The sequence below is a fragment of the Diospyros lotus genome, chromosome 13 (genome assembly GCF_014633365.1).
Source record: "Diospyros lotus cultivar Yz01 chromosome 13, ASM1463336v1, whole genome shotgun sequence".
Taxonomy (NCBI): domain Eukaryota; kingdom Viridiplantae; phylum Streptophyta; class Magnoliopsida; order Ericales; family Ebenaceae; genus Diospyros; species Diospyros lotus.
In genome coordinates this window covers 38288983-38420407 of record NC_068350.1, presented here as the reverse complement: position 1 = coordinate 38420407, position 131425 = coordinate 38288983, and the positions used below count along the sequence as shown (strand labels likewise).

Below are 131425 nucleotides of genomic sequence, written 5' to 3'. Positions count from 1 at the left end.
AAAAAAAAAAATGAATTTAGATCATCTAGGTATACTGTAGATGAACTCAACAATCTTTAAATAATGGGGGTAACAAAATATAAGAATATTTTGATCATTTTTAATGTTTAATAGTCAATTAATGATAAGAAAAAATTATAACATAACATTAAACTTTGAATAATGTTATGAGTGGTATGACTGATGACAGTGCCATCAATTATGTGACGTCTCATAATTAGAGAAGGCTAAAAAAATTATGTATCATTGTCTTCTCTACCTAATACTTTTTGCAATGAAGATGCGACATACCATTATCAGTCATGATTTTTAATATTACTCATTTTAAGAGTATTCATTGTATTTTCTTAAATATTAAGATACACTTTTTATAATTATATTAAACTTTAGAAGTATCTTGTAAAATATTTTATTTTCTTTTTTATGTAAATTCCATTCATTTTAGCAAAATTTCATTTTCTATCCCCTTTTGCCCAAAAATGGCATTTCCCTCTAATTTGAGGCACCCACAAGGGTAATTATGGATGGACAAAGAAACAGAAGGGAAAGATGGGATTTGATAGGTGTCGGGCATTCGGGGTTTACTCGGTCGGGTAGATTCGATTTGCTAAATTATGTATTAGAATTTGGAATCCATATTACAATTCAACCACACATGCCATGCATCCGAACCCGCTCCGGTTTCGATCGATTTTGATTCATAAGATTCGCTTTCTTACCTGAAATGGCACTCGTGGTTGGTACGGATGACTCGTTCATTGTTGTTCGGGTTTGGGTTGCAAATAACCCGACTCGGTTTCAGCTTTAATGTCGGATATTGGAAGCAAGATCATAAAAAATATAAATTTAAAAATAAAATTATATAACTAAGTCAAACTAAGTTCTATTATAATATCCAATATGGGCACTTGCAATTTAGTCATCTGAAAGTAACGTTCTATTATAATAATATTTTTTATTAAAAAATTCATTTTTAAATTATTTAAAATTTATAAAAAAATTAAAAGGTGCAAGATAATTTTTAAGTGACCTTTTGTTATTTAAGTCAAATATTTGAATTTTTTAAAATCTTAAATGTAATATTGAAATTAGTAGAGATATATTTTTTTAATAAAAATTTATTTATTTATAGAGTAACGTGAGGGTTCATTATAGATATCTCTGATATTTCGAGATCAATTAAAATTAAAATTTTTATTAATCATATTTATCATTTATAAAAAATTTGACGTGAAATTATCATATTTATATTTTGTTTGTGTGACATTTTTGAGAAATTGGAGTTTTGAGACCACTTATGAAAAATAATTAATATTGAAAAATAAGATTTATAAACACCGCTAATTATTATAATTATTATTGCAATAAGTATTTAGCTTAATTTATTTTGGAAATCCCAAAAATTGCGAAAAGGACTCAGTATTATCCACTTTGTTTATTTCACTATATGTGTCCCATTCGCGGCCATCTCCACCACCAAAGCCCGCCACAAGCCGCCACCGCCGCCGCCGCCGCTATCTCTCTCCAAAGTCCAAAGCAATTGATGGGTATCATCAACTTCCCTTTCACTTCTGAGCACATCTCTCTCTCTCTCTTTATATATATATTTCTGTGTCTGATGAGGTGGCACCGCCTCCAGTTTCTCTTGCCATATTTGCCCCTAAACTCCCACTTATTTACGGGCCAACCCCTCCATTTTCTCTGTCGGGCAGCTGCGCATGGTTTATCAGATGCAAGCCAGAGCTTGAAATTTGTAATTTTTCTTTCTTTCTCAGACCTGGGTTTCGAAGATTACACACTTGGGGTGGCTTCACCTTCAAGATTTCGCCTCCAACTGCTTAGAAATCAAGCAGTATTCCCGGAAAAAGACTGTAGAATTTTCTCGGGAAAAAAGGTTGGGGAATGTATGGTGATTCCCGGGCATTAGCTTCCGACCCGACTGCTATATTTTGCAAGTCCAATTCCATATTGGAAGGAGCACAGAACTGTTTATGAATCCAGAGATGAACCAACATCAAGAAGAGGAGCCCAATTCCAGTTCTGGGTTGCTGAGATTTCGCTCTGTCCCGAGCCGCTTGGCTTCTCAGAGCCTTTTCGAGGAGGATTTTGAGGAGAGCAAGCCTCTGGCAAACGGGTTCAACTCTTTGAATTCTCAGCTGCAGCTGCCGCCGCAGTATCCGCGGCAGAGCTCAGCCACTCAATTGGCCGCCATGGATTCCGGTGGCTCGTTCAGGGTCACTGGTTCGGCTGTTTCTTCCAGTCTCATGCGCCAAAGTAGCTCTCCCCCTGGCCTCTTCTCTCATCTCCCTGCTCAGAATGGTAATGTTCAAGTTCCCTCTTCTTTAGTATTTATTTTTTAACAATCCGTACTGGTAATCTATTTGTGGATTCGCTTCTAGAGAGGTTTGAACCTGATGGCCATAGAGGCCCCGAGGTTGGATTTTTTAGTGTTTTTAACTTAGTTTTTAGAATTTGAAGTTCCAGTGCTTGGCTGCTATTCTATGGTTTGATTCTGCCCAGTTTGAATAATGGAGTGGATATTGCTATTATAAAGAACTTTTGTTGGTTTGCATTACTTTAATGGAAGTTCAAAAGCCCATTTTCAATGTCATGATGCTTGTGCTTTTGCCCACTTGTTATTTCTTTTATCCCTACTGACAAATAGTCAAATTTCTATGGAATCTGGTGAAATGAAAATTTCTTCATATGGTTTGCGTAGATGCCAGGTTGTTGATCTTAGGATTGATTTTTTATATGTTTTGGGACAAAGTAAAAGGAAATGTGTACTTTAGGGGTGGCTCTGAATTGTTATAATACTTGAACAGTTCATGCCCTGTAACAATTGTGCCAAAAATTTCCCACATCTGATCGGGAAGAATCCATTTTCCGGGAAAATTTGCAGGCTATGGTACTATAAGCGGTTTTGGAAACTACAAAGCAGGCAGTGGTAGTAATGGAGATACAAGCCTGTCTTTAAACAGGTTGAGGGGTCTGATGAATTTCTCAACTGGGGTGTCGCCTTCATTGGGAATGTTCTCTCAGATCTCCGAAATTGAACCTGAAAGTGCCGATGGCAGCTGCCGGGAAGACATTAAGCTTGGATATGGTAGCAGGGACCCTCAGTTCTACTCTGGGTATGCCTTAGGTTCCTGGAATGAGCCTTCACATTTTCAAGAGAGTTTCTCTATGCTGAAAAGGGACATTGATATCAATGGGAAACTATTTGCTGGTACACAGGTACTAATTTTTGCAGCTCAGATATATGACTATGAATCTCCTTGTTTAGTTACTCATTGGATTTGAATCGCATTCGTTGTGTGTGATCAGAACAGGGAGCTCGAAAATCATCGAACGCACATCTTGTCACACCGCCTAAGTTTACCAAATACCTCAGCTGAAATGGCCGCGGTGGATAAACTACTGCAGTTTCAAGATACTGTTCCTTGTAAGGTTCGAGCCAAGCGAGGCTGCGCCACTCATCCAAGAAGTATTGCAGAGAGGGTATATATTTTCAAAATCCTACTATTTTTCTACTTTGCTTGTTGTGAGGTTAAGTTGTTCAAACAATCCATCTCATCTCTATGCCTATACTAAATGTTTGAAAGTTTAGTTCTAGCATAACTAGGCGAACATTATTGATTGTTCGATATATATTAGGCCATTTGATATCGGTTCTATCTTTTGTAAGTCTATATCACACCGGTGTTTGACATGCAATTTGAAGAGAAACCATGTACTTCTGCAGGTTAGAAGAACCAAAATCAGTGAAAGAATGAGGAAACTACAGGAGCTCGTCCCGAACATGGACAAGGTAGGATTGCAGCAGTACACACGCCATCCTCCATCCTTCAGCCATTTGTTGTGAATTGTGAGACTCATGAGCTTTGTAATTTCCCTTTTGGCAGCAAACAAACACAGCAGAGATGCTGGACTTGGCTGTTGAGTACATAAAAGACCTCCAAAAACAGTACAAGGTATCAATCGATCACTCAAACTAATTCAAGAAGAAAACCAAATACTATCGCGGTTAGAGCCATTCATTCGATCTACGCTTCACTGTTTTGTTTCTTTCTTTCCTTCTTCGTCTTTTCCAGGCGCTCAGTGAAAACCGCGCGAGCTGCAAGTGTTCAAGCATGCAGAAGCCACTCCGAAATCTGCCGCCGGCATGATTGGCTTCTGGTAGAGATTACAGGATTTGCAGAAGTGAAATAGCAAAGCTTTTTGTTTCTCTTCTTTGCTTTCTTCCTTTCTTGTGTTGAACATGGGGTTTTGAGTGAAGTAGAAGACATATGCTATAGAGAAATAGATCAAATAAGCTAACAAATTAAGCTTGGTTTGCATGGTTAAGGGGTAAAAATAGATCAAAACAACTGTACAGAATGGTGTTGCAATGATACATAGACAAATATTATTTTGGTCAATATATCGATTAAAATGATTTAGTTATGTGAGAAGAAGATCGATAGATACTTTGCGAATCATGAAATGGATGAATGAATAATTGAGAGAAAGTTATCTGAAAGACTTCAGAGCTCTCTCTCTTTCTATATATTAAATATATCTCTGTATTAAATAAATAAATAATTATTAAATAAATAAAATAAGAATTCTTAATGATGTCAAATATTTATGCAAGTAGACCTAAAAGGCTTTATATAGAGGCAACCAATGAAGCCAGTTGCATGATTGTGGGCCCCTTGGTCCACCACACTCGAAGATAAGTTTATTATTATAAAGTCGATGAGTATAAGATGTCTATGATGTCAAGAAAGACATTCATGATACACCAAGCAAGGGACAAATCTTAGATATTACATGTTTCCTACCAAATTTTTAGGGAATTCGAGAAAATATGATTTCACAATTGCAATCATAGAAACAAGACAAGCGATGGCACAAATATAAAAGAACCATTATGACCAATAAAATAACACATGAATTATCTTATTTTGTGACTTTTTCTCCTTCTCTTTCTCAAACTCTTTGCTCTTTGAACAATTGATTCTCTAAACCCTCTCATTTCTTCTTACTAATTTAAGCATCGAAAGATTTTTTTTTAAGAAATTACATTAAATAATTATTTTACAAAAATATTTACATTTTTCCATACAAGAAACTCAACTTACTCGAACTAGCTAGTGATATGATGGATCAAATTATTGTTCGTGGCAATTGCAATTTTATCAACACTTTTTGTTATTTGTGATGCCGAATATTTATTATTGAGAAGCGTGCTGATCATTTTTGTGCAATTTTCTTCTATAAAGATCTTGATCTTAGGCAAGTTTTTATTTGATTAAAAATAATAATCCAAGTAGGTTTTCATAATGTTGTAGTAAATTTATAGAAAGTGAATATTAATGACAAACCTTAAGTAAATTTAATTTACCCCATTTTGTTATAATTTTGATAAATTTAATTTATCAATAAATTAGTCTCCAATAATTAGTTCAAAATGAAAATATTCTAATATTAACAAAATTGCAAAAAGCGTTTAGAAATCTATTTGTTATGAAAATATTATTATTATTATTATTTTGTGTTTTGAGATAAAAAATAAAAAAGTGGAAAATCTAGAAGATTAGGGTGAATTCTCTTTATTTTTCAATTTTCAGTTTTGAGTTTTGAATTTATTTTTAGTTTTTTGTTTTGGTAGTCTGTTTTTAGAAAATTGAAAACGCATTCTCATTGTCATTTTGAAAAACTATTTTTCAAAACAGAAAATTAGAAAACGCGTTCTCTTTGAAATTTTGAAAATATTTTTTTAATGATATTTTATTCAATAAATTTGATTATTAAGTGAATTATAAAATATTTAATGTTAATATATTATTAAAAATATATATACATTTTAAAGTTAATAAATTTTATAATATTTTTTCTCATTACAATAATAAAAGTTAATAAAGGCCGGCCGGCAACGCAAGGCAAGTTGAATGGTACTTTTTAAGTACTAAAATGGACCATAAATATGAAAAAAATAATACTATTTTGCCCGAATTAGTTGACGTACAAGATGATTAAAGACATTAAAAGATAAAAATATCTTCACCTCAAAATACGTATCCAAATAAAAGTTGGGCGAACTTCATCATCGATAAAGTCCGCCCGAACTAAACGGGCGAACTTCAACTATGTTGAACTCCGCCCGACCAGCAGCTGGCGGGCGGACTTCAATTTAATTATATTTTATATTATAATTTTAATTTAAGTTAATTTTTATATTATAATTTTAATTATTTTTTATTTTAATTTTAATAGCAGTGTGCTGGGCGGACTTCATCTCCGAACCTTGGCCGAGCGGATTTCATTTCGTTCGGTCATTCCGTGCGTCAACCGTTCGGACACTGTAACACGACTCATGAAAAACACCCACCATCCACCATGAGATCTTTGTTTTTTAACCTTTTCCTTTCATGTGGGTCCCACTTTTCATACTCATACGTGTTTTGTGCTTAGGGTTCATGCCCGAGTTAATATTATCTAACACTAAACTCATGTATCTTCATGTTTGAGTTGATATTATTTAATTTATTTATTATTAGTTAAAAAAGAAAAATAATAGAGTTGTATTTTTTATTATAAAAATAATGTCAGATTAGAACAAGATTGTAGTTAATAATTTGAAAAAAATAATTGAACATAAATTTTATTGAAAAATCTTTAAACAAATTAGGATAAAAATTGTAACGACCCGCCTCCCGGAGCCCCTACCGCGAATAGAGGATCCGTGAGAGGGTCATTAATGAGTGATACCGAACAATGACACAAACTAAAAACTTAGACACCGCCCTTGTTAAAATATATCTTTTGAATTTCATATCATCTCATAATCATCTCTACAAAATCATTTATCACTTGGACCCACCTGAGCTTACATAACATTCATCAATTTCAAAAACATATACATTAACCTTAACATAGGCACAGTGACACCCAGGATCTAGGTTCGGGAGAGCTCTGCACTTGCTATCATGACTCGACTTTGACGAGTGTACCTACGATCTTAGGATATGCTGACCTAGAATGATGTAAAACAAATATGAGTCGCGAGAGTCAGCAAGCTCTAGAAAGAAAGGCTGAGGGTTTAGGATAGGACTCTTTCCATGACACCCCATGCAATTAATGCCAATGCAACCACACCATGACATGATCCATACGTACCTTACTTCTACATGCATAAAGTTAACTGCATATAAGGAACCAAGGGCCCACATAAGCCACACATTGGCACCCGGGTCCTGCATACAAACCTGTTGCAGCCTAACATAGGCTACCATATCATCATTCTCTTAGACCAACCTTTTCCTAACATGGTTGGCTTTTCCTTGATATTTTACTCTTGTGTTTAGTTTTGATGATGAAAAATTTCAAATGTATTTTTTTCTCAATCAAAGCATATGGTTTGGAAACAAAAATCAATTTCAAAGTGCTTTGTAAAAATGATCTATGATCTTTTATATTATTTGGAGATTAGCATAAACAAGTTTTAAGATCTAAAAAGAATCTCCTTGAAATCGTTGGTCAAAATAATTCTAAGGCAAAAGACCAACTAGAACATGTTTTTGAAAGTATGTTCATTTTAGAAAACTATCTCCTAGTATTTTGATATCTAATATCTCTTAGTAATGAAATGGTTTTGATGAATGTCTATATGAAAATCAATTTCTACTATATAGATTATATGAATGAGAAAATGCATTTTTAGTATATAAATCTTAAAGCAAGATATGAAATATTGAGTATGGATGAAAGATTGATTTGTTAAGAATAATTTGTTTCAAATCATACTTTTGATAATCTCAACTTGCTTTAAAGATAATCAAAATGAGTTTTTAAATAATCGAATAAGGATGTATTGAAAATTCTAGATTTTCTATAGAATAGTCGACTATCAGGATCATTCTGTCGACTATGCTTCAAAATAGTCGACTGTTTTTAATGTTCTGTCGACTATTTTAGCATCTGTCTACTATCGAGTAAAAATAGTCGACTATGCCTTTTGATCTGTCGACTATTTTTGTTCATGAAATTCAAAAATTTCTTCATATCTCAGCATCTGTCGACTATTGGAATGTGTCTGTCGACTATTGAAATTTTGTGTTATAAAATAGTCGACTATTCGTTTTGTCTGTCGACTATTTCTTGCTTTAGTTATAAAAATAGTCAACTATATATTTCTTCTATCGACTATTTCTTTTTGCAGAAAGCTCCAACGGCTATTTTTTCAAATCCCAACGGTTCCAAACGGCTATATTTCTCTTCAACTTCGTGGGACACTTATATATACATGTCATAGATGATCAAGAGAAGGCTAATGGACGGGAACGAATTGAATTGAGCTTACATTTTACACTCGTTTCTATTTACATTCACTGTGTTTCAATTTTCTCTCTTCAAGGCTGTGATCTTAATTTGTTTACATTCATTTAAGCCTTGTATCATTTTTGAGAGACATTGTAACTAAGAGATTCATCTCTTAGATTCTCTCCAACTATATATTTCTTGTTTCCTAGCTTGTATAGCTAGAGGGCCCATTTGAGTGGGAGATTTTGTAATTCCTAGTCTCGGACTAGAGGACCTACTTGGTTTAAGTAGGGGGTTTTAGTGGATGGTTTGAAAAATCCTTAGTGAGGAGCTAAGGTAGTGGATTAGGCTTGGATTAAGCCGAACCACTATAAATCTTGGTGTTCTTGTGTGCTTGTGTTCTTTAAATCATCTTTATCTTTCCAAGCATTCCTTAATTCCTCACTTGATTCACATTTGTCATTTTATATGCTTCACGTTTTAAATCATTAAAACTTCAACCTGTATTAAAAAGTTTTTCAAGTTCTATCAATTAAATTTTTAAAATAACCAATTCACCCCCCTCTTGGTGTGTGCCATAGCATCTCCCGTTTTAACATTCCTAACATTCAACATTTGTCCTTTCCTAATACTCGTTACATACTTTTCCTGATACCCATCATATTCTCATGTGTTCTTCATGTCATACATCACATAATCATACACTTCTGCGATATTGGTCTTTCCTCAGGCCAACCCCGAGCTAATATCTAAGCCGAGCCGAAGCTCACATGAGTCGGTACTCCTGATACCTGGTACGGTACTCCCGTCCAGAATAATAGTAACATTAGAACCATGCAATGCAACACATAGAAAATGCAATAGCCTTTGTAGCATAAACGTGATGACAAGGCCTCCATAAACCAAGCATCAGGCCCTACTACCCCTCACATAGGAATACACACATGCAGCATGCTCTAAATGCATATGTTCACCTAGGATACCCAAATTGGCTCTTAGACCAGCCGGGTCATGCAAATGCTCATACATCCCATCACACACAAAGCATATCCCCACGTGAATGCAACTCAGCCCCTTGTAGCACACACATCATGAAATGCACAAACCAAGGCGAGAATCTAGAGTACTAGCTCTTCTGGCCATCTAGCGCTTATCGTAACAACCGATGTCTGGCGTCCATACATCTAGCCATCAACTGCCACGATCCACGGTCGACAGTTAGTGGCTTTGTACCCATATCCTTAGACACACTTACTGACATTATTAACTTTATATCTTCCCAACTTAACTTTACATAACATTTCTCCATAACTCATAACCCTTCATGTACATAACCACATAACATCTTAATACCATTCTCATTACTTTTAATTCACATAAAGCCATCTCAACATACATAATAAATTATTAATAAAATGCCATTAAACCATAAACAACTTTTCTAAGAACCTAGCCCAACGGGTACAGCATCATTCCCAAGGGAAGCGGAGCGATACGAAGCTCCGTGACGGTTAAAATGAAAGACACAAAGATATCTTTACTTAACTGATTCCATCAACAATAACCTCATTAAAAAAATATAAATCATATGGTGGTTGCCACGCGGAGTATTTTTATTAAAGCGTGGAACCGAGTCAAGGTGAGGGAGGGATTACAATACAAGAAACCTCGAAGACTCTTACAGGAAATGAATAACATGAGAGAGGGGTTAGGAGCTTGCCTGAAAATAGCTGCTTTCAGCCTCTCTTGTGCTCCCAATGCGAATTAAATCATTTCCTAGCAAATAACACAATCGGGACTTAAATTAATTATTTCTAATTGCGCAAAATTTATAATTTACACATATCACGCTTCTATTAATTTTTACCCACGTACCTGATCACTTCCTATGCCCAAAAATTCCAAAATTCTTTTATTTTTCCTTATTTTCTTTTCTTTCCTTTCTTTTCTTTTCTTTCTTTCCTTACTTTTCTTATTCTTCCTTTCTTCTCCTCCTTCCCGCGCCCACTGCTCCCTGCGTGCCATTCTTCTTATAACACCCCATATTTTCGTGAAATTGCCACGTATATTAAGTGAGTTTAAAATACTGGAAAATATGTTTGAAATGACAATAAGTGACCGAATCAGTCGTAAGGAGTACCCTAGAGCTTAGATACCTAAGGTTAAAGGTATATTTTTGACAAGCATCTCGAGACGAGATTTATGACGCTTAAAGAAATCAAATCAGAAATGGTTTTCGGTTAAACTAAGTTGTAGCCTAAAAAGACCGAATGATGGAAAGGGACTTCGAAAAATCGTATATATTGAGTTATTAATTTTGAGATTTTAAGTATCTTGATAAATTTGATGTTTGAGGGTGTAATTGTAATTAGAGAATTATCCAAAAGAAATAAGGATAAAATTAAGAGCTTATGTGGTAAAATATTGAAGTTGAGGACTTGAAATAAGGGCCAAAGTGTTATTTGAAAGAAGAATGATTTTGGGGTTTTAGCTTGGATTTCAAAAGTTAAATTCATTCTAGCTTTGGATTTCAAAATCCATCTTTGGAGTCCATGGCTAAGATTGTGACAAGTGGCATAATGTGATTGGTTGGAGAAATCTATAAAAAGGCACCATGGGTTGTTCTCAAATCATTCCAAGTAAGTTTGAGGAGTGAAGCACTCTAAGAGGAGGAGCTTGCTCTAGAGAGAGAGAAGGGAGTTCAGCAAGAAGGCAAGAAAAAACCAGCGAAAAAGCGGCAGAGAACGAGCTTCGTCGGAGTTGCGGGTCTTCGCCGGAGTTTGCCAAAATCAGTCAACAAAAAAGCGAGGTAAGTCCAATTTTTTTGATAATCCTGTAGAGGGGGAAGAGAGGGTCGCGTAGGTTCAAACGGGATCGAATCGGAGTTAAAACGAGGGAGATATGGCCGAAATACGAAAACGAGGCGTTGCTGTCCGAAATCTGGTGCCTGCGCGTAAGTTACACGCGCCGGAAAATGGCTGCGCGTGAGGGCGCGTGGCCCGCCTTTCCAGGGCGCGTGAGGGCGCGTGAAGGGTCTATTTTTCTCCAAATTTTCCAGTTATACCCCTAATTTAATACCCTTTAACCCTATGTAAAAATATTTGAGGTTAAGTTTACCAAAACTCGTGTTTTCTGCAGAAACCTAGGCCATTTGCTGTGAAATTATATCGTCCAAGAAATAAACCAACAAGCTGAGACTCCTATACTCTAAATCTTATTTTTTATTCTCTTATGAGAGACTTCTATTGCATGAGACGTGTTTCGTGAAGTTCTTATACATAAACGCTTGTTATTCTCTTACGTGAAATCATGTTGCATATATGAAATGTATTTTTTAGAAAATTATATGCTATTGGCTTTTTAACTGTTGCATTTATAAAATTCGTGTGGCCATACTGCTGTACCTATTTGTTGTTGGCTGAGGGTAAAAGTCGGATATCCCCCGAGAGGCGCTATGAGTGCGCCATTGAGAAAGCTCTCGTGGGGAAGACCGTGAGCCTAAGGAACAACGAATGTGGTGCTTGCATGAGTGCTATGAGGTCGGGCCGAAGTGACATGGTTAGGGACCTCCTGAGAGGCGCTATGTGTGCGCCATTGAGAAAGCTTTCGTTGGAGGAGGCTAACGTGTTCACAAGGTACTTCAGAGTAGTTATTTTTGTCTTCTCATACATTTTATACCTGATCATGCATCGATATAAACTGTTTTTGGAGTTTCTCACTAGAAGATTCATCTTCTAATTGGACTATGTCCCTGAAATATTTAAACGTTCTAGGTTTGACGAGCGGCTCTAAGGGAAAGGAGGTAGCAGAAGAATTAGCTTAAATTACCATCTGTAACATGATTAGCATATTTTTGTTTATGTGCAAACCTATGTAATTTTGGATATGTTTAAGATGTTCGGTTATCACTTGATGATGTTCATGTAATAAATTTTGTAGACCTCTTGAACAAATTTATGATAAATAAAGTATTATGGTTGTGAACCATATCAAGTTCGATCTAGCTTCCGCATTCGAGATTTTAACGTCTGTCTAAGCTATTCGATTATTGGGTTTGTTAAGCTGAGAATGTGTAAATTAGGGTTTTTAGGATATTGTGTGATGTATAACAGCTATTGTGATATGAAAATTTTTAATATTCTCGAAATCTTAACTTATAACACGCTCAAGAAATTTGAGGTGTTATAGTTGGTATCAGAACGAACCTAAGGAAAAGTTCGCTTGTGGCATGATGAGTAAAGCCATCGTAAGTTTTGGGAATTAGGTTAGGATTTTTGAAATATTTAGTGGCATACTCTTGTTGCTTATTCAAATTGAATTGTGCCATGCCTTGATGATTTAATAGATCGCCCTATCTTCTTGTCAGATGGTGAATATAAGAAGGAATAGGCGCGAGAGAGGCAATGGCGAAGAAAGCAACACCAACCCGCACCCAGGAGGTGGTGTGGGAGGTCAAAGAGATGCACGAGCCAACCCCGGTGAAGGTCGGATTGATAAGATCGAGAGAATCCTAGAAGGCATGGCTGGGCAAATTTTGGAGTTGCAGCCCGAGCAAAGAAGAGTAGATTCCTTGGAGAGGTATCTACGACAAAATCTGCCAGTGTTTCGAGGAAAATTGATAGATGACCCCGCAATCAGTGAATACTGGTTGGACTAGACCGAGAAGATCCTATAAAGATTGAGAATCCTGAATGAGGACAAGGTCGAGTGTGCGACCTATATGCTGGAAGAGGAAGCGGCCCAATGGTGGAGGTCTATGCAGCAAGCGATACCTAACCTGTAACGACCCATTAGTGGGTCTAGAAGTTTATTAATATTTTAATTGTGAAGATTTGGAGATTTGCCTTAATAAATTGAATGTTGGAAAATATTTTTTTTAAGTGTGTCAAAATATATGTATTTAAATTCATGAATTGGGTTGCCCATTTGGGCCAAGTGTTTAAGGTCCATGAATGTGATGGGTTTAGAGAAATCCCATGGGGCTGAAATGAATTGGGCAATTAGTAAAGTGGGCATGGGCATTATATATATATATATGTGCATATCTTGATATGGCAAAATTTATATAAATAAATGATGTATTAAATTAATGGATTGGTCTTTGGAAACTTGGGTTGAGCCCAAGGGGAGATTTTGTATATTGCAAGTAGTATGGTTGTGAAGCCCATTGGGCTTAATGTTATGTTGAGGCCCTTTTTGGTGGGCTAATGGAAATGGGCCATTATAATTAATTGAGCCAAAGAATTGGGCTTGGGCCTATGTAAGTGTATGAATGGATTTTTGAATTGGGCTTAGGCTCATGTGTAAAATATGAGAGATGGAATTTAATAAATGAAATTATATATATATATAATTGTATTTTGTGGATTAAAAGAAAAGAAGAAAAGAATTGTAAAATGCAAAGTGACCAAATGGTCCTTGCTTTATTGAAAAAGGTAAGGGCAATTAGGGAATTTCATAAATGGTTATTATTATAAATGAATTTATGGATATTATGGAGTAGAAAGGAAAATGAAAAAGAAAAGAAAAAGAGGTAAATGACCAAAAGAGGTTTAATGAGTTGTAGTTTGTGTTTAAAAGAGATGGGCAAAATGGTAATTTGGCCATGGAGTGGTTGGAAGGTTGGTGGGCGGCCATCCCTTCCTCCATGCCTTCTTCTTTTCCTTGTCTTCTTCTTTTCTTCCTTCTCTATTCTTCCGATCAGTTTCCTCCTCCCTCTTCTTCTTCTTTTCTTCTTCTTCTTCTTCATCTCTATTTTTTATGTCCATGGAAGCTTGAAGTAAAGTTGCAGCTGGGTGCATTCTTCTCCTTGGGTTTTTCTTCATCAAAGGTAAGTTCTTCTTGCATTTCTTTTTGGTTATGCAAGTTATTATTTCTTCTATGTTTGTTTCGTTGCAAGATCATATTGATCTTCCTTGTTAATAAAGCCTTGGGCCCTTTTTCTCTGGGGTCAAGTTGGTTTCCTTCTTGGTTTCCTTGTTTTCGAATCTTCTATTTTGTTAGGAGATCAAATCATGAGTTTATATTGATGGGTGGATTATTTTCTCATTCCATTAAAATCTTGTGTTTTGTCATCAATGGGTCTTTTTGTGAGTTTTCATTAGGGTTTAGTTCACCCTAAATTCTCAAAGGAATGACACTTGATTGATTAGAAATGTTAGAGAAGCAAGATTTGGTGTATCTTGCTTGGGATGTTGAGTTTTGTGGGCTGTCGTTGTTATTTTTAAGCTTCAGGCCTCTGTTGGTCGACCAAGTTTTTCTATCGGTCAACCAAGTATGTGTTTTGTTCTTCAGTTGGTCGACCAAGCATTTCTATCGGTCGACCAAGTAAGTGTTTTGTTCTCTGATTGGTCGACCAAGTGATTTCAGTCGGTCGATTAACTAATAATTTAAGCTTCTGTTAGTCGACTAAGTATTTCAGTCGATCGACTAAGTGTTTTAGTTGGTTGACCAAGTAGGCTATTAGTCGACCAAGTGATTTCAGTCGGTCGACCAAGTGATTTTAGTCGGTCGACCAAGTGATAATTTAAGCTTCTGTTAGTCGACCAAGTGTTTCAGTCGGTCGACCAAGTGATAATTTAAGCTTCTGTTAGTCGACCAAGTGATTTCAGTCGGTCGACCAAGTGATTTTAGTCGGTCGACCAAGTGATAATTTAAGCTTCTGTTAGTCGACCAAGTGTTTCAGTCGGTCGACCAAGTGATTTCAGTCGGTCGACCAAGTGATAATTTAAGCTTCTGTTAGTCGACCAAGTATTTTTACTCGGTCGACCAAGTCTCTATTTAGTCGACTAACTCTTCTTCATCGGTTGACTAACTCTTTTATTCGGTCAACCAACAGAATTTATTAATTCTTTCCTTTTGGTTCGATTCTTCTCTAATGCTTACAATATTTCCCCAAAACTCTTGTGATGTTCTAGTTGGCCTCAAAAATCATCTCGTCGACATGTAAGTGTTCCAAAAATGGGGAAGTTAATTTATGGTGAGAATTAAAAACAAAAATCATAAGTTTTAAGTGGTGAATTCATGTAATCAACTTGTTTGAATTTGAGAAATAATATGAAGATGAATCCCAATGAATGATACCAAATCATATGATGAAAATATTATTGATTCATGTGAAAATAAAACCTTGAAGTGTTTAAGTGTGCATGATGACTATGATGAGAACATTTCTAATAATGAAGCATGCCAATATGTGTACTTGAAAACCTTCATGAGTATTGCATAATACTATCATTTGTGGTATGGAAATGAATCTCAAATAATGATGCGAAATCATGTGATGAAAATACCATTAGCTCATGTGAAGATATATTCTTGAAATGTTTAAGTGTGCATGATGATCATGATGAGAACATTGCTAATAATGTAGCATGTTTGATATGCTTACTTGAAACCAATATGAGCATTGCATGGTATTATTATTTGCGTACTTATTATTTTGCGCGGCGGTTACGTACCACGGGTTGAGAAAAGGATATCATAAAGAGTGCCTGACGCGGGAAAGGTGGCCATAGACCCGGTCGGCGATGCTCAAGCCAAATGAATGGCTAAATGATTTTTCTATGTATATGTATGCATGCATGTGAATGAAAGGTCTTGAGGGCCGATATGCTGCATGAAATGATGCATGAAATGCATAATGCCAATGGCATGGAAATGATCATAATGATTGAGAAATGAAATGATTGAGAAATGAAATGATGCATGAATTGCATAATGCCAATAGCATGAAAATTATCATAATGATTGAGAAATGAAATGATGCATGAAATGCATAATGCCAATGGCATGGACATGATCATAATGATTAAGAAATGAAATGATGCATAAAATGCATAATGATAATGGCATGGGAATGATATTAATGATGGGATCTAATGGGAAATGCTACTCGTACTTGGGAAGTCGGGTTTATTCCATTTTGGTGTATCCATGCCTTGACTTTATTGTCCTTATTGTTGTAATATATATACTTGCTGAGCCTTGTGGCTCACCTTGCTTATTTCTATCATTCCAGGTAAGGGATAAATTATTGCTGAGGGCGAGTCCAAATGAGGCTAGAGCCCGGGTTTAGTTGTGTACAGGGATGTCCCAGCCTCAAGATCTATGGGTGTAATATTGAGGGCAGGAAATAGAGGGTTCAAATTGTTGTTAGAACCTTAGTGCCATTTTATTTGAAAAATGTATGGGCGGTAAGCCCTAGATGATAATGTAAAAAGTGTGTAATATTTATTTTGAGCTCCTATTGATAGTGAGCAAAAGTGGAGAGATTTTATTTTGGCTCTTGATGATTAGTGAGTAAACAAAAAAAAATATATATATATATATATATCATAAAATGGTGTTTATTTGAGTTTATTGTTCTTATATCCATTATGTGACGACCTCCTTTCGGATTTCCTATGCTAGCGGGATGATCCGAGAGAGGGCCGCTACATAACCGGACAGGATCTCAAGGGTCGGCAACAGATGTAAAATTGGGGGAGGCATCCCAAATGTCGTGGGAACGGTTTAAAGAGCTGTTCAATGGGAAATTCTTTCACACTTGCTGGAAGTTGGTTAGAGCTCGAGAGTTTATGAACTTACGCCAAGGGCTAAATATGTCGGTGGCCCAATACGAGGTTGAATTTTTGCGGTTAATCAAGTATATGCCGCTGTACGGGATGGACGATGTGGAGAAGGGATGAAAATTCTTGCAAGGCTTGCGAATTGAATTTCAACAGCTAATGAGCCTGGTCCATGTGGAGTCTTATGCATATATAGTTTTTAAGGCTATGACCGCCGAGGAGAATATGGCGCAAGTGGTAGAACTAAAGGCCACAACAGTTCAAGCTGGAGGACAATAAGAGAAATCCCACTTGACTATGGGACCTCGGGATGGGAAGATCATGAAAAAGGGTAAGGCGTGCTTTAAATGCAAGAAGAGGCACCCGGGCAAGAGGTGCGATGGCCAAATCATTGTCTGTTACACCTGTGGACAACCCGGGCATACTTCCAGAAATTGCTCGAAGGGAATGGTCCAATAAGGTAAAGCTATATCAGCAACACCAGTGAGCGTGATCTGCTACAATTGCAACCAGCACGAGCACATCTCAAGGAATTGCCCAAAGAAGAAAGAGCAGCCACTAAAGATTGAAGAAGCAAAAGAGACCAGACAGGGGCGAGTCTATAATTTGACTAAGGAGGATGTAGAGACGAATCCTGCAACTATCCAAGATACTCTTTTCATTTTGGATACTCCTTTGCATGCATTGATAGATCCAGGGTCTACTCATTCTTTTATATCGCATGCTTTGGTTGGGAGTTTGAGAGTAGAAACTGAGTTTATGGGGTATCTTATGGTGATTTAGACACCTATGGGTAAGAGTATGAAGTCCTCATAAATGGTAAGGGGATGCGAAATTAGCTTAAGTAATGTTCGGTTCCAGGCTAATCTAATTCTGTTAGAAGTATATAATTTCGACATAATCTTGGGGATGGACTTCTTGTCCAACTACGACGCCAATATAGACTGTCGTAGGAGCGAAGTGACTGAGCCGAGGAGCTCATGGATTCATAGCTTATGCTCAGTTAGAAGAAAGAGAGGTACCAAAGCTCAATGAGGTGCGAGTGGTACGAGAATATGAGGACGTGTTTTCGGAAGAATTACCCGGACTACCTCTACCTCAGGAAATCAAGTTCTCAATTGAGTTAGTACCAGGAACCCAGCCGATATCAATTCCTCCATATCGAATGGCTCCGGCGGAGATAAAAGAATTGAAGAGTCAGCTACAGGAGTTGACTGATAAGGGGTTCATTAGGCCAAGCACATCGCCATGGGGCGCACCAATGCTATTTGTAAAGAAGAAAGACAGGAGTCTAAGGATGTGCATTAACTACCGTCAGCTAAATAAGGCCACGGTAAAGAACAAGTATCCGCTTCCAAGGATAGACGAGTTGTTTGATCAACTATAGGGAGTGAAGGTGTTCTCGAAGATTGATTTGAGATCCGGATATTATCAACTGAGAATTAAACCAGATGATGTTCTGAAAACAACATTTCGGTCGAGGTATGGCCATTTTGAGTATTTTGTAATGCCATTCGGATTAACTAACGCTCTAGCAGCATTTATGGATCTTATGAATAGGGTTTTCAAGCCCTACCTAGATCGGTTTGTGATCGTTTTCATAGATGATATATTGGTGTATTCTTCGAACGAGAGTGATCACGAGGAGCACTTGAGAATAGTGCTAGGAACCCTCAGGAAACACCAATTGTATGCTAAGTTCTCGAAGTGCGAGTTCTGGTTATCCCAAGTGGCGTTTCTTGGGCATGTGATCTCAGCCGAAGGAATCTCAGTGGATCCAGCTAAGATTGAGGCTGTTCGAGGATGGAAGCAGCCGACGTGCGTGACCGAAGTACAAAGCTTTTTGGGATTGGCAGGCTACTATCGAAGATTCGTGAAAGGGTTTTCGAAAATAGCTGCACCTATGACGAAACTCATACAGAATGAGGTAAAGTTCGAACGGACTGCAAAGTGCGAGGAAAGTTTTCAAGAGTTCAAGGACAGACTGACCTCGGCACTTGTGCTGGCAATGCCTAGTGGGCCCGGTGGATATGTTGTATACACCAATGCCTCGAAGGTTGGTTTGGGATGTGTATTGATGCAGCATGGTCAGGTGATCGCATATGGATCACGCCAATTGAAAAGACACGAAGTGAACTACCCAACATATGACTTGGAGCTAACAGCGGTGGTATATGCTCTGAAGCTATGGAGGCACTACCTATATGGAGAGACGTTCGATGTATTCACAGACCATAAAAGTCTAAGGTATGTGTTCTCACAGAAAGAGTTGAACATGAGGCAACGATAATGGATGGAGTTCCTAAAGGACTACGACTGCACCATCTTGTATCACCCGGGGCGTGCCAATATGGTAGCTGATGCTTTGAGTAAGACTATGCCTACTGTTATGGCTGGGTTGATGGCCCAGGAGTGGCTGCTGATTGAGGCTTTTAACCTGATGACGGTGAGTGTAGTGCCAAAGGGATCTTCTGTCCTAGTAGCTGACCTGGCGGTTCAACTGGATCTGGAGACGGAGATACGGGAGGCTAGTAGGAGTGACCGGCGTATACGTCTATGGGTAGATGAGCAAGGCCAGCCCAAGAGTTCAAATTTTGAGATGCGAAATGGCATTCTCAGGTTTCGGGGTAGAGTGTATGTGCCAAACCTTCGGGAGTTGAGGCAGAAAATTTTGGATGAAGCCCACAGAGCTAAGTATACCGTGCACCCGGGAGCCACGAAGATGTATCGAGATCTTCAGGAAATCTATTGGTGGCCAGGGATGAAGGCCAGTGTGGCTAGGAGGGTGGCACAATGTGATATATGTCAAAGGGTAAAAATTGAGCACCAGAAATCCGCAGGGTTGATGAGACCTTTGAAAGTTCCTGAGTGGAAATGGGAACATATCACGATGGATTTCGTGATAGGATTTCCGAAGAGTCGAAGGGGCTATGATGCCATTTGGGTGGTGGTAGACAGGTTGACAAAGTCAGCGCATTTCCTGCCTACCAGGATGGACCGACCAGTACGAAAATTCGTCGAGCAGTACGTGAAGGAAATAGTACGACTCCACGGTGCACCGGTAAGCATAGTTTCAGATAGGGACCCGAGGTTCACCTCGAGGTTTTGGGAGAGTTTACAAGAATGCATGGGGACTCAACTGAAATTGAGTACGGCTTATCACCCCCAGACTGACGGGTAATCAGAGAAGACAATTCAAACGCTTGAAGATATGTTGAGATCTTGTGCCATTGATTTTGGAGGAAATTGGGAGGAGCATCTGCCATTGGTAGAATTCGCGTATAACAATAGTTACCACGGCAGCATCGGGATGGCTACTTATAAGGCTTTGTATGGAAAAAAGTGTCGGTCGCCTATCTGTTGGACCGAAGTAGGGGAACGACAGATGTTGGGGCTCGAGCTTGTGCAACAGACTACCGATAAGATTCAAATAATCCAAGAGAGGATTCGAGCTGCGCAAAGCCAACAAAAATCTTACGCAGATCAAAGAATAAGTGATCTAGAGTTCGAGGTGGGAGATCTAGTGTATCTTAAGGTGTCACCCCAGCATTTGGTTACGCGTGGAAGTGGTAAAGGAAAACTGAAGCCAAGGTATATAGGACCATATCCGATTGTGGAAAGAGTCGGATCTATGGCCTATCGATTGGAGCTTCCATCTAGTTTGTCCGGGATTCATAATGTGTTCCACGTCTCCCAACTTCGAAGGCATGTGCCAAATCCAACCCTCGGAGTTCGGGTGGAGACAATTGAGCTAAGGAATGACTTGACCTACCCAGAGTCACCTGGAGCAATTTTAGATCGCCGAACTCAAGTGTTGCAAAATAAAGAGATCTCGTTAGTGAAGGTTCAGTGGGGAAAGCACTCAGATGATGAGGCAACGTGGGAACTTGAGGAAACAATTAGGAAGAAATATCCTCATTTGTTCGAGGAAATGAAAATAGAGTAGGAAATTTTTATATTTTCTTCCAAAAATTGTATGCAATAATTATTTAACCTTCAAATAATGTGGATTATGTTTCAAATTTCGTGGACGAAATTCTTTTAAGAGGGGGAGAATATAACACCCCATATTTTCGTGAAATTGCCACGTATATTAAGTGAGTTTAAAATACTGAAAAATATGTTTGAAATGGCAACAAGTGACCGAATCAGTCGTAGGGAGTACCCTAGAGCTTAGATACCTAAGGTTAAATGTATATTTTTGACAAGTATCTCGAGGCGAGATTTATGACGCTGAAAGAAATCAAATCAGAAATGGTTTTCGGTTAAGCTAAGTTGTAGCCTAAAAAGACCGAATGATGGTAAGGGGCTTCCAAAAAATCGTATATATTGAGTTATTAATTTTGGGATTTTAAGTATCTCGATAAATTTGATGTTTGAGAGTGTAATTGTAATTAGAGAATTATCCAAACGAAATAAGGATAAAATTAAGAGCTTATGTGGTAAAATATTGAAGTTGAGGACTTAAAATAAGGGCCAAAGTGTTATTTGAGAGAAGTTTGGGGTTTTAGTTTGGATTTCAAAAGTTAAATTCATTCTAGCTTTGGATTTCAAAATCCATTCAATTATAGGTTTGAGTCTTTGGAGTCCATGGCTAAGATTGTGACAAGTGGCATAATGTGATTGGTTGGAGAAATCTATAAAAAGGCACCATGGGTTGTTCTCAAATCATTCCAAGTAAGTTTGAGGAGTAAAGCACTCTAAGAGGAGGAGCTTGCTCTAGAGAGAGAGAAGGGAGTTCGGCAAGAAGGCGGGAAGAAAGCGGCGGAGAACGAGCTTCGTCGGAGTTGCGGGTATTCGCTAGAGTTTTCCAAAATTAGTCAGTAAAAAAGCGAGGTAAGTCTAATTTTTTTTTGATAATCTTGTAAAAGGAGAAGAGAGGGTCACGTAAGTTCAAACGGGGGTCAAATCGGAGTTAAAACGAGGGAGATATGGCCGAAATATGAAAACGAGGCGTTGCTGTCCGAAATCTGGTGCCTGCACGTGAGTTACACGCGCCGAAAAATGTTGTGCGTGAGGGCGCGTGAAGGGTCTATTTTTCTCCAAATTTTTCAGTTATATCCCTAATTTAATACCCTTCAACCCTATGTAAAAATATTTGAGGTTAGGTTTACCAAAACTCGTGTTTTCTGCAGAAACCTAGGCCGTTTGCTGTGAAATTATATTGTCCAAGAGATAAACCAACAAGGTGAGACTCCTATACTCCAAATCTTATTTTTTATTCTCTTATGAGAGACTTTTATTGCATGAGACGTGTTTCGTGAAGTTCTTATACATAAACGCTTGTTATTCTCTTACGTGAAATCATGTTGCATATATGAAATGTATTTTTCAGAAAATTATATGCTATTGGCTTTTTAACTGTTGCATTTATAAAATTCGTGTGGCCATACTGTTGTATCTATTTGTTGTTGGCCGAGGGCAAAAGTCGGATATCCGCCGAGAGGCGCTATCCGTGCGCCATCGAGAAAGCTCTCGTGGGGAAGACCGTGAGCCTAAGGAACAACGAATGTGGTGCTTGCATGAGTGCTATGAGGTCGGGCAGAAGTGACATGGTTAGGGACCTCCCGAGAGGCGCTATGCGTGCGCCATTGAGAAAGCTCTCGTTAGAGGAGGCTAACGTGTTCACGAGACACTTCGAAGTAGTTATTTTTGTCTTCTCATACATTTTATACCTGATCATGCATCGATATAAACTGTTTTTGGAGTTTCTCACTAGAAGATTCATCTTCTAATTGGACTATGTCCCTGGAATATTCAAACGTTCCAGGTTCGACGAGCAGCTCTAAGGAAAATAAGGTAGCTGAAGAATTAGCTTAAATTACCGTCTGTAGCATGATTAGCATATTTTTGTTTATGTGCAAACCTATGTAATTTTGGATATGTTTAAGATGTTTGGTTATCACATGATGATGTTCATGTAATAAATTTTGTAGACGTCTTGAACAAATTTATGATAAATAAAGTATTATGGTTGTGAACCATATCAGGTTCGATCTAGCTTCCACATTCAAGATTTTAACGTCTATCTTACCTATTCGATTATTGGGTTTGTTAAGCTGAGAAGATGTAAATTAGGGTTTTTGAGATATTGTGTGATGTATGACAGCTATTATGATATGAAAAATTTTTATATTCTCGAAATCCTAAGTTATAACACGCTCAAGAAATTTGGGGTATTACACTTCTTCTCTATTTCTTTCCTTTCTTCTTCTTCTTCTTCTTCCCTGCACTCAGCTCCCACCTGTGCATGCACTAGTGGCCACCAGCCACAGCCGAGCTCCACCAGCTGCTGTCGTTACTTCCAACACCGTCATTGCCGGCCGCCTCGAACCACGTCGCGCTGCCCCGACCGCCGCGAGCCTGTTGCTTCGCCTTCGCCGCCGCTGCTGGTTGCTCGGCTGCCATGGCCGAGCTTCGCTCGACCAGCTTCCATGGCCGCCAAGCCTTTCCCTCCTTCTATCTCTCTCCCTCTCCCCCTCGGCTAGGCTCTCTCTCTCTCTCATGCTTTCACTCTCTCACGATCTCACTCTCATCTATTTCTTCTCTGTTTTCATGTAACAGGAAGTGGCCACTATTTCAATCTTGGCCTCCAAGTCATTCATGAGCACCACATAAATATACATATATATCATTAATTTTATTTTATTTAAGTTAATTTAATTTACTCTATTATCATTATAATTATAGTATTATCTTTATTATCATTGACAATATATATATATGTATTCATATATTAGTTCATTAATTTTAATTTAAGTTAACATAATTTACACATTTATTATTATTATTAGTATTATGTCTACTATTATTTAATTACCTTAAATACTCAAATACCGAAATTGATATTATTTCCAAAATTTTGGGATATTACAAAAATTATGGGTAAGAATAGAAGAATTCATTATAAAAAATAATAGAAATTATAATTCTCTCTAAATTATAAAAAGATAATAATATTTTTTTAAAAAAATAAAAAAAAACGCTTTTTAATTTTTCTCTCTCTATTTTTTCTCATTGCAAGTGAAATATTGGAGGATTTGGGATACTTGGGATGAAATGGTCCCCCCCCCCCCCTCCTTCCGCCTAATTTTGACAAGTGAAATATTGGTAGAATTACGTTGCCTAATTTAGGCTAAAATTCAACATTTTTTGGGTAAAATGATATGATTTATTATGTCAAATAAAAACAAATATCAATATTGATTTGGCTATGTCAAAGGTTATGTGAATGAAGTTATTTATATGACAAAATTAAACTCAACTAAACCAATAATTTTTAATCCTCTTAAAGTGAAGAATTATTAGCTCAATCATGAATTTTTTTCACACTAATAAAATATCATAAAAATAATTAGATCTCTTCTCTACTCTTAAATTATAAAATTATTATTAACCGTTCCGATTCATTAATATATATAGGAGGGAAGAAGTTAATCTTTCTAATAATTGTTCCTTAAATCTCACAAACCCATATTATTCAATCATGAATGGGAACCATTAATTCAAATAATCCATTATGGGTTGATTTATAATAATATTTGATGTTCTTGCCATGTTGCTTATAAGGGAAATTACAATAAAAGAGACAAGCCCAGGGCATAGATCAATTGGCAAAGAAAAAATTGCTAAGTTGTTGCTCTTTGGACCCTCAAATTTCGTATTTGAGTCTTGATTACGGGGAGAAGCCTCAACAGCCAGGAACTATCCTGAAAATTGAAAAATTGTCAAATTGCTTTTACACTAGCGAAAAGAGACTACAAATAGAAATTGATTGCTGGATTCCTTAATTTACATCTCTTATTGGAATTGTGGGATCGAGTGACAAAGAGCGCTCGTGATGGTGCGTTAAAACACCCCCCCCAAAAAAAAAAAAAAAAAAAAAAAACAAGGGGGTAGAAGCCTGACTCTTTGAGACCTTGAAAGGGGGGTGGAGAAATATCACGGTTTGCCTCCTGACTCAGCTTACAAATATCATTCTTGTTAGGATTTCTTTTAAAGATTCATTGCTCCTTTGTTTAAACTTGTGGGCCTTATGAGTTGAGGCGGTAGATTGTTGATCAATGAAGGGGCCATTTTCATTTTACAAAGTATGCCTTGCAGTTTCCACAAGTAGGATAGTGATGGAGGATTTGAATGTTAATGAATTGTATATCTATCTGGTTATATTTATATTCATGCTTGTTTCTTTTGACTTATTATTGTTAATTTTTATATTTATTTTTATACTTATCATATTATTATATAAGTGTCATTGAAAGTATCATAATTGAGTGTTTAAGTAACATTTTCGAACTTTTTTAGATGATTTTATTGAAGATCTAATCAACCGTTTTGTTGGGGGGTATAGGGCATAGTGTATTGGTGAACTATGCCATGCTCTTTGCAAAAAGCGTCAAATTCCTGAGAGGTGTATTCTCCTCCGTTGTCTGTCCTTAAACACTTTAGATAGCAACCACTTTGCTTCTCCACCAAGCTCTTGAACTCTTTAAATTTGCTAAATACTTCACTTTTTCCCTTTAACAAATAAATCCATGTTTTTCCACTAAAATCATCAGTAAAAGTAAGCATGTACCTGCTACCTCCGATGGTAATAGGGTTGATTGGTCCACAGACATCTGAGTGCACTAGCTCCAGGTGTTGCGATGTCCTTTTTGAATTCCAACTCTTGAAAGGCTTTCTTTGTTGCTTGCCCATGATACAGTTCTCACAGAGCTTACTGGGGCGATTCACCTTAGGCAAACCATATACCATGTTTTTTTCTCCCAATACTCTTAATGCTTCAAAATTCAAATGTCCATACCTTTTGTGCCATAAGGCAGCTTGATCATCTAGGATAGTCTTGAGGCACTTCAACTGACTCACGTTCAAATGGAGTGGGTGATTAATGGTTAATTTTGTAAAAATTTTGTTATAATTATACCCTTCTTTTGATCTTAAAAATGGTTTAAATTAGATATTAATATATATTTTATGGTTATATGCAAGTTTAAATTGAAAAATGAATGAAATAAAATTTTAAAGTAAAATTTAATAATAATAATAATAATATATAAAATTATATATAATACATATACATCATTATATGCATGCATATAATATATATATATATAATATAATCTAATATATATATGTGCTATGTGTAATACATATATATAATATATAATTTATTAATAACATTAAATTATTATTTTTTATTTTTTAGGCATGAAGAATTCAAGCCCATGAAGACTTAAAGTCCATAAAGAATTCAAGTCCATGAAGAAATCAAGCCCATGAAAAATTAAAGTCCATGAAGAATTCAAGCCCATGAAGAATTAAGGCCCAATTTGAGCAACCCATGGAAGATATTATTTGGAGAAGGCCCAAGGATTATTTTTAATCCTAATGAAGATTAAAAACCAATTTATAGAAATCTATTTTTATTTTTTATGTGAAAGCTTTATTAAGTGTGTTTTTTAGCTAAAATCCATTTAACTATTAGGTGGATATTATAGCTAAAATCCATTTAACTTTATGAGTGCTTTATTAGGTATGTATTTTAGCTAAAATCCATTTAACATTAGGTGTGTATTATAGCTAAAATCCATTTAACTTTAAGTGTGTGAGTACCCATTAGATATAATTATGTCTAGTTGAATAATTGAAATTGTGTGGTTTGTATTGCATCTTGTGGCCTATAAATAGGTCACTTGATTGCATTTGTAAGTGTGATTATTATTCTTGAATAAAAGTTTAGTTGTTTCCTTATAATTCTCTCTTTGAGAATTGTTCTTGTTCTTTCTCATTTTCTTTAGTACTTTCTCTTATAATCTTACTTTTTTCTTTCTTCGTTTAAATTCTTATGTCATTTATTATTACTTTATTATTCACCGCCTAAATGGCCGGTTAATTTGTGCCTTTAAATTTCTGCAATTTTAATTCTTGTCATTTAATTATTCACCGCCTAAATGGTCGGTTAGTTTATGCCTTTAAATTTCTGCAATTTTAATTCTTGTCATTTAATTATCCACCGCCTAAATGGCCGATTAGTTTATGCCTTTAAATTTCTTGTCATTTAAATTCTGTTATTTAAATTACGTCATTTAAATTTATGTCAATTAACTTTCAAATAAAAATGAGTAGTTAAATCTAATCTTGGGTTAAGGCAAGGACAGTGTCCAACGCCAATGATTCTCAAAGAAAGCTACGCTTTAAATAAGTAACATTAATTTAAATTTCAGTATGAGTGTGTATTAATTATTAAAAAATCACTAGGTTTGGATTGGAGCGTAAGCCTAACTTAGAGCTTTCATGCCATGTATGAGAGTTACTAGAACTGGAAACGCTATCATACCCAAATCCGGATGATTAATTTAGTTGTTTTCTATATTAATTGTAATTGAATTTATGGTAGTTGCTTAAATTAGAATCCCGCATATCATGTATGGGGATTGCTTAACCTAGAACTATCATCATCTCTAATTGCATTTAATAACAAATCCTCATATCTGAAATTAAATTAATGTTGCTAATCTTTTATGCTAAAATTTGGGAATCAACGGGTTGGCACTGAAATTGTCTTAACTCAAGTACTATCCAATTTTATATTCTCACTTAAAGTATTTATTTCAATTACTGCCTTAATTTATTTCCTAGTATCTGTTGTTTAAAAAACCATAAAAACCTTGTTGCCAATTTATCCAAATGCGTGTGTGCTTGTGTGACATTCTTTTTTTATTTTGCCATAAATAAATCTCTCAGTGGACGACCTGGACTCATTCAGAAAATATAAATTTAAATTTGGACTACAACTGCACTCGTACACTGACGAGTATAAACCTCTCACCTAAACAAAGAAAAAAATATAAAATTTTTATTGTGTTTTGTTTTGTGTTTTAATTGCAGGGTGGGAGTGCAGCCAAATTTTGGCGCCGTTGCCGGGGAGATTAAGGCAAAAACAAAAAGAAAAAAATAAAAAAAAAGAATAAGCATCTCTTGATAAAATCGGTAACTCTATTTCTCTTTTACTTTATTTTTGTTTGTGCATTGTATATGAGACTGAGATCAGGTAGAATTTTGAAACAGTATTTTCATATCATTCTGAGTCTTTACCTGCAATTGGATTGTCAACTTTACACTCATGTCTCAAAATTACTACAATCTGTCTGCACAAGATACTTATCATGATGAAAATTATCATTTTGAATCTGATTTGTCTAGACCTCTTAAGGATTATCTATACCCTCTTAGGCAAACCACTTTTGATTTGCAATCAGACACTACCCATTTGTTACCCACTTACCATGAAATTGAGGTTTGGTGTGCTGTGTGTGAGACTTCAGCTCATTTAACGGATGACTGCCCTATAATACCTGCTTTTAAGGAGGTATTGTATGGTCAATCCAGTTACACACACACACACAACTATGAGAGAATGTATTACCAGAACCATGAGGAAAACTACCATTCGGACTTTGATGCATATCACCTTAATTCACACTTTCATCCAAATTTCTCATGGGAAAATGATTTTGTAGCCCAACCACATGAGCACTTCATTTTCCAGCCTCAATCATTTCAAACTAATGAAGGGTCTACATTCGATGCATATCAACCCCCTCATGGGAGTTCATTAGAAGATACCTTCAATCTATTTATGCAAGGCCAAATGGAAATTTTTACACAAATGTCCAAATGTCAAGAACATACCATTAGAGTTACAGAGGACATTAGGAACCAATTGACACAGCTAACACAGACTTTGAGCATGTCAGAGCCTGTCCATCCCAACTCACTCCAAATCTCATTAATAAAACCCATCATCAAAAGTGAAAGTCAGGAGTAGGACATAGGAGTGACTGTCTTAAGGAATGGAGAAATAATTGAGAAACTTGATGCCCCTAGGACAGTACACCCTTTAGTGCAAGAAGAGAGAGTGATTGATCACAGTGAGGTAGATGTCAATGAAGCCTTGGAGGAAGAAAATGACCAAAATGATGTAAGAAAAGAAGAAACCTGGGAGGAAGAAGAGGATAAAATTCGAGAGCTAAAATGTGAAAAAATCATAAGTTTATCCACATTTACCCCTCAATTTCTATCTTTTAGGTTAGTCGATATTATTGAGGATCAAATTAAACCAAACACGTGTGAGATGTTTGTGCAAATTAATGTGCCATACGCGGATATAATAAAACCAACACCTTCGGACGATATATTTTCAAAATATATATGTGCATTCATGAGAAAAATCAATTTATATAATTTTGAAAATAACTTTAAAAGTGGTGTAGTGAATGGGAGATATTATACGATTAGGTGGGCAACCACTCATTTGATCCTTAATTGGAAGAAAAGAAAAAAAAATTCTAAAAAAAAAATAAATAAAAATATAATAAAATAATTTTTTTTATATATATATATACATATAAGTTGTTCCTTTTCTTCATTACTTAACTAGTGTTTCTCTATGTGCAGTCTAAATAAAATTTCTCCATACGAGTTTATGTATTGAAGACCGCCAGGTATGCCTATCTTCTATCATTTTATTGCCAATTGAGGACAATACGCAATTTAAGTTGGGGGGTAAGGTGTCTACAAAATTTTACTTAAAAAAAAAAAAAAACAAAAATTAAAACAAAATTAATTAAAAAAAATTGAATTGAAGGAGACAGAATTGACGCTGGTGGTAGCCATCTTTTCTTGGGCAGTGCAATCACACTGCCCTATAAAGAAAGAAGGAACACTGCCAAATGTTGAAAACAGAGGCGCCGAGCGTTGAAAAAAAAAAAAAGGCACACTGCCAAATGTTGAAAAATGAGACGCTAAACGACGTCAAGTCTGACGGTGCAATTATGGCATGCCTCGAGTCGAGTGTATAATAGTGATGCCCATTGCTCTATAAGAGACTCCATATCTGTATGAGGCAAGTCACCCCTCTTGAGCTCAATCTTCTCTCCTTTGTGTTATTCTCCGATCAGGTACTCTCATCCCTTTTGTAAAGTTTATAGTTCTTTACTTTCTTCTTAGTATAATTTTTTTTTTTAAAAAAAAATGGATCTTTATCTCTCAAAAATTCACAAGTACTATTCATCTCTCCCGCAGAATGATTTGAAAAAAATTTATGTTGCTAGGTGTGAAAGACTTAGGTTGTTGATGCTTAATAACATCCCTGAAGATATTCGTTGGCTGATCGAAGCAAAAGTTCGATTAGCTGGTGAAACTTCACCTAGTTTTAAGTATTTTACAGGCTTAGGGAAGAGTAGTTTTGCGAAGAAAAGAAGAGCGAAAAGAGTGAATGGTTGTTACAAATGTGCTCGATGGACCTGTAACACACGATGCAAATCTGTGGGGTTTACGTCCATAAATCGAGAAGATAAAATTAGTTTCATAAAGGATGGAGTGAGTAAGGAGTCTTTGGATGATATCCGATTGACTCTTGAGACGCATCCATGTGGAATAGTGCAAAGAGAACTTCTTGCTTTATGGACCCAGTTCAAAAGTGACCACCAACGCTATAGTCTTGGGAATCTGACTAAAAACGACCATGTTTGTCAATCTATAAGAAAATTGGATGGGAAGCTTATCCCCGCTTCATAGAAAGTATTTAAGCCGTTTCTGGACGTAAAACCAGAGGAAGATGTGAGCCACAATCACAACTACTTATACATACGCATGATTTTTGTTTGTATTTATTTCTTGTTGAATTGTTGTATAGCTACTTTTGATCGCCAAACTTCTTTTCAGGACATACAAAAGGAACAAACATGGAAGACCAGTTAGTTCGTCGAATCAATACCATATGCGTACTTTGTGGCTCTCAACTTGGGAGCGATATTTGTTACGCACTTGCAGCGAGCGAACTTGGTAAAAAACTAGGAGAGAAAAAAATTAATTTGGTATATGGAGGGGGAAGTCGTGGATTGAATGGTTATGTTTCACAAGCTGTACATCTTAGAAATTCATCTGTGGTAGGTGTAATGCCAATCCCTTTAGCTGAACCACATATTTCCGGGATTACACGCGGTCAACTTATAGAAACGACTTCTATGTCTGAGCGCATGGCTTGTAAGATTTATCAGTCAGATGCCTTCATTGCTTTACCAGGAGGTTTTGGAACACTTGAAGAAATCTTTTGTATAATCTCCTGGGCCAAGAGTAATCTCCATACCAAACCCATTGGACTTTTAAATGTTAACCATTTTTTCGATGGGTTACTCTCTTTTCTTGATCAGGCTGTGGACCAACAGTTCATTTCTCGTTCAGCAAGAAAGATTCTCATTTCTGCATCCACCATTGATAAGCTGCTAGAGAAATTACATGCTTATGTTCCACAATACAATCCTCATGAGCCTTGGATAGACTGGTCTAAGGCAATTAGTAACAAGCGCCAAAGGGGTCCGATTAATTTAGATTTATCACTGTGAGAAATGCTCTTTATTAAGATGGCTGAGTAAGGAGTACTTTTTGTACTCTTGAGACGCATCTAGTTATTGTACACCTTGCAGGATTTTTCTTGGTTGTGTTCTTTAAAAAAAAAAAAACAAAACTGTGGAATGTTGTTAGCAAAGTCTTTGATAAGGTGGCTGAGTAAGGAGTACTTTTTGTACTCTTGAGACGCATTTTTTTATCTTATGACTTGCATCAATTTTTATTTTGGTATGAAAATATAAATATATATATATATATGGTGTGCTCATTTGTTGTTTAAGTTTTAGCAGTTCACAGCAAAATGAACTTGTGGAGTTACAGGTATTCCTAACAACCCTAATTTATTACTGCAATTCAAGTTGGGGGGTGTAAGGTTTAGTTATGAATTATTTGGTTCATATTTAACTGTGAGTTTGCTATTGCTAGTTTGTTGTCTTGTGTGAATTGATTATCTTTATCTGCTCTTATTAAAAAAAAAAATTGTGTTTTAAATAATGTTATTCCTAAAGTTTTGAAGTTATGCACTGATAGCCGGTTAAGTTTGCAATACGAAACATGGATGCATTGATTTCTTATTTGAAAACGTATGTGCATTAGAATAAGTAATTTGCATTCATCAGGAATTCAAAATTTAAAAATTGGTTATCGGTCATAAAGTCAAAGGTAACAGTAATTAGCTGATTAGTACATTGTATGATCCCTCAACAGAAGTGGAGACTATTACCCAAGTAAGTGTTTGAGCCTAATAACCATTAATTCTGAGTGAAATAATACTTACTCTAAATATGCTCTCTTGTTTATCTTATCTTTTCAATGGCTTCAAAATATCAATTCGCTTTGAATGTCTAGTATGATAGCGGATGAATTTGACTGGTTTCAAACTTCGACTTAGATGACTGAGAAGCATGATAGGGGGATCAATTTCTTTCAGTTTGAGCCTATTAAACCTTTTTCTTTCTTTAAATTAACCTCCCTTGCTATCCCATTTGAGCCATTTGTAGTACAATTTCTTTCGTTACTCTCGGTTAACCCATAACCATATGAATTTTATCCAACCTGGTGTGATTTTGGGAATTAATCTGTCTTTCTATTTTCATATTTAAAGAGAAAAAGAAAAAAAAAAGAGAAAAAAAAAGAGAAAAAAAAAAGAAGAAAAAGAAAAAAAAAAGGGGGGGCAAATTCTCTTAGCTATTCAGCATAACTGTTTCAAAATAAATGCTAAAAAAAAAAAAAAAATCCCGACACACCCTTTGCACACTCTACCTTTTCTTTGACAACCCGTATTAACCTTATAGCCCCATTACAACCCAGTCTGGTCCTTTTTTATGCTATAAATCATGTGATCTCAGAATTCGAGTTTGGAGTAGGGAATCATGTTTAAATTCAGAAGTTACTCATCCAGAGCATTATTCCAATCATGAAGCTATGTCAATTTCCTTATTCTTTCATGAAAATACGTTCCTTGTATTTGGGATGACACCGAGTTTTGAACTTGTTCTGCATTTACTCTTATAACGGTGCACCCCCTTGTGTGTACACCTGAGGAATCCTTTTTATTGGAGAGAAAATCCATAGTGAGATTTGAAGTCAAAACTTTGAGGGAGTAAATCTGTGTGTTGGTTATCCTAATTTCCATTCCTGAGATTGTATGACCTTTAACCAAAAATCTGATTTAGAATGCTAAATTACTTATTCGATTTTATGCATTTTGGTTTCGAATTTGAAATTTTTACATTCATACAGTTATTGTGAATAAAGTTTGGCAGGTGTATAATCTGATTGCTAAGGGACTAGCAATGTTTAAGTTGGGGGTATGATTAATGGTTAATTTTGTAAAAATTTTGTTATAATTATACCCTTCTTTTGATCTTAAAAATGGTTTAAATTAGATATTAATATATATTTTATGGTTATATGCAAGTTTAAATTGAAAAATGAATGAAATAAAATTTTAAAGTAAAATTTAATAATAATAATAATAATATATAAAATTATATATAATACATATACATCATTATATGCATGCATGTAATATATATATATATATAATATAATCTAATATATATATGTGCTATGTGTAATACATATATATAATATATAATTTATTAATAACATTAAATTATTTTTATTTTATTTTTTAGGCATGAAGAATTCAAGCCCATGAAGACTTAAAGTCCATGAAGAATTCAAGTCCATGAAGAAATCAAGCCCATGAAAAATTAAAGTCCATGAAGAATTCAAGCCCATGAAGAATTAAGGCCCAATTTGAGCAACCCATGGAAGATATTATTTGGAGAAGGCCCAAGGATTATTTTTAATCCTAATGAAGATTAAAAACCAATTTATAGAAATCTATTTTTATTTTTTATGTGAGAGCTTTATTAAGTGTGTTTTTTAGCTAAAATCCATTTAACTATTAGGTGGATATTATAGCTAAAATCCATTTAACTTTATGAGTGCTTTATTAGGTATGTATTTTAGCTAAAATCCATTTAACATTAGGTGTGTATTATAGCTAAAATCTATTTAACTTTAAGTGTGTGAGTGCCCATTAGATATAATTATGTCTAGTTGAATAATTGAAATTGTGTGGTTTGTATTGCATCTTGTGGCCTATAAATAGGTCACTTGATTGCATTTGTAAGTGTGATTATTATTCTTGAATAAAAGTTTAGTTGTTTTCTTATAATTCTCTCTTTGAGAATTGTTCTTGTTCTTTCTCATTTTCTTTAGTACTTTCTCTTATAATCTTACTTTTTTCTTTCTTCTTTTAAATTCTTATGTCATTTATTATTACTTTATTATTCATCGCCTAAATGGCCGGTTAATTTGTGCCTTTAAATTTCTGCAATTTTAATTCTTGTCATTTAATTATTCACCGCCTAAATGGCCGGTTAGTTTATGCCTTTAAATTTCTACAATTTTAATTCTTGTCATTTAATTATCCACCGCCTAAATGGCCGGTTAGTTTATGCCTTTAAATTTCTTGTAATTTAAATTCTGTTATTTAAATTACGTCATTTAAATTTATGTCAATTAACTTTCAAATAAAAATGAGTAGTTAAATCTAATCTTGGGTTAAGGCAAGGACAGTGTCCAACGCCAATGATTCTCAAAGAAAGCTGCGCTTTAAATAAGTAACATTAATTTAAATTTCAGTATGAGTGTGTATTAATTATTAAACAATCACTAGGTTTGGATTGGAGCGTAAGCCTAACTTAGAGCTTTCATGCCATGTATGAGAGTTACTAGAACTGGAAACGCTATCATACCCAAATCCGGATGATTAATTTAGTTGTTTTGTATATTAATTGTAATTGAATTTATGGTAGTTGCTTAAATTAGAATCCCGCATATCATGTATGGGGATTGCTTAACCTAGAACTATCATCATCTCTAATTGCATTTAACAACAAATCCTCATATCTGAAATTAAATTAATGTTGCTAATCTTTTATGCTAAAATTTGGGAATCAACGGGTTGGCACTGAAATTGTCTTAACTCAAGTACTATCCAATTTTATATTCTCACTTAAAGTATTTATTTCAATTACTGCCTTAATTTATTTCCTAGTATCTGTTGTTTAAAAAACCATAAAAACCTTGTTGCCAATTTATCCAAATGCGTGTGTGCTTGTGTGACATTCTTTTTTTATTTTGCCATAAATAAATTTCTCAGTGGACGACCTGGACTCATTCAGAAAATATAAATTTAAATTTGAACTACAACTGCACTCGTACACTGACGACTATAAACCTCTCACCTAAACAAAGAAAAAAATATAAAATTTTTATTGTGTTTTGTTTTGTGTTTTAATTGCAGGGTGGGAGTGCAGCCAGTGGGAACATACGGTTTCTTGCCATCTTTACAGCCGCGATCAAGACACAATTCTTATCACACATGGAAAGTGTATCGCCTTTCATTTGGATGTCATAGCCTCGTTCCAGTAATTGCCCCAAGCTCAAAATGTTGTTTTTCATCTCTGGTACATAGTACACATCACCAATATAGCTTTGACCACCTGTCTTCAACTGGAGTAGGATTTTGCCTTTCCCCTTGACTGGCCTTTGTGACAAATCACCAAACGTGATAGTGCCACTAAATTCTTCATCGAGCTCCGCAAAGAACTCATTTCTACCACACATGTGGTTGGATGCTCCCGTGTCCAAATACCATGTACTTGAACTCCCGGTGTCCACACCACTATAAGCCATTAGTAGGACCCCATCATCTTATTTTTCTTCATTGTCAGCATAATTGACTTTCTCCTCATTTTTCTTATGGTAACACTCAGAGGCATAATGACCAAACTTATTACAATTATAGCATTGAATGTTAGATTTATCATACCTCCAGTTTGACTGGCGTCCACGACCTCGTCCTCGGCCACGATTGCGACCATGTCCTCTTTGACTGGTTGTGCTTTCACCATCACCACCATTGTCATCTTCCTTAGGATGGAATGTACCACCTCTACCTCTTTGGCCATAACTTCTTCCTTTTCCTCGTTGATAGTTTCCTCGACTTGACTCACCACGTTTCCCTTGAAGTGATAACTTGGTTTGCAATGCTTGTTCAAGGGGTTTTTCATCTCCCTTGAGTCTCTCCTCGTATGCTTGAAGTGAGCCCATCAATTGTTCCACATTCATCTCCTCCATATTTTTTGATTCTTCAATGACAATCGTCACAAAACTAAATTTTGAGTCAAGTGACCTCAAAATTTTTTCCATGACTCGAGTATCATCTATTTTCTCTCCATTTCTTCTTAGTTGGTGGACAATAGAAATCACTCGAGAAAAATAATCAAAAATTGACTCTAATTTTTCTTGACGCAATGTTTCAAATTGTGCTCGAAGAGTTTGGAGACGAATTTTCTTTACCTTTTCCACACCACCAAATGCCTTTTGGAGAAGTTCCCAAGCCTCCTTGGATGTAGTGGCTGAGTAAATTAGCTCAAACATGCTTTCATCAACTCCCTGATAGATTGTATAAAGTGCTTTTTTGTCTTTTTTCCTTTGCTCCTTCAATTCTTTCTTAGCCCCAACAGTTAGTGCGGCTTCATCTGTCTCGTTCTTTGGCTCATCATAGCCATCTTCAACAATCTCCCATATGTCGAGTGAGCCCAAAAGAACTTTCATTTGTATACACCAAATATCATAGTTTTGTTTTGTGAGCTTTGGAGGAAGAATCGAATTTGTAGCCATTTTGTAAGTTTCAAAATAACTTTCAAGTCTTTTAACTTTCAAGCAAAGTTTACGTGAGCTACTAAAGTAAAACCCACCAATTAAAACAGTGAGCCACCAACCGCCAAAAATCAATGTAAAGCTCACCAATTTTGACTTTTCTTTGTTGGAAATCCAAAGCTGCAAAGCCCCGTGACGTACTCCACTAAATTATATTTTCTTTTGTCTTTTCTCTTCAGTTCCAATACTTCTTCACCACGTGCAATCTGCAAATGCTGGGCTCTTTATGTTTTGCTGGTTCGTCTTTTCCTTGGTGCACAGCTTCCTTCTCCAGACGATTTTTCCAATCAACCTTTTGTAAACAAACTTGGATGATGGCGATAGTCTGGAGATGCCGCCTCCTTCGCAACTCTGATTCCTCAGGCTCTGATACCACTATGTTGGAGGTATCTTACTCTTCTCTCAACAAACTCACCCACTCCAATCACGTTGTGTGTGATTGTAGTATAAAACTGAAGAAGACTTAAAAAAGATGTGTATTTCGGTGATTGAAAAGAAACTGAGATACAAAGCCTATTTATAAGCAAGATTCAAGAAACAAACATAATGACACTATTTAAAAGATTATTAATATCACACCATTAAAACACTATTAAAATTAAGAAACGTTTTAGCCTATTATGCTTCTGACGTTTGCTCTTTCATCTTCTGTCTTTTGATCCTTCGTTTGCCACAAGTTTATTCAACAGCATGCAGAAGCCGCTCCGAAATCTGCCGCCGGCATGATTGGCTTCTGGTAGAGATTACAGGATTTGCAGAAGTGAAATAGCAAAGCTTTTTGTTTCTCTTCTTTGCTTTCTTCCTGTCTTGTGTTGAACATGGGGTTTTGAGTGAAGTAGAAGACATATGCTATAGAGAAATAGATCAAATAAGGTAACAAATTAAGCTTGGTTTGCATGGTTAAGGGGTAAAAATAGATCAAAACAACTGTACAGGATGGTGTTGCAATGATACATAGACAAATATTATTTTGGTCTATATATCGATTAAAATAATTTAATTATGTGAGAAGAAGATCAATAGATACTTTGCGAATCATGAAGTGGATGAATGAATAATTGAGGGAAAGTTATCTGAAAGACCTCAAAGCTCTCTCTCTTTCTATGTATTAAATATATTTCTGTACTAAATAAATAAACGATTATTAAATAAATAAAATAAGAATTCTTAGTGATGTCGAATATTTATGCAAGTAGACCTAAAAGGCCTTATATGGAGGCAACCAATGAAGCTAGTTGCATGATTGTGGGCCCCTTGGTCCACCACACTCGAAGATAAGTTATTTATGATAAAGTTGATGAGTATAAGATGTCTATGACGTCAAGAGAGACATTCATGTGCACCAATCAAGGACGAATCTTAGGTATTACATGTTTCCTAACAAATTTTCAAAGAATTTGAGTAATCATGACTTCGCAATTGCAATCATAGAAACGTGACGAATGATGGCACAAATATAAAAAAACCATTATGACCAATAAAATAACACATGAATTCTCTTATTTTGTGACTCTTGCTCCTTCTCGCTCTCAAACTCCTTGCTTTTTGATCAATGGATTCTCTAAACCCTCTCATTTCTTTTTACTAATTTAAGTATTGAAAGGTCTTTTTAATAAATTATATTAAATAATTTTAAATAATTATTTTATAAAAATATTTACATTCTTCCCTTCAAGAAACTCAACTCACTCGAACTAGCTAGTGATATGATAGATCAAATTATTGTTAGTGGCAATTGTAATTTTATCAACACTTTTTGTTGCTATTTGTGATGCCGAATATTTACTAATGAGAAGCGTGCCGATCATTTTTGTGCAATTTTCTTCTATAAAGATCTTGATCTTAGGTAAGTTTTTATTTGATTAAAAATAATAATCCAAGTAGGTTTTCATAATGTTGTAGTAAATTTATAGAAAGTGAATATTAATGACAAACCTTAAGTAAATTTAATTTAACCCATCTTGTTATAATTTGATAAATTTAATTTATCAGTAAATTAGTCTCCAATAATTAGTTCAAAATGAAAATATTCTAATATTACAAAAATTGAAAAAAGTGTTTAGAAATCTATTTGTTATGAAAAGATTATTATTATTATTTTTTTTTTGTGTTTCGAGACAAAAAATAAAAAAGTGGAAAATCTAGAAGATTAAGTTGCGTTCTCTTTACTGTTTTCAAGTCATTTTTAGTTTTCAATTTTCTAAAATAATGAAAACGCGTTCTCTTTGCTGTTTTTAAAAATGCATTTTTGAAAACAAAAAAAAAAATTGTGAAGAAAACTCAAAACAACAAAAAGTTGTTTTGAGTGTTTTCATCCAAAACAAACTCAAAACTCATAATATATTTATTTATTTATTTATTCATATTTTATTATTGTAATAGGAAAAAATATTATAAAATTTATTAACTTTAAAATCTATATATATTTTTAATAATATACTAATATTAAATATTTATAATTTACTTAATAATCAAATTTATTGAATAAAATATCATTAAAAAAATATTTTCAAAATTTCAAAGAGAACGCGATTTCTAATTTTCTGTTTTGAAAAATAGTTTTCAAAATAACAAAAAAAAACGCGTTTTCAATTTTCTAAAAACAGATTACCAAAACAAAAAACTGAAAATGAATTCAAAACTCAAAATTGAAAATTGAAAAGCAAAGAGAACGCACCCTTAGATTTTGACTCGAGGATCAATTTGGCTAGTAGGTAGTGTGGGTCGGGCCCAAGGCTGAGTCCGGTCCAACTCCTTGGGCCGAATTTGTCACTTGAGTTTGATGGGCCTCCAAGTTAAATATGGGACTCAAGCTCAGATCTCGTCTTAATGAGAGGTATTTTTATATTTTCTTAATTAGTTGAAAAGTTCCATTATTATTTCTGTTTTCAAAAACAAAATATTAAAGGCTTCCAAAAATGAAGAATACATAAGTCTATTTAGTTATTAAAAATATTTTTAATTTCTAAATCCAATTGCAAACAAGTATATTTTTTTTTTGATGATCTAGGTGTTCGGGCTTCGCCCACCTAGTCTTTAAGGAGATCGATCTTCCCTTTGATTTAGCTTCTGAGTAAATCGGATTCGATTGCAAGTTTATACACTCTCAAGCGAACACGCAATTATTTTTCATCAAATATGATATTTTTACCTTTATCAAAAGTTGATTCTTTGTCACTCTCAAAAAAAAAAAATTTCAGAGCTTTACACTTGTGTCATGTCTGGCGGATGCAAACAAGTATTTTATTTCTGGGCCGGGGAAGAAAAGCCCAATAGGCATGGCCTAATTGGGCCCACTACCTAACGTAACACACCATCATGTGACACAGGCTAATTTAATTCGAAGTTCATTTTCATTTGGAATTCGAAATTCAAATCTGGTTTTCTATTCAACGTACCGCCCAAAATTCAGTTTGAAATTCGCCATTTTGCTTCGCTCTACGCCTTCTTTCTTCTTCTTCTTCTTCTTCTTCGAGTGAGATGCAGAGCACAGTGCCGCCGCACCTTCATCGGAGAAGCCCCTAGCCTCTTCAAGGTAAACGAACTTCGATGCTGTTGACGTTTTTCTTCTATTTTCGTTGACTCATCGGAAAATCAAGAGTTTTGATTGTCGGTCACCGGAAAATGATGTTTAAATCCTTCTTTCTTTGGATCTCATCGTTTTCCTTAAAGAAATGACCTCCCGTAGCCGTAAATAGTCATTTTCCAGCAAAATTTTCTGTGTCTTGCTCAGCATTTGATAAGGTTATTTTGAATTTTCATTAGAGTAAGAAAATGCCGGAATCAAGAGACAGATTGTCGAGGCCCGACGACGTCACCACACTATTTCGCCGTCGGCGGCAATCGATTGGTGGCATGGTTATTCTGCTTGACGAGCCGGAGGTGGATCATGGAACACCGTTCCGGTGGGGGGCGACAGGAATGACGGGTATAACTGGACCAGTGGGACTGGCATCTACGGGAGGCGGTGGCGTTAGAAGGCGTAGTTTGGGAACACCGAGAGTTGGAAGCGGACGTGGCCGGAATTTGCACGGAACACCTGTACATCTATGGAGTCGAGAGAACCAGCCGGCGGCAAGTGCCGGGCGAGGACGAGGTCGTTCGACGAATAGTGTGTTACCGTCTTGGTACCCGAGGACGCCTCTTCGTGACATCACTGCTGTTATGAGGGTAAAGAATTTTTGGCCTGTTTGATTAGTTGATTTTGCTTTGATTCGGTTCATTTATCCATTTTCTAGGATTCTTTTGCTGCATAATTTAGTAGTAGAGAGGTGATGTATGTGTGCGGTTCTTTCAGATCTTTGACCTCGCTACTTTTCTACCTCTCTGTATAGATGATCTTTGAAAGGAGGTCATGGTTATAATATCTTATAAAGGACCACGTATATTTGGAATTCTTTGTTTCGATTTCATGAAGCAACATTTTATAGCAATTTCATCTGGGTATGACTTGCATCTATACTATTTTAGGCGATCTTTAAAAGTCAAATGTAACTGATCATAAGGTAAAAAAAATGTATGTTATCAGGTAAATACCAAAATCATACATATAAATTATAATGGTCTTATGGCAGTGATGGCCATAACAGTGACCTTCCCCTTTTTTGTTTTTTTCTTAGAATTAGCTATAGGAGTTGTTTTTGTTGCTATTAACTTGTTTTTGAGCATTATACCTCTTTGTTTGGTGGAGATATTAAATGAAACAAGAAGGGAAGAGGAAAGATGAATTGTTTTCTTGTTAAAGGCATCTAAGTTTCATAAACCTACAAATAATGTGTGAGGATTTTGTGGGTGATTTGTCATGTTAAGATTGAAAGGAAGTTGGTTGATTGTCGTACTAGGTTCTGGTTACAAAAAATTTGTGATATCATTTTGAACGAACTTGATTAACATGTTGTTTTTCGTGAATCATGCGCACTAAATTTTAAAATAGGCCATTGAAAGAAGAGGTGCTCGCTTGACGGAAACTGAAGGCCAAGTGAATGAGGGTCCAATACGCCAGGACCTGGGAGCTGTTACTCCTCTACCTAGATCAAGTGCTCAACTCGAGCATGGTTTTTCTATAATCTCTCCAATTCCTACACTTGGAATTAAGTCTTTCCCACTCTCTGTCGGTAAAGTTCCAAAGATATTGCTTGATATCACCAATCAGAATTCTGGAGAATCGGATTGCCTCACGCCCCAGAAGAAGCTACTGAACTCAATTGACAAGGTTGAGAAAGAAGTGATGGAGGAATTGAAGAAATTGAAGAGGACTCCCACTGCTAAAAGGGCTGAAAGGGAAAAAAGAGTCCGCACTTTGATGTCGATGCGTTAATACAATCAATTTCTTTTGATTGTCAGCAGCCTGTGTTGGTATCTCGAAGACTATGGATTTTAGAGGGAGACTGGACAACCACCTGTGTAGTAATAAGATTGATCATCTTCTGATGATTTTAGGCTCTCGTAGTCGAACTAGGAAATGGTACTATATTCTGTGTTCCACCTATTAACATCTAGCTGAAGGCCCTAGTTAAGGATCTGTAGGCAATTTTTCTGTGATTATCTTCCACTGAAGATTTTGGTGTAGGATAAGCAATTGTGTCGGCTTCTGTTTACTGCCACTCCTTGAAGGCCTCGTGTGGGTTTGTAGGCATACTTTTTTACTGATGTACAGGGAGGATGTATCCCATTATCTGTTTCATCACATTAATAGTTCTTTAGGTGAAGTAAGACTCTCTCTATCATAGTAAGGATGCTACAATTTCTCTATAGATTCTTCTATTTTGATCATATTCTTCATTCTATCACTCTGCTCATGATTGTCTCTATCTGCAGCAAATTTCTACTGTTCTTGGCCAACTCAAGCAAAATTGTTTGGTCAATTGTGCATTGATCAGCAAGATGGCTATTTGCTCTATGTTTTTAATGTTTTTGTTTTTGTTTGCCATGAATTTGTTCTTAAATGCAGTTGGATGAAATTGACCAAAATTTCAAATTTTATACCACTGTTGCCGTAATTTAGGCAGACTACTAGATCCGGAGAGACATCTCCAGACATGTTGACTTCCAACATGGGGATTTTTGTTTCGGCCATTGTTTGCAGCAACCAAGCTGCTGCCCATTGATTGTTGCAAGAGTTGGGCTGGACCAGTGGAGGAGAATAGAAAGTAATGATGCTGGTTTGTATAAAATGCTGGTCATTTGAGGCTCAGCCATGAATATTTTGCTGATGATGGTAATGATTTATATGGGCTTCTTAGAGTTATGATAGCTGGCTTATTAAGTTACTATGTGCTTTTTTGGGGTGAAAAAGGGTAGAAGCCTGACTCTTTGAGACCTTGAAAGAGAACTGAGAGGGGTGGAGAAATATCATGGTTTGCCTCCTGACTCAGCTTTGCCTCCTGACTCAGCTTACAAATATCATTCTTGTTAGGATTTCTTTTAAAGATTCATTGCTCCTCTGTTTAAACTTGTGGACCTTATGAGTTGAGGCGGTAGATTGATTAACTATTACTAAATTAAGAATCAGAATTCACAACTTTAGACTCGTTAGGTAATGTTTCTAACCCTACAACTTTAGAGGTGGGTATGATGTGCAATTTTTTCTTGGACTTGACAAGTGTTGATCAATGAAGGGGCCATTTGCATTTTACAAAGTATGCCTTGCAGTTTCCACAAGTAGGATAGTGATGGAGGATTTGAATGTTAATGAATTGTATATCTATTTAGTAAACAATGTAAGAGTTTGGTTATATTTATATTCATGCTTGCTTGTTTTGATTTATTATTGTTATTTTTTATATTATTTTTATATTTGTCATATTATTATATAAGTGTCATTAAAAATATCATAATTGAGTGTTTAAGTAACATTTTTGAACTTGTTTAGATGATTTTATTGAAGATCTAATCAAATTCACCGTGCACTTGACCTTGTTTCTAATAGGAAGAAGCCACAAACTTGGATTAGAGACAAGGGAGTAGAGCCCAAAATATCATAATGGAAGTGAATGAAAGAATAATAAGCCACAAACAAATAGAAACAGACAAAGAGAAGAAATATAACAAGCTAGCTAGGGGTGTAGCCATCCTTTGGTTTGGAGAATACGACGTTGTTGATTTCATTTGCAGAATTAAAGGCCGGCCGGCAACGCAGGGCAACCCAATTTGATTGGTACTTTTTTAAGTGCTAAAATGGACCATAAATATTAAAAACACCCACCATCCACCGTGAGATCTTTGTTTTTTTTTACCTTTTCCTTTCACGTGGGTCCCACTTTTCATACCCATACATGTTTTGTGTTTAGGGTTCATGCTCGAGTTGATGTTATCCAATGCTAAACTCATATATCTTCATGTTTTGAGTTGATATTATTTAATTTATTTTTTATTAGTTAAAAAAGAATAACAAGTAATAGAATAATATTTTTTATTATAAAAATAACACCGAATTAGAGTAAAATTATAACTAATAATTTGAAAAAAATAATTAGACAGATTTTATGTAAATTTTTTTAAATAAATTAAGATAAAAATCATGAATAAGAATAGAAGAATTTATTATAAAAATAATAAAAATTATAACTTTTTTAAATTATAAGGAGATAATAATAATAAATTTTCTTAAAAATAAGAGAAAATACTTTTTAATTTTTCACACTATTTTTTCTCTTTATAAATGGAATATTGAAAGATTTGAGATGTTTGGATGAAATGGGAATGCTCAAACCTTATGGAGGGGTATCCCAATAGCAGTTAGGCTGCCTAATTTAGGCTAGAATTCAACATTTTTTTGGATAAAATGATATGATTTATTATGTCAAATAAAAACAAATACTAATATTGATTTGGCTATGTCAAAAGTTATGTGAGTGAAATTATTTATATGACAAAATTAAACTCAATCAAACCAATAATTTTTAAGCGTCCTAAAGTGAAGAATCATTAGCTGAATCATGAATTTTTTTACACTAATAAAATATCATAAAAATAATTAGATCTTTTCTTTATTCTTAAACTATAAAATTATTATTAACCGCTCCCATTCATTAATATATAGGAGGGAAGAAGTTTAATCTTTCTAATCATTGTTCCTTAAATCTCACAAACACATATTATTCAATCATGAATGAGAGCAATTAATTCAAATAATCCATTACGGGTTGATTTATAATAGTATTTGATTTGATATTCATGTCATGTTGCTTGCAAGGGAAACTACAATGAAAGAGACAAAGCCTTATATATATGGAGCTAACGAGGGGCTCTATCTCTCTCAAGTCTACTGGCGGAGCAACCATGGCTGATCTTCCAAGCTCCGTCGTCTTCCTCCTCATTTGGCTCGCTTCCATGGCCTTCCTGCGGGCCCGGGCCCGGGCCCGAACTCTTCCGCCGAGTCCACTCGCCCTGCCGGTCGTCGGCCACCTCCACCTCCTCTCCCCAATCCCCCACCAGGCCTTCCACAAGCTCTCCATCCGCTACGGCCCCTTAATCCACCTCTTCCTCGGCTCTGTCCCTTGCCTCGTCGCCTCGTCGCCGGAAACCGCCAAAGAGTTCCTCAAGACCCACGAAACCGCCTTCTCGAACCGCCCTCAAATGGCGGCGGTTGATTACCTCACTTACGGCTCCAAGGATTTCTCTTTCGCCCCTTATGGGGCTTACTGGAAGTTCATGAAGAAGCTGTGCATGTCCGAGCTTCTCGGCGGCCGGACGCTGGACCTGCTTCTCCCGATTAGGCGCGACGAGATGGAGCGTTTCGTAGGGCTTCTGCTCGAGAAGGCAGTGGCTGGAGAGGCTGTGGATGTTAGAGGGGAGCTCATGAGGGTGACAAGCAACATAGTATCGAGAATGATCATGAGTGAAAGGTGTTCGGAGAACGAGGGCGACGCCGGCGAAGTGAGGAAGCTGATCCAAGACACTGCTGAGCTTACCGGGAAGTTCAATCTCTCGGATTTCATTTGGTTCTGCAAGAACTTGGATCTGCAGGGGTTCAGAAGGCGGCTGAGAGAGGTTCGCGACAGGTTCGACGAGATGATGGATAGGATCATAGGGGAGCATGAAGAGGCGAGGAAGAAGAAGAAGAAGATGATGATGATGATCAATGAGAGCTGTGATCATGGAGGTGAAGCAGCGAAGGATTTGCTTGACATTTTACTTGACATATCTGAAGATGAGAGCTCAGAGATGAGATTGTCCAAAGAGAACATCAAGGCCTTTGTTCTGGTACTCACTCAGTAAGGCTATAGCCACCCGTTTTGATAATTTCTGGTTACTAGCTACTAGCTATTACCATGGCTGTATGTCTGAGTTTGCAGGATCTGTTTGCTGCTGGAACAGACACGGCTGCGCTTACGACAGAATGGGCTCTAGCAGAGCTGATCAACCATCCAGAGATCATGGACAGAGCCAGAAAAGAAGTAGATGAAGTGGTTGGAAGGAGCAGGGTCGTGGAAGAATCAGACATTGCCAAGCTGCCTTATCTCCAAGCCATTGTTAAGGAAACACTAAGGCTGCACCCAACTGGACCATTGATTGTAAGGGAGTCAAGTGAGGACTGCACCATCATGGGGTACAAGATACCAGCCAGGACCCGGCTGTTTGTCAACGTATGGGCTATTGGGAGGGACCCGAACCACTGGGAGAACCCGCTCGAGTTTCGACCAGAGAGGTTTCTTCTGGGAGAGGAGGGGAGTGGGAAGGGCCAGTTGCTGGATGTGAGGGGGCAGCACTTTCATCTGTTGCCATTTGGGAGTGGAAGAAGAGGGTGCCCTGGAACTACACTGGCAATGCAGGTTGTGCAGGCAAGCCTTGCAGCCATGGTTCAGTGCTTTGAATGGAGGGTTGGTGATGGAGGGAATGGCAGTGTGGACATGGAGGAAGGGCTTGGCTTAACCCTTCCAAGGGCTCATCCTCTGGTTTGTGTTCCTGTGGCTAGGCTTCATCCATTTCCATCAATGTGACCTATCCTACTAGTGTACCAAGTAGGAAAATGAAAACATAAAAAGGACCCTTACCTTGCTCTTCGCCACCCTTGGTTTGGTTTGCTCAAGATGTTAATTTCATGCATGCTTCATCAATGCTTAAAATGTGAACTCTTTGTAATCTCCCTTGTCGGTATAGAAACTTCCCCAAATTCTTACCTATTTTCGGTCTCAAACTCAGATCAAAGAGGGGGATTGCTGCGGACAACTCACAACCAACATAAAGCTCATCAGATTAGCAAAGTGAATTCTAAACAAACAATAAATTGTTGTTGGCCCTACAAATGACAAGACTATAAATAGAAATGATTGGCAAACTAAAATTTATACACCCAATCCTATGCAGTGAGATTAAAGCTTCATATACGTTGTTGTCTTTTGTAGGTATAGAGTATATAAATAACTTTCAACATCTACAAAGCTTAGATGAATCGATCAAAGGTAATAGTGAATTCTAAGACTAACCTAATTCCTTCACTTCAATCAACACTCATTTAGAAGATGATAAGGATGCTCCACATGATACACAAGATTTGCTACATGGTATATTTGCTGAAGCTAGGCTAAATGCAGTAGCTGCAAAATTCTTCAAACTAATAGAAGGCGGCAAAAAGAACTTTACAATAACTGACACAAACATATGTAGGTGTATAACAAAATGCTTCGACCATGCTATCCCCACCATGTCATAATCAAGAACCTTCCTCCATCGCATCCCGGGCTCCAACACATTCGTTACTAGTTAGTTCAAGCAAGAATTGAACAACCTCAACCAGAAACATTGAATCAAAAAGGGGTTTAGATTCAATGCATGCAATTACCTAGAAATCCAGAACAAATCTCATTTGGAAGATTTTATTCAACAGTTTTTAACTTTGGGAGATTAATTAAATGTACTTGTACACTCTAGTTAGCCTGAAGACATTTGGACAAGCAAGTCACTTAATAAAACCGCGTCTTCCTGAGTTTGACCTGCCTTCCAAACCTTGAAATCTGGAGGAAAGTAGTTAGCATCATACCAATGTTTGAGTGATCCCAATGGAAAGGGCCCTTGTACTTCTCCCTGGGGATCCACATAGTGCCATATTGATCTTCTGGGGTGGTCACCGAGAGTTAGGTGTTGGCCGGTGGAATCTTTAGTCAATTTATCATCATCACTAACTTCAACTACTTGAGTTTCCATAACCTGCGGAATAATTCTTCCCTGAGAACAAGTGCATTCTTCCAGATTCAAATGCTGTATCCCCTGTGGTTGAGTTGGCTGATTTTCTGCCTCATTTTCATCACATGTCAAAGAACAAACATTACAAAGAGTTCAAAGCAAAAATATAACATCTAATAAGGACAAAAAAAACAAACAACAAACAATCAATCCGGTTTATTTTCAATTTTCCATTTTTACTGATGATTTTCCAGCCTAATTTATTAGAAATCCCAAAAGACAATGATCTTGATGGGGATAGTCATTTTCCAACTTGCATGAAGATAAATTTGGAAAAGCAGAAAGTTTAATGGCCTACTATTTTTGTCTTCAATTTCATGTTTCAGCATTGAAGATTGAAGATTCATTCAATTGATTGGTACATTGTGAAATAAGTATTAATTGTTGAACATGGGTTCAGTTTTGGTGCGTTATTTACTAAGTTATTTGAACTCATTAGATAATGAAACACGTGGAACTATGTAGAAGTTGGTACAGTGTTGAAGCAAAGTTGAGTGGATGCTACAAAATGAACACAAATTGCTGAGGTTGTACGAATCACTTTGTAAACTTTCAGTGTATAGCATTGACTCATGGAGTCTGGGCAGCGTGTACTATAACATGACCAAGTTTAATTTGTGCTATGAGATGATATGGAAAAAGTTGAATTTGAGATTTACCATGTAATTTATTTCATGCATTTCTGCAATCATATTTATAAAATGCAAGAAACATGATTAATATGGTTTGGAAATATGAAAAGAAGATCTACAGATGCACTTGTAAGGTGAAGGGATGAAATGAAGAAACTTATAGCAAAAGACAGAGAGGAAGACCAAAGAAAGCCTGTTGGAGACCCTTAAACATGACATATAATGGCCTTATAAGGGATATGACTATAGATAAAGATGGCTGGAGGTCTAAAATCCATGCAGCCAATCCTAACCCCACCTAGTGGGATAAAGATTTGTGATTGTTGTTGTTGTATTTTTGCCGTCATGTTCAATCAGCCAATATATGGAGGTCTATAGATCTGGCTAAGTTTGTGAAAACAGTTAGTGAAAACCATTATCCAGAACTTGATAAAATCTGATCTTGTCTACCCTCATTATGAAAACAAGTACTCATTCTAGATGGTAAAGAAGACAACAGTTTCACAAGCTACAAAAGCACAAAAGCAACCAATAACAGCCTTTTTGTGACTATTTACTCAACAACTAGCTAAAAAATGAACTTATAATAACACACCTGTAGCATCAACATTGTTGACTTTTTGGTTTGAAATGATCTGGTTTGATTCTAAATCTTTAGAAGTCTCTCTTTCCCAAGTAAGCATTAATCTTGGAGGACTTCCATTTGTCTCTTGGGGTTTAGCTTCCTGTTCAATGTCATCCGCAATTACCTTTGGAACCTCAAGCAGTAGTCTAGACTGCTCTGACGGTGTCTGTAGCTTCTCCTTTCTTTCCAGGTACTCAAATAATGTAAAAGCTGAAATGAGTCAAGGATCCAATGATGCTTAATGATTGCATGCCTGGGTTTCTTTTTGATATCTTGGTTACCTGTGATGGGATATTACATTATTGCAAACAATAAGACATGTCTTTAATTTCAGTACTTGGTGCTTCACATTACAGTTCTTTCTCAGGTTATGGAATAAATACATCAATTTGAGCAATAGAATCCAAAATGAATTCGAGACATGTATATGGTCCTAGGCCAATATAACCCATTAAGAACCAATAGACTCATAAGAAAGAAGCAACTTTAGAAAGGAATCAATATGATTCCACTTCATATAATTATAAACCTCTCATACCTATATGATAAAAGGCAGAAGGAAGAAAATCCTTTTGTGAAGTTGTACAGACGTATATGATGTTTATCAATTACAAGCCATCTAAACTTAATTTGCTCCTAGGAAAGACAAATATTGAAAACCAAAAAAAAAAAAAACACCAAATCATTACAATAAAGCAAGGCCAACATTTTGGCCAAGAACTTGTATGCACTACCAACGAATCTGTTGATAGTTTTGCAAAGATGTGACACCATTTTCAGGGATATGTCTAAGACCCATAACCCAAACAACCATCTTGAGGTTCATAAAATATTTTGTTGTGTGCAGTACCAATGAAGCAAGCTGCAGGGAAACAAAAGAGAGAATTTTAAGGATAAAAAGGGAAGCAGAAAGACTAGAAGGCAATGAGATGCAGCAGCAGCAGTGGGTATACTCAAAGACAAGAAGTTGCAAGGTATAGGAAAGCAGCAGCAGACTTTTAGAACAAAGAAGGAAGAGGAGTTTCAGAAAACAGAAAACCTGCAGTAAATGAGAGAGAAGAGACAGATGAAACAACAAAGAGAAGGAAAGAACCTCCAAGGGAGAAGAGACGAGGAAATAAAGGCAAAGCTCTCTAAGTTTCAGATATTGTAACTTTTATTCATCTTCAATCTCATCATTTTGTTTTACATGAGCAAGTCATATTTATAGGCATGATAAGATTCCCAAAACACCTAAAACTCTCTTAAAACTTGTCCTGTCTTATATAGCACTCAAATAGTAATTAGTAGTATAGTTAGTAGTCCCAGTGAAAAAAATCTCAGACTCTAATCACAGAAAACTAATAAATTTATTAGTTATCTCGTGGTCCCAATCACTTTGACTACATAATCTTATAGCTACTATAGAAAGTTCTCTTTTAACCAAATAGGTCCACAAGACATTTGAAGCATTCTCCATACAGTTTATCCCTAAGCTAATGAAGAAGCAAGTTATTCTAGTATGAGTAATGGGAACATGGTACACATTCTAAAATGTGCACTAGGTAAAATTTGCCAATTTTGAACATCCTCATCATCACTGAACGTCTGCATAAAATTCACTCCATCCACCTCCAACCCCAAGAATATCAATTGCTATTAGCTTACAAATATGTTTCATGAAATATGTGTGAAGATATGAAAACACTTTCAACCATAAGCTTAGATATTTATAAAGGATATTCTCTGCGCCACCCCTTCTCATTTGCCCGATCAATCAAATGTTGCAACAATCTAATTTCTTTCATCAGCCACTGTCCATCAAAATAAGTTGGAAAAAAAAAAGGCAAATATGATCCAACACTTCAATGACAACAAAGCATCATTAGGAAATTTAAACTATGAACTGTTCATGCAAAGCTGATATAGGATAAAATAATAGTGAAGTGAGGCTAAAAGTCAACCTTTTGAATGAGATAAATCATACTTTAAATAGATGCAATGCTAAACAGAAAAATAGGCTTTCTCTTGGTCAGCAAATACTAGATAGGGTGAAAAAATTATCATCTCAATAACTAAATACTCTTAAGCAGAAAAAAAGGCTTTTTTTTTCTTTTTCTTTCTTGAGATAGGTAATAGCCTAATGGCAAGTGACTATGGTAATATCTTCACATCTTTGAGATTGGACTAGATAAATATGAAAAATAGTTTCAATAATCATAAGAATCTCAAAATTTCTGATTTCAATAACCATAATCTTAAAAGCTTTTTAATATATATATTAACCTTTCAGTAACACTAAGAATGCCAAAACTTCTCATTTCTCATATAGCTTTGACTAAGATGTAAATTCTCTCGTAAGTTCTTCATTAGTGCAAAGAGAATTCAAAAATTAAGGACATGACCAAATTCCAAGAAATTATACAAAAACTTAGTTTAATAACCATAATAATCTTAAGAAGCTTTTAAAAATATAAAGACGTAAATAATGGCAACATTGTTTCACAGCAATTTTGACTAATGTATAAATTGCCAGCTAAGTTGACTAAGATATAACTTGTCAGTTTAACTTTTCTTTTTTAGTAGAAGTACAGTTCAAATCAAGGAAATAACAAAAAGATCAATCCTTTTCAGTTCAGTTACAAGAATTTTCTTTTATTATTCATTTTTTCATCTCTTCTTCCGTCTCCACCCCCTCCCCGCCCCTGGTGGGCATGCTGTGTGCTATATGTCATTAGATGAGTTGTTAGAGTCAAGCGTGTCACCATTTGGGAAGTGCACCTGAAATTGGCACATTTGTCCCCCGCATTTTTTCAAAAAATTTATATCTGTCATGCCTAATGAAATTTATGATAGTTCTGCTCTCAAAAAATCACTTGATGCTAATAAACTTAAAATCTCAACCAAAGCATCAGACATTAGGGAACAAAAATAAAACTGAAGGTAGATATTTTTTCCTGTAAGGATTAGCACTTTACTGAAACCAGGAATACATACATGCTTTGTGATATCCTCGTGCAACATTTGCGCCTTTTCTTGCAACTCCACCTGTGAAGGGAGCAATCCAGTCAAAAAAAAAATGTAAGCTACTAGACTGCATATACAAAGATGGAATATTGAAAGGATGTGTAGCACTGAAAACTGAAAAGCAAAAGAAAAAAACCTTGATCAAGTAACAAGACACATCTTGACCAAATATGCCAGTGTTAAACTAGAAGCTTGGGCCAGAAGCTAATATTTTCCAGAGTTAAACTAGCAACCGAAAAGTTTTGCGCTTATAACTTGAGAACAATAATAGCATTCTCCAAGAAAACATGACCTATCAAGAGTTCTAATTTGTTCTCAATGCATATCAATACACTTCAATAGACAGATTTATTTTCTTTTCAAGTAAAAGAGTATATAAACATAAACCAATTGATATCACCCCGTGTACAAATAGGAGGGTGACAAAAAGGTATCTCCCTCTGCATCAATTTAATTAAGAATCTAAAAATTGGGCCAAAGATAGATTGACTCCTTATGTGTGCTAACTAAACAAAATTCTAAGAAGTCTTCTCTTCAACTTGAGTGAAGGCTTCTGGATCTCTTGAAAAGTCCTAAAATTGAGTTTTCCCCAAATGATCCACATAATAGCACGAGGAACAAGAAACCAAGGGCCTACTTACTTGTGGAAAACTATAGTAGTTTTCCAGAAAATATCTCTACAGAGAAAGAAAATTGAAAACTATGTTCAGCCAATTGACTTCTTCCCTCCCACAAACACTACCAGTTAAGCACTGAGGATTGCTGTTTGACATATATGTTGACAAGAATGCCAAAGAAATCCCTGATTAGGTCCATATACAAGTCATTCAGCATTTATGAAGCAGCAGCTGATTTTCATTCACCTCAGCCAGATTAGTGCATATACAAGTCAACACTCAACATCACTAACAGGCCATGTGACCTCGATAGAGTTAGTCATGTTGATCACCAAACAAGTGGAGGTAGTGGTTGAGCCCTTGATTACATTTTTAGACAAATCTGCACAAGGTAGTGCCGTATTGATGCCTCCATCATACCAGCCACGCATGATGTCCTAGCTGCCATGAGTGATGGTCCTCAGCTATCTAAAGCTGCTAGTTAACTTCCAGCACATGGACCCATGTGGTTTATAAGTGTAATAGGCAGACAAGATGAACCGCACGAGATAAGAGTGGAACACAGCCACTTGAGCACCCAGGCTCAAGACAGCAAACTTCCATAATTGTGTCATGCGACAGTTTGGCATGCCACATTACATATCAATCATATGAAACCAAAGTTAACCAACATTGTGATTCATGCCACTGATTGACATGGAAGAGTCAAGTACAAGAAGCAAATAGTCCATGACACATGCAGTGCAGAGATTAGAGTGATTAGAGGCAATTCCATATTGCAACAGAGAGGTATTTCATAGCCCTATACTAGATGTTCTAGGACCGACATTACAACAAATAGCTTCTCTCATAAAAATAGCTTATCAGCTGCCCAACTAGACTACTTTCTTATGAGACAAGAGCACAACTTACATTCCAGGGGAAAGCCTGACCACTCAACATAGATTTATGGTCAATGACGTCCATAGTAAAAAAAATGATACAAAACAAAGCGCAAGAATTAGATGGTGGGATTTAAAAGAAGCTAAAAAATTACCAAAATCACCAAAACTGGAGGGGGGGGGGGGGGGGGTTGTTATATTGAGTACTAAAAAAAAAAAATTCAATAGAAACTTACAACAGTAGGCCTCTTGATAGAGCCACTTGTTACTCTTTGACGCAAATCTTCACATTCTTCCTGCAATGTCAGTGACAAAGGCAATTAGACCATATGCATACACCATTAATTAGATATTAGTAGTAGCAATTTTTCTACCATTATTCAGCAACCAGCCAAAAAACGACAAAAAAGTATGTCCATAGCACGCACAGACCTAAAACTTAACTCTCAAAACACACCTAAAAAGACCAAAATGCCACCACCAAAAACTTGACTCTCAAAACACACTTTATGTCCATAGCGCGTGCACACTCTTTCTATGCCCATATGTTAAGATCTTTGCTTTAAAAAGGTTATAAAAAAAAAAAAAGGCCAGATCGCTCGATATATAATTCCTTTTTCTCCTTTGTCTTTACATGTCTTTCCTTTGTTCATAGCCGTAAGTAGGAACATTTGATCCCAAACTTTGTTGAAAAGCTTGATATAGATTATTGTGTTGCATTTCTAAAAGGCTAAGCTTCTGGGAGAAATAGTAACTTGACATTGTATTAGAGCTTTAGTTCCAAGAGGTCTTGGATTCAAATCTTTTAATATGAATTTGTGCTCCATTAGTTGTTGTGCACTGATATTTGTTGTGCACTCTTGTTCTGTGTGTGTCATGCACTTGTTATCACTTACAAGTTGCCTGTGAGGGGGAGTTTTGGAAAGCTTGATATATATTGTTGCCCTGCTTACCAAAAAGCTTAAGCTTTTGAGACAAGTGGTACCACAACAAGCTCATATTTATATTTCTTGGGTTACTTCTAGTGACATACATGATATTGATGTTTAATCCTATCCCGTAAACTCTTTACTTGAGTCAATGTTATATTTTTTGAGTTCATCTCTTTTTCTTATTATTTTTTTTATGCTAAAGTAAGAAATGGAAAGGGGGAAGGTGAGCTGTAGAAAGGTTGTGAGGGAGCTAAATAGACATCATGTGGGCATACAGGGGCTGCCACTGAATTCTCACACCCAGGCAGTAGGTAACTGGAGGAGGGCCATGGAACTCCTATATGCACATGAACCCCTGGTCCAACACCAACATGGGACTCGTAATCCTGAAGGCCACCAAGTGCTTTCTTCTTCTTCTTTTCTTTTTCTTTTTTTTTTCTCTGGCTAAGTAAGAATAAGAAACTGGGAAAGGGGGAAGGTGAGACCAAAAAGCACTAGCAAGGGGAGCTAAGAAAAGCAGAAATGTGGACACGGACTGTTCTGTGGGCTCACCTTCGCCCTTCCCCAATTTCTTACATAGAAAAAAATGACTTGGTCACCTTCGGACTTGTGAGTCCCATATTGTATTTCGAGTGGGGGTTCATGTTTCAGGCCTCATTCATCTACCAATTTTTGGAGACTTGTTCTCTACTCCTCATATCCCTTATCACTATGATTTTGCCTCCATCTATTCCAATTGATTATTGTACATCCTCTTCAATTATGTCCACTCAATCACCTATCTTCTCTTGATCTGCAGGTGTGACCAGGCACTGAGTAGAGCAGCCGGCCTCTATGACTCCGTATCCAACATGTGTGTCAATTGTAAGAATATGCCTGCCCATTATTTGAAAAAATAAAAATAAAATAGTGGGGCATTATAAGTTTAAGGGGAAAAAAAAAAAAGAAGCTGAAAATAAATGATAACACAAAGCACAATTTGAATATATATCTGTCAGCCCATCCTCCCTTAAACTTTTTAATTTCAAGACTTTTGAACTCTAAAGCATTCATCTTGTTTTCATATACATCTTTCCAAAATGGATTTTTCTCACATTACTTTCTTCATAAGTATAAATGTGAAACCTATATCTATTATTTTTATTAAAAAATTATAAATCTATCTGTATTGGGGAAAAAAATGAAAAGATGGTTGCGGTTTTACGTATGTATAAGATATATATTTATTTATGGACTTATCTCTACATGCCATGTCCTGCCTTTTAAGATTGCTTTTTTTGAGGTGGCCATGTATTATCCAGTAGGCTTAGCCCTCTAGGTAGGACATATAAGTCAAAAAATTATTTCTCACAGCATAAGATGGACAACATTTATGGAATGAATTCCAACCTGAATGCACATATGCATTTTCCACATACAAAAATACGTCCACCTGACAAGTCCACTACTGTACCCAATCTACTGTAAAACAAATGTAATAAAAAAAACCCTCAATACAGCTTTTCATATTTCTGGTATCATTATGGTAACTAATTTTTATATAGGCCTGATTTACCTTATTATCCTTTTAATCTCTTCCAAAATTGTGGAGGAAAACTACCGTTTGAGAATTACTTTTTCATTTTAGCTGCTAAGTTACTTTAGATAAAATTCTTGTCCATAAACAAATAATTATCCCTGAATTTGCTGTTGAAGTAAAATATCAACACCACCAAGCAATCAACCAATCAAACCCAAAAAGGCGGCAAACTCAACAACTAACTCGAGTAAATCTATTCATTTAACTACCCCCCCCCCCCCTTCTTCCCATATTCCAACCCAAGAATGACAGCATAGGAAAAACAACTTTAACCAAGAGGTTCACAAGTATTGATGAAACTCAAGCCCACCTAAACACCACAAACTGTAGAACTCAAACCATAAGACAGAAAACATTTTGAAGGTGATATTTTCTATTCTGAGGCCCAGAGATACCTAAACCCAAGACTTCTAAGAAAATGGGCACATCAAATATCAGAATAAAGTTGAAACTTTTCCAGGTCAGACGGCTGCCTGAGAACAGGGTGGTTGTTAAGGATTCAAGTCCTACTCCATACTCCTATATTTTCTGGTTCAGAAGAGACAATTCGAAATTTTTGTGTTTTGCATTATCTCAAAGGAACATGACGTGAATAGATTCCTGGTTAGCCCAAAGTCATTTGTTTGAAAATCTCAAAATATTTATTTCCATCCTTATGCAGCAAGTGCTGAAATTTTAATATTAGTTCTAGTGTAACCATCAAACTAAAGGTGTTTGAGGCACTCTGCCTTCTCGTTTTAATGAACATTTCGTTTTTTAATAAAAAATAATATTTTACAAGAAGGAGAACACTACCTAGTAGGTTTAACTCTGTAAAAAGGAAGCATATCGAGCCCCACCAAAGACGCTAATTACAAATGGAAAAGCCAAATCAAAGTACCATAAAAGATAAAGAATTGTCCACAAAAAAGAGAAATGTCACCAGTGATCGTCCCAAGTTACCCGTCAAAGAAAAAACTTTCCACTTCGCGGTCTTCATGGTTCTATGTTAGATAAGAGTATCTCTGTTCAGAGCGAGAGCTTCTTCCAGCCATAATTTTGAAATATATTAAGCCACAAAAATGTTGATTAATATCAAATATCAGAGCCAAACAAACCACAAAAAACTAGCTAAGTTTATACCCACAACTTAAATGGTTCGCTTCAAAGTTCAATGAATTTTTGGCATCAAATTGAGACCAAGCAACCCACAATGTCAGCGCCTTATTGCAGATAGTAATTACCTCCGAAAAGTTATCATCTGACAGCACGCCAATCTGAATGCTTTTCACCATATTGGATAGTTCAAGGAGGATCTCAGTTGTAGAATTTCCAGTTCCAGCAGCTCTTTTCACACCTATATAACAGTTAACAATGTAAATAAAAAAGTTATAATGCAAGCGGGAGAGAGACAGCTTAGATGAAGCAAAGATCCAGGAACCACAAACCAGGTGGTAGATTTTAGGTAGTGTTCATATACTCATTAACAAAAAAGGAACTTCGTGTTTCCGGAAGAATAAACAGATGAACAAAGCAGGTGCATAACATTAGAATTGATGGACTGATTTTGGGATATGTTTCTTGAATTCACGACCAACAGACAGAAATCCAAGAGTCTGAAGTTTATTGCTTTGAGCAATTTAAATGGGTAAAGTCTCTAATACTTTTATCACAACAAGCAAATCTCTATTTGCTAGACCCTATGACGAACATTACTTTGTTCTAGGCAAAAGTGGTAGTCAGTGCATTTCATATGTGAGGGGGAAGCACCTGTAACTTGCAGAAGCTGGTGTGAATTTTTCTGGAAGCAATCATTTGGATCAGATTTCATCCTCACAAAGCTCCCCACTACTTTGCCTTCAAAAGCTTCGGGGTCCTTCAGGAGATCCTGAACCAAAGTCCTTTTCAAATACACATGCTTTATGTTGGAAGAAACTATAGCTGCAAAACAGCTTTTCGGAGTTTCCAGAACCTTCTTCTTTTGATATACATTCTTCCGGTCTACACTTACGGCTGTCCGTTGTTTACTGCTACTCTCGCCATCTTCCTCTGAACTGTACAAAAAGCTATCATCTAGTTCGTCTTGGTTCTCAGCGTAGTGCGCTTCCAGCAAATCATATATTTTAATTCGAGCCACCGCTTTCTTCCCAAAGAGAGAATGGAGCCTCCCATCACACAGAACTCTCTTCTTCTTATGTGGATGAAAAAGGTTATTCGCGTTAACATATTCAGTGACGATGGCAGTCACCTCATACTGAGAGATCTGTTTGCTGGTGTCCTTGCCAATCGATTCAAGAAATTCAATCAGAGGCTTAGATCCCCATCCGATAAATTCCATTTTTTTCGACCTAACCTTTCTTCTCTTCCTCCGCGTCGGTTCAGACTGTTGCTTCAGCGGTTCCTCCATCCAGAAGTGCTCGTCATCCTCGCCACCTTCGTCCATAGTCTCCGATCAGATGCTGCAACCGACGTTCAACTTCCACGGACTCCGTTCCAGCCTGACGAATCTCTCCGCAGTTCTTCCACTTCGTCAGACGAAGAGGTGTTTTCCGACACTCTATTCTTGTTAATACGTTTCGGATAATTTTTAAAATTATTAAATTGATTAGACCTAAGTCACATCAAAATGAAAACGAAAATCAAAAATAGATATAAACATAAATAAAAAATAAATATGATATGAAACAAAACGAAAAAGTAATATTTTTTAAAAAGATATGAAATGAAAAATAAGGAAAATATGTAAATAAAAAAATATAAACATTATTTTATAAATATAATTTTTAATATAAAAAATAATTATTTAATTTAAAAATTAAAAAAATTATAATACATTTAAATAAATATAAATATAAGTTTTATTATCCATAAACTATCACTTATTAATTAAAAATAAACAGTAAATTTAAAAAAATAATCAAACATAACTTAGTTAAAGACAAAAACAAATTTGCCTCTAACTTCTTTGTGAATAGAAATGTATTTTTAATATTTTTTTAATATTATAAAATATTTTTAAAATTATAAAAATTACCAAAATAACATTTTTTAAGTATTTCTCGATGTTTCAATATAAAAAACATTTTGAAAATACTAAAATGGCACTCCTGAGGTGTTTTTGTACTAGGTTTAGATTGATTTAGCTTAATTGATTTTAAATTTTTTATTAATATCAAATTTTAAAAATATACATATTTTATCTAATTAATATATATTAAAGTAAGATAGTCTGTCAAAATAATTTGTCAAGTGGCAATCAATGGTGAATTGTTTTCCCTTCAAAAGTTGCATTAAATTAAATATAGTGATTAATTAATTATTATTAAAGTAAAATTATTTATTAAATTATATTTATTTATAAATATATTAGTATTGGAAAACCCATATATTAATTTTGAAAATGTAATATATTTTAATTATCATTGATGAATCTACCAAGAACCCATTGTAAACTTGCATAGTAAATGAATAAATAACTATACATTAATTTTCTTCCATAAACTTGAAAATATAGACTGTTTTCTCTTTATTTTCAAGATTAATACATGAGTTTTTCAATATTAATTAAGATTTAAGATATTATATTTTCAATACTAATGCATGAGTTTTTTAATGTTAATTAAGATTTAAGATATTATATTTATAAGATTATGGAAGAAAATTAATACATAGTGAAAGAAAAATAACTCAAAATTCATATTTTAAAATTTTTGTTATCATTATAGAAATTAAATTTCAAAATTTCAAATTTCAAATTTCAATAGAATTTTAGTTAGTATTGGAAAACTCATGTTTCATGTAGGAATTTTAATTTATATTTATAAGTCAAAATCTATATTTTTAAAATTTTGCTATCATTACATTACGGATACATTTGATGACAAATATTGAATTTGTATGGAAAAAAAAATATTTTCTAGACAATTCAATTGCCTAAAATTAAATTTTAGGAAAAATGTCAATTGAATGTATTTGATTGGTTTAATTTTTTACCTAAAAATTGTTATACTTTTTTAATTTTTAATGTTTGATTGTCATTATTTTTATACAGATAATCAATAATCAAATATACAAATTAGTCAAATATACATATATAAAATACTCAAAAAATAAATTAATATACATATACAAAAAATAAAAAATCAGCCACAGTTGTCGTCACCAGCATGGCCACAGTCACCATCATTGCTCGTCGTCGCTGCTCGCCCATGGCTGATAGGCGTTGCCACTACTCGCCCATGGTCGATGGGTGTCGCCGTTGTCATTCTCCAATCACTACCCACGCTATCGCCATCGTCGCTACAAGTCTCTGCTGATAGGCAGTGGTGAAAGGGGAAAGCTAGCTTTTAGGTGGGTTTTTCCATTTTCATAGAAAATCAATCTCAACCCTTTCCCTTGAGAATCTGTTTTCTAGCAAAAGTGAAAATTAGCCATCAAGTGACTAAAATATGGAGAAAAAAAAATCATGAAAAATTTGAATAATCAAACACATTAAAATCTGGAATTTGAGTGGAAAATTAGCATTTTTCATGAAAAATGTGACCAGTTAAATAAGACCCAATTAAATTTCAATATCAAAAATTAAAATTTAAAAAAAATAATTAGCATTGGAAAACTCATGCTTTTCGAAGTTTAGGAGCTTTAATTTATAATTAAATATATAATAGAATAAATAATTTTACTTTGATAATTAATTAATCACTACATTTAATTTAATGCAAGACTAATGCGTTTTTCAATACTAATTAAGATTTAAGATATCACATTTTCAAAACTAATGCATGGATTTTTCGATACTAATTAAGATTTAAGATATCACATTTTTTGCATGGATTTTTTGATGCTAATTAAGATTTAAGATATCACATTTTCAAAACTATGAAAGAAAATTAAACTAAAATTTATATTTTCAAAGTTTTGTTATCATTGTATAAATTAAATTTCAAGATTATAAATTAAAAATTTCAAGAGAATTTTTAATTAGCTTTGGAAAATAAATGCTTCCTGACATTTAGAAGTTTTAATTTATATTTATAATTTATAAATAAATATATAACATAATAAATAATTTTACTTTAATAATTAATCAATCACTACATTTAATTTAATGCATGACTAATACATTGGGTTTTTCAATACTAATTAAGATTTAAGATATCACATTTCTAAGACTAATGCATGAATTTTTTAATGCTAATTAAGATTTAATATATCATATTTTTAAGACTATGGAAGAAAATTAATGTATCTTGAAAGAAAAATAAGTCAAAATTCATATTTTAAATATTTTGTTATCATTGCAAAAATTAACTTTCAAGAGCAGAAATTAAAAATTTTAAGAAAATATTTAATTAGTATTAAAGACGCCATACATTGGAAAAATCTATGCTTCCTTACATTTCGAAATTTTAATTTATATTTATAATATTTATAATTTATAAATAAATACATAATATAATAAATAATTTTACTTTAAAATTTAATTAATCATTACCTTTAATTTAATGTAAATATTTAATAATTTGTTGTTTTAATATAATAGTTTTTGTGTATAAATAGGAAGTTTATGCCAAAATTTTTCATTTTATATAATGTTCTATAATTTAATAAAAGTCTTTTTGAAATAACTTTTCAAAATATTTTTGAATTGTTTCATTTTACGTTTAATAGATATTGCATATTGCTTAAACACCTAAACTTTATATAGTCTGTATATAATTCCGCTACATACTTGAGAAATTTCGTATAGTCTGTACATAATTTCGCTATATACTTGAGATGTGAAAAGTTTTTAAAATCTCATGCACACATAGGAGAACCCCAGCAGGACCATAGTAACTAATTAAAGTTAATAAGTGGGGTAAAGACTAGACCAAGTTTTGGCCGATCATAAATAGATCAATAAATTTGTAAGTTATGAGTGTTAAAAAAAATCAACAAATCATGAAAATCAACCACACTGTACCTCACTATGTGGTTTTTTGGGGTGAACAGTGCAGCATGGTTTGAGAAATTTTCAAACTGTACAGTTTGTAGTTTGAGGATTTTTCGATTTAGTTCAAAACCAAATCTGTTAGTCCATTGGGGTATGACTACTCAAGAGGAAGAGTGAATTAAATAATTAATTTTTTTTCTTTTAATAAGTATTCTTAATTAATGATTTTATTTAATAATATATTTGATAAATATAATAAATTATGTTTGAGATTAATAATTAATGCAAGTCACAAGATATAACAAAAATAAATTAAATGAGACATAACATAAGTTATAGTGGTTCGGTATTTCAACACATACTTAGTTCACTCTCTCAAGACCTAACTACTCTTGGAGTTTCACTAAATCAATTTTATTAAAATTTTCACACTAACTCATATTGAAAATTAGACACACCTAAATTATAACGGGTTCTAGACAATCACTACATCAAGATTTTCACCATAGTTCACATTGGAAACTAAATACACATAGATTTTAATGATTCTAGGAAACTTAAACAATCTTTTAAATGTTTACAAATAATTTGTCCACACTTTGATACGAATAAGCAATTGAGCACAAAAATATACAAAGCAGTAATATTTAAATAAATAAATAAATTTAATGATCTCGAAGAAAATCAGAATAGACTCAAAATTCTTTTCTTCTTTTGCCTTGTAGCTCTTTGATTGATGTGCAATATTGATTTGTGAGTCTTGGATTGTTTGGATGAAAACTTGAGAACGTTTGAGATATTTCAAGTGCTTTAAATTTGCAATAGAAACACTTGATATATTAAACATGAGATTGAGGGGTATTTATAGGCTTTTTAAGTCACTATTCCAAACGATCATATTTCTGACCATTGGCTAAGGGTTGACCTTCCAAGGAACAAGGGTCAATCATTGTTTGAATTTTGCAATGATCAAAAATTCGACCGTTGGCCCAAGAGTCGACCTTTAAGAATTCAAGGGTTGATTTTCAATACCCAGAGAATTGACTTTCAGGACTTCAAATGTGGACTTTCTAGTCTAGTTTTTGAGAAAAGAAAATTATGCAAATTAAATTTTCTAAAAATAATTTATATGTAAAATAATATTTTTGTTAATACATATACTATGAAAAAATATTTTATAAAATAATAAAAAATAATTTGATACTTTAATAGTATAGTATATTTAAAAAAAAATACTCTTTTTGTTCATTATCAAAAATACTATTATTTGCATATTGAAAATTCTCTTTTTGTTAATCATAAAAACTTAATTAATATGAGCAAGTTGGCTTAACAGAATCGCCCAAGTATTTCAATAATAAAAAAAATTATAAAAATATAAATGGTGGAACCCTAATCAATTACTCTAAAGCTTCCAGTATTCTTCTCTACCCAATGCCACATGCTTCCTAGGGGATCTGGTTTGGCCAAAGAGATGCTTCCAAGGAGATCTGGTTTTGCCAAAGAGATATGTCCAAGTAGATCACTGGTGAAGCCTATTATTTTTTTCGTTTTGTTTGATTTATGAGAACATGTAGCAAAAGAATAACATCGATATTGATTTCGTTCTATTTGATTTAAGTTTTTGATTTTGATTATATTTTAGGGCCCTCATTTCTCCCTCAATTTTAGTCCAAAAGTCACATTTTCTCGATTTTCTAAATAGGTTCGACTAAGGAGATGTGGTCAGAGAAGCGTCCAAAGAGATCGTCGTCACTAAGGCCTCTTTATCTTTTTTGTATTGATTTCGTTCTATTTTTTACATTTGCAATCTTGTTTCTTCGCGTCTATTGATTGGAATGTTTTCTCTAATCAATTTAGATTGGAGTTTGTTGCATAAGGTGCGTCATCGCTTTAGTTCTTTAAAATACTTTCAAGACTTTTTGTAATTAATTTTCTTATTTTGAAATTTGCGTAGAGTTTCATCAATTGTGCTTCAGTTCTTTTAAATACTTATCAAACTTTAATAATTTTTTTTATTAACTAAAATATGAGAGAAAAAATTAGATATGGAAAGTAAAGCTCTCGATATTTATCATTTTCAAGGAATTTGTTAAAGTTATTTGATTTTTTTAAAAAAAAAATTTCAGGTGATCTCTTATTTAATTTTTTTAAGATAAATTTATATAATATTTTATAAAAACTTTAAATTACACATATGTCCCTGGTATAAAAGCTCTTCGTAAACCCCTTTATTCGATCTCATTAACCGACAGCTGTTTGGCTTCTTCTTCGACATCTCCCTTTCCCGACAGAACGACCTGCAGATTTACAATGAAGAGAACAGAATCTGGAGATAGAGAATCAGGGTTGAAGCTCGCCGCGGAGCTCAACTGGTCGCCCTTGGTCCACACAAGAATGGTTGGTTGGTAGGCTGGAAATTATGGCTCCTTGCTTGTTTTCTTGCATTTTTTGATCTGGATTTTTCCAAGAATTTTGTTTATCGAAGATTCCGAGAGCGAACCAGAAGGAATCGAGGAGGTTGATGATTGCTTCTGGGTCCAAATATTTCTGAAAATCGGACGTGTTATTTGGTTTTTTTGGGAAATTTTCAAAAGTAGGACCCCCGTTACTAAAATATGCAAAAATAGGACACTTTGAAAATATTTGCAAAACTAGGACTTTCGTGAGTTGAATGGACAAAAATGGCCCCGCTTTTAATAACCCCGCTACTTAAGGATGGTCTTCTCCCTCCCTCCCTCTCTTCTGTCACTCACATTCTGACTCGGCCGCCGTCAATCTCTCATGCTCGTCTTTCTCAGAACCATTGTTGTTGTTATTCACTTGCCAAAGTGCTGCTGCTTCTTCATCAAGCGTCTTATTCGCACCCATTGTTCTTATTCATTAAGCGTTGTTGAGCTCGCACATTAATCGGCTTCTCTCGATCTAGGTATTTAGTTATTTTCCAATCGTCGACAAGATATTTTTTCCTCTTTTCCAAAGTTATGAGTGAAAAATTATGCATTTCGCTAGATATCGGTTGATATATCGGCAATTTACGTCATGATATAGGTTTAAACACAGAACCATTAACCGATATATTGGTTGAGGTCTTATGTTAACTGATATATATTAACCGATATGGCTCTTACAACCAACATTTAGAAACCGATAATACCTTGCAAAGTTTTAAATTTATTTTAATTTAGAAATCGTTTCAATGTATGTTATAGGAATGGTTAAATCTCGAAGACCTGTCTTTGTTGTTGTGATGTATGGAGGTCAGTGGCAATATGATGTTGATGCGAAAGAATATAAATACATGACCGAAGAATTTGGGTCGGTACTACGTGTGGAACCGGATTGCACACTCGACCAACTAGTAAGTTCCCTATACAGCAAGTTCAACGTTAGTACGGCGGAGAAGTCAGTTGTGCTGAAGTACAAGTATAAGCACTCAGTTCCATCCGCACTTCCATTGGAGATACGTAATGATACAGATGTTGAGTGCTTTCTATTGGAATGCTCTCGGATAGAGTCCAGAAGCCCATTGTGTGTTGATTTTGTGGACAGATTACTACCGCGGACAGAACCTAAGGAAGTGGTGGCGGAGAATTCTCCCCTGAAATGCTTGGGCATCGATAGTCCGACATCGTTGAAAGATGAGGTTAATCGCGATGATGCTTTGGATGGAAATGGTTATGAAGATGTTAAACGGGATGATGCTGGACATGGTTTTGAAGATGCATTCAATGCTGATGATGCTGAAAATTTGTACATTATCAATGTAGACTCACGGGATTGTGCTAAGCAGCCTACTTTTCTCCCATCTTTGAGATTATCAAGGGTTAGTGCGGGAACATCGTCGGCTGCGTCAGATGTTGAGTTGAACGAAATTTTTTCGTCAAAATCAAAATTGCATGAACGGATGAGTTTGTTGGCTTTGAAGAATAATTACGAATACAGAGTGGTCAAGTTAACTAAGAAGGTAGTTTACATGAAATGTAAGCACGGTGATTGTAAATGGCGGTTGAGGGCAGCCACGCTTGGCACTTCTTTTGGTTGGACAGTTAGGAAATATGTAAATACTCATTCATGTTCATCTTCAATAATGTGCCGCGATCATTGTCAGGCGAAGAGCAGAATAATTGGTTCTTATATAAAAAGCAGTTTCGATGATGTTAAGCGTATTTATAAGCCTAAGAACATTGTCCACGATATTCGCAAGGACTTTGGGGTCAACATAAGTTATGAAAAGGCATGGAGATCGCGGGAAAAGGCTCTAGACATGATTAGGGGGGGTGCGGAGGAATCATTCCAGTTGCTTCCATCTTATCTGTACATGTTGAAGTTGAATAATCCCGGGACTATTGCAGAATTCGAGAGTGACAGTAGGAACAGATTCAAGTACCTTTTTATGGCCATTGGTGCATGCCTTGCCGGATTTCGTAGCAAGATGCGGCCTGTCATTGCAGTGGACGCTTGTTTCCTTAAGGGCAAGTATCTTGGTAGTTTGTTTGTTGCCACGTGCAAAGACGGTAACAATCATGTTTATCCTATAGTGTGGGGAGTCGGAGATTCTGAGAATGATGCCTCATGGGAATGGTTCTTCAATAAATTGCGCTCTGCCCTTGGTGATGATACACCTGATTTGGTATTTGTGTCTGATCGGCACAAGAGCATCCATAAGGCGGTCACGACTGTGTTTCCTAACTCATTGCACGTTTCATGTATATATCATATTGGCCAAAACATAAAGGCTAAATTCAAAAAGGAAAATGTGCATGCTCTGTTCTACAAGGCTGCGAAGGCATATCGACAATCAGAATTTAATGAATACTTTATTAAGCTCAAGCGATATGCTCCAGCCATCGGTGCCTATCTTAGAGAGGCTGGTTTCAGTCGTTGGGCACGTGCATATTCGGATGGCAAGAGGTTTGATATAATGAGCACAAACATTGCGGAATGCCTTAATGCAGCTCTGGCGGATGAGCGTAAATTGCCGATTCAATGTTTGATGGAGTATATCAGGAATATGCTGCAACAATGGTTTTATGAGAGACGGGGTGATGCTAGTAAAATGGGTGGATATATAACAACTTGGGCTGAGGGAGAAATAGGCAAAAGATTGGCATTATCCCGGAATTGGCGTCCAGAGCCGATTGATATGTATAGATTCAATGTTCATGATGGTCATTTTGGGGGTATTGTCGACTTGAAAGTGAGAACTTGCACTTGTAAAGTGTTTGATTTCGACAAATTGCCATGTGGTCATGCCCTGGCTGCTGCACGTTCACGCAATATTCACCCATACAGTTTGTGCTCCTCATACTACCAAACAGAAGCTCTGCTGTGTGCCTATGCCGATCCGATAATGCCTGTAGGCAGCCAAGCCGACTGGACCGTGCCGGCGAAAATTGCGTTTATTAAATTGCTATCGCCGGCAAATAGACGCAAACGTGGAAGACGTCAGATTTGTCGAATTCCCTCATCCGGTGAAGAGAAGAGGAGGGTAAAATGCAGTCGTTGTGGTCTAATTGGTCACAATCGCCAAACTTGCTCTAATCCAATAACTTTGCTATCATAAACGTCGTCTAACATACATTCAGTAATTTCAAACATTTAAAAAGGTCATAAGAACAATGTAACAGGCACCATTATTGATTTGTTGAACTTCTTGTCTTATGGAATCGATGAAACATAACCGACGAAATATCAAGAAGAGGATATCGGAAAAAGTGTATTGGTTTCAAACCGATGAAACATAACCGACGAAATATCAAGAATAGGATATCAGAAAAAGGGTATCGATTTGAAACCGATGAAACATAACCGACGAAATATCAAGAAGTGGATATCGGAAAAAGGGTATCGGTTTCAAACCGATGAAACATAACCGATGTATCTGTGGAAATATTATCCACATAATACATTGCAAACCAATGATATCACATATAAATAAAGGATTTCTTATCCATTCGAGAAGAAATATCCCACAATCACCACCCCTGCCAATTACAGCAAATAACATTTATATCGGCTACATGTACCGGTTCATGAGAGTCCGGTCGGACTACTCTTATGTGTTAGAGATGCCCGATCAAACTATTCACAGTCCGCTTAAGTGTGAAGTGTGAATTGTCCCATCGGATTAGCCCGATCGGCCTCTTAAATTGCCCGATCTTCAATCGGATTTATATTAAGTCTTATCCATGCATTTATCCGATCCGGGTTCTCTGATCGGACTATTTCTATTTGTAGAGCCCGATCGGCCTCCTCTTAAATGGTCTGGTCCGCGTAAGTAGATCAAATTAATCAAACTATTCATGGTCCGCTTAAGTGTGAAGTGTGAATGACCCCATGGATCATCAATTGTCGGATTGGACTATTAACGGTACGCGTCCGCCCGATCGGCCTCTTAAATTGTCCAGTCCGCGTAAGTGAAATTGTCCGATCAGATTACCGATCGGACCATCGACGTTCATCAGGTAACGCGTCGTCCATTGAGATTCTCAAATAAGTAGGAGTATTAATATCAATTTCATTTATCCGATCGGACTATTGCGTCGGTGTGAAGAGTCTGATCCGGGTTCTCTGATCGGACTACTTATATTTGTAGAGCCCGATCGGCCTCCTCTTAAATGGTCCGGTTCGCTTAAGTAGATTAATCGATCAGACCATCGACGTTCGCCACATCCTGCAACGCGTCCATTGAGATTCTCAAAATAATCAGTAGATTAATCAATTTCATTTCATTTCAATACATCCCGTTTACACAACAACAATTTCCTCGATCAAAGATTCACGGTGAAGAGTCCGATCCGGGAATGTGAATTGTCCGATCGGACTATTGGTATTTGTAAAGGATTGATCCCTTCAGATTGTCAAAATAATTTTATTTCAATACATCCCATTTACACAGAACAACAATTTCATTTCATAAAATCCATTGCTATGTATCCCCGATCAAACTGGATTACTGTGTCTGTACAAGTAAAAGGTAATGAACTTCCGGAGTTTTCAAGTGTCCTCTTTCATATGGTGCATCTCCCACCGGTTAGTTAAGTTAACCGATTATCGGAAAAAGGGTATCGGTTTGAAACCGATGAAACATAACCGACGAAATATCAAGAAGAGGATATCAAAAAAAGTGTATCGGTTTCAAACCGATGAAACATAACCGACGAAATATCAAGAAGAGGATATCGAAAAAAGTGTATTGGTTTCAAACCGATGAAACATAACCGACGAAATATCAAGAATAGGATATCGGAAAAAGGGTATCGGTTTGAAACCGATGAAACATAACCGACGAAATATCAAGAAGTGGATATCGGAAAAAGGGTATCGGTTTCAAACCGATGAAACATAACCGATGTATCTGTGGAAATATTATCCACATAATACATTGCAAACCAATGATATCACATATAAATAAAGGATTTCTTATCCATTCGAGAAGAAATATCCCACAATCACCACCCCTGCCAATTACAACAAATAACATTTATATCAGCTACATGTACCGGTTCATGAAGAGTCCGGTCGGACTACTCTTATGTGTTAGAGATGCCCGATCAAACTATTCACGGTCCGCTTAAGTGTGAAGTGTGAATTGTCCCATCGGATTAGCCCGATCGGCCTCTTAAATTGCCCGGTCTTCGATCGGATTTATATTAAGTCTTATCCATGCATTTATCCGATCCGGGTTCTCTGATCGGACTATTTCTATTTGTTGAGCCCGATCGGCCTCCTCTTAAATGGTCTGGTCCGCGTAAGTAGATCAAATTAATCAAACTATTCACGGTCCGCTTAAGTGTGAAGTGTGAATGACCCCATGGATCATCAATTGTCGGATCGGACTATTAACGGTACGCGTCCGCCCGATCAGCCTGCTAAATTGTCCAGTCCGCGTAAGTGAAATTGTCCGATCAGATTACCGATCGGACCATCGACGTTCATCAGGTAACGCGTCGTCCATTGAGATTCTCAAATAAGTAGGAGTATTAATATCAATTTCATTTATCCGATCGGACTATTGCGTCGGTGTGAAGAGTCCGATCCGGGTTCTCTGATCGGACTACTTATATTTGTAGAGCCCGATCGGCCTCCTCTTAAATGGTCCGGTCCGCGTAAGTAGATTAATCGATCGGACCATCGACGTTCGCCACATCCTGCAACGCGTCCATTGAGATTCTCAAAATAATCAGTAGATTAATCAATTTCATTTCATTTCAATACATCCCGTTTACACAACAACAATTTCCTCGATCAAAGATTCACGGTGAAGAGTCCGATCCGGGAATGTGAATTGTCCGATCGGACTATTGGTATTTGTAGAGGATTGATCCCTTCAGATTGTCAAAATAATTTTATTTCAATACATCCCGTTTACACAGAACAACAATTTCATTTCATAAACTCCATTGCTATGTATCCCCGATCAAACTGGATTACTGTGTCTGTACAAGTAAAAGGTAATGAACTTCCGGAATTTACAAGTGTCCTCTTTCGTATGGTGCATCTCCCATGTATGCTCCCTATGCCGCAATATGTCATCCACGTACTTGATAACAAAGCACCCGCAGCTAGTCCTGCAAATCATCAATTAACGATTTAATTTTAATTTTTTTGGAATCATTTAAATAAATGCAGTACCCGTCCTGTTGCTGAGGGATCGGCCTCTGCACCGGATCAGGAATATCCACCTCCCATTTTTTGTATGAACAACCAACAGCCGTACAGTGCTTATAATAATCACTCTGAAATAGGAGAATGGGTAGGAGCATGGACAATGGCCTCAATTCCTTAAGCCTTTTCTGCCTGCTTTCAATGGACATTGACCTGGGGTCGTATACAATGATTATCCTATATTTAAAGGAGATTTTTGCCAGGACCCAGTGCTCGTTTTCTACAGCACATGGGAGCAATGCCTGCTTGTAACATTAACACATTAGTTATGCTAAATACAAGAAAACCAAATAACATGCAATACACTTACGTGGTCTACTGCCCACCAGGGGAAACCTTTGTCATTCTCCCTTGAGACATAACGGGACCATTCCTTGGAGAGCTTCACGTCATCAGGCCCGAAGGGTTTCTTTCCCTTCTCGAATTCGGTATCCCATACATATTGCATATACCCCTGTGAAGAAAAAACAAAAAGTTTAACTTTACTAACGAATAACAAACAATGCAAAATAGTAATATAATTTGAGTTCAACACTAACGAAAAGCGATGACGACACAACGGCGTAGTTTTCATCATAGATAGATTCAGGCGGTGACTGCGTTTCTCTAATCCGTCGGATGCAACACAAGTAGTTGTCAATGTGTTGCCCTTCCAACCAGGTCGTCTCTCCCTCTATCTGGCGGAGCATACTTGGCACAATGTGGTATATGTGCCCAGTGGTACGCCTACAATGAGCATGAATTAATATGGTTTCTGTTGGAATTTTAGAAACATCGGTAGCTATAAATTTAACGAACAAAAGTTGAAAAAAAACATGAATGTGAAAGGCTGTAATCTAATTATTTTTATTCACATCATCATGCCTTTAAATAGGCAATACATGTCAACTGAATAACAAGAAAATAGGATTTACTGCTGGATTTAAATTTAAAAATAACGAAATTATCTCAATCCACTAAATCAGTAAACAGAATCAAAGACTCAATCATAACTAACAATTTTGACCCAATCAATCCACTAAATTAGCAACTTTGAATCAATATTCAACAGTTTCTGTTATTACTGATGTATATAGAAAGGTAGATAAAGTTTTTCTGACTTACTGTATCTCATCTTTTGAGGCTACGTACTGGATGTATCCCGATGGCGGTATAGGACCAAAGTCATCCTCACCCTTAGCCCCAAGGTGTTGTTTGGCTGCTTCATGGGTGATCAAGTTTGCCTCCCCCGCCACTGTATTTTTCTTTATCTTCTTCCGTGGAATGGGATCAGTGAATGGTGTTCGACAAAATTTGGATGGATTCCGCTTTCGTACTGTTCGTTCGTCCACCTCCTCCTGCAAATTAACTAATTTGCGTGTGAATTCGGTAGAGTTGAGTAATAGGAAGTCATATAGTAATTTATTTTTTTTCTTACGATTGAAGGAGATGTTTGATCCGCCTCATGCATCTGAACAAAATAATTCACGGTTAACAGATATAATTGCGTGCAAGTGTATCAAAGTTAATTGCATCTTACGACTTACAGTACATGGATTGTCCTCCTCGTGCATACGATGAGGCTGGATGTGATCACCACCATCTGGCTCCTCCTACAAGTCAACAGAAATTAATCGTTACAATATGGTTTTAACATATACAAGTTAATTTGTATCTTACAACATAAGGAGGTGTCTGGTCCTCATTGACATGAACATGATGGAGCTGATCTCTAGCAACTGGCTGATCATAACTGTCTCGATACTGATTGTCATCATGATCGACGTGTTGCTGTAAAGCTGGACTGGCTGGGCCTCGTATAATAGTTAACACTGATTCAACCATCGTCTCCAACCGCTCCAAACGTGTGTCGAATTGGCCAACCCGTGTCTCCAACCACCCCACCCGTGAATCCAATTGGCCAACCCGTGTATCCAATTGGCCCACCCGTGCGTCCAGACTCCTCAACAATTGAAGCGCCTCACGGAGCATCTCAGTCACCTGTACATTTAACCGTCGAAACCGAAAACAATTACAAACAAACCAATAGTATGCGTACAAGAGAAACATATTCAAATAATATTCATACCATATGCTCGTTGTGGACAGCCTGCGTGGTGGGAAGGAGTCCCCTATCGACGGACTCCTCGTCATCCTCCTTGTCCGCTCCCTCCCCTCTCTCCATCCCACCAGGCTCCTCCTCATCCTTAAATCCTTCCCTGCATCCATCAGCTTCCTCCTCACCCTTAAATCCCTCCCTGCATCCATCACGCTCCATAACACCAGCAGTTTCCACCGCCTCCTCCCCCCCACCCCCATGCTTGAAGACGTCGGGTCCAACCAAGTGCAGAGGGTTAAACGACCTCCAAAAATCAGTGTCTCGCTCTGTATCTGTTGGCTCGATCGTCCAACTAGGTTTAAGTGACTGTAATATTGACATATTTACATAGCTATTTCTGTAAACAAAACAACAATATACAAAATAGATACACAGAGACACATTCATGGGAATTTACGTCAGCCACTTACCAACATGGAAAGACATTCATCGTAACTTATTTGTTTGGGCCTCTTTTTTGATAACCACTTCATGCATCTAGGGATATTGACTGTGCCTTTTATTGGTACAGCCCACATACTAGCCACCCATGGGGTTGTTTCGATCAACCACCACTGTCAAATGTGAAAGAATTATAATAAAAAAATTCAACTAAACAAAACAAAAATTGTTTGTATATACAAATAAAGTGAGGATTTAACCTGTAACGCCCAAACAAATCCATAGATGTTGACTTTCTTCCCAACCTGAGCATTGAACTTCCACCCGATGGTAGCTAGACGAAAGTAATGTAGTCCCTGACTATATACGTACGTTCCCCAAGGGAACGACATAAACGATTCTAAATCCTCCACCAAGCTCCAATGGAAATCTTCTACACTTGCCCGCTCGTCGTGGCCCATTAAAAGCATGTTGACCACGGCAAGGTATCCCATCTTCAGCGCATCATCTTTATCCAGGTCAGTCTTCGTATCAAGTAGTTCCTTTATGTCTTCCAGATAAACGACCTCTTTATGTGGGAATAAACGTGTCCGTAAGCTACCATCCTTGGCAGGCCTCGCATGCAAGATTTCCCCGTCAATTGGGCCGAATCTAAGTCCTGTGATGAGGGTGAACTCCTGCTTCCCATATCGACATGCCACGCCGCCCAGCTCGAACCACATCTCATCGAGGCGGCCACCGGGAAGTTTCACCTCCCTTAAAAGCACGTGAAGAATCAATTGCGGTGTAGTAGCTTGGGAGGAGTGGGGGATCTGCATGAAATGTCCTAGTGGGCCCCGAATGAAATCCTCCAACACACCATACTTCACAAGGGACTCACGAACAAGGGCAAGATTATTGATGCAACAGCGAGTGGTTGCTCGCGTACCGGGAGGTGGTACCCGGCTAGCATGTACATACGTAAATGTCTGCTTCTTCTTCTTTTGAAAACTTCCCATCTGTAAACAATAATTAAATAAATAGAACACCCAAAATCAACGAGACTGACATCGGACTATTCACGAAGAGTCCGATTGGACTCATTAATACTTTAGGAATTGTGTGAGAAATAAAAACAACAACAACAACGATACAACAGTTTAGGAATTAAATGAGAACAAAAGTATTCAAGGACTCAACAAATCTTCGCACTTCACTTAAACGGGCCGATCGGACTATTGTTGTCGGACTCCTGATTAATAATTTCGGATCCATAGTATGAGTTTTAGACACTTTAACAACAACAATACAATAGTTTTTGAAGAGAACAAACAAATTCATTAAAACAAATAAAAACCCAAACCAAACTCATCTTATCGGACTATTAATAGGCCGGTCGGTCTATTTTCAATGGATTACTCTTTTCTATCGGGACTGTCCATCAGTTTGGTCGGACTATTAAAAATAACTTTCAGATCCATATGTTTTTCGTTCGATTCATTTGGCTATTTTCGGTTTCATCCTACATTTCTCAAAAACACGAACCAACACAGCTTCAACAAAAGTGCAATCTCATCCCACATTCAAAAGTAAATATTGTATAAAGTTTTTGACAAATTTTTAACAAAAACCCGACTCTTTTTCGGACCAAGTTCAAAATGACGGAATAGTCCGATGAATAGTACCACACGTTTCATCTCCTTCCTCCACCTTGTTAATAGATATGTTTCCTGGAGAGCTCTGCAAAACTGTGTGACAACCCTCGATCTCACTTCTCGGTCTCGTTCCCTTCGTCCTTGGATTGCTTTCTCAAGGACGTCGCCGTCGGCCTCTGATTCCTCTTCGAGTTGATCGACTCTTCGGGCTATTTCTCTCTTCCAGGGTTTGGTTTGAATGTTCCGATTCCATGTACCCCGGTTAACCCACGTGGTTTTTATTTGACTTTATGTTTTTTCTTCATCAACGTGGTTTTATAAAGCCACGTGGCGTGTCACCTGTGCAAAGGCACATGCTCGGGGATTTGATTTCGACATGTGGCCAAAATTGCAACTCATTTCATAAAATCGGTACCTTTTGCCAAATTTCAAAGGATTGGATATTATCGCAATACCACAAAACGTTTTGTCTTTTGGTGCTAATTGGCCTTGTTAATTCATTTTTCAGTTTTTGATTTTTATTATCTATTTTTATAATATTGGATATGCCTTCTCGTTGTAAACTTGAAAAATTATTTATAAAACATAAAATTATAAAACACCCAAATTTTTAATATTTTTACAACAATTTTTATATGACATTGTACATAATGAGTATAAATTTCATTACAGAACACGTTTACTTTATAAATTCAGTAAATATTATTTTATATATATATTTTTAATTCATTTCATTATGATATAATAAAATTAACTTTTGATCATAATTTTATTTTGTGAAATTAAGTAATGGTAGACTTCTTATTATACATGTGACATTTTATATTAAAATTATGTTCTGCCTTCTCGACTACAATATCACATATCTGAAGAACCCATCATCACACTTGATTGTGTGAATGTCAAAAATACCCCATTAGTTGTTTTGTATAAATAGCATATTTGCCTCATTTATAACTCTTGATAACACATGCATTTTAGGAAATTGGCCTTTTTGAATGCACAATAATTTATTGGTATAAAAGATACAAGGTGAAATTTACATGTTACATAATTCCCTTTGAAACATGGTGTGGTTTAGTTCATCTTATCGGCCTACAATAAATAACTTGCAGATGAGCATAGGAGATATACGTCGAACCAAGTTGACTTCCCGCATCACTTCAATTCAATAAACCTTGAAACAACGAATTAGATTGAATGAGGAGATGCCATCAAGCTTCAGATCATGCCAAGAAGGACGATCACCATTCATGACCTCCTGCTTCGCATGATCTAGAGTTTGATGGCATCTCCTTGTACTATGCAATTCACTGCATCAAGGCTTATTTAATTGATTATATGATAAGAGAGATCCTTGATTCCAATATCGATTGCCTGCAGGAAATTTGCATATTTCAAAGTTAGAACACAATTACATTTTCCAATTAGACATCACATTTTCCAATTACATGTCAGTAAAACATACAAAGTAAAACGTTATACCCATATGATCTGGAGCTCGATGGCATCTCCTTCCTTAAAGCCATTTGCTGCATAAGGTTCCCCCGGGATCTGGCCGCCGCCGTTCACAACTGCCGCATCCAGCGATTGCCGGCATACACTGCCGTCCGTACATTCCCACAATCGGAGCCTACCATAACAAACGCAAAGCCATCCAAGTTAACATACAAAACAATGCACATACAGTCCCGACGGCTACCATGGGCAGGGGTTTCCGACCCATCATAGGCGCCCACCCGAAACCCTTATCCCCATAGACCAACATACCCCAACACCAGCAAGATCCAACGGCGGAATATATCTAATGTAAAAACTGTCGTCCTTACCCAAGCCCGCATATATACGAAAACATAAAATCATTCATTAATGCTAAATCGTATTATGTACTTGTTCTTCGGGTGATTCTACCGTGAAAATACGTTGGGATTGAAGATCAAACAGTTCAAATTCTCAAAATATATGATTTACCGAAGCTGTCTAGAAAGATATGGGTTCATCGCCTTACAACATCGGTTACGGCGGAGGATTGGCCAAGTCGTTACAACAACCGCGATTTATTACCTTTTAACAAATAGGAGGAGTTATCATTTATTTATGTTTTAGGGTGGCTGAACCAATAATAAAACGCATACCAGACGTCCGTAACGCATTTAATACGGGCACATTTTACGAAGAGATATTCGGCCTCATCAGATCTCACCGGAGCCGATCCCATGTGTTGTGGCACCACCTGATTGGATGGAATAAGAGGTGTTACCATTTATTTATGTTTTAGAGCATAGAGCGGCTGAATCGATAATAAAACGCATACCAGACGTCCGTAGCGCATTTAATACGGGCACATTTCACGAAGAGATATTCGGCCTCATCAGATTTCACCCGAGCCGATCCCATGTGTTGTGGCACCACCTGATTGGATGCGTTGGGAGGTAATCACGTGCCATGGTCTCATTACTCGGGATGGGTCGACGGATTGACCGAAGTGATAGGTCCAATCACATCGGTTATGTAAACGATGTATGTTACTACCGAGGATAAAGAGTCTCCTCTTCTGTAGGGCATGCCTGCCGTCACGCTTTCTCTTCCTAGACAACCGTAAATCAATAAATCCTATAGTTCCAACCGTTAGCTGGAGGCACTGTGTGTGCCTTAAGAAATCAGACCCGGTCAAGTGGCGTATTGTTTTATATGTTGGTGACTTTGCGTTTGTAATGGTAGGATCTCATCGTGGGAATGTGTGGACAGAGGTGGTTGTTGGCGACCGATGTAGTTGCGGTTGCCAGATCCAGGAGGAGCCTTCCGCTGCAAATGGCTTCAATGGAGGAGATGCCATCAAGCTTCAGATCATATCGGTATAACGTTTTTACCATGGAAACTGTGTTTTAAAAGTTCATTACATCATTAGTCACCAATTAAACTATTTTCTGCAATGGTAGTTGATACATCGGATACAAACCGCCCCAATCGGTTTGAATCGGTTAATACACATCGGTTATATAACCGATATTAATGACCCGATATGAACCGATATCCTTTGACCGATTTCCACTTACTGAGATTTCATCGGTGAACACACATCGGTTACGTTGCCGATGTTACCGATATCCGATATATCGTATTCATCAATATGTAATGGAATTATACCCAATATCATCGTGAACTAGTTGTTTATGCTTATAAGTTGTTCTCTGCCACGTATATATTAATTCCCTAGTAATTATATGCATGTGTTTGATGTGTGTTTTTTAACATGTAATTGTGTTATAACTTTGTAATACGTCAATTTTCTGCAGACAATCCACTCGAGAGGAACATTGCATTGCCATTGCATACCTTACCAGGTGGAAATACTCCTCCAGGTTTTCTAGGGTATGCAGTTAACATGATGATCCTCGGCTTGTAATCATACCTTCAAGTTATCCTCCATGAATGGTGACCGTCCTTCCTGGAATGTTCTCTAGCTTGATGGCATCTCCTTTAATGCAATTTGCTGCAGAAAGGCTTATCTAAGTCATGATGGATGTTAATTTACCAGCAGTTACGTAACATGTATATTGCACACTATCGATCAATTTAAAAATATTGTATATGATTCTGAGATAATTTTGTATTACAGCAGAAGTCAACATCAAACAATGCATGTGTTTACAAGAGCAAATGGCTTTAAATGATTATTGCTTCAGATCAGTTGTAGACATAATGGGTAAATGCGTGATTACAATTGTTCTTGTATATTCACAACTTAATAAATAATGGGTGTATTCACAACTTAACCATGCACTACTTAACTACATTGGACTACGATGACACTATTACCCATGCAAATGTATTTCGTACAGAACATTTAATCAAATTGATGAAAAGAACACTAATGAGGAACACTATTCCTGCCCCCGCCCCCTCGAAACACAACCAAAGTTTTCACCGTGGTCTGACTGATTGACGATAATAGCCGGGTTTAATTGAACATTTAAACCAGATGTCCTCTACAGTAAACCCGGGATGCGAATGCCCCCGGTCAATGCCCTGAACCCGTCTTAGCAATTCGGGATACGGGAAAAATTTGGAACGGTACAAATACGAGTATTATTCGGTTTGATATATTTTAAATACAGTAACAAAAGTTTTCACCGTGGTCTGACTGAGTGACGATAATAGCCGGGTTTAATTGAACATTTAAACCCGATGTCCTCTATAGTAAACCCGGGATGCGAATGCCCCCGGTCATCGCCCTGAACCCGTCTTAGCAATTCGGGATACGGGAAAAATTTGGAACGGTACAAATACGAGTATTATTCGGTTTGATATATTTTAAATATAGTAACAAAAGTTTTCACCGTGGTCTGACTGAGTGACGATAATAGCCGGGTTTAATTGAACATTTAAACCCGATATCCTCTACAGTAAACCCGGGGTGCGAAAACACCCGATGTCCTCTAGCCGGGTTTAATTGTTAATTTGCTGCCAGTGAGGTGGCCGAATTTTTCAGCCGAATTTAAAAATATTCGTAAGTATAAAATACGTGAATTAATCCGTATGTTTGAAAATACGCAAATATAATACTTTTGATAAAAACCGAAATTCGCGAATAATTCGCGTATTTACTAACAAGGCCCTGAACCGCGCCGTGGTCAAGTTCCATTTGGGTGGATTGCCTTCCGGTCCTCATACCGCGACAATGCCTGTGAGTCAAATATTCCGGGTTTAATCGGCATATGAATCCCGCTAACGTTTATACCCGACAAAGTTCGGGGATTATTTCCTGATAACGCCCGGTTGTACATTCAATGGGGATAATGATTTCATAAAACCCGGTATCCGGGTGTACTCACCCGATGAAGGCCGGATCTGACGATCACCACACTCAACCATTTTACACAGCTATGTATATACAATAAACCTTTCAACATAACATATATATTACGTATCAGCATAATATACATATTACATGTGAGGAAAATACAAATACCAACTAGACTTAAATGTATATAGAAATACATATTAATTTTACTAATAACATATACACTCAACTATCAACTACACTGCTATGTCTATACAAAAACATCGCAAACTTCTAGCAGAGACTTGTCATATCACCCATGCTGTGATTGCTCACCCACTAGTCCTCGCTGTGCCGCAATATGTCCATAACGTACTTCATAACGTACACTCCACAGGAGTGCCTGTAGTAGACAAAAATCAAAAGCAGTTAAACATTCAATGTCAACAATATTAAATTGAATCCATAATAATTTAATTTAATGTAAATCACTCAAGTACCTGTCAGGTTGCTGCGGCACCGCCACCTTCCCCGGATCAAGAATCTCCAACGCCCATTTTTTTTAAGCAGGCGCATCTTTGGATAGATGCTCATAATATCCACTCCGTACCAGGAGAATGGGGAGGAGGCTGACCAATGCCTGCATGGCCGTCACCCTGGACTTCCTGCTATCTGCTGACTTGGCAAAGGAGTCATATACAACAACTTTCCCCTGCTTCAGGCAAATATTCGCAAGGACCCAGTGACCATTATTTATACTGCATGGGAGCAACACCTGCATATAATATAACGTCAGATTTTGTAAGGCAGTAACTCCATAAATAAGATCAAATAACACATACGAATTCTACTGTCCACCACGGGCGTTCATCATCAGTTTGGCCTTGGACAAAATTCAGCCAACTATCTGGGACAATCGCATTACCAGGCATAAACCGCTTCCCGGCATATGTATTGTTCCAATGCAATACCATAAGTACCTGGATGGAATATATGAGACAAAATATTTATCCAACAAATAAGTAATATAAGATTTATGTATAGCACTCACAAATAGTGATGACGACATCAGTGCGTAATTGGTGTCATATACACCACTAGACTGCATCTTGATTATTCGTGGGAGGCAACACATATAACTGTCGATGTGAGCCGCCTCTACCCAGTTAGGCGATTCCGCTATGCATCGAAGGTCATTGGGTATTAGATGGACAATGTACCCTGTGTCCCGCCTACAACAACAACGAATTAAGAGTTAGACTGCGCATATGTAAATAGAAATTGCAAGAAAAAAATGCTTAAGCCTTTGAATACTCACGCAATCTCTTTATCTGACCGTATGTAGACATGGCCACGGTTCATGAACCGCTGGTTCCGGTTCAAGAAATCTTTGAACCTGAACCGAACCGCCCAAGGGCGGTTTGGGACGGTTCGGTTCCGGTTCCGGTTCGTGCCGGTTCGGTCAACGGTTTGGACCGGTTCGGTCAACGGTTTGAGCCGGTTCGGTCAACGGTTCCGGTTCCGGTTCAAACCGAATTTTTTTAATTTTTTTTAAATATTGTTGTATTCAATTTTGGTCCTTGTTCCGTTGTTCGGTTCGGTTTGGTTTCGATTTTTAATTGTTAAATGTAATTGTAAATATAAATATTCTCAACCATATTTTTAATAAAAAAACACTACTAAAAATTGAAGAAATATAAGTAATAATTTCATTAAAAATAATTAAAACAACTAAACAAGTATGTAATACAAGTAATTAATTTTTACAAATGTGAAAAATAAAAAATAAAAAATAAAAAATAGAATTAGACTTAATTTCATTAAAAAATAATTACAACAAAAATGTAATACAAGTAATTAATTTTTACAAATGTGAAAAAAAATAAAATGTGGACTTGGATCCTACGCATCTTCATTGGAGTCGGAAGTCGCCGTTGTTGAACCATCATTAACCCATTCGTCAGATGATGATGAATGGATAAGTTCTTCTTGACGTCGCATGTTAGCTCTTTCCCAATCATCGAGGCAAACTTGAGCTTCCAATGATTCTGGAGCCAATCTTGATCTTCTTTCGTCCAAAATGTTGCCTCCACTACTGAATGTTTGTTCAACGGCTACAGTTGAAGCTGGAACTGCAAGAAGTTGACTTGCAATAATTGCAAGAGTTGGAAATGTCTCCTTGTGCCTTTTCCACCACTCCAAAATTTCAAAATTTAAACCTGTATCATCACCAAACTCAAAAACTGTGGTTAGATAAGTTTCGAGCTCCGAATGTGAGCTCGATCTAGGTTTTTTCCTCCTTTGATCTAAAAATTTATGACCCCATTTCATTGGTTGGGAGGAAGAGGAATGCGGAGCCATGGATGGAAATGATTCTTCACTACTAGGAGCAATAACATATGCTTCATATAATTGATTACATAAAGTTCTAACCTTAGAAATTATAATATTCACATCAATTTCTTCATTATTTTCTAATCCTAACAACGAATAATAGTTAGACAAACACTCAATTAAACCATCAAATTTACACCTAGGATCAAATACCATAGTAACAAGAAAAATTTCAGGAATAAATTGATAATAACGTAACCATTTTTCTCTCATTTCTAAAACAGCATGACAAATTTCTTCAACATTAATTCCTTCCATTAATACACCGGCCACATTCATTGCTTCTATTAAAAATTGATGTGAAGTTGGTTTATAAACACTACTAAGTGTATGAGTAGCATCATTAAAAATTCGTAAAATATTCAAAATTGAACTACAAACATTCCACATAGTTGGAAAAATAGGATATTGTGGAATATAATTTGCTGCAAAAGAACACAATAAATCTTTATATTCAAAAGATTGATTAAGTAATTTAAAAGTTGAGTTCCAACGAGTAGGGACATCTTTTGAAAAACGTTTTGGGGTTTGACCATTGGAGGTGCAAAAATGTGCCCATGCTTTTGCAGTTCGAGGGTGTACCCAAATATAAGAAATAGCATTTCTAATTGGATCTAAATAAAAATTAAGTGACTTAATACCATCTTGAACACATAAATTTAAAACATGGCATGCACATCTAACATGAAAAAATCTTCCACCAAAATTTGGTTGGCAAATTCTTTTCAATTCATTAATAGAAGCAGTATTAGCCGATGCATTATCAAAAGAAATTGAAAAAATTCTATTAACTAATCTATATTCTTGTAAAATTTGTTGAATTAATCTACAAATATTTTCAGCATTATGACTTTCATCAAAACATCGATACGCAAGAATTCTTTTTTGTAAAACATAATTTTCATCAACCCAATGACAAGTAATACCCATATATGAATGAGTTTGCCAATGATCACTCCAAATATCACTACAAATAGAAACATTAATATTATTGTTTTGAAAATATGTTATCAATTCAATTTTTGAGTTTTTAAACAATTTTAACAAATTCCTTTTCAAAGTATTTCTAGGAATTGATTTAAAACTAGGATTAACAAAGTTTTGACAAAATCGAGTAAAACCTAATTTTTCACCAAAACTAAAAGATAAATGATCAATTGCTACCATTTCAGCTAAACCAGACCTACAATTAGCTTCATTATAATGAAATAATTGAGGAGAGTTTGAAGAGGTAGTAAACCCGGATATTTGTGTTTGATCGCGGCTCAATCCAATCTTGAGCGGGTGCTTTGTTTGCAAATGTCGGGCGAAAGTACCATATCCACCTCCTTGCTTGAATTTGTATACCTGATTACAATAATTACAAGATACATCAAATTTACCATCTCCTTTTGATGTTTTCTTGAAATGAATATTAAAAATATCAGAAGTAGAAATTTTTCCACCTCCCTTTTGTTGAGTTTCACTCTCTTGTGTTCGAAAATTTTGAGCTTCAAACTCAACATTTTCAACATTTTCAAAATTTCTACCTTCACTTGCCATTTTTTTGAAAAAAGTATGATAATAAAAAAATATAATAATGATAAAATAATATAGTAACAAGTAATAAATAATTAACAATATAATTGAATAAATTGATAAATAACAAAATGAGAAGATTGAAGAAATTGAAATTGAAATATTAAATGAGAGACAAAATTGAGAGAATAATAGCTTGAGACTTGAGAGAGAGAGAGAGAGAGAGAGAGAAAGTGTGAAAAATGAGTGGGGGAGGGAAGGGTATATATAGATAGGAATTATAAAATTTAAAAAAAATAAAAATAAAATTGGCTGGGGGTGGCAGCCAACGGTCCAATTTGGACCGTTGGGGGAGGGGGGGAGCACGGGGGGGGGGGGAGGGGGGCCAACGGTCCGGTTCCGCGGAACCGGAACCGCGGAATCGGAACCGGCGGTTTCGGTTCTCCGGAACCTTGAACCGGAACCGGACCGAATTTCGCCGGTTCGGTCCGGTTCCGGTTCGGCCGGTTCCGGGTCCGGTTCCGGTTCGAACCGCCGGTCCGGTTCAATTTTGGTCATGTCTAACCGTATGTAATCACTGTAGCCCTCGGGGGGGTTAGGATTATCCTTATCGTGCGGGTCCAGGTGGCGAAGCGCTGCTTCAGCTGCTATCTGCATGACCACCTCGGCAGCATCAGTGGGTGATAGATTTTGAGGGACTTCATCCCCGGTCCCCTCTAGCTGCAGGTGGTGTTCCGCAACATGAGCCGCATTATCCATCACATTGTCTGCCCCTCTGTCCGGTTGAGGAGCAGGAACATCCTCCACTGTCCCAACAGATGTGGACTGTGGCACTGTATCCGCATCAATTGCATCGTCGGTCCTGTCCACCGCGACAGCATTCCTTACCCGCTTAAGTCTGGTGGGATCGATGTATTATGGCCGACGACACTGCGATTGCGACTGTATAATCACTAACCCTTACAATAAGGTATTGCAGACTGAAATATAATACGAATTCAAAGTGAAGTTCGAGCATACTCTGCCTGTTGATGTCTGGTAATCCGCTTCATCGCCAACTGGAGGTGATGCTTGCCCCATTTCCAATTGCCTCAACCTCCACTCCACATGGCCCAACCTCCTATCAGTTAGCTTCATGCGTGAGCTCAGTAGACCGATTTCCCGGTCCAAACGTGTGCTCATCTCGCTGAGTTGACCATTCATGGACCGCAACATCTCCACCGTCAGATTCAGCTTATCGGTTATCTGCAAAAGGCAATGCCAACAATTAGATGTGTATATATACAATATGAACAATTGATCATATATCAAATATACATGACATGAACAATTTTATTACCAATATCATACCTCTTGTTCGTGCTGTCCGCGGTGCGTATGTGTACGAGGAGCACCATCAGCCGCATCCGCCTCCTCCTCCTCTGGCACCTGGTCGGACAGGACCGCATCCTCCACATTATGGTCAATCCCTCCGCCGCCTAATTTGTATACGTCCACACCAACCCAGTACATAGGGTTAAAGGACCTCCAGAAGTCAGTGTCCCGCTCTGCATCGGTTGGCTCGATCGTCGCACTCGTACCCCGAACCTACGACATTATTTTATCATTTTTAACTTTACCAAAAATATTCAAAAAATTACTCAATTTAATTTGAGATTTGGAACATACATTCCTAAGGCCTTCTACGTAGTTGATTTTATGTGGCCTTCTTTTAGAGCACCACTTCCGACATCTGGGATGGAGAACGGAACGGATAGTCTGATGGCCCACTTATTCTCCACCCATGGGAATGTTTCGATCAACCACCACTGTATAAATCAAATAATTTAAAAAATAAGCCGATAAAACAATTGAAGTAAATGAAAAGTGCAGTTGGCAACCGATGTCACTATACTGAATTTTGTACCTGAAACGCCCAAACAAAATCGTAAATATTGACTTTCTTGCCAAGCTCCCCACTCAGCTTGCCATCTGCAGTGGACATCCGGATGTAATGCAGGCTTTTACTGTAGATATACGTACCCCAAGGGAACGACTAAAATGCAGGTAAGTCCTCGGCCATAGTCCACAAAAAGTCCTCCACTGGTGTGTGTTCATCGTGGCAAAGCAACAAAATTGTCACAACAGCAATATAACTTAGCTTGAGGACATCATCTGCAGGGAGGTCATGTCTGGAATCAAGAGCTACTTTGATGTCGCGCCAATTCACCTCCCGTTGCTGTGGGAACAGCTGCGCGCGTAAACTGTCCGCCTGCAGCGGCCTCGCTTCAAATTGTTCTTTATGAATTACGCCAAACCGGAGTCCAGTTATTAGAATGAATTCTTGCTTCCCATACCTATATGGCACACCCCCAAGCTCGAACCACATCTCATCATCCCGGGCTCCGGGAAAGGTGACCTCTCTAACCAGGACTTCTCCAACCAATTGTGGTGCAGAATACTGATCGTGCAGAGGGATTTGAATAAAATGTCCCAGGGGCCCATCAGCGAATGTTTCCAAGAGGCGATAATGACCTAATGCCTCACGAACAATTGTAAGATGGTGCAGGCCACAGTGAGTTGTGAACCGCGTAGTTGGTGGGATTACCCGATTAGCGTGAACGTACGTAAATTTCAACATCTGGTAGGCATCCACCTGACAGTGATTGACCAAAATTTAAAAAGGGAAAACCTTTATGTTATCATAACAGGAAGGCGATATCTAATGGGGTACATGAACATGTTCTATTTAGCGGGCCTAAAGTAGTTTGTAAGCCCTAAAATGGGCTTAAATTGCATATTAAGCCCGTAAATGAAAAACGGTATAGCTTGTGTCCGGAGTGGCGATGAGGCACGACGTCAATAGCGCCATGACGCCCGGTTGGCCTGAAATTACATTTTAAGCCCGGGACCCACGATCGCGAGCTGCCCAGCTTCATCGGGCTACAAGGAGGCAGACCGGCCATGAATGCAGACGGTCATCATCGCCAACGGGTCTTCATCACGACGAAGCGCCGTCGGCAAGACAGTCGGTCCGCATTCCGTCCCTCATCGAGAAACATAGCCGGGCCATGATACGGATTCCGTTTAAGTCTAAGCGTCCAACAAATATAACACAAAAGAACAACATAACTCACCTCTTGACGGCGGTTAGGGTTCGGCGGTGACGTTCAACACTAATGCGGCGGCTGCTCGCTTGTTCTGGGGCGGATGTGGGGTTTAGGCAGAGATAGCGAGTTGGGCTTAACGAAGACAATCACAGGGAGCGATCGGGTGAGTGAAAGGCAATCTGGGTTTAATTAGTACGGGTGTTTTAAATTTCAGGGGTAAAATGGAAGTACCAGGGGTATACGTAACAGTGTGCAATAAGTACTAATAATCAGGTATTAGTTGAATTAGGGTTTTTTGTAGTTATCGGGAGCGGGGGGATCGTATTAAAGTAAGAGGCATAAAATAAATAACCCCCAATTTGATGTTGCCTCTGAAGGATTCGTCGGTAAAATGAACAACCAAATTCAAAAGTATACCTATCGGGTTTATTATAACTATAAACCCGATACGGGTTTATTCGGGCATTAAAGCTCGTCCTATCCGGTGAATTGATATTCGGGCCAACAAGGGATTTTATGCTCGTAAAATGAAGTTACGGGCTTTATACACATGTTAGGTGCGGTGGGGTAAATTTATTGAAAACACTAAATATACTTTCCTCCGAATGTGAAAGGGTTTGCCATTTTATATAAAGACGGTTCAAATACAATGTATAATCCTTATTGAATACAACATTTAAAATTTCTTTATCTTTGAATATTTGAGGTTCCAATGACCTAAAATATATTCAAATTCAGTAAAAAAAATTTCGTCTCTTCCTCGTACGTTTGGGAGCTTCTTTCTCTTTCTCTATATGGGCAACTTCTTTATCTTTGAATAATTTGTCAGCCCTTTGGGCTGCATAATCCTTTGCATCCATGACTGTAAAAGAATAGAGCTCCATAGCCATTTCTTTTCTGAAATGTGCAGCTCGTTCTTGGGTCATCTCCTGTATTGAGATACCGTTGGCCAGGAATTCCATCCATTTGAGCACAAAAATCCCACAATCACCACCCCTGTCAATTGTAACACCAAAAAACAATCACCTTCCATTAATAGGACTAACACCAAAAACACTAACTACAAATTTTTATAAAATAACATATACTAACTCGGTTTGCTGCGAACCTTCTTCAACACAAAACCTCCACTTGTCAGTCAAAATAGTATCGGGTTTAAATATGGGGTATTTGCAACTTATTAGGAGTTTGAGAACCATATCTACCATATACTGGAACTTATTTTCATAGTCTACAGGTTTGGTTGAGGTGATAACACGAACAATCTGAGATTGCAATTCTATCCTTACCAAAACCTAATGTGTATCATCTATATTTGCGGGGCATAGCACGCTCTCCACGTTCAAAAATCCGTTGGAAGCAAGTGCATCTCCCCAAAACATTTGCACAGGTAAATCTGGTTCTCCGAAAGGCACCCAACTGCCTTTCTGAAATTCGAACCACGAAGCTTTCAATGATTGCTGTATGGGGCCAAAATGACAGTGTTCATAATGTTAAACACAGTTAATTCCACGAAATAATTTACAGATATATTCATTGCGTCGGAACTTACAGCAAATGTGCTTGGCACCAATGATAATTTATCATTGGTTGTCCGTGATTCTTTCATTCTTTTATTAATCATGTATACGTAGCTATCAATGTGCTATAAAAATTAAAAGAAACTTGAATAAGAATTATTAAATTAATAATGCAATTGGAAATTGATGCATCAAATTAAAAAATATCGGTTCGCTATATCGGGTAACACCCGATATACAAAACCGATGGATAGAATGAATAAAATGTGCCAAGCAATCAATAATGTGCCGATATAGAATGAATAATAATAATATGTCGATTATCTATAGCGGATATTAGCCGATATCATGCGTACGTAGCAATGAATAATGTGCCGTTTTGATTTTAAATATGAAATCAAAACTTACATACGCAACCGAGTAAGACCCGATATACGAATCCGATACGATATTTTTAAATACTTACATCAGATAGGAGCCAACTGTCCGGTGTGGACAGTATCTCAAAAAACGCCTTGTCCATTTCACAGCAGCTAGCTCTTATAATGGTTGGAATTTTTAAGAAATTTTGGTACTCCCGATGCCAATCCCCGTTAGGAGGACCTTGCGGATTCAGCTTCGGAAGGGCGGATATGAATGTTTGAACTCCGTCGCCCTTATTTTCACCGGGGGCCTTCATTATTGATTCAATGACTGTATTTCTTTGCTTGCCCCATTCTGTTCGTCTCCTTTTGAATGTCTCCTTAACAGGAGTTATAGCTTGTATTAATTCTAATGACATATTTGTTGAGTCGGAGGCCTTTGTCTCCTCTTTCACCTCAACTTCCCCATCCTTGTTCGCCTCGTCTGTGCGTCTCCTATTGAATGTTTCATTAACAGGAGTTATAGCTTGTATTAATTCTAATGACATATTTGTTGAGTCGGAGGCCTTTGTCTCCTCCTTCACCTCAACCTCCCCATCCTTGTCCGCCTTGGCATCAATCGTCTCTGCCAGCCTCTTCACCTCCCTGTCCTTCGGATCCTCCATCATATCCACCTCCCCATCCTTATCATCCGCCCTCTCCACCGCCCCCTCATTATCCTCCGTCCTCTCCGCCTCCCCCTTATCCTCCATCCTCTCACCCTCGTCCCCCATCCTCTCCCCCTGGATATCGTCATGGTTCTCATATATCCTATCAACCTCACCCTCCTTAACCTCCACCTTATCCCCCTCGTCATCCTTCAGCTCATGTTCATCCTGGGTGACTGTTGATTTGATTGAAAATTGATGTAAGATTAAATTAAGCATACGCTTTATGTCACCCAACTCGTTTCTCAATTCCCTCCTAACTTCCCTTCTCACAACTTCCCCAATTTCTATCTTTAAACCTTGAAGATAGTTCTTGACAGTCCTCTGTTTCTGTGGGTATTCACGCTTACCCCCGGCTTGGTTTAATGACTCCATCTCCACAACATTTTCACCTCTTCCTTCACCTCCAACTTCCTTTTCTTCGTCTGCTTCTTCTTCATCCTCTGATTCTTCTTCTTCTACAAAAACGCATTGTGAGTTCTTGTAATAATGTTCACCCATCTCCTCCTCGGTTGGCACAATAGGGGTAACATACCCTTTATTCTTCTCATCGAAAATTCCCAACTCTGAAATCTGGTCTTGGGTGAATTTTGAATCATAAAGTCTCCATTTGTTTATTCTTGGAGATTGACAGCCTTCTTGATTTCTTTCCACAAGTTGGAGGTCAACCAAATGTGGCATTACCTCAAACATAAATATCTGCATAAAGAAACAAAGTATATATTAGATGCCTTATAATGTTTTATATTATACATATCGGCTGTGCATATCGGTTCATTGAAACCATGTCGGTTAAATTAATCGGCTGTATCGAAGTGATAAAACCGATATACTTCGCAATGAAGACCGATATATAGTAACGGATGCAATTATTTAAAAATATACCTGTAATGTAATTGGGAAACCTCCCATGTCATATGTCTTCACCTTCTGCTGCTTCTGATTGAACGCATTCAGAATATGATTTCTGGCACCATCTGTCGTACAAATAAAGGATTCGTTTGCCCAAGGGAAACTGTTGGCCTCTTCCCAATGGGAGGCCAGGTGAAAATATATCATATCCACCTTCTTCGAACGAGACTTGGAATTGATTTCATTGATGATCATGAGATATGACAAAGAGAGAAGATCTTCATCAGAACATTTAACCTTGCCGTTAGCAATGTCCTTCCTGAATAACTCTCTCAACCTTGCACCTGAAACACTTTTCTTCGAGGTACAGTCAGGGAAAAACTTGGTAAACAGTTTAGGAGTTCCCACCACTTTGATTTTCCTCTTTGCTGATTCGATGTTGCCAAACTTCAACCCTGTTATCAGAGCAAACTCCTCCCTGCCAAATTTTACATCTTTTCCACATATTCTGAAGCACAGGGAGCCTACCTCGTCATTGTCTTCCCTCGTCAACAGTCTTAACAGTAGACTGTGGACTAATTGATTGCTCCATGTGAGTCCATCCAATCGTATACTAGGTGGCCGAAAGCAGAATTCTTAAACTGTTCCTCTAGTTCAGGCTTCTTCTTCAGTGCCTTCCTAATTAACTCAACAATGGCATCAAAATGATCGAGTCTAGTTATTCTGGCGTTGAAAAACTTATTGATCTCCAATTTAGCATCAACTATCTGTAGCAAATAGAGAAAACAATAATAATTTAAAAAACATATAGGATGTTAAAGAAAACATTCCAGTTAAAACCGAAATGTTAACAAATCAGCATTTCACGGTAGGCCCATGTCGACATACATCGGTGGAGTATTTCAAATCATGACAAAACAAAGGAATAGTGTTCTAACCTTCTTTTTGGTCTTAATCTGGCTCATGTGAATGGCCTTCTTCTCCGCCTTCTCAGTTGTGTTCTTATCAAACGACGCATGTGAGCGAGCCATTTTCAGTAATACGGACCTGGGACAGTAATGAGGGAATCGCAACGAGAATACAGAGCAGTTAGATACACAAAAACGAATGAAACCAACATGGAAAAGGGAAGGGAAGAAAGTCAAAGTACATGTGCTGGGCGGGAAAGTCATTGTTGTCCAAAGGATAAAAAGTCAAATCGGTGCAGACATTGGGAACTGCAAAGTAAAGATTTGAAGTGAGAAAACAACATCAATATAAAACAAGTATCATTGCATTATTAAGATATAACACCAAATTTGGTTTGTTTAAAGCAGATAGGAAAAACATATCGGTTATAACCGATATTACATACCATAAACTATTCCGGTTAAACAAAGTATCGGATATAAGACCGATATAACATGAGCGATCGCTAACATCTACATGTGTTGCGCGGGAAGGGCATTGTTGTCCGAAGGATGAAATGTCATATCGGGGCATACATTGGGAACTGCAAAATAAATATTTTAAACAGAAAACGCGACTAATTGCATTATGAATAGTATGTTTCTGCGATAAGATAGTGGTTATTTCCAGTTTGGTTGCACGACATTTAGTTTGTTTAAAGGATATGGGGGAAACTTATTGGCCATAAACCGCTGTCCTGATATGTTATATGGGTTCTTGGTTATAGCCATATAACATAACCAAAAGGCGGGCAACCGAATCCCCGCAAATAACGATAAATGATCGGCCGAGGTTTACACGACGTATTCAAACCAGTTAGGGAAGTGTAAGGAATTGAGGCAGGTTATGTCAGTTGTATCTGTCGTAATTTGGATCGGTGAAAAGATATTTCAAACGCATCGGTGTATACATATCGGTTAATTCAAAAACAATGTTGGAGGCATTAAGAGGACTCTGAATCAGATTTCGGTTTCATATATCGATCCATCGTACATGTGATTATCGGTGCGAATATCAAATATGGTTTCGGTTGCCTTTAATATGTAAGCAAACGTATAAATAGTCCTCATTGCATTATTAATAGTAAATTTAACCGATCAGACATTCGTTATATTTGAGGTTGCACCGGTGTCAGCCAACCGAACCGTTGCACAAAGTATGGTTGTGTATCCCATACGTTTGACCGATATAGTGGATCAAATAAGCTAGTATCGGATACGTTTTTAGATAGGATAAAAACCAATATTATTTTTAGCAGTGAATAAACGTAACCGACTTCCTTTTTAACAAATTGTTTCTTATTTTCATGGCAGTTCAATTCGATACAATTTGCATGTGGTAGGCAAGATCATAATATGGGTGTATACATATCGGTTTAATTTGTTGTAATCGTGTTTTCATGTCGGTTCCAAACCGATATATTATATTATATATATTCGTATTTTAATTCCATACCAGAGAAATATATAACCGACAATGACAAGAGAAATAACAAAGAAGAGAAAGAACAAAATGACAGGGAAACAAGAACATTTACATTTACATTATTGTAATCAACTAATGAATTTACAATCATTTCATACATGTTCTAAAAATGGAGCAGGCATCGAATATAACCGAATACATATAGGTATTGGACAAAGGATGTAATACATAAAATTTAAACCGATATCAATTAACCGACGTATCCGTACCCAACCGATTATAGTACAGCACCAGCAGACGATATTGCCAACTTCACTTGCCAACCGGATGCAGGAAAATCTGAGCGTGCTGAACTAAACAATTTAGCATCTTATCTGTATATCGGTACTGTTGTATCGGTTTCCAGCTTCATCTCTCTATGTCTCTGCACCGATATTACTTCCCAATCCGACATAACCTGGGTCATTTCCTTACACTTCCCTTGAGTGTCTACTCCCTTAGAGAACCCTGACTGAATATCCTCGACCACATGGGTCAATTCCCTCAGTTGCCTAACTGGTTTGAATACGTCGTGTGAGGATCACACGACGTATTCAAACCAGTTAGGCAACTGAGGGAATTGACCCATGTGGTCGAGGATATTCAGTCAGGGTGTAAGGAAATGACTCAGGTTATATCGGTTGTTTGTTAAGGTCAGCAGTGCATTGGCTACATACCTGGAATATGAACTAGCAATAGGACGCGGGGCAATCCAAAATGTGAGCACCCCAAGGAAAGTGACATCTACTGCTGGCCTTGGTATGGGATTCTTACAAATGTTGAGAATGCAAAGCGTGCGAACCAAGAGAAGTGCAAAACATAATGCAAACCCACTGATCAATGGGTTTGCCTTTGTTTTGCACTTCTCTTGCATGACCCTCGCATGCTGCTGCTGCTGGTGCTTTCTGAATCCAATCTATCAGTATATATATATATATATAGGGTGGTGGGAGTAGTGGGTGGAATAAATGAGCTATTAAAGAAGGGATACCAACAGTCGGCGAACCGAACGGTGTAATAAATGAGCTAGTAAAGAAGGGATACCAAAAGTCGGGCAACGGAACGGTGGGTGCCGTACATAAATTATATATGCGGTTCACATAAAATCATCAGTAAAATGGGTCTTGGGCATTAGGTTAAACTTCACAAAGAGAACGTATTTCAATATTAAAAAAATAGACTACCAAAATCAAAAACTGAAAATTGAATAAATAAGGCCAATTAGCACCAAAAGCCAAAACGTTTTCTGGTTATTGCGATATCCAATCCAATCGGAAAATTCACACTTCACACTAACGCGGACCTTGTATAGTCCGATCGGACACATTTATATATAAGAATAGTCCGATCTCTTCATGTGCAGTCCTTGTTTTGTCGCACAGTAAATATGGCTCCCATTTAAATAGGCAACGTAGCGTGCCACCTGTTAAAAGGAACACGCCCGGGGAATCGATTTAGAGAGCAGGCCGAAATTGCAAGTAATTTCATAAAATCGGTACTTGTTGCCAAAATTGAAACGATTGGATATAAACGAAAAAACCGTTCACCGTTTGTATTTTTGGTGCTAATTGGTCGAATTAAAAAGAAAATATTACAATTATTATTAGTAATCCATCGGCCTTGATGTGGTCCGCCGGACTATATCGTGGTATTAAGTCCGATAGATGGAGTATGAATATTCATTCGGATTTTATCAGGGAATCAAGTCCGATCATATATTCCTGAAATGATTTTAGATGGAAGCGATATCCTAATTTGATTCGATATTGTTTCATTAATGGAAGCGGTCCATACCACGATAAAGTCCGATAGGATCAAAATCTCCTCCCGAACATACATAAAGTGATATCGGTTATAACGTAACGGGTACCGATTGGACTAACCAGGTGTATATGATCAGTCGAACCCTTTCATTTGCATCTCTTCGCTTCACATTCTGTCTTTATTATAATTGCGTTGCCTGACCGCCTTTTCCTCTATTAGATCGTTATTCCCAATTTGGTTCTTGTTCTTATTCCATATTACTGATACGATGGCTAGCTCAATCGAGAAGCAATCGAAGGCGGCCAAGAGTAAGAGCGCGAAGAAGACGGTTCATCAGGTTTGATTTTGGACTATTTTCTTTGTCTGCTGATGTTTTGACGAGATTGGCAGCGAATAATTTGATATGAATACATACCACTGAGTTCGGGTTTGAGAAGATGAACTGAATCCAGAAAATATATGTTATAAACCGACGTATTTATAATATTAGCGGATGTGTTAGCATTTATCTCTCGCTAGATGAAGAAGGGGCAACGGTTTATGGCCATCATGTTCGGCGAAGATATGTTATAAACCGACGTACATAATACAGGCTGATAGGTTAACATACATCGGCGGCATATATATACACCACCAATATGGGGTTTAGCGATGGTTAGGGTTTAGCGTTTACTCCGTATGGATATGGGGTAACCGATATCGCTTATATTATATACTTGATCGGTTCCTTGTAACCGATAAAGATTGTATTGTTTAACTTAATATTGTTTTTTTATTTTTTTGTACAGAGGTTAGATGATGATAACTTGGAAATCAATGAGTTTTTCCACGCTCGGATTACTAGACTTGATCATTTTAAGGATACTGTTGAAGGCATTAGGGCGACACTGAGGCATAAGCCTGACCTTGAGGAACAGTTTAAGGCATCTTGTTTTGGACAGCTTGTATATGGAGTACAGGGACTAACATGGAGCATTCAGTTAGTCCACAGTCTACTGTTAAGGCTGCTGAAGATAGCAGACAACGACGAGGAAGGCTCCTTGTGCTTCAGAATATGTGGGAAGGATGTAAAATTTGGGAGGGAGGAGTTTGCTCTGATCACGGGGTTGAAGTTTGGAAACATCGAAGCATCAAATCGGAAAATCAATATGGAGGGAAGTCCTGCACTATTTGCCAAATTCTTCCCCGACTGTAACAAAAAGAAAAGGGTTTCAGGGGCCAAGTTAAGACAGATTTATATGCGGGATATTGCTAGTGGTAAGGAGCAGTGTTCTAATGAAGTTCGTCTCTCTATGTCATATCTGATGATTATAAATGAAATCAATTCCAAGTCCCATGGCACGAAGGTGGATATCAGATATTTTCACCTGGCCTCTGATTGGCCAGAGGTTAACAGGTTCCCCTGGGCAAACGACTCCTTCATCTCTACGACAGATAGTGCCAGACGAGGCATCTTGAATGCGTTTAGACAGAAGAACGATAACAAGACATACGACATTGGAGGTTTCCCAATTTCCTTACAGGTATATATCGGTGTCGGTGGATCATCGATATGGATAAACCGGTACGAATATGATATCGGTTATACAATATCTCTTAGTTTATCCATATCGTATCGATTATACCATATAGATATCTGACCGATTAGAACCGACATGTCTTATTAGAACCGTAACACTGTTCTAATATTTGTATTATGAAGCAGTAGTCTAATACTTATTTCCTTAATTTTGTATCATATGCAGATTTTTTTATTTGAGGTCATGCCACATTTGGTTAAGCTGGGAATTGTTGAGAGAATTGAATCAGGCCCTCAAGCTCCAAGGCTGAAGAAATGGATACTTTCACATAAAAAAATCAACCAAGAACAAATTTTGCAGGGGCGTTTATTTGATGATGGGGAAGTTATCCCCATTGTGCCAACAGAACAGGAGAGGAGGGAGGATTATTTTATTGAGCCACGTGGTGTATTGGAAGAAGAAGAAGTAAATAAAGGTGAAGGAGTCGGAGGGAGTGCAAATGTAATGGAGGTTGACTCAATAAACCAGGGAGGAAGGAGTGTTGAAGCGAAGGAAACAATATGTATAAAGAACTATTTAGATGGTTTAATGGAGGAAGTTCGGGAGGAAAGGAAGGAAGTCAGTAACGAGCTCGGTGAAGTTAGAAACGAGCTAAGGGAAGTCAGAAACGAGCTAAGGGAAGTGAAAAACAAGCTCGGTGAAGTGAGAAACGAGCTAAGGGAAGTGAAAAACGAGCTCGGGGCACTTAGGCACATGTTGACCCGAGATAAGGAAGAGAGCACCGACATAAAGAATATGTTTACTTTCATCTGCCAGCGATTGTCAATCAAGCCACCGGTACCTGAGGGGGAGGACGACAGGAATGACCGTGAGGTGGAGGGGGATGGGGAGAGGAAAGATGTTGAAGGTGAGGTTTCGGTGGAGGACGGGGAAGAGGAGACGACAGCAGGCGATGTTGCTGAGGCTATGGCTGTGGTTGAGAAATTGATAGAGGGGACACAAACAGAATCAATAAACCCGTCATTAGATGAAATAAAAGCAGATACTCCTATTAAGGAGACATTCCAGAGGGCGGGTGTGCAGATGGGGCACAAAAGAAAAGCCATTGAATCAATTATGAATCCCCCCGAGGGAAATAAGGAGGACTCGAGAGTAACATCATTCACCTCCAAACTCCCAAAGCTGAATCCCAAACCCACAGGTGCTCCAAGCGGTTATTGGGTGGAGGACTTACATAAATTTCTCAACGATCCAAATACAACAGCAGTTATCAAAGCTTCCTGCTGTTATATGGATAAGGAATTTTTTGAGATCCTATCAAAAAAAGACCAATGGCTCTGATCTGATGTAAGTCATTAGCTAACTATATATGTTCTGTTGTGTATATCGGGTTATAACTATCTGTTAAGAGCCGATACTTACTTACCTACATATATCCTTTGTTGTATAGCTACGTCGGCTACACTTTATCGGTTATATGTTAATTAGTCGGTTTCCTACATCGGTCTTGAACTGATATATATAGCCGATATATATACATTGTAATGTATCGGTTTCGTATGTAAGTTACGAACCGATATATATAGCCGATATATATACATTGTAATGTATCGGTTTCGTATGTAAGTTACGAACCGATATTTATAACCGTATTTGCTTATGATCTTTTTGGTTTAAATATTTGCAGCACATGGATAGCTACGTGTACATGTTGAATAAAAGAATGAAACAAACAAAGACAACCAATACAAAATTAGCATTGGTTCCAAGCACATTTAGTGTAAGTGTCGTAACCATATATATTATCTGGACTGGAATTTACTTCCCAAAATAACAAAGCATTTGTGATTTTGACCGCACACAGCAATTATTGAAGAGTGCGTGGGATTAGTTGAAGGCAGAAAAGTGGGGAAATTTCACGGAGCATGATATTCCTTGCCAATATTTTTGGGGAGAGACAACAGATACCAACGGATTCTTAAATGTTGAGGCCGTGCTATGCCCTGCAAATGTAGATGATAAACATTGGGTTTTGGTAGGGCTGGAATTCGCGGTTCAATGTGTTCATGTATATACCTCGACCACACCAAAAAACTACAAAACTAAGTTCGAGTATCTTGTACATATGGTTCCAAAGCTTCTAAGAGATTGTAATTACGACGTCTTAACACCTGGATTTAAGTTGAAGCCTAAATGAGACTTCAAGGTTCAAAAAGGTCCTCAGCAAATTGGGTAAGGTTAAGGTTAAGGTTATTCAGCACATTGTTTATTTGGATTATGATGGATATAAATGTTATTTGCTTACAATTGACAGGGGTGGTGATTGTGGGATATTTGTTCTCAAATGGATGGAACTCATGGCCCACAATGTCTCAATAAACGAGATGACCCAGGAGCATGCTGAACTTTACAGGTCTCATATGGCTGTGGATCTTTATGCTTTTGCAGTATCGGATGCACTGGATTTTGTAGTCGACCTTGATACCAAAGATCCCAAGAAGAGAAAGGAAAACTAAACTATTGTAATGTATATATCATCTTAGTAATATTGTAAATTATATCGTACCAATATATATGTTTTAACTGTTAATATGTCCTCATTAATGTCCATTAGTTTGACATCTTTCTATTAGAGGAAATGGATCGGTTACAGGTGTCATAATTATATCGGTTCTGATTCATCGGATATAAACCGATACTATTTGACCGAGATGTCGAATTCCTCAGTATTAATCGGTTAATAAACATCGGTTAATTAACCGATATGAATTCACCGATATTGTTTTCCCCATAACTAATTTCTTAACTTTCAAAATTATTTGACGGTTAATAAACATTGGTTAATTAACCGATATGAATTCACCGATATTGTTTTCCCCATAACTAATTTCTTAACTTTCAAAATTATTTGGCGACTTGTGAGACATCATTTATATGTGATATCATTGGTTCTGTGTTTAAACCTATATCATGACGTAAATTGCCGATATATCAATCGATATCTAGCGAAATGCATAATTTTTCACTCATAACTTTGGAAAAGAGGAAAAAATATCTTGTCGACGATTGGAAAATAACTAAATACCTAGATCGAGAGAAGCCGATTAATGTGCGAGCTCAACAACGCTTAAGGAATAAGAACAATGGGCGCGAATAAGACGCTTGATGAAGAAGCAGCAGCACTTTGGCAAGTGAATAACAACAACAATGGCTCTGAGAAGGACGAGCGTGAGAGATTGACGGCGGCCAAGTCAGAATGTGAGTGACAGAAGAGAGGGAGGGAGGGAGAAGACCATCCCTAAGTAGCGGGGTTATTAAAAGCGGGGCCATTTTTGTCCATTCAACTCACAAAAGTTCTAGTTTTGCAAAGATTTTCAAAGTGTCCTATTTTTGCATATTTTAGTAACGGGGGTCCTATTTTTGAAAATTTCCCAATTTTTTTCTTGAATTTTCTGGGTGAAAAGAAAAAAGTAAAATTCTAAAAAATTTAACAGATAGAAATTTTGAAACAAAAATTAATTTAATATTTATTTATTTTCCTCATTGGAATGATAGAATTTATAGCCCCCCAAAAAAGCTATTTGGGATGCCTTTTGATTTTTAGAGCTTTAAAATTGATAAAGAAAAGCTGATTTCAAGCAAAAGGACCCTTCTGCCTTTAAACAAATAAAAAAATTCCACTACTCTCCCCAAAACCCTTAACCCAAAATCACATTCGGTGCAACCAGTTTCTCATCTCCCTTCTCTATTTCAGGCAGCTGCGTTGATCTCCGGCTTCCCTCATCCGTTGCCCCTGTTTCACCTTCCTCGTTTCGTTCGCCCTGTCTTCTCCAGAGTCACGGCGTTCCCGCTCCGGCATCGCTGCTGCGACCATTGATCAGCAATTCAGATCTGAGAGGTATGTGGTTTTTTCTGTATTTTGTTGCCATTACTAGATTTTTTCTGTGATTTTTTGTTGTTGCGTTTGTTTTTTTTCTTTGCTGTTTAGCATTGCTGTGAACAGAAATTTTAACTGCTGTGATTTGTTGATCTTTGCTGTAGTTTGTTGCTATGGATAGATTTTTGATATGTTTCATATTGTCTTAAGGTATAAACAGAAGGCTCACGCGCTTCCTTCTCCAGTGACTCTCTTCGTTACCGACTTACTGTCGGCTGTCGCCATTTTGGCTGGCGATTCATTCCGTTGCCAGCAACCTCGGCGGTTCACTTCACTCCATTGCCATTTGAGAATCGAGGGGAATAGTCAAGGTAATGAACTACGCATCCTCGTAAAAATTCCCAAAAGCTTTTTCTTCTGTAGTTTCCATTGTTCTGCTGTGGATAGATATTTGAGACGCGGGTATAGAGTAGAGGGACGGATCTTGGTGATCTGTCAAGGAGAAGTAGTGCATCTAGCTGGTTCTTCAATTTCGACATGGTTTTTTTGTTCTTGTCCTTTGAACTCGTAACATTAGCATTGGAATGGAACAATTCAGTATTTATGTTGACAAACCTAGAATTTAAAAACAATCAACAAAAATGTTACTTCTATTATAAGCTGGATCAAGTATGCGTGCATGAACATCCCATCACCTCTACTTGCATCTATTGACCTTGTTTAAAAATCGTAAAACTTTCTAAATCAAGACCAACTGATTTAATGGAAACTGTATCTTAAAATATAAATTGGTTGGTGGTAATCCATATATAAGGCTCTTAGTGAATTGGTTCTTTTTCATTCTTGAAATTAGATAAAATTAGAGAGACTAGAGGAATGGAAGAATAGGTACTTGTAATTATAGGAAAGTATGAGCCAACCAAATAGAATCAATTTTCTTACAGATAAATAGTCCCTTGCTAGCTTTTCCTAGTTTCGTCTTACTTGTTGGGTTATTTGATTGCTCTTCCTCTTTTCATCTTTTTAGGTGTCTTCTTTTGGGTAATACTGGACAAAAATTATTTTCCAGAAAAGCATGATAAGATTGGCATGTCTTTTTTATGTCCGTTCATTCAGAAACAGAAAATTTTATAGTGACTTACAATTACAAAACCACCAATGAGATATTATTCTAGTGACGTTTCCAAAAATTCTGTAATAGCATAATTTTTCTTTCCCCTGTGAAGCTTTAAAGATTTCCCAGCTAATATTTCTTTTTAAAGGAAAAGGTGTAAAAGGCCAGCCATAGAAAACAAAGCATAATCAAACATGGTACATTTCCCCTCTTAAATTGACAAATAAGAGAGAAGCAGTAAGGAAAAGAGAGGCTGGTGAAGGTTACGAGGGACATTAGGTTGCACAAGAAAGTTGCTTTGCATCAATCCAAGGTCCAAAAAAATGTTTTCAAAGATTTAGAAGGTCCATTGAATGCATTTTTAAAATCTCATCCACACTACTCACTATGTTGCACAAGAAATTTGCTTTGCATCAATCCAAGGTCCAAAAAAATGTTTTAAAAGATTTAGAAGGTCCATTGAATGCATTTTTAAAATCTCATCCACACTTTTCACAAATATTTATAAAAATTTCTTATTTCATCCATAACAACTTGCACCATTAGGATGTTTCCCCAACCATTGAATACTTTTAAAGTTAAATGGTATAATCTGATCTGTTGATACAACATAACTCAAAAAACTATAGGCATTGAACCTTGGCAAAAAGAATTTTACGGAATCTACTCTATTTCTGTCCAGTGCTCTATTGGTAACTAAGAAGTCAAGCTTCAACCAATCCTAAAATGCAAATATATTTGAACTCTTTCACAATGTGCTTTGCTTTTTAGATGATCTTCACTAATAGAACAAGCAAAAGGAATGTCCTCTTGCATGTGACTTCTTCTTGAGATGTTTGTATAGACACACATGGCCTGAAGCAAAACAACCCTGCATTTGCAGCTTAAATGCTAAACAAACTTACTCTTCCACAGGTTTATATATTCACCAAATTAAATTGTTTCTTAAGTTTTGGCTTCATTTATACAAATATTTATTTTGGGTTGATTTCAAGTAATCTAGCCCTCTCTTTGGCACTTGATGCTGAAATACAATTCATTTGTGGTGTGTTTATGTGTACAACAACAACAATCACATGCCTTAATCCCACTATCTGTGGCGGTGTGTTTATATAACCCTTCAAATTGAACTGTTCTCTAGTGTTAGCTTTTAGTAATTATAAAAATGTGTTCTATAGATTTTTCTTTATAATATTTTGGAGCTACCTCAGTGGTAAAATTTCTAGTTTACATAGAAGAAAGTAGTCTAAATCCTTGCTTCATGTTTTCATTGTTCCTATATTAATCTAAATCCTTGCTTCATGTTTTCACTATTCCTATATCTGTATATTGTTTTCGTCCATGCATATGTAGCTAATAAAGATGAAATTATAGAATTTTTAGCTTATAGAATAAGGCCACTTGGATTAGAGCATTGACAAGTTCGAGTCACATGAACCTTGTCCTTCATGTTTTCATTGCTATCTTGCAGTTTTGAATTCACTGGGTATCTATCTTAATGAAATTGTTGCTATTACTTTATGACTCATAAGATGCTGCTAAAGTTCCAAAGTTGCTCATGTGTGCAGTGTTTTGTCCAGATATGTGCCTAATATTGATTTTCTCAGATTTATTTGGGTGGCATAACACCTGCACCAGATAATTTTGCTTAGTGTCATGTAACTTGTTTGGATATCTGTAGCAATGGAAGATGAGAAGAAAGCTGAGCTTGCAAGTCTGCTTAATGTCCTTCCCCCTGTAGAGTTTTGCTGTGTTTATGGTTCAGCTCTCCATCCTAATAATACAAGCAAGGTTGACCAGATATTTTCTCTTTTTTGTTTTTCCTTTTTCTTCATAAAGTTATGTGTTGGAATTTTGTCTTTTTTTTTTTTTTTTTTTTTTTTTTTGGGGGGGGGGGGGGGGGGGGTTTAAATTGATTTGCTTATTTCTATTATTCAACCAGTTGCAACTTTCTCCCATGGTATTTTCTTTTATTTTCTTATAGTCATCTATGGTAGATTACATTCTTGGTGTAGCAGATCCCCTGAAGTGGCATACAGAGGCAAGTATTGAATTACAGGCCTTTCCATATTTTGTTGTCCCTTTTTTTTCTTTCCACTGTTCTAATTTTGTTTGTTTGCACCCAAGAATCTGAAAGTGAACCAAGATCACTATGCTTCATGGATGGTGCAGCTTGGAGGGCCAAAACTGGTGAATTCTTTCTCTCCCTCTTCCCTCTTTCTCCTTCTAATATTTCACCTTCTCTCTTTTCTAGTAAAAGATACGGTAGGTGTTTAAATTAGTTGTAGTTAATGTTGTTTATTTGGTGGTTTTGTTAGATCGTTCAAATTGCAGAAGAAATTGGTGTTGGAGTACACTTCAACCCGTTTGTTTCTTGGAAGGACAAGGTACTGAACATAATCATTTATACATATTTACAGTTTTTTCAGCCTCTCTGTGATATAGCTTGCTTTAAGGATTTATTTTTCGCAGGTGTTCAAGTATGGAGTTGTTCGAATGGATGACTTGGTTCGGGACATACTGAATTGGGAGAGATTCTATTTGAGTGGCCGTTTACAGAAGCCTGTAAATCTTCCTCCTGAATTGCCTTTTCTCATCCTTACATTTCTTATCGTTTTTATAGTTTGGATATGTCTTGTTTGCCACTGTTTCTCTCTAAGGAAACAACGAAGTCAAATATTTCTAGGTCGATTCCCAAGTCCTTTGAATCTAGATATACAACATAAATCAGAGGATAGTACAGATCCAGTTAAATTTATTCTTGGTTTGGAGTACATTTGAAACGTTGATAGTATCTTGCAGATGTCTTTGAATTACCCTGTGCCCATCTTTATTGTGCCCTTTGGCATTCATAATTCTGTTATGCATGGTAAAATGGAATAAAGTGACTGCATGCTGTTATTTGCTTAAAAATACAGAGCAATTCATGGTCGTAAGGATCATTGACAATGTAATAAACAAAATGTCATCACAACTCCAGTTTAAAGACAGCATCTCACACTTAAGCTGATTGAGTATCATGCAGTAAGTAAACAAGTTGCTTCCTAATGTCATGGGGTCACATACTCAACAACTGTTTTCTTATCCAATCACAGGATTCCATCATGATGTTGGACCTCACTTCCCTAGGGAGTGGGGTCCACCTTGGCAACCTTATGATCCGTCAAGGACCACGACCTAAGAAAACAGTAACAAGTTATTTACTGTCTATTCTAGGGATATACTTATATAAAAAACTAGTAACTTTTCTTATTCAATGTCCTAGAAGAGAGTTGAAGTTTATTTGGTGTTTGGTTATGTAAAGTAGGGCTGTGGGATCCAGGTTGGAGTTTTAAATGTTAAGTGCCCACTTTCCTAGCCCAATTAAGCAGACAATGTTGGACAGGGATGGCAATTACCTGATATATTTTGTGTGCTACCCCGACTGTTAAGGAGATTATTGCAAGGATTTTTCAACATTTACTTATAGGGCATCTCTTGTTATCCCATTTGTGAGAGGCAGAGGAAGAGAGGGAGAGAGAGATCTAAATTAGTGTGGCCTGGATATGCATTTACATTTAGGGATCTTATTTAATTGGCTGCTGATAGTGGAGACTGATTTGACTAGCATGACACCATGCACCTTGAACAACTTATCTTTGCCAAAATATACTCATTGGTTTTTTGAAAACAGTATTGGGGAAGAGTCCAACTAAACCAAAACGTGCAAGGGTCATCCATTATTTTGTGGGCTCTAATGAAATAAAAATTTAAGGAGAGTGTCTTGCCACTTACTATAAGTGGTAGTCACTTGATTGTTACTGAATTTAAGTCAAATGTCGTTGAGTTCAAATGATTACCTAAGATGTGGGTAGCATTGTTGATATACTTAGTTCCTGGACCATTTACGGACCTTGTTTGCACTCCTACCTGAAAAATATTAGGGTAACGAAGATAAAAATGTTAAGAAGGATGTGTGGCCATACATTAAAAGTTAAAATCAGAAATGAGGTTATTTGTATGGTCGGAGTGGCTCTTATTGAACATTAGATGCATGAGAAAGATAAAGATTATTTGTTCATGTGTGAAGAAGACTAGTAGAGGCTCCTGTGCGGATAGTGGGGATGGATGAGAACCAGTTTTTATCAAAAGAGGCAAAGAAAGATCAATAAAAATTTGGAGGGATAGGCATGATATGAGTTCTAAGGGCCTTACAAAAGATAAGGCCATAGATAGAATTGGAGGCTGAATTCATGTAACAGAAGCTTGCTATATTGTTGTCTGCTTATAATTTAATTTTTATGCCCTCACTCCCCAAATATTCGCTTAATCATGTTATTAATATTCATATTTCTATTATCCTATTCTGTTGTTAGCTGTGCCATGCATCTAGAAATGTCATAATAGCTGAATTTGTTGGTTTCAACAGTCCATCTCAAATGTATTTTCTTCTTCTTCCTCCACTTTTTCTTTATCTAGGTTCAAGTACTTGTTGACGACTTGGATATTGGAAATGTGAACTCTGTCAATTTGAGGGCGGCTACCTCTGCTGCTTTGTTGCTTTCTCCATCTGAATTTTATGAGGTTTGCTTTCTCTCTCTCTCTCTCTTTCTTTTTTTTTTTGGATTTTTAGACCTCAAATATATTAGAGCTGCAAGGTTTTCCTTTTGTACTTTTTGGATGAAGTTTATTACTTTATGCAGGAAGATTTGTATGCTAAGATTTGTGGTCTCTCATACACAGGGGACTTGCGTATGCTTTTTGCAGAGGACAAAAATAAGGTCAGGCTGTTGCATCTTTTGTGATCTTCAAAGGAGGAATCATTTGTACCTTTATCAAGCCTTACATAGATTCAAATAAATTGTTTCTTTATGTAGTCTAGCTTCTTGGTTCTGGATACATAGATTTATTTTTGGACTGCTTATAATGTCGCTGTCAATGTATTGTTCCACCAATAACTACAAACATGTAATGAATTAAAGAAATTAGTGGACAAAATAAGTCAACCATAAAAAAGATATGAATTTTTGAGCCTTGGTAGCATTTTAAGGGTGCTCCTTTATGATCGAAAGGTCATGGACCTGTGTTGTGGAAATAGCCTCTTTCTTAAAAGCAAGGGGAAGGCTGCATACAAATATGACCCTCCCTTGATTTGCAAAGCAAGGGTCTTGTGTTATTGGGGACACCCTTTAAAAAGAATGTTCACTTGGATAAATTTAAGAATTAATTCAAGGGTCAAACTTTCACATCTGCCCTTTGTCCCTACATTCATACCCTTGTTTCACGGATGGCATTTGTATGTAGTATCTGATATGAGATCACCTCTCTTTAGGAAAACCTATGGCCGTGTTTCTTCTACTATTCTCATTTTTTTTTTCTTTTGGTCTTCTACATTCTGCAGGTGAAGAAGATTGTAGAAGGGCAATTTGAATTATTCCAAACAATGTATAAGCCATTTCTAGAAGAATATGCAACCAAGAATTTGCTGAGATTCTCTTCATCAGCTGGTAAAAAAGCAAAATTTTCTCAGGTTAGTTTGGATGCTTAACTTCTCTAATCATGGCTGCTGGTCTCATCTGCTCATTAATTGATCTAATAGCTTGGGCATGAATTATAATGCAATTGTAGGAAAATGAACTGTTAATTCTATAATTTGATGAAGTAATGTTGACATGAGCATCAGTAGTATATGATTTGTGGAAGATCTATTTAGCTAGCATTTAGTTTATGAAGCTATTATTATCTCAATCATTAGCAGGAGGTTGTGTTGGATTGATATTTGCTATTCAACATATCTAACTTTCTTCACGTCTTTCATCTTGCTTATGAAACCTCACACTTCTTAGATGGGGACCTTTATGTCCCATGCAACATGTTCATTCCATGCTGTTTAAGTATGCATCCGATGTTGGTTCTTCGCTCTTTTAGAATGTTTTGTTCCAAGGCATGGTCTTTAACTCCTCTCAAGTCTTCTGCTTTTTTCTTTTGACATGTCTGTATGGAATGGATTATATTGGCGAACAACTTTTCTTGAATCTCAGAGGGTTTTTCTTGTTATCAGGTCTTATGTCTAGATGGTCTCGTCATTTGTTCTTTTCATGTTTTGGACATTTTTGATAATATATATTTTTTATAAAAAATTCCTAGCATAACCAACCCTTGAATGAAAGCGCTTGTAGAATTCAGATGGCATCTGTTATGTCATGTTCAATATCAAGCTTGGTTCTAAAATATCTGGTGGGCTGCTCAACACCAGGATTGTGGTTTATCTGCAGCTTCCTCCCTCGTTTCTTTTCTCCCTCCGACTGTCAGAAGTGAGCTGGGGTTCAGGTTAGGAGAAAAGGTTAAAGTAAGCGAGTCAGGTATGATATTTGGCCTCTATAGATTGATCCAACAAATATATATACAACACATAATTGCCTCTAACTAATAAGAAGTGAATTAATACATGAAATTAAGTACCATCACAAGCATTGTTTAGAAGTTGGAGATGGAATTTGATGCAATGAATTTGTCTCTAGTTCAAGCCTGTGATTATTCCTCGTCTAATTTGATGCGGTGGGGGGTGGCAGGGAAACACGTATAAAGATGGTCATGCCTACTTTTTTTGTTGTTGTGTCTCAGGTAAAGTTATTCGCGAAGTTGCAATTGGATCCAGAGAGGAAGTTGCGAAATGCATGAGGAAGATAGTGAGGCGACAGGTTATGTTTTCGAGTGCCAGGCAAGCTGTATCCGGTCTGCTGACGGTTGGTGCTGTTCATGGAGCTAGATATCTTGCAAGTAAGATGAGGAAGGCTTGGAAGTCCTGGATTTGAACTTTCTAGGATCAGTTCTGTCACTTCTTAACAAGATAACCCGATCGCGCCCTCTTAATAGGAGCAGTTGCGACACCAAACCTCGAAGAACTTCCAACGGGTGTCCTCTAATTCAAAAGGTTGGTATTGTTAACAGACCAACCAAAACGCAAAGCTATGGATCAAATTGACTGTTTAGGATCTGTAGTGCCAGGAAGGAAGTGACTTTAGTTATGGGTTGCAATTTTAACTGTTGAATTACCAAAGGCAATCTCATCTAAATGTCGAGGCTTGTAGAGTTTATGATGCATGGAAACGCCTTCGGGCTGTCCTTTTGGTATTTTCAAAACATTTTTTGTACTGATAAATTGAGAAATACAAAATAAAAAAAAAAAGGCTATTTTTTATAATTTTAAAAATATTTCAAGATTGTTTCATAATATTAGAAAAGTATTGAAAATGTATTTTCAATTAAGAAGTGGGTTGAGATAATTTTTTTAAAAATTTATTATTTATTTTTAATTAGTAAATCATGATTATAAAATTTATGTTTATATTTATTTGAATATATTATGAAATTTATATTTATTTTTAGATTAAATAATTATTTTTTATATTAAAAATTATGTTTACGAAAAATTTCTTGTATTTTTTATTTATGTTTTTTTCAGTATTTTTTTTTTTGTAAAAATATTATTTATTCATTGTCATTTTATATGGTATCCATTTCTCTTATTTGTTTACATACAATCTAGGGGGAGAGATGATGAACTTCTTTCATCTTTTTGTGTAAAAATAGTTTGAATACAAATGTACAATTATTTAGAGTTTTTCTATGAAACAAAATGGAAACATAAAATAAACCATTTAGTTAAAATTATATTGATCAATCATGTCTGTTTCTTATTTGATCTATTCACAAAATAATCTACATGAATGAGGTTAATTAGGACTTATTTACATTTCTACTTATGGTATTTTTATCAGCCCATTATAGTTTTTTATAATTTTTATAAATTTTAAATTTTCCACATAAGACAATGATAGATCATTAAGAGGTTGTGTTAATATTTTGAAGTGTATTTATTCTTAAAATTTTTAATTTAGGTTTATTTGATTATCTATGATGCACAAAAATATTTTAGGGGCACTGTTTTAATATTTTCAAAACGTTTTTCTTTTTGAAACACTAAAAATATGTTTTTGGACTATTTTTGAAATTTTAAAAATATTTTATGATCATTTTGTAATATTAAGGAAATATTTTCGCGTTTCTATCCATAAAAAGTTTAGAGAGAATTTTTTCTACCTTTAATTCAAAATTTTTAATTTTTTTCAAAAACAATTTGCTTCAATGTATTATTAAATTTATGTTTATTTTTAAATTAAATACTATTTTTTATATTATAAATCATGTTTACCAAAAAAAATCTTTATATTTTTCCGTTTCTTTATATTTTTATTTTTTTATTTACATGTATCTTTGCTTTTATTTTATATTGTATTTATTTTTCGTTTCTGTTATGTTAATGATATTTTTTTTTTTCAAAACTAATGAGCTGATAAGTAAAGATTTGACTTTGTATTAAGGTAAATCCAATTAAATAAGCCAAATCTCTTATTTGATTCAGATTAGACCTATACGAATCTAAATATCTAGAGACATATGTTGCCTCTAAATAACTTGAAAGAGAGATATTTTTGTAATTTTCCCATAGCCAAAATATTTCCCATTAATATGCAAGCAAAACTAATTTAGTTATAAATAAATTTTAACTAAATTTAGCCAAACCTATATTTTTTTCCGTGCACTTTCAAGTTTTTTTTTATATGATTATTTAATTTTTTTATTATTTTAATTATACTTATAAATTTATATTTTTAAGTCAATTTAACTCCATCACTTTGATTTTTTTTTTTGTGTGATAATCCAAATTTTTTATTGTTTTAATTACACATATGTACCTGTATTTTTTAGTCAATTTAACTGTTGTATTTTGATGTGAACAGAATGTGATGTGTATTTTATCATCTTAATTTACTTTTTATTTTTTTTACATATGAAAGTATAAGGTTAAATTAATTAAAAAATGTAAGTTCAGGGGTGTAATCGAAACGATAAAAAATTTGAATTGTCACACGAAAAAATGTCAAAGTGCAAAGATTATATTAACTTGAAAATACAGTTTAGGAATATAATCAAAACAATGAAAAGTTTGAATAATCACACGAAAAAACATAAAAATAGATAAACAAAAATATGGATTTGATCATCAATTTTATGGGTATTTTCCTTGGCTAAATACATGTTTTAGCTTCTGTATTTGCATGTTTTTTTTTATTTAAACACTCAAACTTTTTGTTATTTCAAAGACACCCCTCAATTTTTTGTTATTTCAATTACATCATTAAATTTCTTGTTCCCAATAAATTTGTCGAAGTGTGCAATTGATTTGAAATTGTGGGATGTAATTGAAATAATAAAAAAGTTTAGGGATACAATTAATTTGAAATTATAATTTTAAAGGTGTCTTTAAAATAATAAAAAATTTAAATACCTAAATAAAAAAATAGTATAATTATAAGGATTAAAATATATATTTTACCAATTTTCCTCATGTATGAATGTTAATGGGACCATGAGAGAGAGAGAGAGAGAGAGAGAGCAGAAGTACGCTGCTTTTATTGGAATGCCTTCTTCACCAATGGAATCCAACCAAGCACAAATGGCCATAACATAAACATCAAAAATAAATTGACAACAAAAGATCAGAAGATCATATCGAAACAAACACTCCACAACTCTGCCATCTTCCTTCTCTTCTGCTTCCATTAATTAATTGGGCCATTTAGTTGAAACACATGGCAGCAAATGATAGGAGCGAGGCTCCGATCAGAGAGCCAACAACCGGCAAAGCCGAGGCGGCGTCGCTGGTGGCTGCCGGCCCTGGTGCGGGGGCTGCAACCTCGGCGAAGGCGGCGCTCATGGAGGCCGCAGAGACAAGGACGGCGCAGGCAATCTTCTTCATTTCCATGATGATCAAAGTAATTGCGGGAGAAACCGAGAATATATATATATATATATATATAACCCGCTTTGGAGACGAAGAATGATGCAGTTCTGTTGATGCAGGCCTGAAGAAAAATGGTGATGGAGGGTGGGTTCTTATAGGAAGCCATGGAAGCTATGTTTAGAGAAGAAGAAGAAGAAGAAGCAAATTCAGTTATTTGTTTATGGCTTCTTTGTGGGGGAGATTGAAAGTTGGCCTCGAAATCAGCTTTGAATTGTTCAATGTATACGTACGTGCATGGTTTTGCATGGAGTTAGGGTTTCCAAATGGGGTAGAAATTAATCCAAAGTGTCCAATAAGATTTGAAAAAGAAAGAAAAAGTGATAAAAAATGTTACATATATGTTAATATTTAGAAAATCGAACCGAGCCTCAAATCGAAAGGAAAGAGGGTAAAGGGTCAATGGTTGGATCGCGAGTTGAATTGGTACGTGTTTTTATTTATTAAAGAAATTAGGGTATAAATTTAATTATGATCCAAAGATACAAAATTAAAAATTAGCAAATCATCCTATTAACTAAAAAATAGATAGAACTTTTATCTTTTCCTTTTAAGATATGAGCTTGAGAAAAAAAAGAATGAATCATGGTTTAAAGATACAAAATAAAAGTTACAAATATAACAAAAACAAGCATTAGTAGAAAATTATTAATAAAAGAGAGGATGGTTTACCATCTCTATAATTTTGTCAATATCTAATCAACTTTAGCATTGAAATCTTAGTATCACTGAAGTCCATGACAACACTAAAATGGAGTCATTTTCAAAATGTTTCCTATCTTGAAACACTAAAAACACATTTTCAGACCGTTTATGTAATTTTAGAAATATTTTAAGGGTCATTTTATAATATTAAAAACACATCGTTGTTCCATGATTACATTAAAAACAAAAGCAATTCCCTCTATGATATTTTAGCAACTACCTTATAGGGACAAAAGCAACTTGTGTTTATGTTTGCTTAAATGAATGATGAAATTTATGTTTATATTTGATTAAATAATTATTTTTATAATTTTTTATATTAAAAATTATATTTATAAAAAAAACCCTTATATTTTTTTTATTTATGTGTTTCTCCTTGTTTCTTATTTTTTTTGAAAAATATCATTTTCCTGTTTCTATTTCTTGTCATATTCATTTTCTATTTTCATTTTTGTGTAATTTATGAGACAACTCCTGAGGATTGAGTTATTTTTTTCTATATATAAATTGATTCTCAGGCTGCAACAACACCATGTATATAAAGTGGAGATTTTTATGCATTGGCATTACTCAATAGGGATTAAACACTAAGGAAAATTTGGCTACTAAGGATATTCTTGATGTGGATATATATATATATATATATAATATTGTTTTGCCCTTTTCATGAGATAAGTTGGAGCTTGTGGTGTGAAGTGTTTAATTGGTGGGGTTTATATGTTGGGTTAATCCCCCCATCATATTTGGAACTTATTTGACAAATGGGGAGGTTTCATTTCTAGCTAGGAAGAGGCCCCAAAAATTTTGGTATATTAGGGTTACACTTGGATCTCTTGCCTAAAAAGGAATAGAGCAGCTTTTGACAATGCACAATTACCTTTTTTTGTTTTTAAATCATATTTTAGGCTTTTTATTGCTCGTCTTTTCCATTGAGTTCAAGTTTGGGATTCATCTTTCCTACATAGTTGTTCAAAGCTTCTTTAAAGAGTGTTGATCCATTGCGAAATTGGCAATAGAGTCATGAGAATTTATCATGTTATATATAGGGGAGTGTAAACGGTTTGTTGACTTGATTCGGTTACCGAACAGACTAAAATTATCTACTAATTAATTAAACTGAATCACGGAGTAAAATCGGACAGAACCAGCTAATTAACATGAAAAGTCAAACTAACCAATAATTGAAAAAATCGAATTCAAACCATATAAAACGAATTGAACTGATTAAATAGAAGAAACGCAAAAAAAATCAAAGAAAACTGAAATAATCGATAGAAAACACACAAAATCGAAGAAAATGACATCGTTTTATAAATATCAAATCAACATTGTTTTAAAATTAAGTCATTTTAATTAGTTCAATTCTTCTAATCTAAAAATCAAATCAAAAATCGAACTTTTAACAAAAATTAACTAACCAAACTGAACCGATGCAAGAAGTTTGATTGATTCGGTTCAATTCGATTAGTTCGAGTAAACTTAACTTCTGTTCTTCCTTAGTTATATATGTTTTTATTCTAATATTTCTCTTCTTTTCCTGTTTGATCTATTCTCTATTTTTGGGGCTTTGGGGGGGATGGAATTCAATGAAGCCGAGTCATATATGTTGGGTTGTTTCACCTCTGTTTTTATTGTACAGAAATGTTATTTAGATACAGATCATTGAGCAGCCATTAGGGTATTAATTAATTGTTCGTAATCGATCGGGAAAGAAAGCAAAATTAATCAAGTTGTTGCAGAAAAGGGATCTTCTTATTTCATTCACTACCACTTACAATATTAGGCATGGATTTAGCCCTTTGGCAATTACAACATCTAAGACTGATCGAACATCAGAAGTTGACAACAAATTCAAAGAGCATGTCAAATGAATCAATCCATTTCCCATTTTTTTCTTTTTTTTTTTTTTTTTAGGGGGGTCCCTTTTCGATAGCTTGTATTGGCCTTTTAGTCGAAGTAAACAGCGACGAGCGACAAAAGCGAGGCTCCAACCAAAGAACCAACGACAGGCAAGGCCGAGGTGGTGGTGGTGGCGCCACTGGTGGCTGAGGGTGCGGGGGCGGGGGCTGCAACCTCGGCGAAGGCCGCGCTCATGGAGGCGGTCACGACGAGGACGGCGCAGGCAATCTTCTTCATCTCCATGATGATAAAAATGGTGGAAAAAACTGAGGCCCGCCTTAGAAATGAAGAAAGATGCGCTTGCTGTTGATGAAGGGTGGGAGGCGGCCTGAAGAACAATGGAGATGGTGGCTGGGCCTTTATAGGAAGATCTTAGGGCTATATTTAGAGAAAGAAGCAAAAATGTAGTTGTTTTAATTTGCTTATGGCTGATGACTGAGATGGTTTAAGTGTATGGTTTTGCATGGTGTTAGGGTTTTTAATGGTGCAGAATTAGTCATCAATGGAGCCCCATTTTTTGGGGGTATTGTTGGACAATGTGGAACATTATCTGTAGGGTTCATCAAATTAAAATCGAACCTAGGAATCTATATTAGGGTTTATTAATCAACCCTTAATCAACTAAAGTACAATAAATTAAAGAGTTAGCTATAAATCTTAAGTCTTCTAATTACAAAACATGGTTCGTCAATGTTCTTTGATTAGTAGTCCATGCATGAGAGTTAATTAGTTCATTTAATTATGAAAAAAATTATTCTTTGTACTTTGATTAGTAGTCCATGCATGAGAGTTAATTAGTTCATTTAATTATGAAAAAAATTATTCTTTGTACGGGTTAGGGGTGAGTATTTGATTGATTTGGTTACTGAATCGACCAAATTACTTAAATCGAATAGATTGAACATGTGTTAAAAATCGAACCAAACCAACTGAATAGATTCTTAAATTGAACAAACTAGAAAAAATTCAAAACAACCAAACCAACTGAAAAAAAAATCTGAAAAAACCAAAGAAACCAGAAAATTGAAATAACAAAGTGTAAAAACGATGTCGTTTTTGATATTTTGATCGGTTCGATTTTTTCGATTTTTTCAATATTGAGATTGAATCAAACTAAAATAACTGAAATTGTCAAATTTGAACCCTAATATTCATGTTTAGGTTTGATTTTGATTTATTAAAGCCAACAAATAAGGTTTCATGTAGCAATGTTTAAATTTTGGTTCAATCATTCCAATCGTTGGATTTAACTAATTTTTTATCTAGCTAGTTGAATTAGGGGGATTAGTTTAAGACCAAAAATGGATGGCAATTAATATAATAATATTATTTATTTATAATATACATATAATATTTAATATATTAAGTCTTAAAAATTTAAATACACTTATAATATACATATGTTTTTCTTATAAAAAAGATCATATTAAAAAACAGAAAAAAAAAAAAACTATTCATACTGATTAGAATTGAGCCGATTTAATCTAGTCTTGATCTTAATTAATCTCGTTTTCAATTCTAGAATTTTATAAATCCCAATCCCCATTAGGTCCAATTTAGGACTAGTCTGATATGATCTAGATCGAATGAACACCCCTTCCATCTAGTTGAACCAATCCCCCCAAAAATGCACTTTTTTGATGACTAATTCTGCACCATTAAAAACCCTAACACCATGCAAAACCATACACTTAAACCCATTAGTCATCAGCCATAAACAAATTAAAACAATTACATTTTTGCTTCTTTCTCTAAATATAGCCCTAAGCACTTCCTATAAAGGCCCAGCCACCATCTCCATTGTTCTTCAGGCCTTCTTCATCAACAGCAAGCGCATCCTTCTTCATTTCTAAGGCGGGTTTCAGCTTTTTCCATCATTTTTATCATCATGGAAATGAAGAAGATCGCCTGCGCCATCCTCGTCGCGACTGCCTCCATGAGCGCTGCCTTTGCCGAGGTTGCAGCCCCTGCCCCCGCACCCTCAGCCACCAGCGGCACCACCACCGCCACCTCGGCCTTGCCTATCGTTGGTTCTTTGGTTGGAGCCTCGCTCTTGTCGCTCGTCGCTGTTTACTTCAACTAAAAGGCCAATACAAGCTATTGAAAAGGGACCCCCCTAAAAAAAAATAAAAAGAAAAAAAATGGGGAATGGATTGATTCATTGGACATGCTCTTTGAATTTGTTCTCAACTTCTGATGTTGAGTCTTAGATGTTGTAATTGCTAAAGGGCTAAATTAATCCATGCCCTAATATTGTAAGTGACTGAATGAAATAACAAGATCCCTTTTCTGAATATTTATATTAGTTTGGTATTTTATAAATTTTGATCTTTTACATAGAAAAAGAAAATTAAGAAAAAGGAAGAAGAATCAATAGCACGCCAATATTATGCATAGATATAACTATGAGTTTACGTTTAGCATGCCTAAAAGATAGATTCTCGTCAATAATTTTAAAAAAGGAATTCTCATCGTTATGGGCCAAGGTTTGTTGGTTTATGGTTTGCTAAGAGGGTGTTCGGCTTACCCGTTTAGCTACTTAAAAACTACTCTTTTAGCTTATAAGTTATGTGACTTATTTTGTTATCCATTTGTTAAAATTTAAGAGATTAAACTCTACTCAACTTTCAAGTTATTTTAGCAGTTTATTCAAAAAGCTCCACTCCTCTCCCAACTTTTTCAAATAAGCTCTCAGCAACTTATTGCGTTGATCAAGCAAATGATGAGTTTACCCTCAAACATTCCAATTATTTACACACTTTATCCATTCTTCCTCTCTTTCCAAACCCATCCCCAGCTTCTTTGTCGACGCCTCCATCTCCTCCATGGAAGCAGTTGGCTATTGCCTCTAGTCCCATCCCCATCCTCATCGGTTGCCACCTCCAGCCTTTATGGTTGTCGCCTCTTTGTCCCTCGTCGTCATTCATTTCCTCCATGTCCGTCGCCATCAGCAGCCGCCTACACCTCTATCGTCAGCATACTCCCCCATCACTATATATATATATATATATATATAACAACCAAATATATTTAACATATATATTGTATTAATATATTTTTTTAATAATTATATAAAATTTATCAACATCTAATGGTAAAATTTTATTAATTGGGTATCAATTCATAATTTATTTTTATGTATTTTATTTGTATTATATTCTGCAACATATTTATTTTAGTCTTTTTGTCAAGTTCTAGTAGTTTATCAATTTTTTCAAACCAAACACATAATTATATAAATAACAACTTCAAGTACATTTATTTAAATACGTTATCAGTTTAAACGCTACTCAATTTTTAAGATTTATATAACTTAAAAACTAAATAAATTATAAGCTAGTTTTAAAAAGAGTAAGCAACACAACCTCTAAGTAAAATTCAAAACCTAGAGGTTCCTTGTGACTCCAAAGGGTAGCGACTACCTATGTCTTCTCGTCATTTGTTTCATTTTATAGTATATATATAAATCTAAAATTATATTTGTATAGTACGTATAAATTTAATTATATTTTTAAATAAGATCATATTTTTCAATTATATAATATTATATATATATATATGCTCAAACAACAAGCAATTTCATGCTTTTAAATTAGTAATTTTTTATAATTTTTATTTTTTTTCTTATTTACTACTATTATAAACTAATTAATATAAAAAAAGTTGACTATCATTTTTCAAAAAATAGAGATCCTTGTCCTCGTTCCTATGTGCTAGGGTTTGGGTTTAAAATTTAGTTCAATTTTGATGTACTATTATGGTATAAGGCGGGGGTTAATTTGGGATGTAGGATTGGAATGAGGAGGATCGCCCCGCCTTCGTACCATGCAATCCCCAACAAAGGCTTGTGGTTCTTTGGGAGCGGATAAATTAAGTGTTGAGTTTTCGCACACTACTTATAGTTTGTTGTTTTTGTTTTCTTTATATTGAAAAAGAAAAAGAAAAAAAATATATATTATAAGTGTTAAATAATAAATTGGACTTTATGCAATATTTTGAAAATTGAATTGGAAAAGGAAAAATTACATTAAAGATCAACTAGGGTTGAATGGTTAACACAATTGTATCCTATTGTGTAGATTACACATCCAAATTCTTCTAACTTAATTTGTTAAAGAGTTTGATTCTAAAGTCATTAATAATAAAAAATTAACGTCCATGAAAGCACAAAAGAAATTCACACTTACTTATGAATTTTACAAAACAAATCCTATGAATTTTATCCATTCGTTACAAAATTCATCCATAAAATCTGTCTAACAATCTGTCTCAAAGCACAGACTAAAAAAAAAATTCATTTGAAAATACATCTCTAACCACATATGAAAAAAATTTACCACAAGATCCATCTCAAATATTCATTTGAAAATCTGTCTCAAATTACAAAAGAAAAAAAATGGTCATCAAAATCCGTCTAAAATCCTTTGCAAACCTTTCTGATGAGCATTTTTTTGAGGATCCAAAATCTGTCTCAAATAAACCATTTTTTTGTAGTGCTTCCAACCAAAATTCACACTTATTTATGTGATTTTTTTTTTTTTTTTTGCCTTCTTGATCTTGGTTAGTTTTGAGAAATTTTTAGATCAAATCATTATTAAACCCTAATATTCCTTATAGTTGGTTTTAATTAGGCCTGATCTTTAGTGAACCCAACTGATAATTAAGGTTGGTCATCGTCAAACAATGCCCCCAAATAATGTGCTCCATTGACTAATTCTACACCATTAAAAACCCTAATCCCATGCAATGCCATACACGTAAACCTATAGAAGCAATTCAGCTCTTCCTATAAAGGCCCAGCCACCATCCCCATTGTTCTTCAGGCCGCCTTCATCACCAGCAAGCGCATCTTTCTTCATTTCTCAGGCGGGTTTCAGCTGTTTCACCATTTTTATCATCATGGAGATGAAGAAGATCGCCTGTGCCGCCCTCGTCGCGGCTGCCTCCGTGAGCGCCGCCTTCGCCGAGGCTGCAGCCCCCGCCCCTGCACCCTCAGCCACCAGTGGCGCCACCGCCTCCGCCCTGCCTGTCGTTGGTTCTTTGGTTGGAGCCTCGCTCTTGTCGCTCGTCGCGGTTTACTTCCACTAAAAGGCCAATACAAGCCATAAGAAAAGGGATGGGAAGTGGCATTGTGAGTTGGTTTGGTTTGTTTTGCTCAATTGTTGCCAATTCTATGCCTAAAAATTGTAACTGATTATTGTGAATGAAATAAAATCCCTTTTCTGTATATATTATGTGACTTGGTATTCGACAATTTTGACATTTTGCAAATCAATTTTTGTTGATGGGACTCGGTTCGTGGGCTCGACTTTCTCGAGGCATCAATTTACATGGGATAATGTGTTAAAATTATAATGATTATTTTGATTTAATCCAAATTTAATTTGGAATCATAGCAAATGGCAGGGGCTCTCCCTTATGAAAAGGGCGTTAAGGGCGCGCCAAACAAGACACAATAAATAAAAAAACACAAGATTTGACTTTCACAAAAGAGTTCTTATTCTCTCTTGATTGTGGCGAGACTCGGGTGGTGGATATTAGCTGCTTTTAGTAGTGATCGCAGTTGAAGATCAATGAAATAAAAAGCAAAAATTTGTATTTGAAAAGGTATTTCGCACTTAATGTTTTTTTTAAATCCAAATTTAATTTTCTTTAATTTTCAACAAAGAATTGTATATTCTCAACACACGGATCACCACTAGGTGGTTGACACCTCCAATTGTTCAATTATAAATCTACCCTAACTTCATTCAAATGTTCAATTACAAAACCCTAAAATCATCGCATCTCTCTCTTTCTCTCGTCCTCAGTCCTCCACCATCTCCGACGTTAGTCTTCCGGCATCTCCTCATCGGCTGACTGTGATTTGCTCCTCCACCTCTGGTCGTCCAGTGTCCCTTGGGCTCATTATGGTGACTGTCTTTCCTCCACATTCAGCCATCCGGTGTCCATTTGACTCGTTACTACAACTATGTCCCTTGGACTCATTCCTCCCATCCTCGGTCCTCCACCACCTTCGACATTGGGCATCCCTTGGTGTCCTTCCTCTCATCCTCGATCTTCTAGCATCACTTCTCTCTTTCTCTCTTTTGCATGAATGCGTGATCGCGTCTGCTACACCTCTAGCGTCCTTTGGTCCGCTCTCTCTCTCTCTCCGGCATTTGTTGTCATCCTGCGTGCGTCTCCTCCCGACCTTTGGTGTCTCCCCCCCCTCCCATTTCTCTCTCTCTCTCTCTCACTAGCTTCTCCTCTGTTAGTCTCCTCCGGCTCTCTGACGACGTAGATCCAGCACCTCCCGTCTTCAATCTCTTGGTCTTCTCATTTATTTTGGCCCCTTCTACTTTGAGGGTGCCTTGAGCCAGCACTAGCTGCAGATCAGTAACCCTCTGGTGCTACTTGCGTTTGATTCCGCGAGTATGCTACTCTTCTCGTCTTTGTGGTTCTCTTTTGTGATGTCTTTTTGGATCAGATCTTGCTGGTAGTAAGTCCAAAAAGAGAAAAAGAAAAAGTCCAATCTTTTTGGTGGTTTTGTCTGGATTTCTTTATTTTTTTGTTCTTTTGCTATGCATTGCATTTCCAGTTAGCTAGGTGTATGCTTAGAATAGAAATTATTTTGGGGGGTTTTAGCCTCTATTACGTGCATGATTCCTGCAATGCTCATGTTCTTCATCTTTTCCATTACGTGTATGAATGATTTCACATGAAACGTATAAAAATGCTTCAGCTAAGTAAGCTTTTAAAGATAAAGTGCTACTTTCAGTACAGTAATTTCTTATTTTGTTGTAATGTAAACATATGCGTCAAGTGTTCAGAGCAGTGCCAGTAAAGTAGAGTGTAATGATATGGTGCAGTGCGATTTGGGGGAAGGGGTGGGGGATGAAATGATCATCAACGCTCATTCTAACATTAAATGAGAGATAACACAGTAATTTTGCATATCATATCGTGTATGTATGTATGTATATATATATATATATATGTAGCAAAGACAAGACTTGGAAGTATCATTCCACCCCCCAAAAGTTGAAAAAAAACATATATATATATATATAATTCTTGTATTGATCCATATGAGATTAACCACCAGACATAATATGAAGAAACAAGAAGAACGAGGGCAATCTTGTGAGTTGTGAATTCAATCCTTGCCTTGTGCAAGAATCAAAAGTTTAACTTACAATTTATCTCTCCTGACATAATTATAGACACGAGTATCAGGGACCGTGCAAGGATAATCATCTCAAAAAACAAGAAGAAGGAGCTTATACTGGTTAGAGATGTTCCTGATCATGATTGTGGTCTTGAGCTACACCCATCTTGAGTTTTCATTGGAGGTGTAGGCTGATAGCATTTTCATCAGACTTGTTCTTGGGCATTCCGAAGACTGACAACATTATAGTGTATAAATTTGTAATGTTTAATAATTTTGTTTACATATTTTATAGGGTATAAATTAGAGAATATTAATAATGTTAAAACCTTTTAATTACAATCATTTAACTGAATCAAATTTTACTGTCTAAGATGACTTCTAATTTAAAAATGGGCAGAGGTTCAATCAACTCCTCTGTCTTGTATCAAAAAATTGAACTCCTCTACCTTGTATCAAAGAGTTGTGTGTGAACATAGTGTATTTATTTGATGATACACATCATGGAATAAGTCTAATCATGGAAGAAAATTTTTGAAGCGTTGATTTTAGAAAGTAATTTGTTATCTTATAAATGAAAAAACTATTAATGTGAATATAATTTATTGTTGAATGGTTTGACGGACATAATGATCATTGTAGATGATTTCAATGGATTAATAACGAACGCATTACTCGTAAGAAAACATTATGTAGAAATTTGTTGGATAAGTTGAATGTCATGAAATGTAATATGGTAGAAATGATTCAAAATGAGAGAATACTACAAGAACAAAGCGAGAATTTTTGAAGAAAAAAAACTTCAAGAGAAAATAAGAGATACTAAACCTTGAGAAAGATTATAGGTGTATTATGAAAAAAAAAAAAATCAATTGAAAATGAAGCTTCAATTGAAAAAATTATGTTTGTTAAAAGTTAGATAATGTTAGGGTTGAGTTGTTGTATGTTGATTTTATGATTGATGAAAAATGAAGAAAATAGCTCCAAATATTTAACTTTAATGTAATCAGTGTATAAACAATCGAAAAGCATGAAATATATTGGAAAAGTATTTGGATTGGATTGCTTATATGTTAATGTATTTTCATCTAAATGATATAAATACGTTTCTTGTTTAATAATAATTAATTATCTTGATGCTTGTGTCTAAATCAATGCTAAAACATGAATACAATTTTTGACATTTTGATACACTTAGAGTGTGTTTGATTGCACACATTTATTATGAAAAATAATCAAATACTCTTAATTTTTCTATGAAAAAATATATATGATACAAATATTTAAAGTTTCTTTTCATAAAATTCATTTTCCAATAAGGTAGAGTAATTTTTGTTTTCTAAGCAATATTATATAGAATTAAATTCTAAGTAATGCAATCAAACACACCTTTAGAGTGTGTTTGATTACACACATTTATCATAATTACACATTTTCTATGGAAACAATCAAACACTCTTAACTTTTCTATGAAAAAATATATATAGTACAAACATTTAAAGCTTATTTCCATGAAATTCATTTTTTAATGGAGTTGAGTGATTTTTGTTTTCTAGGTAATATTACCTAAAATTAAATTCTAAATAATGTAATCAAACACACCCTTAAATTCTGAAAAAAATATTAATTGTGACCCATATCATATAGATGTACGTATTGTATGTATGCATACACATATATGATTTGTTAACAAAGTGGAGAACCAAAAGGAAAATGTCAACAAAGTGAACGAAGCAAACATGGCTTTGTTAATTCATCTTCAATTTCGTGGCTTTTATAATTTCTCCTTTCCCAGCTTTCAAAACTTGGTGTGATGGTTCCAATACGGCTGTTAAAGTGATTAAAAACAACACAATTGATTCATTTGTTTTCAACAGCTTCTCAATACAAACACATTCCTTCCTTTGATCGGTCTCTGAGTTAGACTACATGTGGATACAAAGACACTGGAAATGAACTGTAAAAAATAAAAATAAATAACAGCTTTCTGAGATTAAGGTCAATTTGATTAAAGTGTAAGATAAATAAAATTAAAAATAAAAAACTTACAGCAGCTAGCCCATATTATTGCCATGATAGAGAGAGCCTGCAAAATGAAACAAGAAACAAACCAATAGCAACTGGTCACTCTTACCCAAAACAAAAGGATATTAATAAATTATTGATTGGCATTGCGCACATGAAATAAAATATCTATTACAATTTATCAGACTTAATAGTCTAAATGGGCTGTTAAACCACCACCACCACCACCGAATAATTAAAGAAGCAAAACTTTTTACTGAGGACAATATTTTGGAAAATATCTAGATCATTGTCTCACCTTGATTATCATCAGGCCGTGGATGGGGCGTGCACATTGGCATCAAGGACTGAGCCCTACCAAAAGTAGGCACAATATCCACTCCCTGAGCTGCATTCCAAGTTTGATAGGGAGCACCCTGCAATGAAAGAGATTAACTGCAAAAGATGCATGCAAAGTACAAAGATATAACCTAAACGAGATTGTGAATAATTAAAAAAGATAAATTATATTATTACCCTAATCTTATCCAAGTACTTACCATCAATGATTGTGGGTATGAGATTGGTGTAAGCACGTGATAGTGTGCTTCTTGTGAAAAAGATTGATTGAATGCTTGAGCATCTTGAACTATATTTTGCTGTGGGGCCTTGCTTTTATTTGATTTCGAAGATCTCACCTATACATCAAACGAAAGTAACAACCATTACAATCGGGAATTCAAGCACTACACCTTGTTTTGAGGTAAGTAAAAAAATAAATTAAAACATACCTTAACTTTCTTGGTACTTGTTTCCAATGGGTCTTTTTCGCGAAGCTTCCTAGGGACTTCCTTTGCTTGCGAGCATCTTGGATCCAAAATTTGACCACTTGAAACTATTTCTACCTCTCCACAATCAGAGCTTGCTTGTACACTGTGTTGAGAATAGATATTACTATCAGAGCTTGGCTTCGCATTGGACATGATCAATGCATTCAATTGAGATTCGATCCATTCCTTAGTCGCCCGTGTTCGTTCTTCGTCATCCGGTACCAAGTTTGCTACTTTGGCAAGCGCACTGCACAGTTCATCGTATCTTAATTGCCCAGGAGTACACATCAAACCGTTATAATTGATTTTAACCCGCGTGTAAGATCTACTCACATCTCTCCTCCATCGCCTTAAGACATACCTTTCAGGAATTGATCTCACACCATTTCGGATTAATACTGTGACAACATGTCTGCAAATTATTCCCCTAAACTCGAACATGTGACAACTGCAAACAATTTCACATTTCTCTTTCTCAAACACAACTGCAAACTTTTTTTCCTTTACTCTTTCGTCAAAGATGATATCTTCTCGTATGTTGTACCTCGTACCCAATGGTCCCTCTTCAGTAGACACAACCTCGCAATACATCTTTCCAGTGAACTCTTCCTGAAACTCCTTGAATTTTGAAATTGTGTACACTTCTTGAAATTGTTTCTCCATCACATACCTTGATGCACATGGGACCATCTGAGAAAATGATTTCACGTCTGCCTGAAACTCCTTTTCAACTTTACACCTCAATGCTCGCTCATACTGTTCAACAAATTGCTTCAATGAGGTTTTCGAGTGTACATATCCATCTAAGAATGCATTCATACCCTCACTCCGCTGCGTTATTGACATCCCTGCCCAAAAACTAGTTTTCAAGAAACATGGTACCCAACGACCTCTTTCTCTATAAAGTCCAAACAACCAATCGTTATCATGCAGTGTATATTTTTCAATCATTGAACTCCAACCCTGCTCAAATTCTTCAGGACTCTGTGATTCAAAGACCACATCATGTACGACAGAAAGAATTAAAGCCTTACACCTATGGTTCTCAAAATTTTCAGACAACTTCTTCAATATATGCCATAAACACCATCTATGTTTCGTATTAGGGAAGACTATCTCAATTGCATTTTGTATAGCCCTATCCTGATCAGTGATTATTCCTGCGGGAGCCTGATCTTCCATGCACTCAAGCCATGTCCTAAACAACCACACAAAAGTCTCGGTGTCTTCATTGGAAACTATACCACACCCAAGCAATGTCGACTGTCCGTGGTGATTTACACCAACGAATGGAGCAAACGGCATGTCATACCTATTGGTTAGGTATGTGGTGTCAAATGTCACAACATCGTTGAATTCCTTGTATGCATGTCTACACCTATTATCAGCCCAAAATGCGTTCTTCAATTGACACTTTTCATCTAAATCCACACTAAAGTAAAAGCCCGGACAAAGGGCTTGCATTTTCAAAAAGTAAGCTTGAAGAACAACAACATCTCTTTCCCCACTTCTTAACCTCCTAACTTTATCAATGTAATTTCTGCAATCCTTTTCCACAAACGTCAGCTTCTCATGTCCACCAGCTTCAACAACAATTGAGTTATAACTTTTGTGTAATGGAATTCCAGCTATATCATTCATTTCAAGCTTCCGCTTCACATGTTCGCTCAACTGTCTATTGCATCGATACAACCTAGATTTGGTAGGACTTGTTTTATGGTTATGCTCAAGATGGACTGTGCTTATTTGCCATGTTCCTAAAACATCTGAACAGGCTGTCATCCTAGCTTTACACCCTAATTGAATAGTTGGTCGAGGCTTAAGAGAGGTGCTAGTTTTACTAGTTCTTTTGCCTTCTCGACTACATGCATATGCTGCATATATTACCACCCCATCATCATCCTTCTTTGAACTTCTTTTTTTAACAGGAAAACCCACATGATAAGCATATCTTTTGTAAAATTCAAAAACTTCATTCTCGTTATTAAACTTCATTCCAACCTTAGGGACAAGATCACTATGCTCTCCTGGCAATTCGTCATTTAACGCATGACACTCATTATTTTCGAAAATTTCCTCATTATCTTTGAAAATTTCCTCATTATTTTCAAAAGATTCCGCAAGCACAATATTATTTCCTAGATCAAAACAAGGTACAATCATATGAGAATACAATGTTAGCTGCATAATTTGCATTATCCACATACATTCTGTTTTTCTTGTTTTTTATCACTAATTTTCTCATAAATCAAGCAAACCACATTTGAATAATTTGCATTTTTCTCTAATTTTAAGTGAAAAAGTTACCATTTAGAGAAATTTTCATGGTAACAAACCGAGAAAATTAGCAATCCTATCACTAAAGTCCGAATCCACTTTGTACCAAATAAATCAATATTTACGACACCACAGTAGAACCAACCAACCAACCAAGTACAAAAAAACAAATTAATGAACAGTCCAACAGGGACAAAACTATAAGTTCAGCCTAAGGAGAATGAACAGAAAAGCAGCAATTGAAGCAAATCATAACTACCAACGTGCATCATGATCAGGGATTCTGACTCGAGCAAGTGATTCAGCAAAATCAATCAAGCAACCAGAGAGAGAGAGAGTCACTTTCATTATAGAAGGCAGGAGAGAAATAATATATAAAGCTCAAGACAGAGTAGCAGTCAGTCCCACATTTTTGACAAAAATGGTCAATTTAAGCTAACATCACCTGAGTACTCAAAACACACTCAGAGCCCAATTCAGGAAATCCAGGGTATCACAAGTTCTTCAATTGCAAACAAAGAAACTCAATGGACTACATCCAAACTAGCTAAATTGAATTCTCATTTCTGTTACAACAATTAGAGTGTGCTAGACTAGTAATGAGCATGCACAAAGGATTATTTCCCTTGATATGAAAAAACATATATATGGAGGGTGTATTATAGCCATTGGATATACATAGAACAAATAAAATCAACTCGTCTCCCCTCTAAACCCCTACAAGCACCAATAATACATAGAACAAAAACATCATCATTGTCTCAAACCTTAATCACATTATATGAGATTGATTGCATAAATTCTCGCTCCCTAATCAACAACTCTAAGCATCTGGTCTTGGGTTAACTTTTTTTGCTTGCATCCATTTATAAAATGCAACACAAGAACCCTTGCAAATTTATCACTACATAGCACAATAGTTAAACAAGCCTAACTTATTTTCTTAGCACTAGAGCGAGATACAAAGCATTGCAAGTGTTAGCCCCAATGGCATTTTGTCTTGAACACATGACAAAGATCCAATAATTTTTGCTTTGATTATCAGCTACCTAACGTAACTCCACTAATTATGCAAACTTGAAACCAATTGTAGATAAAAGGAAAACCTTTAATGCTAAACAGGTTGAGGAGATTACTCAATCCCTAGACAAAGTTCAAACTTCAACATATAAACATTTATTTTTGGATGAAGGAGAACTTCCAAGTTATTATCCTCCGAGAATCTTCCACAACTCATCCTTCCAGAACAATGACATACGGATACATTATCCAATTGATCCCAAGATTTTGAAAGCCCTTCACTCTCAGAAACAAAAACACCATTGATGGGGAGGATACATCCAAAACAAGACACAAAATAAAAAAATAAAATAAAACAGAAGACCATAACGTTCAATTCATCATGATGGTTGATACAACAATGTAGAATCAATAATCAGAACACTTTTAACTGTAGAATCAATACTCAATCTGCTTCACATATTTCTAAAGAAAAAACGACATTGATGCCAAGGAAAAAACGACACAGTGGCAGATTTGGGAAAAAAATCAAACATACCTACGTCACTCATTGGGGGTTTCCTTCGTCTTCGAGCTCGCCGGCGACGTAGGCGGGACCGGTGCAGATAGGGATTCAAACTTTGTCTTCTTTGTTGGGTGGGGATTCAAGAGAGTATGAGCAAGAAGGATGAATTTTGGGCGAGTGGGAAGAAAGGAGCCGATTTTAGGGCTGGTATTTTGGTTTAGAGCTGTTTATTTAATTGAAAATATCGCGATACTTTAAAATTAAAATATCACGATATTTTGGAGGTGTCAACTAAGGTGTTATCCAAGATCTGCAGATAGTATTTCTCCGAGAAAAAAATTTATCGAAAGTCAGATAAGTTGACAAATAGACTTACAAAATAGGTGCTAAAAGATTAAAATGTCCTCACCCACATTACATTGCACTTTTTTTAATATAATGTAGGTGATGACATTTTAGTCTTTTAATCTCTATTCTGTAAGTTTGTCTGACTTTATAAAAGAACTCCTTCTCCAGTGAAAAGACATCTATCACTACCAAAAAATGCTACTTGCACAATTTGAGGGTTACAACTCTACTCTAATTACAAATTTATTCCCCATCTTAATTATAAATTTACCCTCAAATTCAGTATCCCCAATTTGATATCTACTTTCTCATGCATTCCCCCCCCCCTCTCTCCCCTCTCTTTCTTTTCTCATTGTAGCCACAGTCATTTGCCACCGATGTAGTCACCTCCACCATTTCAGTCGCTGCCTACACCTCTATCTTGTTCTTTTTTCTCTCTTTTTCTTTCTATCCCTTTTTTCTTTTCTCGTTCTCATCATTGTTTGCCACCAATGCAACCACCTTATTCATCATTCACCTCTCTTACTGCCTCTATTATTGTTCACCTTCGTTGTTCCAGCCATCAACATCTCATCTACTCGCTCTTCACCTACTCTCTCTTTTTCTTCTCCCCCTCTCTCTCTCTCTCTTCTTGTTCTCGCCATCAATGCAGACATCGTTGTTTGCCGCCATCAACGCTTCTGGCTGCCATTTGCCTCTATTGCAAACTCCATCATCGTATGCCTCTGTCGTTCTAGATGTCGCCAACGCTTCCATCTTCTTTACTTTCTCTGGATCCTCTTATTTTGGCCCGTAGCTTCTCCTTTCCATTTGTCATTGTTTCTTGCCATTTACCGAAAATGTATATTTTATCGAAATATCTAAATATAAATATACACAAACTAAGTATATATATTATACAAAAGATTTACATATATATAAATATACACAAATATATTTTTTAAATTCAACTATAAACTAGAAACATATTATACAAAATTGACCAAATTAAACCCATTTTGTAACTTTTAAAAATTTTAGCTTGTAGCATGTCGAAAATTTTAAGAGCATAGTGTGGCTTGCTATTTTTAAAAAATTATTTTATAGTTTTGTTCCATTTTTTAAGTTATAAAATGAAAATCAAACTAAAAATCATAATATTATAATATTTATTTTTAATAAAAATATATATTCATATATCCATCAAAATATAGTTATATTTATTCTCTTTATCATTCATACAAAACAAAAAAAAAATTATGTATTTTGTAATTATGTTATGTATAAATAATTATATTTTTTATGTTATTATTTATTTATATTGTTTGAATTAAAAGGTCAAACATTGTATGTAAAGTTGTAAAAAATCATAGTATTATATTTCACAAAAGTTAAAAATTGTATGTAAAAGTTATACAAAATCATATTATCATATTTCACGTTTATGTAAGTAATACAAATAAATAATAACATAAAAATATACTTTAACCCAAAATATATTATTTATGTATATCCTTGTTTAATCTATATTTTTGTTTAGAAAATATGTATATTTAACTTGAATTTATATACAAATACATTTTTAATAAATATATTATATATTTATATATGTGTTAGTTTAAGTTTTTAAAAATTAGAAGCAAAATGGTCAATTCATACAACTTGTTAACAATGTGGTGTTTTTATCATTTATGATAGGCTAAGAATGCATATTTTTTTTTCAAAATTTAAAAAATATTAAGTGCAATATATTGAAAAATAAATATAAAACTTTTTTATAGGAGAATGACAGCGAACGGCGAACGACGAATGGAGAAGAGAAGCTACAGGCGACAACGAGAAGACCCAGAAAGAAAGAGAGAGAGAGAAGGAGATGGAGGCAGCGATAGTGGTTGGAACGGTGACCAAAAATGTTGATGGCGGCTTCGATGGCTACAAAGGCAGCTACGTCTTTGGCGAACGGTGGCGGCTGCAACGACAATGAGAGAAAGAGAGAGAGAGAGATGAGAAAGAAGAAATAAAGAATAGGTGAGATGGAGGTGGAAAAGATGCTAGAGGCAACAAAGGGGGTCTGAGTAAGTGAGAGAGAAAGTGTGAGAGGCATAGAGTAGGTAAGAGTGTGAGAAACACAAACTTGAGAGAGAATCTAAGGCCGGAAAGTTTTAAGAGAGAGAGAGATGCCACTGCTGGAGGGGACTCTAAAGGACCGACGTTGCTACTGGTGAAAATCGACGATGTCAGGAAGAGATGCATGCTGGAGGTGTAAGAAACGCATGTCAGAGCTGTACTCGCTACGGAGTGCATTCAATCCATGGTCGAGAAGCGATCGATCGAAAATGTCAGAGATTGTTGCTGGCGATAGTGGGAGATGAAGCCAATGGGGATGTCCAATTTTTGCGATAGTGAATTTTTGCTTCAATGCAAATGGATAAGAAGCGAAGATGATGGTCGTTGTTGGTGAGGATTGACAATGATGAGAGGATGACACAATAATAAAGTGAGAGAGAACAATGTGAGTATTCAAAATATTAGCGATTAATCAAAATATTTTAGTGTCAAATATCGCGACAACTCATGGTTATCAACTAAGTTGTCACCCAAATTGTGCAAGTAACATTTCCCATCACCGCCACCCAAATGGTGCCATCTCATCCAATCACAGGGATGCCAGCTGTTCCGTGAACCAACATAGCTGTCAAGTGTCACCCTTTCGAACTTCTATATACGAGCCCTTCACTCTGTTCCCCCAGCATCAATCACTCTCTCTCTCTCGATAAGCCCTCGTTACACAATCTTTCCGCAATTCGGCTCTTCCTTTTGGAAATGGCGCGCGTTAGCGTCTTTCCTCAAGGCAGCCATGCTCGGCTTCGTCGCCGCGGTTCTCTCCGCCGCCGCCGTCCTAGCGCAGGACGGAGTCGCGGCTCCGGCCCCGGCACCTGATGCCGGTACAGCCTTCTCCCTGCCGCTTTCCATCGCCGTCCTCGGTTCCCCACTCCTCGTCTCCCTTGTCGCTCTCTTCAAGCAGTGAATTTGTTGAGAATTGAGATCCTGGATTCATTCTTTGACAGATTTTATAGATTTTCTTTTTTATGTTCTTTCTATATTGATTTTCCATCATGTCATTTATTGGCTGAATATTGAATAAAAATCAAATTATTCCTGTACTATTTGATTAATATATATTTTTTAATTTTTTTATAACACGATAAACTTAAAGGGTTTTCGATTATAGAGAGTGTTTGGCTCGAGTTGTCTCGCATCCTCTAAAACTCATGTTTTGTCTTGACCCAATTTAAGTACGTGGACATATTTATTACGAGTTAAAAATTAAAACTTAATTTTTACGATATAAATGAATATGCAGTCTGACATTAAGACATAATTAAATTCACAATTTTGAAGTATTTCAAATTTTAGAATATTTAGGATAGACCAGTTGTACTAAGAGGTTTTGAGTTTTGAGTAACATCATTTTACTTTGATTATGACTGAAATTATTATTATTTAGTAATTTTATCCAAAAATTCTTTATAAATTTAATAAGATATATAATTGATGTGTAAAAAAAATAAGTTTAAACTCAAAATAGGTTTAAGAAAAAAAATTCAAGAAAAAAGCTCAAAAAACCTTTTCGATATAATAGTCGTTATTAAGAATTTCTCGAGTATCTTTAGGAGACCCTTTTAGAGGTTTTTCTTAAATCTAAAATACGTCAACTCATTTTTAATGTCTTTGCCTAAAAATTTGAGATAAATAATTTTAAAATATGAAAATATTCTTTCACTTATCGATTTCAGTTTTTATAAATAAGGAATACTACTCAAATTATACTTTTTTTTAATATTATATACTTATCACACAAACTAATTTAAGCTTCAGAGAATCGGCATGAGAGATACCTCACGCCCTTAATCTTTTTTTGTTTTACAAGTCTTTCGAATATATTAATATGTTTTTTTATCATATTATTTTAAGAAATATTTTAATAAATTATTTTATTTTATAGATAAAGTGCACCCAATATCAATCATCAATTTTGTACACCTCCTTAATAGGAGTGAATGAAATCCCTATCATTTTTAAGTTAAAATTAATTCAAAATTTATCTCTTATCTCATCTTTCTCCCCTTCCCTATTCTTTTTTATCGACTATTTCTTATTGCCATTGTCTCGCCTCCTTTTGCTACATTCTCTCATGTTGGGGAGGTGAAAAAAGAGGATGCAACGGGAAGGTGGCGAAAGTAAAAGAATGATAAAAAAAGAAAAAAA

At 36.1% G+C, this 131425-nt stretch overlaps 8 protein-coding genes across 11 annotated transcripts; 5 read left to right on the top strand and 3 right to left on the bottom strand.

Annotated features, from left to right (window-relative positions):
- The first annotated feature begins 1671 nt into the window (after positions 1–1671).
- On the top strand, positions 1672–4493 carry LOC127788828 (transcription factor bHLH130-like). Its single transcript, XM_052317460.1, has 6 exons — positions 1672–2319; positions 2903–3237; positions 3328–3501; positions 3746–3811; positions 3906–3974; positions 4095–4493. Exons 1-6 carry the CDS (start codon positions 1992–1994, stop codon positions 4167–4169), a joined length of 1047 nt encoding a protein of 348 aa, XP_052173420.1. The 5' UTR covers positions 1672–1991; the 3' UTR covers positions 4170–4493.
- A 30606-nt stretch (positions 4494–35099) lies between these two features.
- LOC127788229 (uncharacterized) lies at positions 35100–36425 on the bottom strand. Its single transcript, XM_052316340.1, has 2 exons — positions 35638–36425; positions 35100–35490 (listed from the first exon to the last, which is right to left on the bottom strand). The coding sequence occupies exons 1-2, from the start codon at positions 36423–36425 to the stop codon at positions 35100–35102; spliced, it is 1179 nt and encodes a 392-aa protein (XP_052172300.1).
- Positions 36426–39894: 3469 nt separating this feature from the next.
- On the top strand, positions 39895–42433 carry LOC127788281 (protein POLYCHOME-like). Its single transcript, XM_052316407.1, has 3 exons — positions 39895–40065; positions 40296–40700; positions 41464–42433. Exons 2-3 carry the CDS (start codon positions 40305–40307, stop codon positions 41845–41847), a joined length of 780 nt encoding a protein of 259 aa, XP_052172367.1. The 5' UTR covers positions 39895–40065; positions 40296–40304; the 3' UTR covers positions 41848–42433.
- Positions 42434–44773: 2340 nt separating this feature from the next.
- On the top strand, positions 44774–46654 carry LOC127788546 (cytochrome P450 93A3-like). The gene is made up of 2 exons (XM_052316959.1): positions 44774–45734; positions 45827–46654. The coding sequence occupies exons 1-2, from the start codon at positions 44811–44813 to the stop codon at positions 46469–46471; spliced, it is 1569 nt and encodes a 522-aa protein (XP_052172919.1). The 5' UTR covers positions 44774–44810; the 3' UTR covers positions 46472–46654.
- Positions 46655–47320: 666 nt separating this feature from the next.
- On the bottom strand, positions 47321–58525 carry LOC127788547 (uncharacterized protein At5g08430). Its single transcript, XM_052316960.1, has 7 exons — positions 57736–58525; positions 57210–57322; positions 53712–53771; positions 51948–51998; positions 50694–50764; positions 48942–49174; positions 47321–47761 (listed from the first exon to the last, which is right to left on the bottom strand). Exons 1-7 carry the CDS (start codon positions 58406–58408, stop codon positions 47403–47405), a joined length of 1560 nt encoding a protein of 519 aa, XP_052172920.1. The 5' UTR covers positions 58409–58525; the 3' UTR covers positions 47321–47402.
- Positions 58526–64169: 5644 nt separating this feature from the next.
- Positions 64170–107660, top strand: LOC127789025 (uncharacterized). Of its 3 annotated transcripts, none has more exons than XM_052317766.1 (13): positions 64170–64420; positions 99359–99502; positions 99692–99852; positions 102277–102386; positions 102580–102636; positions 102723–102785; positions 102914–102982; positions 103068–103160; positions 105054–105158; positions 105278–105355; positions 105976–106104; positions 106831–106936; positions 107199–107660. In XM_052317766.1, exons 4-13 carry the CDS (start codon positions 102279–102281, stop codon positions 107387–107389), a joined length of 999 nt encoding a protein of 332 aa, XP_052173726.1. In that variant the 5' UTR covers positions 64170–64420; positions 99359–99502; positions 99692–99852; positions 102277–102278; the 3' UTR covers positions 107390–107660. The 3 variants fall into 3 exon arrangements, with proteins under 3 accessions (XP_052173726.1, XP_052173727.1, XP_052173728.1); XM_052317767.1 differs by having other exon boundaries at positions 102203–102386; XM_052317768.1 differs by having other exon boundaries at positions 102203–102386; positions 102538–102636.
- LOC127788228 (uncharacterized) lies at positions 65115–67466 on the top strand. The gene has a single exon (XM_052316338.1). The coding sequence runs from the start codon at positions 65115–65117 to the stop codon at positions 67464–67466; it is 2352 nt and encodes a 783-aa protein (XP_052172298.1).
- Positions 107661–122030: 14370 nt separating the features above from the next.
- On the bottom strand, positions 122031–127025 carry LOC127789022 (protein FAR1-RELATED SEQUENCE 5-like). Of its 2 annotated transcripts, XM_052317761.1 has the most exons (6): positions 126863–127025; positions 122989–125165; positions 122758–122895; positions 122517–122634; positions 122243–122279; positions 122031–122150 (listed from the first exon to the last, which is right to left on the bottom strand). In XM_052317761.1, exons 1-5 carry the CDS (start codon positions 126873–126875, stop codon positions 122248–122250), a joined length of 2478 nt encoding a protein of 825 aa, XP_052173721.1. In that variant the 5' UTR covers positions 126876–127025; the 3' UTR covers positions 122031–122150; positions 122243–122247. The 2 variants fall into 2 exon arrangements, with proteins under 2 accessions (XP_052173721.1, XP_052173720.1); XM_052317760.1 differs by having other exon boundaries at positions 122989–127025.
- Positions 127026–131425: the final 4400 nt, after the last annotated feature.

Bases quoted from the DNA above. Each gene is read 5' to 3' on its own strand.
- LOC127788546 (XM_052316959.1), top strand. From the start codon at position 44,811: ATGGCTGATCTTCCAAGCTCCGTCGTCTTCCTCCTCATTTGGCTCGCT. The intron at 45,735-45,826 runs GTACTCACTCAG...CTGAGTTTGCAG, and splicing joins ACATCAAGGCCTTTGTTCTG to GATCTGTTTGCTGCTGGAAC.
- LOC127788228 (XM_052316338.1), top strand. From the start codon at position 65,115: ATGGTTAAATCTCGAAGACCTGTCTTTGTTGTTGTGATGTATGGAGGT.
- LOC127788828 (XM_052317460.1), top strand. From the start codon at position 1,992: ATGAATCCAGAGATGAACCAACATCAAGAAGAGGAGCCCAATTCCAGT. The intron at 3,502-3,745 runs GTATATATTTTC...GTACTTCTGCAG, and splicing joins CAAGAAGTATTGCAGAGAGG to GTTAGAAGAACCAAAATCAG. The intron at 3,812-3,905 runs GTAGGATTGCAG...CCCTTTTGGCAG, and splicing joins TCGTCCCGAACATGGACAAG to CAAACAAACACAGCAGAGAT.
- LOC127788281 (XM_052316407.1), top strand. From the start codon at position 40,305: ATGCCGGAATCAAGAGACAGATTGTCGAGGCCCGACGACGTCACCACA. The intron at 40,701-41,463 runs GTAAAGAATTTT...ATTTTAAAATAG, and splicing joins ACATCACTGCTGTTATGAGG to GCCATTGAAAGAAGAGGTGC.
- LOC127788229 (XM_052316340.1), bottom strand. From the start codon at position 36,425: ATGAAAGTTCTTTTGGGCTCACTCGACATATGGGAGATTGTTGAAGAT. The intron at 35,491-35,637 runs GTATGATAAATC...AATGGCTTATAG, and splicing joins GGACGCCAGTCAAACTGGAG to TGGTGTGGACACCGGGAGTT.
- LOC127789025 (XM_052317766.1), top strand. From the start codon at position 102,279: ATGGAAGATGAGAAGAAAGCTGAGCTTGCAAGTCTGCTTAATGTCCTT. The intron at 102,983-103,067 runs GTACTGAACATA...TATTTTTCGCAG, and splicing joins TTGTTTCTTGGAAGGACAAG to GTGTTCAAGTATGGAGTTGT. The intron at 105,356-105,975 runs GTCAGGCTGTTG...TACATTCTGCAG, and splicing joins TTGCAGAGGACAAAAATAAG to GTGAAGAAGATTGTAGAAGG.
- LOC127789022 (XM_052317760.1), bottom strand. From the start codon at position 125,232: ATGTGGATAATGCAAATTATGCAGCTAACATTGTATTCTCATATGATT. The intron at 122,635-122,757 runs GTAAGTACTTGG...CTTTCATTGCAG, and splicing joins CATACCCACAATCATTGATG to GGTGCTCCCTATCAAACTTG. The intron at 122,280-122,516 runs GTGAGACAATGA...TTCATTTTGCAG, and splicing joins ACGGCCTGATGATAATCAAG to GCTCTCTCTATCATGGCAAT.
- LOC127788547 (XM_052316960.1), bottom strand. From the start codon at position 58,408: ATGGACGAAGGTGGCGAGGATGACGAGCACTTCTGGATGGAGGAACCG. The intron at 53,772-57,209 runs GTAATTACTATC...CTGACATTGCAG, and splicing joins CAGATGATAACTTTTCGGAG to GAAGAATGTGAAGATTTGCG. The intron at 50,765-51,947 runs GTATGTATTCCT...TTTGATGGACAG, and splicing joins ACGAGGATATCACAAAGCAT to TGGCTGATGAAAGAAATTAG.